General features: G+C 42.0%; 2 protein-coding genes, 1 long non-coding RNA gene and 1 pseudogene across 8 annotated transcripts in view; 1 reads left to right on the forward strand and 3 right to left on the reverse strand.

Moving 5' to 3' along the window:
• LOC128407857 (uncharacterized) overlaps nt 1-930 on the reverse strand; it is a 17,219-nt gene extending 16,289 nt beyond the window's left edge. Inside the window, exon 1 of the long non-coding RNA XR_008328919.1 lies at nt 1-930. This exon is cut by the window's left edge and continues 358 nt beyond it. This is a non-coding gene — a long non-coding RNA (uncharacterized LOC128407857).
• Nucleotides 931-7,663: 6,733 nt separating this feature from the next.
• On the reverse strand, nt 7,664-70,247 carry PDLIM4 (PDZ and LIM domain 4). Of its 2 annotated transcripts, none has more exons than XM_053376764.1 (7): nt 69,938-70,247; nt 55,780-55,931; nt 46,335-46,419; nt 15,960-16,138; nt 14,238-14,395; nt 11,125-11,245; nt 7,664-9,694 (listed from the first exon to the last, which is right to left on the reverse strand). In XM_053376764.1, the coding sequence occupies exons 1-7, from the start codon at nt 70,028-70,030 to the stop codon at nt 9,490-9,492; spliced, it is 993 nt and encodes a 330-aa protein (XP_053232739.1). In that variant the 5' UTR covers nt 70,031-70,247; the 3' UTR covers nt 7,664-9,489. The 2 variants fall into 2 exon arrangements, with proteins under 2 accessions (XP_053232739.1, XP_053232740.1); XM_053376765.1 differs by lacking the exon at nt 69,938-70,247 and adding an exon at nt 69,750-69,867.
• On the reverse strand, nt 12,550-12,724 carry LOC128409666 (uncharacterized; annotated as a pseudogene).
• Nucleotides 70,248-117,749: 47,502 nt separating the features above from the next.
• Nucleotides 117,750-144,179, forward strand: part of P4HA2 (prolyl 4-hydroxylase subunit alpha 2) — a 43,959-nt gene continuing 17,529 nt past the window's right edge. Inside the window, exons 1-7 of one of the 5 annotated variants that reach the window (XM_053376766.1) lie at nt 117,750-117,869; nt 118,357-118,426; nt 134,108-134,207; nt 136,096-136,192; nt 136,702-136,853; nt 140,418-140,555; nt 143,302-143,541. In XM_053376766.1, the coding sequence (XP_053232741.1) occupies nt 134,126-134,207; nt 136,096-136,192; nt 136,702-136,853; nt 140,418-140,555; nt 143,302-143,541 (709 nt within the window). In that variant the 5' untranslated portion in view covers nt 117,750-117,869; nt 118,357-118,426; nt 134,108-134,125. Of the gene's footprint in view, nt 117,870-118,105; nt 118,427-128,877; nt 128,956-130,828; nt 130,887-134,107; nt 134,208-136,095; nt 136,193-136,701; nt 136,854-140,417; nt 140,556-143,301; nt 143,542-144,179 lie in introns of those variants that run through there. The other 4 variants (XM_053376767.1, XM_053376770.1, XM_053376769.1 and 1 more) reach the window with 4 other exon arrangements.

Consider the following 144,179-nt stretch of genomic DNA (forward strand, 5'->3'; position numbering starts at 1 on the left):
GAGACAGCTCATTAAATCAAAGGGCATTTTCACATGAGTGGCTGATGTGCTTTTGGGGCAGCCGCCTTCTGTAATGGAATTGGAAAAACCTATATCGGTGGGAGTGTACAACCATGCTATCTTCTGCCTTCGCAACCGTTGCACATGGCACAGGTACCACTTGAAAAGCTCCAGTTCACACAGGCGAAAATGGCCCCCAATCTTCTTTAAAGTCCCTCAACATGCTTAGCAATTTACTTTTTCCATTTTAATATTTATGTAGCTGTGGACATAATGATTTTTGTTTGGTTGCTGTGGTACATGTGTGCATTATCTAGAAACAAACAAATAAATCTTCCCTTTAATAGAAAAAAGACATTTAAGTGAATCATTTATTAAAACTCATTAACATCTCTTTACTTAAGTGATAGCCCTGCTTAATTAGCACACAAATCCTCCTTGCATAGGGCATATGAGATGTCGTGTGGCAGGTACACCCACACTTGGAACATTATGTACAGCTCTTGCTTCATTGCATTTGCTAAATCGATTGGACACATCACACTTCTCCTATGCTATTTCTCAGTTGACAGATAAATTGGCCCAGATTAGAGCATAGAGGACTTGTCTGAACCGCATTTGGGGTTCCTACACCTGTAATCATAGAGTTGGACCTCCATGTAGTTCAATCACCTGCTGATGAATGAAATCCACTGCTCTAGCCTCACTGATATGCCCTGCAGCCTCTCCTTGGAAACTCCGAGGATAATCTTCTTTTGACAATATTCACAAAGAGAGACAGGAGGGGATAGGCTCTACTATTTTTAATTTTGAGAGCTCAGATTTTGGTGAGATGTACTATTCTGAAATTTTCTCCACAATGGGCCAAAATTAGGCAAGGGCTACATAGCAAATGCCGTGTATGGCTGAACATTTACCACCACATCCAATATGAAGTGACTTTTTGGACAACGAATGGGGATGTATTCTGCAGGAAGATATCTGTACATGTGTGGCTGAGACCAAGGTAGCAATGCAGCACAAATGCTATCTGCCTCAAGCCCATTTGGAGGACTGTCTTGGTGGGGGGTTTATTTTGATTTCAAGAATAAAAGTTGCATTTGGTGGCAATTCCTCTTTACCCTGTGATTTCTGCTCCTCTGCAACATGCAAATATGTTGGAAGATGGTCACCCCTGACTTTCAAAATATATTTTGTCACAGTGTAGACATTTGTATGAGCAGCGAACGAGATACATAGTACAGTGGTACCTCGGGTTACATAGGCTTCAGGTTACAGACTCCACTAACCCAGAAATAGTGCTTCAGGTTAAGAACTTTGCTTCAGGATGAGAACAGAAATTGTGCTCCAGCGGCACAACAGCAGCAGGAGGCCCCATTAGCTAAAGTGGTGCTTCAGGTTAAGAACAGTTTCAGGTTAAGTACGGACCTTCGGAACAAATTAAGTACTTAACCTGAGGTACCACTGTATAAAGAAGTTTGTGGAAGGGGCTGCAATGGTGATCATTATGTGTGTTCACCTGGAAGCCTTGTGTTGAACTCTGCTGTAGCTACCATCCTCCCGTAATCTGTGCAGTTTCAAAAGCTCAACCCATAACCCATTTTAGGAGTTTTTCCAGACCATGGGTTTATAGTACAATAAATCTACAACTATCATTCCAAAGATTCTGAAATCTTCCCTCAAGATAGCTGCTCTGCCACAGTTACAGTGTTTCTTTCAGCCCAGGAGGAGCTCAGAAACTGACAATTTCTCCCAAACTAGAATGCCTTTTGCTGTTGCAAATACCGTCTGAAATAATGATTTGGTGAATTTTGTGGCTCCCCTAACAGATCAGGTTTCTTTCCTCCTGCCATTGGGGGATGGTGGCTTCTCAATATACTGCTAGTTACACACACAAGCTGTGTACACGTTCCCAGGATATTGCAGCCTAAATCAGCTTCTTCCTGTCCACACTTACCTGGCAGTAAATTCCATGGGTCCACAAACAGTAAACACACTGCAACTTACTTTTAAGTAAATATGCACTGGATTGTCCTATTTTAGGTTGCTGTACTTGTTGAATATATGCTGACACTGTGATTCAGTATTAGTGTTCATTGGAGCTTCTGAACTCCTGTAGTATGCATGTTCATAGGTGGAGTTTAGCCCAGACATGAAATGTAGCAATAAGAGAGAGTTGCATTTCAAAGACCTACTTAAGCCTTGCCTGTTTTCCTGCTAACCTAACACAATAGGTGATTCCCACCTCATGGTTTTTATTTTGCTAAGTCTGCTGCTTTCAGGAGCATATATAAACCATTGTCTTCGTTTCATGATGCCAAGTCTAGCTATTCCTGTTTCTTCCACTCATAGACATGCTGCAGCAGCAAGTACAGTGGTACCTTGGTTCTCAAACGCCTTGGTTCTCAAATGCTTTAGTTCTCAAACTCTGAAAACCCAGAAGTAAGTGTTCCGGTTTTTGAACGATTTTTGGAACCGAACATCTGATGTGGTTGTCAGCTATTGTTTCCGGGGCACCTGCACCAATCAGAAGCTGCGTCTTGGTTTTCAAACATCTTGGAACTCAAACGGACTTCCAGAATGGATTAAGTTTGCTGTTTTTGTTTTTGAGGCTTTTTCAGTTAATATGTTTTTGTGACTGTGGAACCCAGTTCAGCTACTGATTGATTGTGTGACTGCGGAAATGGATACCCCGCCCCCCATCCAAACAATGACTATCATCAGTGCAGGGAAGGAAAAGAATTAAATTTTCATTTTTATCATCTACAATACTGTCTTATTTATGTTATAGTATAGTACACTGATTATTGCTTTCATTTTATGTTTCAATGGTCTAGTTAGATAGTAAAATTCATGTTAAATTGCTGTTTTAGGGGTTGTTTTTAAAAGTCTGGAATGGATTAATTCGTTTTGCATTACTTTGTGTGGGAAAGCACGCCTTGGTTTTGGAATGCTTTGGTTTTGAAGCAGACTTCCGGAACGGATTAAGTTTGAGAACCAAGGTACCACTGTACTGTGCTATGGACATAGCCTTTACACCCATTTCCTTCCTGATCTTTCCCCTCACAAATGATTGAATGTAATATGGGCACTTGCCTGTTAACATCTGGATGAAGCTCATTCAGTGCTTCAAAACAGCTGTCTGCCGCAAAATCCTAACAGTTATGAAGAACCAGTCAATTATGTTAAAAGGGTATATATACATTAGATAGCAATCTGCACTATATATTCAGAATGTTGCAGGTCTGTTTACATGTTTTTATTTGCTTTTCTATTAATCAAGATGAATTCCTGTTATAGAACTTAAATATGTGTTCAAAATCAAAGAAAAATAGATTAATACTGGTGGCAAGGCCCAGGTGGACTGGAATGTACCGTATTTTTTGCTCTTTAAGACTCACTTTTTCCCTCCTAAAAAGTAAGGGGAAATGTGTGTGTGTTATGGAGTGAATACAGGCTGCACAGCTATCCCAGAAGCCAGAACATCAAAAGATTGCTGCTTTCACTGTGCAGCGATCCCTCTTGCTGTTCTGGCTTCTGAGATTCAGAATATTTTTTTCTTGTTTTCCTCCTCCAAAAACTAGGTGCGTCTTGTGGTCTGGTGCATCTTATAGAGCGAAAAATACGGGTATGTACCACATGCAGCATTCATCAGTGTACAAATATAAAATTCTATACTGTTGAAAGATTGTTATGGCCTCTGCAGTTGTGATGAAGTTAATCGCCCATTCACAATTAATTTGATAGCCCAAAGGACTAGTAATACATTTAAAGCCTATTATGAACTGTCTCCCTAAAAATGCTTTGCTGCATTACTAAGCAGCCACTTAACAATAATAAAAAAAGATTCTTTCTCAGTTGTGCTGGCAGAGGTTTGTAAAGCTGCATTCTCATTTTTGTAATTTGCGACAAGTTCAACACAGCACAAGAAAATACACCTAGAAAGAAGCCAGTTAGCTACAGGATGTTACTGGGCAAGGCGGCTCTCTTGATGTGCCTTGGGAAAATCTGGTGAGTTGTCAACTCATAAAAAAACAACACGTAGCCAGGAGAAAAATGTGTGGAAATTCTGATTCCTAAAAGAACGTGTGTTCAGATGGGAGCCCAGGAATGTTTTGTTTCTTTGCCAGTGTTGTTATTTGTAAGAAGTCTGAGAAAGATCGCCAAAGAATACCTACACGAACAGGTTTTTGTGATTTATAATCTCTGGATTCAGGGGTAATGGAACCACTTACCGTATAATTTCTAAGATGGGTACATATTTTAGTACTATTGTAACACACGTGAGGTAGACGGTGGAACCTACTGGGTGAAAAATGGCCTTAGAAATGGAGCTGAATAGGAAATAAAAGGCACTGGTCTAACATGTCAAAAATGTAGGTCTCACATTATATGAGAAAAAGCTGGTTGCATGAGGCTTGTGACACACTCTCAGACCGAGATGTAGGTGGATTCGTTTGTTTACAAACTTCTACTATTTCCTGTTTTCTGTCAAGTAACCATATGAGTATTATTACACATGCATTAGATGGGGGCCTTTTAGCGCTCATGTTCCCTTGCTGCAAATAGCTGAGTAATGAGAAAAGAAATACGATGAAAATGAGATATACGATTGGCGTTTGTAGCTTTTAAACAGATAATAAACATATGTAAGAAGGAGAAGGAGAAACAGGGTCTTCATAGTCCGAGCAAACATGGTGAAACATATGGTTGTGTCTTTTTATTGTATGGGACCATGCTGTGAATTCCTGAAAGAAAGAATTGTTTCAAGTGAGAGGAAGGGACTCGAGGTCTGGTGAAAGAAGCAGATTTGATTAAAAAGAAAACTTTGCATTTCTGTAAAAGATTATAGCAAGGCATATGGGTGGCAGGGCCTCCCATCAACTCCTGTAAAATCATGTTATTGCCGTCATAGGGAAAATGCCACAAGTCAATGTTGCAAAAAGTTTGCCAGAGGCAGTCACTCAATAGGATTCCAGGATTACAACTGAAGGCAAAGTCCTAGCTGTACGAATGAGAGCTTTGATATTATTGTCATGGGTTTGCAGGGGGCAAGGATCGCCTAAAGTTCCTGGGTGCCAGACCTTAGATTTAAAATGCACGCTAAACAAGGAAATCACCTGGGGACAAGGGCCATCAATGGACAATTGACCCTCTGCCTGAGTTCTGGGTAAATAGCAAAGATGGGAGGGAGAGGTTACACAGGAAAAATGCATCCTTTTGAAATGTAGAGGTTGGGGAAGAAGGGAGAGGACTCCATGAGCTGCTGTGAAGGCAGAGCCATCTTGGCAGGCTGGGACAGAGGCATGGAGATGGAGGTCAGACTGCCTTGGGAATCCACTGCTGCCCTGCTGGGAGAGCAAGCTTCTCAGAGATGTACTGCTCTGAACTCTCTCCAAAGTAGACCCACGGGTAAATATGGGTACAATAAAGTCTCCACTGTGCCTTGATTTCCCATTTGAAACGCAAATGGGTGAGTGCCTAGAACATGGGTAGGCAACCTAAGGCCCGGGGGCCAGATGCGGCCGAATCACCTTCTAAATCCAGCCTGCAGATGGTCCAGGAATCAGCATGTTTTTACACGAGTAGAATGTGCCCTTTTATTTAAAATGCATCTCTGGGTTATTTGTGGGGCATAGGAATTCGTTCTTCCTCCCCCCCCTACAAAATATAGTCCGGCCCCCCACAAGGTCTGAGGGACAGTGGAGCGGTCCCCTGTTGAAGGTTTGCTGACCCCTGGCCTAGAACCACCTGGAATCTTGCTACCACTCAGCAGAGATTGGGGGTGGCACACAACCTTTGTAACATTAATTTCAATGAATTTTCCCCAATATATTCTAGCTCCTACAATACAAGATTAATGAGCTTACTTTCTAATGGCAATGAGTGAAAGATGGAAAATAAACTTCAAGGACAGGTTTGCTTAGCCATATGAATGATCAGTTACCTCGCAAAGGGAATATACTGTGTATTTGTTATTGAAAAGAAATGTACATAACCAGTATGAAAAATCAGAGGTTCATAAGATACATTTTCCAGTGCTAGTTAATATAGAAACCCACAAAAAAATAGCTTGGGTCCTTGAGGACCAACAATGTTAATAAACAAAATTAAAATGAATGTTCATGACTATCTCAAAGAAACATGTTTCTGTTAGCAACCAGTAAATAAAACAGCAACAATATTTTTATGCTATTAATAAATGATAAACATTTATAATTTTTCAGTTCATTTGTACTGATACGGATCCATCATCATCAACAAAAAACCCCTAGACCAGCAAACTTAAACTTCATTGGTGGCAAAGCTGCCTTCAATGTGTTTACAAGAATTTGAAAGTAGAATTTCAAAGATCACCTGACGTTAGATTTGATCAGACATAATGTGAAAATATTAATGGTTCCAATGCTTAGTAAATCAGTTAGATTAATCGACAAAAATGTTGACCGACTAAAAAGGAATCACCAATTAAGGGGGCAAAAGAATTTTAGAAACTGAAATTATTTTTAATAGAAGCACTGTATAACAACTGCAGATGACAAGTTTCACCATAAGAGGAGTCCCTTTTGGGAGAAAGAATGACTTCTTTGAAAATTATCCCTGTTGTGGCAGATGTATACACCATCCAAAGGCATTGACGGTATGCTTTTTTAGATCTAATAGTTTGCATATACTGTACAACTTCCTGCATATTTAATCAATCAATTAATGAGCTGAACCTCATCTGTTTAATTAGCTAAGGTAACTGGGTAGAAAACACAGAACTGTATTCACTGTAAAGAGCAATACGGATTAACTAACAGCACACAATTATTTTTTAGCTTGTTGCCACATTTTTTCCTCTTAATTAAGTTATATTATACCTGTTCACACAGAGCAACGTGGATTCACACTGGTTCTTACTAGCAATGGTGTTTGTGAAATGGATAAGCAATACTGTTTCTAAGCAAAGTACACGTCTTTCCCTTTGGTGTAGGAGTTTATAGTTCCTAAAACAAATGGAACCGTTCTGTTCGCACAAAACCTTAATTGCTTATTATATTTGTTAAAAATTTATACCTGCAGGCCACATAGTGGAACCCTTGGATAATGCTGCTGTGAGTGTTGCCTTTCTCTACCCTGAGTTCTGGTGATGTTCCACTGTCATAAATCTAGTATGGCAAACAGTGAACTCTCCCGTCATCCCCATCTTGGGGGGGGGGGGCGGAATTTAAGCGGTCCTGGTTGAATTTCTTATATTTCTGTGTTTTGAGAAAAGCCTATGCCCCCTCAAAGAGCCAAACAATATCGCTGATACAAAGCATTACTTGTGCAGAGCCTTCCACTGAACAGAATATGCCAATGGTTTCATTAGAGATTTACATTTCTATGCCGCCTTTCCTTCAAGGAGCTGAAGGTGTCCTGCATGGTTTACTCCATTCCCACTTTATCCTCATGACAACCCTATAAGGTCGGTTAGGCTGAGAGACTGCGACTGTCTCATGGTCACAGAGCAAGCTGCATGGCTGAGTGGGGATTTTAATCCTGGCCTCCCAACTCCCAACCACTACATCATACTGGATCCGCTTCCATAAAGTGACTGTATTGCCTAAGATGTAATGCATTCTGTCTTTTTAAAAAATGGTGTATAAGCTGTTGCCAAAATGCAGTTGAGGCTTAAACATTTAGACATAGAAAGTTTATTTCCTCCCCTTTACACTTAGGATTAGCAGTTTGGCTGCCCAGGGCAATCACTGTTTCGGAGAGCACAAGGGCCACTGAGCACTCCACCCTCATATTCACATCTGGATTGTTTATACTTGAGTTCAGGAGTTGACTTCTGTAAGGTCTCGGTCATATCCTTCTATTCAAAAACTGCAGGGGTTCCCTCCCCCAATAGCTCTGTAATCAGGATTGGTGATGACATAATTCCTCTCAAGAAATGAACAATTTGTGTCTATCATGACAATTTCAAATGTAACAAATGAATAACAAATGTGCAATTGTTGTGCTACACAAAGATTGTCTTGAAAGCTCCTAAATGTCTATGATACTTAGGTCTGATGCCTTGCCCTAAGAACAGAATCTGGAATGAATTATTTTTCTTTTCATCCTAGGCTGGATGTAGATGTTCCGCACATAGTGTTGACCAGGTCAACTTCATTGTATCTGAAAGCAGTTTTAAGTAAAGTGTTTTTGGCTGGCATGTAAAGCCCTTTGTTCAAAGTTTTATTAAAAAGAAAGAAAGAATAAATGTAGGTGCCTAGATGATTCAGTAACCAAGAATATCTGCAAAAGAAGCCATGCTTTCTCAAAGATGAGAGAGAGAAAACCACATGTACAATATATATGTGAAATCTTTCTTAAACATTTTTATGCAGGGCACAACAGTGGTTTACACAGTTATAGTTTGGTGCCACAATGGAAATTATATTAGGGTCCCCTTGATCTGGAAAGACCTGAGGAAACTTAACAGGGTCTCCAACCTGTTCATTACTACCAGTCAATGGGGGACCATCCATTGGGTTTCCCAGGATATTTTCTCTGGTATAACAAGAAAGGCAGTATTGGAGCACAAGCCCCAGTGGATAGCTCTAGCTGCTACTGACAGATATCGCCAGAATGATAAATGTTAATGATTAGTCTTACATGTAATAAATAGTATTGTTTGGAAGTGGCAACCAGGACATTACCTTTTATATATATATCTGTGTTCTTACGAGTCCTTTACCTGTTCATTCCCAAGTTTCTTGGTGAAACTCATGCAGCCAGCTTCATATTTAAAATTCTCATTACACGTGGCCTCAGTTTTCTATCACTCTGAAAGCCACAAAGCAATCTTTGTGGCATATCTCTATTACTGACAAAAGTAAATGTGATGCAACGCTTTAACATGTAAAATGTCAATGTCATTTCTTAAAGTGCCTTCTTTTCATGGAGCTTTCATGCAGTCTTCGTTATCTTTTATAATGAGACAGAGGCTGGATCTAGACACATCAAAGAAGCGTTTCAGTTTAAAAACGTTGTAAATTTAAACAGGGAAAACAGATAGAGAAAAACTGGACTCCACGTTGCCACCTGGTGACACAATGTTATATCGCACATACAACGCATATAAATCGCTTTTTCTTTACAGTCGAGCTGAGTCCAGAATAAAAGAAATACTGGTTTTATATGAAACAGTGTTTTAAAAAGCACCCATATTTACACAGGTTTTGGATTGGGGTATGATGGAAACTATGTGCAGTAAAAAAATGAAACAAAACAGAACCCACCCAAACAGCAACACAGCAACCCAAAAGCAAGTGTCAAAAGGAGAGAGAAATCCTTTTGAGAGGCCTTTCAGCACTATCCCCTTGAGATCCCAAGTGCAAACCATTTTATCTCTGAAAAGACATTTTACTGAGACTTGAATAATCAGAGTTGATTACAGCCATGCTTTAAAACAGTGCCTGTGCCTGTGGGTGGGTGTGCCACCTCTTGACCTCTCCAGGAAATAAGAGTATCTATTTAGACAAGTTCAACTTTAGCATTGGGATAAACAGCAACCACATCATATCCTTCTGGCGGCTTAACCCTTTCCTTGGCATGCATTTCACAGTACAGCTGTTCCTCAATGAAGAAGTAGCCCCTTTGCTTCAAGTTGAGGCCGCAGTCGTCACACATGAAACATTCTGGATGGTAGAGCTTGTCACGGGCTTTCACTATTGTGCCACTGTCGCAGGAAAGAAGATAAGATTAGAATGCAAACATTTCAAACGATTACTATTCATTTCAGGTTTTATTAGTGGCTTGCCTTTTACGGGTCCCATAGAAGGGATCTCTTCCCTTTCCTCCATTAGCAACACAGTATTGTTTCTCCTGTATTGTATAACCTGCCTTAAAGGGGTCTGGTGCAGAATATATATATTCCCACTCTTTTAATTGTATTTCAGCCAGGCACTCTTCTTTTCTTTTGCAAAATCTATGGGGCTTTGCTGCACACAATGGAGGGCCGCATAAAAAGGAGCTGTTCCATTCTGAATGCTGTAGAATGAAATGCTGTGTGTGATGCACTGCCAGACATGTAAGCGAGCAGGACAGTTCTTTTTTGTATGGAGCTTCCATGTGCACTTTGGAGCAACCAAGTGGCTTTGGATCAAGAGGATAACATTGATTAATATTAAAAGCTCTTTGTAACATGCAGCACAAATGGCATGTTACATGTGTATGTCTCTCCCCCCCCCCCCACTTCAAGTAACATTGCCTTATGGAACTACATTATAACAAGATTTTACAGTTAAGAAGGTGGTGTGTTCCTTATTTAGCTTTACCAAAAAGTACCGTACTTTTCCGGGACGCGGAAAAGGGACGCGGGTGGCGCTGTGGGTTAAAGCCTCAGCGCCTAGGACTTGCCGATCGAAAGGTCGGCGGTTCGAATCCCCGCGGCGGGGTGCGCTCCCGTCGCTCGGTCCCAGCGCCTGCCAACCTAGCAGTTCGAAAGCACCCTCGGGTGCAAGTAGATAAATAGGGACCGCTTACCAGCGGGAAGGTAAACGGCGTTCCGTGTGCTGCGCTGGCTCGCCAGATGCAGCTTGTCACGCTGGCCACGTGACCCGGAAGTGTCTCCGGACAGCGCTGGCCCCCGGCCTCTTGAGTGAGATGGGCGCACAACCCTAGAGTCTGGCAAGACTGGCCCGCACGGGCAGGGGTACCTTTACCTTTCCGTACTTTTCCGTGTATAAGACGCCCCCGTGTATAAGACGCTCCTATTTTGGGGGACTCAAAATATAGAAAATGGGGGGAGATTGCCCAGAGTTGTTGAGCTTCTTATGGGGGGGGGAATTGCTGAAAACCACTTACCTGCCTGAACAACGCTTCCTATTGCACGCAACGCAAAAAACACTAAACATTCGACTGCTTGCTGCCAGCAGCAGCCCATCAATCCAAGCCCATGCCGCAGCCATCAATCACTCACACAGCCACCGCTGACAATCTCCTGCTCGCGGCAGCAACCATTCCCCCGTTCCAACACGGCACTACCCATGTATAAGACAACCCCAATTTTTACTCATTAATTCAACTTTAAACCCCCCCCCTTGTCTTATAGATGGAAAAGTATGGTATCTTAAACGTCAAGGCTCTTGGGGAGATTCATGTACTTACACAATTCCATTGCCACATCTGGTGCACTCGGGGAGCATCTGTAAGCCAGGCATGGCTCCAGCCAATTTGGATACTGGAGATTTAACATGTCTTGGACTCGTCAGCCTGTCATGTTTTTCACCTGCCAAGAATTTAAGACGGCGTTTTTGGTTATCTGTTTAAGGGATGTGGAATGTTGCTAACACACAAGCTTCTCAACTGAAGGGGTGATTTATGCTTAAACTCTGACAAAGGATGCACTCCACAGTATCATTACCTGGAAGTAAATTTTCTTGGAATCAGTGAGATTTATTTCTGAGTGAGCATGGTTAGGCTGGGGCTGTAAGTGCTCTGATCCTAGTAGTGTTAGGTAAGCAGGCTCCATATGCTAACAACAGTACTTGAAAAAATGAAATGATGGAATGACCATAAGAATAATAAAAAAGCCATGCAAACATATGAGCTCTGATTTAAATGGATAAACCAGAGATTGACCTTTTAATGGGAAGTATGCCAAGGAAAAAGAATGAGAGCTGGTACAAAAGAAGCACATACATGAAACCATAGAAGAACAAAAGACATTGTCTAACTTAGTAAGATTTTGATATATGCTCAACCCCATGGAAAAAAGCTTAAAACCTTTTGCTGTGCAAGGGGGGGAAAGCCCAGCAATAACACTGCTAAAGTGCACTTTTACTACTTGAGAGATTTATTTGTTTTATTGAATGTCATGACTCAGGAAGACCTTTAAGAGTCTGTAACAAAAGTAAGGCAGCATGTTAGTCGCTGGCTCTTTTCTTGGCCTTCGGTTTTGATTCATATGTGTTCAAAAACAACTAGAAAAAGGGAAGCAATGAAATCTTTATGTACAAAGGGGTATGTTGGCAAGCTATTAATGCATGCTGTAATGCTCATGTATATATTCACACAAGTGCGTATATTTGGAAATTCACTGCAGTGCTTTTTTAAAATGGGAATTTTCACTAGTAGGGAATAAACTCAAAATAGGACACTTACATTAAACTTTCATTTAAAAAGAAATAATGATGCAGCACTATGATAGCTGCATTGTAACATTAAATATGGTTTAAAGAAATGTAGCCCTCCAGCTGTTGCTGAACTACAACTCCCTTCATGACTATTAGCCGGGCACTAGGTCTCCTCACCAGCTTAGGGAGTGAGGAAGAAGTTTAAAAGTAATGCTGAACGTTGCTGCGTTCATGGCTGTTTTTCTCCTTTGTTTCTGCATGCCCACGCTTCTCGCCCCCAAATTTATGTCCCTCAACTTCTCAACTAGGCAGCTACAAAACTCTGTAAAAAGTGATTGAACAACCCCAAACATTCTTTTCTCTGCTTTGTGGTTTGAGGGCTCATCTTTCACGGCTGAGGGGCACCTACCGAGGTAACTGTTATGTTGCCTTACAAATCCTGTCTGATTCCCTGCAGGAAACATTTCTTATTAGAGACACAGTGTGTTGCTGCTCATTAAAAAAAGAAAAGAAAAGACCCTAGAGCTCCTGGGAGAGAAAAATAACATTCTAAGGAGTTTCTTAACTTCTTTGGGATTGTGCATAGGTACTTCATACTACACTTGATCTTAGCCAAAAGGCCGAGAAGCGATATGCATAGGTACTTCATAAGTGGCTTTGTATCAGAGAGGTTAGGGGAATGGAAGATTTAGTTTTAAAGCAACAGAAATGGAAATCCGTGTAAGAAAATTGATAAATTAAAACTGAATTATTTAAGTACAAACAATGCATGGGGTGTCATCATTCCAGAAAGCGTCCCTTCCATCATATTTATAAAGCAGATGGAACCCTCTCCCAAGGGAGACTTGGCTGTCCTGCACATTGGTTTCATTCAGGTGTCAGCTAAAAACTCATTTATTTATGCAGACCTTCAGAACATAGTGGCTCTATTTGCCTATTTTATCAATGACTGTTGCATTGCATTTTAATGTGTATTTGTGACTTTAACAGTGTTGCATTTGTTGAATTATTGATACTGTTAGTTGCCCTGGGTTTTTTTGTGAGAGTAATTCTTTCTCTCTCTCTCTCATAAAAATTGAAAAATCTTCTTTTTAATCAGTTCAGCACAATTTGAAACTGCTTGTAGGACTTGTAAGACACATTCAGAAGTACACTGGCAGTATAGAAAGGGCAACAGAAGAGCAAAGTCTAAATATGTGTCTGATCACATTCACCTTTTCTTTTCTTGTCTCCCTCCTCCATCCCATTTGCTTTTAGCTGTGCCCCAAACAAAGAGCAGCCATGGAATCTTAGCCACTTAATAGTAGTAGTAGTAGTAGTAGTAGTAGTAGTAGTAGTAGTAGTAGTAGTAGTAAAATATTATTTGTACCCTACCCATCTGGCTGGGTTTCCCCAGCCACTCTGGGTGGCTTACAGCACATAAAAGTTGTAAAATATTAGCCATTAAAAATTTCCTGATACAGGGTTGCCTTCATATGTCTTCTAAAAGTCAGATAGTTGTTTATTTCCTAGACATGTGATGTGAGTGTGTTCCACAGAGAGGGTGCCACCATCAAGAAGGTCCTCTGCCTGGTTCCCTGTAACCTCACTTCTCGCAGGGAGGGAACCGCCAGAAGGCCCTCGGAGCTGGACCTCAGTGTCCAGGCTGAATGATGGAGGTGCAGACACTCCTTGAGATATACTGGGCTGAGGCCATTTAGGGCTTTAAAGGTCAGCACCAACACTTTGAATTGTGCTCTGAAACGTACTGGGAGCCAGTGAAGATCATTTAGGACCAGTGTTATATGGTCCCAGCAGCCACTCCCAGTCACCAGGCTAGTTGCCGCATTCTGGATTAGTTGTAGTTTCCGGGTCACCTTCAAAGGTAGCCCCACATACAGCGCATTGCAGTAGTCCAAGGGGGAGAAAACTAGAGCATGCACCACTCTGTGGAGACAGTCCGCGGGCAGATAGGGTCTCAGCCTCCATACCAGATGGAGCTGGTAGACAGCTGCCCTGGGCAGCTGCCCATGTCCCAGGCTGTGCACCTGGTCCTTCATGGGCACAGTTACTCCTTGTAAGCACCTTTGAAATTTAAAATAAAGTACGGGGGGGGGGGGGGAATATTAAACAATTTTTTTGAAATGAACATGTTGTGTTCCTTACCATTTTCCCCTGCTTCCAACATGCCTTGCAGATATCGGAAAGATCCTGACTGCTTGGGTTCTGAAACTGGTCTTTCATAATCCTGCAGCATTTTGTACACATCTGAGTCCATGTCAATTCCATTTCTGCTTCTTGGTAGGGACCTCAAAGGGTCAGCACTATTTAAATACAAAATGAAGGTCAAAGGATTGTTGTACACTAGAGAAATAAAACCAGTTCTTTGGGGGGGGGGTGAGTTAATTCCTTGTGAACTATGAGGGGTTATTTAAACAAAATTTTCTAGTGCTTCTTGCATCACAAGGCAACAGTGCACGGCAACAGGTCACCCATAAGCAAACCGTATGCTTATTTTAATGAGAATTTAGTTAACAATGCTTCCTTTTCCTGAACTAGCTTTTTATTAATGTAGAGATCATTGTAGAGACTATGAAGGACAATCTTTGTAGCCATACTCTACTTGCCCCTGTGCAGTGCGGTTGGAGTGACCTGTGAACATACGCACCACAGACAGGCCAGCTGCTGCTATTCATTGTGAATTACTATGCCACACATGGATCTTTTTTTTTTAATGCATTAAATTAAATTACTGAAGAACCTGGAAGCCACCCAAACATTGAAAAATATCTGGCAGTTAGGGCATTATATGTTTTTTTGCCAAACATGGTCTCAAGGGTACTTTTAAAAAAATCTTAAAATACTTCCTCGTAGCACATTTCCTCCTGGATTAGTCCACATTTTCTAAAGTACCCATAATATATATTTATTAAAAAGCCTCAAGATTTAAACAATGCTAAAATACTAGGGGTGGGATTCACGTAACCTCTTCTTCCCCTCCAGGCCCCCTGAAATTGGCTTGTGTGGGTCGGGAGAACTCCCAGAACTGTGTGCAGGGGAGGAGAGGGGGGTAATTCCAATGTATGTGTTCTGCCATCTCTGAACAGCTTCCTGTGCTCATTCTTAAAATGTACAAAGCAGCCTTAGGGCAAATTTGCTTTGAAGGCCCCTAAACATGAGATTTAGCACTTTGATTGGCAATCCTACTTTATGATGATTCTTTAGTGCTCAGATTTGTCTTTCCAGTGTGAATTTCATCTGTTTGTCCCTAAGCAGCCTTTTTTTTTTTTAAAAAAAAAAGGTTTAAAATTCCATTTTAACAGTATGTTCTAGCAAATTAAACAAGCTGTTTTCTTCAAATGAAATGGGTATGGTTTTGCAGGAATGGGTCCCTTTTGTGACAGTGTTTTGGTCCTAATAATTTGGTCCTAATAATTTGGTATATTTATACAGTGGTACCTCGGGTTACATACGCTTCAGGTTACAGACTCCACTAACCCAGAAATAGTACCTTGGGTTAAGAACTTTGCTTCAGGATGAGAACAGAAATTGTGCTCCAGCGGCGCAGCGGCAGCGGGAGGCCCCATTAGCTAAAGTGGTGCTTCAGGTTAAGAACAGTTTCAGATTAAGAAGGGACCTCTGGAACGAATTAAGTACTTAACCCGAGGTACCACTGTATTGTATAAGTATGTCAGCCTCTTTGTTGCTCCACATGCTTTTCAGTTGAAGCAAATAGCAGCTTTGAGGTGCCTGCATGCAATTTTCATTGAAAGAATAGTCCAAGAGAAGGGATTAACCTCCCTGCTGCCACAGTGTAGCCGTCTCCCCACCCACAGCAGCTATTCATAAAAATAATCTGCATCACCATGTCTTGTTTGAGTCTCATACCTGTGGGGAGATGTGATATGCAGACTACTCATCTGTGATGGTAAACTGGAATCTGCATTGTTGTTTGTATATAGCCGCGTGGGGTTATTGTACTGCACATTCGATATCTGTTTGTTGTCTGTTGGACTTCCTCCGGGTGGAAATGTTGCTGGTCTCCTATTTGGAACAGGTCCATTATCCTAAACAGGGAAAGAAGCAGAGGTTTTGTAACACTAGTTGTCATTGCCAATATTAAGCAACCTCTTCCGCTAAATGCCACGCCTGTCTGCAACAGTAGTTTGTACATAGAGCCTCTCAACTGCTAACAATACTGCTTTAGTATTATGTAGCCTGCTATTGGTAGATAAAGAATATACAGAGAGAAAAGAGGAGGAAATAAATGTTTGTTGCATTTAGTAGCTCTTGTGGAATGACTGCTGCGGTTTTGTTGAGGTATTGCATTTAGTTAGGCTTTGGCCGCAATACTCAAGTTTTAACAGCAAGTTTGTATCTGAAGAAGTGTCTTGGTCCTTGATTAATGTGAGCAGACCCATGTGGGATTAGCTGAGCTTCATAAACACTGGGAAGCCAACACAAGCCATTGTTGATGTGGGACATTAAGTATGTATATGAGAGACAATTTTATCTTGCTATATTTTGAGGAAACATTGTGTTCTTGAACAGTGCTAGCTAGTGCCTGTCAGATTTTATGGGTGGAGTGTAGAGAAATTCTTCAATTCATCACTCCCATTGTAACATACCTCCCCCTTGAATGTCCCAATTCCCTCTCTTCCTTCTACTCAACTCAGTTTCAGAGGCCAGCTCTCCACACCCATCCCTCTGCACCAACTTCTAAGGCCTGTTAATGCATCGAAGAAAAAAATACTACAAGCAAAAGATAAACAGCAAAAGGGATAACAGTGTGGGCATTGCTTATGGGTGTTTATGGTTGCAATCAGAACTTAGAACACAAGCTTTAAAAATACTTTGTTAACTATAGCTTATTAAACAGAGTGGCTGTGTTTTCAGCCATTCTTGAAAGTACACAATCAGGACCAGTGCGAGGAGGTTGGATACTGAGGCACTTTTTCAAGGCCCGCACCCCAACAGGGAACCCGCTGCAGACTCCCAGAGCCTCCTGACTCTCTTTCTCTTCCTTGCTGTTGCTACTTGTTGACCTGGCCTCTTCCAGTGTAAGTGGTGAAAAGCAGGAGGAGGAGCCAGCATTAGGCTTCCCCTTTTCACGAGAGCAGTGCTGCTGACTGGGGTCAGAGGGAGAGGGAATGTAGGGCAATGGTGGTGACAGAGGCAAAGAGGTGGCTTTACTCATGTTAGGGGTGGTGGTGGTCACTGATAGCATCATGCCCAAAGGAGCCCAACACTGCACAATAATAGAACAGACATGGTTACAGAAAACTGCTGAATTACTATTATTTTTACAGCTGATGTACATACAGCATTTCCCCACATTAAAACTAATCTGACAAACCTCCATACCTTCTGGTGGAATAAAGAAACCCCACAATTGATCCTCATCCATTTTTACATTTTCATTTGCCTCCCAACCACACAGCTTTTTCTTTCAGTGAGATATTACTTTTATAAAAACCTTGCAATGACATTAAACTAAAATAAATTGTGTTGTAAATAATCCAGAGAGTCACATTCTCTGTGGTTAACTTTAATTCTAGGCATTTTGTAAACCACCTAGTATTAAACAAAATGAGTTCTGAATCCACACTGAACAACTACAAAACTATAATTATTGCCTCTATTTTTTTCCAGATGGCATAAAACTTCACTGATATGCATAAGGATGCTAAGATCAGTGCTTGTTTCCTGGGGGGACGCAGGGGGTACACATACCCCTAAACATTTGTGAATCCTTTGTACTTTTGTCCATTTGCTGTATTTATTTTCCCTGATTTGAACTATAAAATGGTGATTTTCTTGAGTCAAAATGAACATACCCCTAAACATTTTTTTTAGAAAAAAAGCACTGGCTAAGATTATTTTGGAGTTTTGCTCAAATATGCTACACTGTGCAAATTAAAAAAAAAATTATCTGTAAAGAAATACCAGGTCTTTTTATACACCTTTACAAGGGATGACTTCACCAGTTGTAGGCTTTTTTTGTGGCCAGACAACAGCAAATCAGGATCATTTGAACATGAAAAACAACCTTTTAAACTTTGTGTCACTTCCAATCCCAGAGTCCTACTATAAATAGCAATGGAGCATTTCATCTCAGCAGGTATGGTTAGCAATTTCACATAATTCCCTATTTCAGGACTGGGGCGCCTGTGGTCTTACAGATGTTGTGGGACTCGAAATTCTATCAGCTCCACCCAGTGGTCATGGATGATGGGAGTGATCATTCAACATCTGGAAGGCCACTAGTTCCCCTGCCCTATTTGATGCCTCAAAATATCTATTCTCTCTTGTAAAAGTAGCACAGTGTGGTATCACACAATTCCTCTGTTTCTTGAAGCGTACCCTACTCTTTGCGAAACTATGAAAAAGGAAGCATACCGTAAAAGAGATTGGACCTTTCTTGTCCATTGGTTTGGGGCTCAGCTGAAAGAGCTTTGTCTGCCACAGAGACCTTCAGGACCAACAGCAGCAAGCAAAGGGAAGTATTATCATTGCCACCTCTTTAAATAAGTTATTTAAAGACAATGTGCAGTTTGTGAAGTCACAAACCACTGGATACATAAGTTTGTATGGTTTAATGATTTGTTATTATGTTTATTGATCTTATGTGAGCCTCTCTGGGAGCCTTGTTGGCTGAAGAGCAGGATTTATTATTTTCAGATTAATAAATTAATTTTGTTCCCACTACCAAATAGCCATCATAAGCAATCACATAAAAGATCTTAGTTTTACTACTACTGTTTGCTCAACGGTACTAACTTTGTAGAAAGGTGGTGGGAAGAGCAACTATGAGAACTGGTTTATGAGAAGTGATATGATTTCATATTTATCTGCCAGACTTGGAGCTATTGGTTTCAATATCAACTTTTGTCCCTTCCATTGGAAGTGTCCAGTTTCTTCATATTTTCTCCCCCATGTGTTCCAGCTTCCAAACCCACTGAGATTTTCCCACTCCCTGTGGCTCTCTTTCGACTTAACTTTGTCTGCATATATTTCCTGTTCTTTGCCCCTGTAATATAGCAGAGGAACAGGGAAGGCAAATGGAAAGAGGCAGAAAATATGGCTTTTGGTCATGCCTAAATACAAAGCTTTGTACAAGAAAGACCAACTCAGAAATCTATGTTTTTAAAATGTTTGGGATATCACGTTTGGTACATGGCAATTTGCCTAGGAGTCTAGACTGGTTAGCCCTTACCCCTCATTATATTGGTTACCAAAGTAGACTTCATGAGTCTCTTTTATGATTCATTTTGTCTTCACTGACCATTATAAACTAGATTTATTCCCCCAGAAGAAAACCTTTCTTATGTTTTATCGTATTTCCTGCTGAGTCATGTCAACTAGTACGCAGCACTTTTATAACTGTAATAGCTTTGCCAGATACTTGGCTTCTCAAGTGAAAGTTAACATTTCTTGACTACACAGCCAAAATTCAGCATCTTTGTTTCAAGTTTTTCTTTGCCATCATCATAAGCAAAAACCCTTTTGGTGAGAGTCCCTGATAATCCAAGGTTTGGGATTAATTTAACTTTAAAATAAATTTATTTAATTGTATTAGTATTAGTAAGTTGTTTTTAATTGTTTTTAATGCTGTCACCCACCCTGGGACCTTAACGGTGAAGGATGGGCAATAAATAAATAGCAGGCACCTGATAATAAGAAAACAATGGCTTTCGAAATATCCAGGGAACCATGTTTCAGAAATGGGATGCCCTGCAGGTTTTCTTATCCATGCCTTTTGCCTATTCTCCTTCCTGACTTCCTTCTTGGGTTGTGGTCCCTTTGCCCCCTTCCTATGAAGTAGCTGCAACATATTGAGATGTATTCTTCTCTTGCTTTCAAAGTTTAAAATTACAGACATTTCCTCAGTCTGGAGACTAACTGATCTGACCTGTATAAAATTTCTGGTGCATTTTCCTTTTCCCTTTCCTTTAAAATAGAAAAAAGAAAACTTTTTTAAAAAAGGAGTTTGTGCCCTGATTTATTTTGTTTTTATGCTTTTGAGAAGAAACTTAGCAATGCCATTCTTCAAATTAAAATTAATCTTTTTGCACACAGAAAGGTCAACCCACCACACCCAGCTAGAGAAATGTGTGTGTTTGTCACACACAGGAGTGCTGAGGAGCTCAGGTAATACACTTTCCAGGAACAATAATACAGTGGTACCTTGGGTTAAGTACTTAATTCGTTCCGGAGGTCAATTCTTAACCTGAAGCACCACTTTAGCTAATGGGGCCTCCCGCTGCTGCTGCGCCGCTGCCACGCGACTTCTGTTCTCATCCTGAAGCAAAGTTCTTAACCCAAGGTACTATTTCTGGGTTAGAGGAGTCTGTAACCTGAAGCGTATGGAACCTGAAGCGTATGGAACCCAAGGTACCACTGTACTTGAGCAGTACCTTACATATGTATTACTGCTGTGGTAAAAGCAAGCTATAGTCAGGAGATCTACTAAGGCCTTGTTCACATTTAACCTCAAAAGGGATGGACATCTTATAACACACACATATTTAATGAAGCTACTGAATGCTTCATTCACACATGGGAACTGTTCCTCTTAAAAGTATTAATATGTCACGGTATTGGCTGTTTGCTTTCAGGATCCAAGTTGCCATGCCTCTGACCTGGTGGAGCTGTTGCTGAATGCCAAGCCTGTCTGCAATAAATCAAAATTCATTCAAAAAATTTTAATGATAAAGAGGTGGACTTGGTGTTCCACACAGAGACCTGGGCTGGTGGTGAAGTTAATCTGACCTCCACTGTTGCCCTTGGGGTACTCATTAGAGCATCAGCATTGCCCAGAGGGCTGGGGCAGGGGAAGCGTTGCGGTTGTCCATAAGCATTTGATCACCCTTTCTAGGAGGCACATTTGCCTTGGATATGGGTCAGAGGTTCTGTGCCTCTGGTTAATACCATCTCTGAATGACACCAAAGGACCTGTGACCTGCCAGAAGTTCTTCTCTGCAGTTGGGTCCCACCCAGTTGGGGAAAGGCTGGCACTCAATTTCTCCACCTGTCAGTGCCATCTGAAAATCTTCCTCTTCAGTCGGACATATGAAGTAGAAAGTCTGCACTGGGACAAATGTGTGAGATACTGGCAGTTTTATCTCTCTATGACTGAATGAAAATCAAATTGTAGTTATCTGTACTAAAAGGTAAACTTACTACTGAATCAGTTGTGGTTTAGAATGCAATGTTCCTGAAGTAGTGAAGTTTCCCGTATGAATGCAACAAGCAATTGTTATTTCATAGTGTTTCAAATGAATTAAATGAACACTACTAGTTCTCATGTTTCATCACTATACAGCTCTAGGCTAACCCTTTACATATCATTTTTGTCTCCCCATTGTTTGAGAAACAGTCACATACTTCTTTACCTCCGGAGGTATAAACTACTCTGTGTAGGAAGACAAACAAATACACTGAGAATGTTTATAGGAAAATAGATTCCTCCACATCAGCTTATGGGTAGATTGTGCCAGTTTCCCAAACTAACTGTTCCAGAGCAACCAAAACATTTTTTAAAAAGAAATCAATTTTACCACTGCTGTTTACAGCTCAAGTCCCACATATTGTATAGTCATTGTTTTCTCTTTAAGCAACATTTAAACTTGTTCACAGTTTTCTTTTTTAAGATACATGCTGTGATTTATTACTCACTCACCATATATGTTTGCATTTGGGTGATAAAACCTGTGTATCCTGGAGGTGTTTTGTTTTTTAAAAAAGTTTTGTTAAAAGTTATAGAAAGCAGGGACTACCAAAAATGTGCATCTACTGTTTTTGGCTGTGCACGAAGTATATGCATTTTATAGTAATAGCAACACTAGCAGCAGGCAGATACCGTATTTGTATCACAAGCTGACTTAAGTGCTGTCTCTGGAGAGGTACTGTATTGCCTGGTGCATTCAAAGCTACTGGATTTCCTTCCAATAAATCCATTCATTAAGGTCTATGTTCTGCACATTTTACACATGTTCAGCAGCATCTTACTTGAAACTGTGGTAGGCTTCCAAAGGGGGGGGGGAGGCTCATGATTACTTGGCCTCACTTCTGTTTGAATTGAAAAAGGCTTTGGGTGTATACATGCAATTTCCTTTCCTATTAGAGTTAGTGAGGTCATCCGACATCATATTACAAAAACCTTCAGGAAAGAAAGAAAACAATGAATCAATTGTTTTCACTCAATCAACTTTAATGCAGGGGATGTTTCAAAAGGTTCAAAAATATGGGTGAATGCAAGAAGCCTCTTCTTTGTGGCTTTGGGCAGCAATTCTATGCTCACTTACATTTAGTTGGACTTAGGCCATTTCCAGACAGTCACTATTTGTGGGTACGATTCAATTGCATACCAGCAAATTTAGGATGCACCACTAAAGTGAATTTGGTGCTTTTGCACAACGAACGAATTAAAAACAAACAAACCGAAAAGGGACAGGAAGCTGTACTGGAATGTATGGGATAGCAACAATGTCAAGCAATGTCCAGTAACCTCCCTGCAAACAAATCAGAATGAATGCTCAACAAACAGCAATGCTGTATAAACTATACACAAAGTTTTGTGTAAACGAGTCAGAATGAATGTTCAATTATCTGAAAAGGCTACTCATTCTGTGTTGACATGCATAGGATTGAGCTACACCAGTAAAACCTTTAATTCTGCAGAAGTAATTTGTGAGTGAAAGAGAATATACTAAATATATATGTGTATTTATATTGCATATAAACAAATAAATAGATCAAGACTACTTCTTAGTAGTCTTTCAGCAGCAGTTTCTGCAGGTGTATATAACGTCAACCGAAATGCCATTCGTTGTGTTGATTACTCGTTAAAAGGTCAGCTGAATCAAACCAGTTTAGCTAGTAAATGTAAGAGCAAACAAAGGCTTTGGAAGCTTCTTTCAGTAATCTAGCACATATGAGATGAGTTAACCACATATAAAAGGCAAATCAGATTATACAGGAGGTGGCTCGGAATTCTGCTCTGTTCAGTGTTTATAGTCATGGAATCTCCCTCCTCTCTCAACTCCCCACCCCAACAAGAAGAAACACACCCTCTGAAAAGCACACACAGATCCAGGCCAGATGGCAATTCTGGAGAGTCAGTCTCTCATTCTGTGTGGTATCTCGTGCGCAGACATTCACAAAAAGAACAACTATAAGGGCAGCTGTGTCTCCCAGAATTTTTAGAATCTAAAGCTTGAATACCCCTTCATGGATCACTGCCTTGCCGTGGCGAAGGGGCTTGAAGAACTCAGAGAAGCTATGAACTACGCCGAGCAGGGCACACAAGATGAATAGGTCATAGTGGAGAGTTTTGACCAAATGTGATCCACCTGGAGGAGGAACCGGCAAGCCACTCCAGTATCCTTGCCAAGAAAACTCCATGGACAAAGACAACAGGCATATAAAAGTTATGACGCTGGAAGATGAGCCCCTCAGGTTGGAAGGCGTCCAACATGCTACTGGGGAAGAACGGAGGGCAAGTACAAGTAGATCCAGAGCTGATGAAGCGGCTGGGCCAAAGCCGAAAGGACGCTCAGTTGCGGATATGCCTGGAAGCGAAAGGAAAGTCCAATGCTGTAAAGAAAAATATTGCATAGGAACCTGGAATGTAAGAACCATGAACCTGGGTAAGTTGGAGGTGGTAAAAAATGAGATGGCAAGAATAAATATTGACATCCTGGGCATCAGTGAACTAAAATAGACAGGAATGGGCGAATTCAGTTCTGATGACCATCACATCTACTACTGTGGGCAAGAAACCTGTAAAAGAAATGGAGTGGCCCTCATAGTCAACAAAAGAGTGGCGAAAGCTGTACTGGGATGCAATCTCAAAAACGATAGAATGATCTCGATATGAATCCAAGGCAGACCTTTTAACATCACAGTAATCCAAGTTTATGCACCAACTACTGGTGCTGAAGAAACTGAAATTGACCAATTCTATGAAGACTTACCTTATAGAAGTGACACCAAAGAAGGATGTTCTTCTCATTATAGGGGATTGGAATGCTAAAGTAGGGAGGCAAGAGATAAAAGGAACAACTGGCAAGTTTGGCCTTGGAGATCAAAATGAAGCAGGGCAAAGGCTAATAGAGTTCTGTCAAGAGAACAAGCTGGTCATCACAAACACACTTTTCCAACAACACAAGAGACAACTCTACACATGGACATCACCAGATGGGCATCATCGAAATCAGATTGATTATATTCTCTGCAGCCAAAGATGGAGAAGCTCTATACAGTCAGCAAAAACAAGACCTGGAGCTGACTGTGGCTCAGATCATCAGCTTCTTATAGCAAAATTCAAGCTTAAACTGAAGAAAGTAGGAAAAACCACTGGGCCAGTAAGATACAATCTAAGTCAAATCCCTTATGAATACACAGTGGAAGTGAGGAACAGGTTTAAGGATTTAGATTTGGTGGACAGAGTGCCTGAAGAACTATGGATGGAGGCTCGTAACATTGTACAGGAGGCAGCAACGAAAATCATCCCAATGAAAAGGAAATGCAAGAAAGCAAAGTGGCTGTCCAATGAGGCCTTACAAATAGCGGGGGAGAGAAGGCAAGCAAAATGCGAGGGAGATAGTGAAAGATACAGGAAACTGAATGCAGATTTCCAAAGAATAGCAAGGAGAGACAAGAAGGCCTTCTTAAACGAGCAATGCAAACAAATAGAGGAAAACAACAGAATGGGAAGAACCAGAGATCTGTTCAAGAAAATTGGAGATATGAAAGGAACATTTCGTACAAAGATTACCATAATAAAGGACAAAAGTGGTAAGGACCTAACAGAAGCAGAAGACATCAAGAAGAGGTGGCAAGAATACACAGAGGAATTATACCAGAAAGATATGGATGTCTCGTACACCCCAGGTAGTGTGGTTGCTGACCTTGAGCCAGACATCCTGGAAAGTGAAGTCAAATGGGCCTTAGAAAACACTGCAAATAACAAGGCCAGTGGAAGTGATGGTATTCCAGCTGAACTATTTAAAATTTCAAAAGATGATGCTGTTAAGGTGCTACACTCAATATGCCAGCAAATTTGGAAAACTCAGCAGTGGCCAGAAGATTGGAGAAGATCAGTCTACATCCCAATCCCAAAGAAGGGCAGTGCCAAAGAATGTTCCAACTACCGCACAATTGCACTCATTTCACACGCTAGCAAGGTTATGCTTAAAATTCTACAAGGAAGGCTCAAGCAGTATGTGGATCGAGAACTCCCAGAAGTGCAAGCTGGATTTAGAAGAGGCAGAGGAACCAGAGACCAAATTGCAAACATGCGCTGGATTATGGAGAAAGCTAGAGAGTTCCAGAAAGACATCTACTTCTGCTTCATTGACTATGCAAAAGCCTTTGACTGTGTCGACCACAGCAAACTATGGCAAGTTCTTAAAGAAATGGGAGTGCCTGATCACCTCATCTGTCTCCTGAGAAATCTCTATGTGGGACAAGAAGCTACAGTTAGAACTGGATATGGAACAACTGATTGGTTCAAAATTGGGAAAGGAGTACGACAAGGCTGTATTTTATCTCCCTGCTTATTTAATTTATATGCAGAATACATCATGCGAAAGGCTGGGCTGGATGAATCCCAAGCTGGAATTAAGATTGCCGGAAGAAATATCAACAACCTCAGATATGCAGATGACACAACCTTGATGGCAGAAAGTGAGGAGGAATTAAAGAACCTTTTAATGAGGGTGAAAGAGGAGAGCGCAAAATATGGTCTGAAGCTCAACATCAAAAAAACGAAGATCATGGCCACTGGTCCCATCACCTCCTGGCAAATAGAAGGGGAAGAAATGGAGGCAGTGAGAGATTTTACTTTCTTGGGCTCCATGATCACTGCAGATGGTGACAGCAGCCACGAAATTAAAAGACGCCTGCTTCTTGGGAGAAGGGCAATGACAGGCCTAGACAGCACCTTGAGAAGTAGAGACGTCACCTTGACAACAAAGGTCCGTATAGTTAAAGCCATGGTTTTCCCAGTAGTGATGTATGGAAGTGAGAGCTGGACCATAAAGAAGGCTGATCGCCGAAGAATTGATGCTTTTGAATTATGGTGCTGGAGAAGACTCTTGAGAGTCCCATGGACTGCAAGAAGATCAAACGCATCCATTCTTAAGGAAATCAGCCCTGGAAGGACAGATCGTGAAGCTGAGACTCCAGTACTTTGGCCAACTCATGAGAAGAGAAGACTCCCTGGAGAAGACACTGATGCTGGGAAAGATGGAGGGCACAAGGAGAAGGGGGCGACAGAGGACAAGATGGTTGGATAGTGTTTTCGAGGTTACCAGCATGAGTTTGACCAAACTGCGGGAGATAGTGGAGGACAGAGGTGCCTGGCATGCTCTGGTCCATGGGGTCACGAAGAGTCGGACACGACTAAACGACTAAACAACAACAACAAAGCTTGAATAATGTGTATTCAAAATGTGTTTTTGCAGATGATCAATGGAAAAATCAAATAACCAGAAAGGAACTTTGGCTCTAGTAGCAACATTTAGTCTCAATAATTTTATTTGTTAACATAAAGCTTTCTCAAATGGTGGCTCAACAAAAAAAATAATACCTCATTTCTGAAGCAAATGGAAAGTCTCAAATGAAGAGACAAATAGCGTTGCTGTACAAGTGCTCAGAATGGTCTTATTTTACTTTTCAGAGTGATGATATATTTTTATGTTCTGAATTTTAAAATTAGCCGCAGACATAGTTTAACTTTACTATTACTATTGTACTATTTTGTAAGTATTCAGCTTGAGCACTCTGCTTAGGTGCCTAGTGCTGCTCCCTCATAGCATCTTCATATTCATCCATTTCAGCAGAAGGGATAGGCCAAGTAATAGAGAAATATACCAAAATAATTAAGTGGGGCAGGAGAGGGTTAAAATGTCCAATGAGAGAATATAATCTGGCTCTTATTACATTCTGAAACACATATCCAAGAGGAATGTGAGTTCGGCTTTTTATTAGAATATTTAAGGTTTTACAATGACCTCTGACCTAGTTGAATGAATGAAGCAAATATATATTTAATAATCCCTATGATTCCTAATTAACATATGAAATCCAATCTTTAAGCAAAGCATTTGCATCAAGCGGAACAGTTTTAATATTAATATCTGGGTCCCATAATTGAGGGGGGGGGTGTCATCAGCAAGGAATTTGGAAAAGGAGTAGAAAAGTATTCTCTCATACACATTTTGAGAATGGAGTATTTGTCATGTTTTATAGACTTATTTATGTGGAATCAACACAAATATAAAACATATTAAGGTTTAAAAATATCTGACATCGAGAGCCTGAGACCGAAAGACTGTCTGCCTAGGGGGAATCCTGCTGGATTCAAAATTTCAAAAGATCTTAAGTCAGGGATTTGCATTTGAAATCCTTTTCTTGGCAATCAGAGCTACTCTGTCTTCCTAGTTAAATTACTAACAATGAGATGTGGAGGGTGCCAGCATTGTATCTCACCATGTTCATGAACTATTTTGGTGCTATTTGGCATGTGTTCTCCTTGCTTGGAAGGCTTTTTAATCAGATAACTTTTTCTAAAATATTTGGAATAAGTAGCACTTTGCTTTTTTGCCCTCCTAAATCTCTATCAATACACATATAGCTAGCAGATGGGATAGTCTTTTGAAGGCCTTGTCTGTTACTTCTTTCATAGAGCTTACACTTCCCTGCTACCCGCCCCCCACCCGCCCCCTTGTTTGGCAGGCCAAGCCATCCTCAGTGGAACTATGGGTCACTGGATTGGAAGAACTTAACCTGGGGCCCACCTGGTTCCTGCCTGTCAGGGCAGAAGATGTGGGTTGGGGGTGGTTGTTTTCCACCCATTTTTGCTGCACCAGCTCACGTGTCACGTCCCTCAGGATCCTGCATGTCCAAAGCTTCCAGTGCCCTCCAAAGGCCCATTTTGGGCTTTCTACTATCTGCCACTGGTGGGAGGACCTTTGGTAGTCGCTTGCTAGAGTGGAGATGAGGTCTGATGAGGATCCAAACTTAGCTACTTGGTGGTGTGACTATGCCATTGTAGACCTTGCACAAATGGTGTGCACATGCCATTCTTTTTGCCCACTAACCCACCTGCATTCTTGCTTTAAGCATCGGCCTCCATTCTACCTTCCCTTGAGTTCCCTGCCAGCTATAACTCATCCTGCGGCCATGTTGCTAATGTGTGTCTTAAGAGACATTACACCAAGTCTGGAGAACCTCCAAACTTAGTCTGCTTGGCCGCCCCATTTTGCCAGCAAGGCCATGTTTGGCAAGCCATGCCTGTTCACCATACAGGCAGATAAGGGCTGGGCTTCAAAGGAACATGCAGGACCTCCTGATCATAAATTGAGCGCACAGTTGTTTCTTTGATGTAGCAAGACATGTTCCCACCACCCATCAGCCAATGGGCCGTGCTTGGAAACTGCTTCTCCCTCCCAGGGTTGCTCCTTGAACCTCTGGTTTTGAGCAGTTTTGAATAGTGGTACTTGAAATCAGCTCCAAAACCCTAGCTCATAAAGACTTAGTGCAATTTAATTCTCCTGCAGGGAATTAACTGTGTATATTCTGTTCAGGAAAAATAAATCCTTATAAGAGACAAAACTTGGGAAAGGAAACTACGATGATGTGAGCAGGGACTGAAATGATATACACTCCCCCATGCTTCTGCACTGATGAATTGAAACCTTACAAGCTTTCCCTCAGGCACAGACAAAACGAAAAGTGCCCCCAAATTACAGCAATGTTTGATTCCTAAAACAGAAAGGAAAAAGTAACCAAGAGAAAAGCAATTTCTATATGGTTTAGAGAACTTTTTCTTCTTGCCTTTTGAAATAAATGTGCTTCAGCTGTAGGATTTTTCAAAAGGAAATAAATCCAAAACAGCTGAAATGTAAATAGGTAAAAAGCAACTGTACCCAGAAGGCAAAGCTTAAACTGAGTTGTTCTAAAACTTAATCTTCTAATATGGAGGCTGTTCTGAAGTCTTGGCTTTCTCTCTACATCAGGGGTAGGGAACCTGTGGCCCTCCAAATGTTGCTGGACTACCATCACCCCGACCTTTGCCCATGGCAGCTAGGGCTGGTGGGAGTTAGAATCCAACATTCAGAATCTTATGTTTTATGTTCGAGCAGGATCAGTGTAATATCATTTTCCTTTACCCTATCATACTTCTTTACTATATGCTACTGTGCATATTCAAGTGCAATATAACAAATCCAGTAATACAAAATGAAGCTTGGCTTCCTTCTCCCACCTATACTTCCTATCAGACTTCAACATTCTATTCTAAAGGTAATGATAGCCATAAACTTTAAAAGAGGATTAAATCAATTTATGGAGAATGAGGCTCATAGCTGTCAACGTTTCCATTTTTTAAAGGGAAATTCCCTTATTCCGAATAGGATTCCTCGCAAGAAAAGGGAAAAGTTGACAGCTATGATGAGGCTATCTATGGTTATTAGTCATGGTGGCAGTGTACTGTCACCAGTAGTAGAGGCAGTGTGCTTCTGAATACCAGCTGGTAGCAAACACAGGTCGGGAGAGAAACAAAATTTTAATGGCCTGGCCATCAGTGAACATTACTCCATCAGAATTGTTTAGCTGTTCCCAGCCTAATGAATTCTGAAAAGAAAAAGAAAATTGATGGCCTGAACATCAGAAAAGGTCCAGTTTTTCCATATGACAGGGTATAGGAGAAAAAAATGTTCACAGACCATCTAAAAATATTATTGTTAAAATAAGCTGATGGGGTTAGGAAGGATGCTGTTATACCAGCCCTGCCATTAGGAAGAGTGAGGCAACTGATTTTTCATGAAAGGGCTACTTATTTTATTTATTATCATTGTGCTTCTGCTGCCAGGGAAAGGGGAAAAACACTCCTGGGATGTTTAGCCTCCGATGTTAAAATAACTTGATTTGCCTTGGCAACTCTGCACCTTGAGTTTTGTGGGGGTGGGAAGCAATTTACCGATCTGCCTCAGGCAGCAAAATGTATTGGGCTATTGGAGGTGGGGGGACATGGAAAACTGAACTGCTCCAGATATATCCACATCAAACATTCATAGCTGAAAGAGCTTCAAAATACATTTATAGGACCTTGAACGGCAAAGCCAGATGCATCAGGCTTACATTTTGTAATAAGAATATATAAACAGAGTGAGTTAAGTCCTGGCTGAAGAATTTGATCTGGGATGCTGGGATTTCCCTGTTTAGGCTGGTGTGAAAGTTATGAAATACATTTTTCAGTGATCTGTGGTTTCACCCATGAAACTGAAATCTGCAATGCAATCCTTATGTGTGTTGTTCAGCAGCTTGATTATAACAAAAGTGGTTTCTGCATACTTGCATGTTAGCAGAATATTAGCAGGTCAAGTAAAAGTTTGAGAGGAAGCTGTGTCAGGAGATCAGTCTTCATATACATCATGAAAGTGGAAGCATAATGAAACTAGCTAATCTCAATTCCCCCCCCCAAAAAAAAGATGCTGTGCTTTACATAAATAAGGACTGTCTTCACTTTTGCTTAAGTCAAGATACTGCCTGTTCTGATCATTACATTCACCATGTGATGGCCAGGGAACAGTTCAACCCATGCTGATTTCATTCTTGTTCAGCTTGTGACAAGGCAGCCACATGCACACTGCCGCCCTGCATGGAACGGAGCATGAGTTGGCCCTCAGCCTGCCAGCACAAGCGTAATGAAATATGTGTGGTGGCATGACAAAAGCTGGTCTGGATTGAATCCAGCATCTTGCAAACACATGTATGCAATTGTCTTGTCATGGGTAGGTGAAACTGGAATTCCACTGGTGCTGAGCTCCCCCTCCCCATCATTTCCATATGCTGAAATGGTCGGGGCAACACAATATGCTCATATATTTTCAATAACTTTGAAGCTGCTACAATGTATGAAACATCTGGGTGGGAATTGTGTGTGATAAATCAGTCTTATTTTGAATGCACTTTCTGGTAGAAAAATAATTATTCACAAGAGTTGCCTGCACCTTTCATGCAACTTTTGTAAACATTTTTGTCTGCCATACTTGATAGGAACATCGACAAATCCTTTGAAAGATGACCAAGAAAAAATGGCTTGTTAATAGATGAAAATATAAGGCTATAATATGTTAAGACAAAGAACCAAGATAAAAACAAAGAGGGAAAGGATTTGCTGAATTAACCATTCGAAATGGAATACAAAAAAGGGAGGTGTGAGGAGGTCAGGGAAAGAAGTAAATGAAAAGTAAGAAATTGAAAGATGGACTCCCCCCCCCCCTTTTACTGTCCTTTCTATTATCTTTTTTTATTATTATTTATTCTGTATTCTTTATTGTTTGTTTTCTTTTTTATTATCTTATTACTTTTGTAATCTGTATTGGAAATTTGAATAAAATATCTTTTTTTTAAAAAAAAGGAAACTAATACTTTGGAAACAAAGAACCAAATAGTGATGTTTACAGTCTGAATCCCTGTAACAATGGGAATAATCTTTCATCTTTAACAAAAGCTGAAAATACTTATGTTAATGTTGTTGTAAATTGAAATAATAATAATTTTATTATTTATATGCCGCCCATCTGACTGAGCTGCCCCAGCCACTCTGGGCAGCTCCCAAGAAAATAGTAAAAACACAATAAATCAGGAACCATTAAAAACTTCCCTGTACAGGGCTTCAGATGTCTTCTAAAAGTCATATAGTTAATTATCTGTTTGACATCTGATGGGAGTTCCACAGGGCAGGCACCACTTCCGAGAAGGCCCTTACAACTTCTTCATGTTGCCTACAGGAAAATTCTTTGGCTGGAAAATTATAAGATGCTAACAGTAGAATGCATTGGTCATTATTTCCCATTGTTACCAAGTTTCCCACTGTTAACCACTGTGTGTAGTACTGGAAATAATCTCAGCTGAACTATTTGGAAGACCATTCCAGAACTCACTTGGCAGGGCTACCTCTATACTGACATAATGTAAATGGTTGTCCATTTGGATTCTTCAGTGTATATATGAACTAGGCTCTTATACAGCAAAGAGAAAAGGAATTACAGTAACACCTTTTCTCAAACAACTTCATTGCACCAACTCATTTCTGGAAGCATTCAAAGTTTTTGAACTGAATAAGCGCTTATTCAGATGCAAGCATTCACAGTAAAATAAAATGGACCAAATTCTGACATGTTAGGCTGTTGGCACCTTGGGTGCTAGAAGAATATGCCTGGCATGTTTTCAAATAACTGTAACACAGTACACAGTGTTTTATTTAGGCTAACTTTTTTGCCCTGTGTGCTTGCAATGCTTTCAAACAAGTATTTGATCCATGACGAGATAAAATTTTAGTGGTGTCTCTCTACAGCCTAGAAAAGCATAATTAACAAAGAATTTTCCATTCCATTCCATTCAAATAGATGTATGGAATGGAACAACCAAAGTCAGCTCATAGGCTTTTCAATAAATATACATAAACCTTTTCTTCCTAAAACATGTTTGAAGATACTAGTATATACAGTTCATTCCCCACCCCCCATGAAGTTGAAAGGCAACCAATAATTTTTCCTATTTGCTGTGCTCTCCTTTTGTTTCTGAAAGGAAGCCAACCTTTGCCTTGCACCACTAATAACAAAAGTCTTTTTTATTCTGTTATTTGCCTAGTACAGCACTTTATTTTTTAAGACAAATCTGCACCACATCTTTAGTGAAAGAACGGTCTAGAAAGAAAAGTCATTCTTCTGTGCTTAAACAATCGTACTCTGTTACTGTGCCTCATACATCTTCAGTACTCAAATTCCTGCTGAGAAAACTCCAGTGCTATCGTAACATAGGATACAAATCTACCAAATGCTACTCCTGCCTAACCATCATTAACTTCAGTAGGGCTTGTGTGGTTGTAATGCTTAATGAACTGTGATTTAAAAAGGCAAAATAGGTTTCACAAGCTTTGAAGTGGGGTGGTGGATGACTGGAAGATTTAAACTGATATCCTTTTTATTAAAAATTATTTATTAAAATAAACTGCATTAAAATATTTCACAAACAAGTTGTAGTAACATTCATATTATATTTTTCTATTTTGTACATCCCAGTGGTTAAAATTATTTTTGATATGCAATATTTCATTCTCAAGGTATAAAATAAGTTTAGAATGATTTTAGAATAAACCTAGATGGTAATTGTAACGGGTATCTTTCTATGGATAAAATTATGGTAAAATTCACCCCAAATCTACAATCTTTACAGAACAATACATCTTATGTCCAAAGATAACTATTAATTATCTTTGAATTAATAAATACCGCAAATAATGTAAAAGTTTGATCTAAATAGTTTTGCAGAACATGTTCTATGGAAGAGAATGAAGGCCGTCCCATCCCTTTAATCAATGACTGGAATCCAAAAATGGTAAGAATCATGATAGTAATTCAATATTGTTTAGGTTCTGCAACCATGCTGAATAAGAGAATATCTCCTAAACTGTCCCTCCTACTCAACTCCAGGTACTCAGTGAAATCAGGAATACAAAACACCATGCATTAGTATAAGGTTCTCACTTCATTTGGCTCTTAAATCCAGCATATATCACTTCTAAAGCAAAATACTGCCATTTGGATCAATGTTACAGAATCCAAGCAAGAAGGCCTGCACTCACATGTAAGTTTCCAAATGCACAGAGTTGTGCCAAATACTGCATTCCCTGCAAGCACTGCTCTGGATGTGGTCTGGTTATCCTCTGCAAGATGGGACATGACATGCCAAGTCACCCCGAAGACACCAAACAAACAAAACAGTAACTCTTCCAATGCTGTACTTTCAATATTTATTTACTAACAGAACATTTAATCTTGGGTGCAACTTTCATGTCACCAGGATGCTTCAGAGGTTTGTTCCTGCATTGAAATGGTTCTAACCACAATCAGCCCATAGACTGCAAGAGCTACTTATATAAGAGTTTTAGGAGGAGATGAAGGCAGTGGTGATCTAGGCCTAACCTCCACTCCCATTGAAGACTTGCAGAACATTCTGCTGCCACCTACAGTCATTGCCTTCCCCACATACATGTAATGCAATACAGACCAACTGTCTCTGTATTGTCAGGTGATCAGAGCCAGCCCACCAATGAGGCAGGGTAAATCACCCACCTCAGACAGAGGAAGTGCAAGAGGTAGTAGCCGGCAGCACCACCTTTCCTATCACTGCCAGAGCACCCCCTCTCACTGGTGAGAGGAAGGTCTTCTGGTATGCTGTGTAGCCTCTCGTCTTCCCCTCCCCAGGGTGGGGAAGAGGAGCAGCAATGCCTTGCAGATCAGCAAAAGGGGGCAGCATTACAGTGGGGGCAGAAGTGGTGGGGTGAGGCAGCGTGGGGGACAAGGGGACATATTTCCATTACATCTCAGGTGGTGAAACAGGAAGGGGTGCCCCTGTAGGTGGGATACCTCTGAGGTCCAAATTTGGCCATTAAGCCTTTAGTTAAAGGGACCCCTGACCATTAGGTCCAGTCGTGACAGACTCTGGGGTTGTGGCACTCATCTCGCTTTTTTGGCCGAGGGAGCCGGCGTACAGCTTCCAGGTCATGTGACCAGCATGACTAAGCCACTTCTGGCAAACTAGAGCAGCACACGGAAACGTCGTTTACCTTCCCGTCGGTGCGGTACCTATTTATCCGCTTGCACTTTGACATGCTTTTGAACTGCTAGGTTGGCAGGAGCAGGGACCGAGCAACGGGAGCTCACCCCATCGCGGGGATTTGAACTGCCGACCTTCTGATCAGCAAGTCCTAGGCTCTGTGATTTAACCCACAGCACCATCCGTGTCCCTAAGCCTTTAGTTACTGGTCCCTATATATGGTATCACACCACCAACGTCAGTGCCTAGTTCTAGATATTTAGTTTTCAGTTTTATAAGGACTTTTCTATTCTGTTTCTGTTCAACTGTTTTCATTCTACTTGTACTTCACTGAGTATATATCATTGAGTATATCTTTAAACACAAGCACTTTCTATTGTCCATCTGGATCTACCAATTTACTAACATAAAAAAATTCTGACAACTGCTAGACTGAAATGGCTGAGTTACAAAGATAATTTGTGGCCCTGTTTGCTTGTGGGCCTGATGGTCAGTTTTGTAGTCATTTTAAATGAAACTGAATCTAGCATTAATTTCTTAAAATCTGCATGTTCATCTTTTGCTGAAAAAGTTGTTTTAATTATATTTCTTCTTCCTTTACCAAGATTGCATGGAATACCATAGCCAACAAGCCTTTTTTATTCAGAATTCAACTATGAATCTGGAATAATGAAAAATCTCTATATTCATATTGATAAAGTTTTAAAATTATGGTGTGAGGAACCTAAAGTTCTAAACTAGATTGTGTCAAACAGTCAGAGAAGATAATAGAGTGGCCTAAATGTTAGCTTTCAAGTTTGTATATGATCCTGTTTTAAAAATAAACCACTTCTGTTTTTACTAGACATTTATTTGCATTTTCCTAGGTCCATAACATACATTATACTAATGTTTTATTTCAAGTGACTCTTTGACTCCAGGTGGTGTGGTTGTTGTTTTTTTAAAGTCTTAAAATACATTAATTAAAATGTAGCCCATGAACATATGGTAACCTTAATGATTGGATATTTGAAATAATAATTTAAAATGCATATCTAGTAAATAATCATATGATTTGTATGTAGAGCCTACTGTGAGAAACAACTTTTCCTATCTGGGACACAGGACAAATTACCCTTTTATATTATTATGAAAAACAGGATTTTCCAAATGATTCAGCGCCACATTAAAAAGGGGAAGGAAAAAAAAATCGCAAAAATTTTTTCCCCTGAAGAACAACCAAAGTATTGCACTGTGATCAGAATTATTTACCTACAATATTGGTTGCTTGGTTACAAATGGAGCTGTATGAAAATGGTAACAAATGACTACACAGTGCTTAATTCACAGGAAGTGACTATGTGGAAAACAGAGAAACATTATTAACCAAGGCCTTCATTATGTCTCCCATGGGCTTTGGCCACATAGGTAAAGCACAGCAAAACTAAGGAGCTGAACTTTACACAACTGTAGCAATTTTAGCAACAGAAAGCATACGAAACTCTTCTCCCCAAATCTATTTGCAAGCAGCACGTTTGCCTACAATTCTAGGCCAGTAATACTTGATGAAGTGGCACAGCCAGGACCACATCCACAGCCCTGCCTACTTATTGCAGCCAGGGCAGAAGGTATGGAAGCCAGGAAAAAGAACTGACTACGAAGACATTTCAGCTGGAAACAAGTCTTTCCTGATCTAAATGCTGCATTTTTAACTTATAAAGTAATTATTTGGCATTAAGATGGTTGATTTGAGAGAAACTGTTGTATATATATCAGTTGTAGCAGATTAAAAATGGGTTAAGTGACAGCTTATACAAATTCACTGTAATGTAACTGAAAATCTAACGTTCATGAGATTCAGCCACTCCAGATTTTCCTTATCTGGGGAGGGTTATGGTTAAACAAGATGGAAAAACTTGTGATGGTCAACCCCACTGAACCGGGTCTGAAAATAATATAGTGTTGCTGCTTATTATGAAGAATATCCATGGGTGTAGCCAGGATTTTTGTTAGTGGGGACAGGCCTTTTGTTAGGGGGGCCAGAACCTCAGTTAGCTATGTTTTTTAAATTGATTTTTACTGATTTAGGGGGGCAGCTGTCCTCCCTTGGCTACGCTCATCAGAATATCTGCTGAAACTCTGGAAATCCTCTAGGAGATATGGATTATTCTAGGACTAGATACCTTGAGGTGCCAACCATGTTAATAATGACAATGACAAGCATCGGTTTGCGAGAGCCAGCAAACCATTGCTATTGATGCTACTGCTGTAACCCATGGAGTAGTTACGTGCTCACTCATCCCCTCTTATTTGTGATCATGGTGGCAGCAGCTGCATTTTAACCCAAGAAATGTAAACCCAAGAACTCCCCCAAATTTTCAAGTTGAACCCAACAATCTGCTGTTGGATTTTTTTCCATTTATTTTAGCAACATCCCTACTTTTGGTATGTGCTGGTAACAATAGCCATGTGCAGGCATTAAATCAGGGGGAAGGGCAGGGGTGGGCACACAAACCCCATTCCCCACATCCGGCAGCAGACCATGCTCTTGAGATCTTTGAGTGATTAGCAAAAAGGTCTGAAGATAGCTTTCAAGCACATTATAGGAGGTGCCCTGCTGGAGCCGGACTGACTTCTCATTCAACAGAGAGCATGCCTTAAGGCCCCAAAGAACCAGGGTCCTCAGGAGTAAGAGTCATCCTTGGGAGCAAAGGACTCATTGGAAGCAAGGAACCTGGAAGTCTGAGATACGGTAACCAGTTGCAGCTGGTCCTGGGTGACCACAGCTGCAGACTTGTTAGCTGCTGGACCAGTGCAGGACCTTAGCTCTGTGCAACCCAGCTTCTTGCTTCTGATGCCTGTCCTAACTGATCCTGTGCTACTGACCTCTGCTAGCACCTTGCTCTTGGAATCTTTACTACACCTCGGGCTGCTGTGCTGTGTTTGACTTTGGCATTGTCTCACAACCCTGCTGTTACATCGTGCCCACTTTTAAACTGTTTCACTCTACTTGGCTTTGGCTTCTTCTTAAGGCCCTCTGTTTCTGGGTTGCCCTGATACTGGACTGCTTCCTCAATCCTCTGGAGTTGGCTATCCACCTGTACAGTACTGGATATCTAGCTTCCCCCTTGCCTCCTGCACAGAGACCAAAACAAGACTAAACCAAGGAATTCAGCTCAACTCACTTAAAAACTTGCAGCTTGAGGAAGTTGGGGGGCATACATGCCCCCGGCCATTTCCTTATTTAACCCTTCATGGCTCATACGATGCTCAAATATAGCAAAACAATGGGATGCGGGTCGTGATGCAAAAGCAGAATAGCCTAGTTGGTTAGAGTGTAGTGCTGATAATGCCAAGATTGCAGATTTGATCCCCATGTGGGACACCTGCATATTCCTATATTGTAGGGAGTTGGGCTAGACTAGATGATCCTCGGGGTCTCTTCCAACACTACAGTTCTATGATTCTATTGACAATACACAAATAAAACTTTCCTAATAGTGTCAACAGGCTAAGCTATATAACTGAGATTAATTTAGTGGTCTTGCCAGTACTAGCAAGAACATCATTATATTATACTATTTATCCTGCTTTGATGCAATATTTAATGTGACCTTTATGAAGAAGCAAAAAACTGTTAATCTTTTTTGTTGCCATTTTTTCACTCTAGCAATTTGATCTGAAGGAATTAGTTGTCTCCAAAATAGTAATGCCATTGAATGGTTGTGGTATTGGGGTGGGGGGTGGGGAGAGAACTCTGTACAAATTCCTTCCATTCATGGTTGATTTGAATAACAGTAGCTGTAATGCTTCTGCATGTTTCTACCATTAAATCAGCCCTCAGTCAAGCCTGCAGTTCCCGTGTGATTGGGAATCTAGGACTGTGCCAGGGTATTATCTCATATTTTGTTTTCTCAAAAGTATGAAAACTATTTTTTCTCTTTGGTGATGCATTTAACTGAATTCATTTGGAGATTTTATGCAGTATATGCTGTTTTTGTTTGATACTGTATAATTCCCAAAAAGATTCATATACAATACTACACCCCCCCCACCCCAGCTTGTATCTTATAGAAAGGTCACTATAACTAAGAAAACTATATTTTCCCAGGAGAATGGTACAATTAATATCTCAATTCATGCTGGCAATAATATTGTTTCCTAATTGCTGAAGTGCTGAAGAGACTTGGGGCCAGTGCTTCAGGGCACAGTTTCCTTGGAATGGGACAGCACTTAAGACTTACATTATCTTCATTATTTTATTTACAATTATATAGGTAGAATGTAGTAGAAATGAATGGACACTTACAACACGTAGCACATCCACTGATCCTGCCTTCGATTTCCAGAGAGGCAACTCCAACTAAAAATTATTATTTATTAGATCTCCCTTTACCATAATATCCCAGGGAGGTGTACAACATTAAGAACACATTTTACAGAGCATAAATAATGAAAACAAATAAAAACCATTCTTCTGTGTTTAGCCAGTCCATGTCACCAAGCCATTCCAAGGTGGCTCTGTTGAAATCTTTTAAAGTATCATTTTGTTTTCCTTACTGTCTCCCACTGTCATATCTAGTTGTTCAGTGAGTTTTCATAGGGTCCCAAAGCACCCCAAAATCCCCTAAAGTTGTTAGATGTGGTAGCAGCAGCATATCCAGTAAGTTGCCTGTCACTTCCTTATTGACAAGGGCTTCTGCAGCAGTTGGAAACATCAGTATGTTGTTTTTCCTGCTGCTTCATGCATTGGCTCCCCTTAGGAACAATCAGGAGAGATCATATCTCTCCATCAGCAATTGGAGACAGCTGATGCCAACCAAAGTAGAGAACAAGCATTCAGAGGCACCCAAAGGGACACTGAACAGCAACTTTTAAATAGCACAATTCAATGTAATTTAAGGTCACTGCTTTGTAAAGTGAAATGAGTAAACAGGCCAGTGCTTTGTGAAATGAATTTAATTATGTGGGTGGGGGAGGTACAGGGTGCTTATAGCTCAGAAATAAATTGAAATGAAATTAATTGTGTGAGTGAGTAAGAGGGAAAGCAGCTTCCAGCTATGAAGTGGAATTAAAATAATTATTTGTTTGGGGACGCTCTTAGTTTAGTGGCTAGTGCTTTCTTAATAAATTGTTGAATTTAATATTTAATGTTAGTAATGACTAATGAACAAAGTGTATCCTGTGAGGCCTTATGGTTGCAAAGAAACTATGGATGGTACTGTATTCAGTGCCAGGCCTAGTCAGAGTAGACCCATTGAAGTTAGTGGGCACAAATGACTTAGGTTTATTGACCTAACGTCAACATTCTCCAACTGTCAGTGCAAAAGTTGTTGTGCTAGCCTAGCATAAGGACAAAAATAAAGGTTGCACAATATGAAATGCAGTGCAGTGGTTGTGCTAGCGGAGGTTTGTTGTGTGACGTTTTGCTCAACAGGAAGTATCGGTTGTGCAATCAGACACAAGGACCATGCTGACTTCTTGTGCCTTTTCATCCGCAAGCCATTCTGCTGGTGCAAGCCATTCCAGCGTAAACAGTACACTGCTAAGTGACTTTAATTAGTGTGTTGTTGAATTCCTCCAATTAAGTTTAATGGGTCTACTCAGAGTAGGACTTAGTTGAATACAACCCATATAGTGCAGGGCTGGAATTATAAACAACCACCATGTACTACTCAGTGGACTGAAAATTTCATAGTCTTTTCTATGTTTATAGTCACCAATCCTGTTTAGATATCTTTTTGGACATATGGACTGTTTATCCCATTTAAGTTACCACTGGTGGAATATTCTTATTGTCAATGTCAGCTGCCAATGAATTTTTTAAATCTCCCTTCTCTCCTGTTATATTTGCAAAATAGGTGAGGAATAAGAAGAATGTGTCAGTGGTTGAAATTAAGTTCCTTTCAAAAAAAAATTGGCTATGGCCATGCATACTTATATATGGGCCCTAGAGAGCTGACCTGAGGTCTACATAGCTCTTGGGCTCAAAAAGGTTAGCTGCTCCTAGTGTACGCAGTAGTTAGGCAGTCCTGTCATCCATGCTGACCCACATATTATGTAGTGCAGTGGTTCCTAGTTGCGGGGTCGGTGTAACCCACCCAGGAGGTCCGTGGCACCATTCACATAACAAAAACTACATAGAGATATCATAGAGATTTTCAAAAGTATGGGGTAGGCTTAGCTTTTGAAAAACAAGGGTAATTAGCTGATTGGGAGCCACTGATGTAGTGTTATGAGTTTAAAGGTAAAGGTAAAGGGACCGCTAACCATTAGGTCCAGTTGTGACCAACTTTGGGGTTGCGGCGCTCATCTTGCTTTATTGGCCGAGGGAGCCAGCGTACAGCTTTATTGGTCATGTGGCCAGCATGACTAAGCCGCTTCTGGTGAACCAGAGCAGCGCACAGAAACGCCGTTTACCTTCCTGCCGGAGCGGTACCTATTTATCTACTTGCACTTTGACGTGCTTTCGAACTGCTAGGTAGGGAGGAGCAGGGACCGAGCAACGGGAGCTCACCCCGTCGCGGGGATTCGAACTGCCGACCTTCTGATCGGCATGCCCTAGGCTCTGTGGTTTAACCCACAGCGCCACCCGCGTCCCATGTTATGAGTTTAGGCAGGGGAAAATAGGCTGTATACCAAGACCCTTCTAAGCCCTGGATCCAGCAGGAGTTAAAATACATGCTATGCTAGCTTCCTGGTAAGGCAATCACCTGGGTGATGGGCTATTAAGAGGAACAAAGGGGCTCTGTGTGAGATGGCAATTGAGGGCAGCCCCTCTCCCAACTTGCAAATAGGTAGAAAGACAAAGGCAGAGTTGAGACCAGAGTCTGGAGTGACATGAACTAGAGGAAAAGCAAGCTGGAGAAAGTGTAGGAACAATGTTTGATTTCTGTTTGAATCCAAGACTATGGGAGAAACAAGACTCTTTGGAGTGTTTATGCTGTGAACTCCTCCATTGTAGGGTCAGGTTGTATATATGTATAAATACGGTAAATAAAGCATATAAAGATGCCACATTTCTCATTCCAAAGGAAACACAAACCCCTGGAACTCCTGGAATCTCACACCACTCGGAGATTGGGGTGGCCTGCAACACTATGTTGCTTGAATTTGACTCTGTGGGATCTTCTCCATACCACCACTATAAAGTATATCCCCAAAGGGACCACCACCACTTCCATATCATGGGATCATTTCCACATCAGCTAATACTGGAAGGTTGCCAGAACAGAACACTCCATACAGATGGGACATTCTCATTCCAATTGTCAGCTAATGAGGGAAATCTGTTCCAAAGCTCCTTAGTCAAGACATGTGGATGACAATGACAATTAACCTCTATGCCTTACTCCAAATTAACTGCAATGAAAATTATGAAAAGTCTGCTATCACTGGGAAGTAAGAGAACAAAAAGAATAACCAAGGAAGCAATCCTGAGTAAAAGTCCGTTCACATAATCATATGGGCACATGGTGACCACTTGGAATTGCTGTGCCCACTGATTCTGTGCAGTAACCATCAAGCACAGGAACCCAGTTTTAGCACACAGCTATTCGTACCCCAGGATGGAATTTTAACTCAAGACAAAGGCAGGCCCCAAATAAGTGGGGAGACCATGGCTCCCCACCCTGAATTCCATCCCATCTAAATATGGATTTAGGGTGGTTTTTCCAATGTCATGCAGAAAATCTGGTCCCACGTGTGTGGCACCTGCAAAGAACTGGGGCATTAGTGTGAACTGAAATAAACCAAATATGCATTGCAGCTTCAAGTGGTAAAGGAAGTCATCCCTAAGGTTCTATGATAAATTCTTTAAAACCAGCTATGTTTTAAAGCCTTGCTTTCAAAATACATCTACTACATATGCAACCAATTACAGTTAGCACAGCAGAATGAAACATACGTTAGATGTAGTATTGTAAGTGCTTGTTTTCATATGAAATGCAGGGATAATTAGGCTTGCTCAATTTTCATGAGTGAAGCAGGAATTTGTTTTCAAAATGGTTTAGTGGCGTCTCCCAACCTGCCATTTATTTCAGAAACGTCATGGCTCATTTATAGCTCTCTCTTTTTTACTCTATGTTAAGCATAACAACTGAAAACATGCTTTAAGTATTATCTCTAAATGAAACATTATCTTCTTTGTCTGTCCAAGAGGAGAAACTGGAGCTACATCTATTAAAAAATAATTAATATTTAACTCATTGTTTCATGGTGCTTCCATTAAGAGAATTCTGTTCCATAGGAAATAAACACAGCTAAGTGGCATGTTAGACTAGTAGAATGACACTAATGCTATAACTATTGTCCTGTAGGACTTCAAAAGGACAAATGAAAATGTGGGTGGTATGACTGGCCCAACAAAAAGTAGCTGTTTATTTCACCGGAAGCCAAGAGTGATGTGTACTTTAAGCAAACAAATCTGGGCTCTGTGTACTGCTTTTGAGACCCCAAGGCCTTTCTGATAAAGCTGTAATCAAGAGGAATGGATAGTTAAATACCAGGTTCCATTGGCTGGCTAACTTTTTTATTATTACTATCAGGGATCTTTGACCACAGGCACCCAAGACTAAATTCACCAAAACCTTTTGATCACTTTTATTTTGGACTGGAAACGAACCAGTGACTTTGCAGTGAAAGGCTCTGCAATGTATTGCCAAACCCTTTGTCTCCTTGTTCCCGTTTCAGCCTTGTGAATTTCCACAAAGCTAATGCCCATTTTTCAGCAATCTCCCCCCTCCCCACTTCTCCCTAATGACCAGGAATCAGCAACTACTGTCAATTAACAAGAACAGAGTCTGACCTCACAGTTTGAAACATGAGTTTCCAATCTCTGTTATGCCAGCAAGCTGTCAAATCCGGCACTATGCAAGTGGTCAAGAAAGCAAACAACCCATTCTTTTATTAGCACCATGTGGGTGTATTTTGACTAAAAAAAAATCTATAAGAGACAAAGCACAGAAGAGTTTATACTAATGATTTCCTTTCCTCAGTGGCACAGGCATTCTTTCTATTTTAGAGGAGAAAAATGGTTGTGTTCGGGTACAGAGATAGGTGTTGTAGTTTTTAAAGGATAGTTGTTATGGTTACATTCGTATTCCACATTTCCTCCCTAATTTATCCACACAACCACCCTAGAAGGTAGGTAATGGCTGAGAGACAGCGACGGACTCAGGGTCACCCAGTAAGCTTCAGGGCAGAGCAAAATGGGGATGTGAATCCTGGTCTCTCAGGACCTAGCCCAACACTCTAGCCACTACACCACACTAGGAGCATTTATATACAGTGGTACCTCTGGTTAAGAACTTAATTCGTTCTGGAAGTCCATTCTTAACCTGAAACTGTTCTTAACCTGAAGCACCACTTTAGCTAATGGGGCCTCTTGCTGCCGCCGCACCTCCGGAACACGATTTCTGTTCTCATCCTGAAGCAAAGTTCTTAACCCGAGGTACTATTTCTGGGTTAGCAGATCCTGTAACCTGAAGCGTATGTAACCTGAAGCGTATGTAACCCAAGGTACCACTCTATAGTGCTTTAGAATTCTGAAAGCACTTTATACACATGATTACAGGAACCCTGCAGGGTAGGTCAGTATGATCATCTCGGTATTGCAGAATATGGAGGTTGGGAATAGTGGCTGACAGTATAGTGGCTTTCCTAAATCCATAGCAGAAGCAACATACTCCCTGGTTTACAGCTCAGTCTGTTATGGCACAATCCTGTGCATGTCTGTTCAGAACAAAGTGTCGCTGAGTTCAGTCAGATCACCTAATATTCTTCAGTAGGAATTCTTGAGGGATTTGATGCTTACAAGTTTCTATCTGGAAAGACCTGATCCGCACCTCTTGTATTCTGGGAACTTTTTTTTTTAGATTGTTAAAAATAATGCAGAAATTGAATGCAGTTATCGGTAAAAATGCGATAAGGACCAGAAGTGGACAGGCTTTCCTTTGCCTGCTTTATAACCAGCCTTTGTTCCCCCCACCCTACCCCAGGGTGTTACTCCAATCTGTCTGATGGATTAACTCCCATAAATCCAGAGATTTACAGTCCTCACCATCTCTGCTGTTCCCCTCCCCCTTCCTCATTTCAGATTGTGCTGGCTCCACATACGAAGTCATTGTACATATCACCAAAAATACTAAGAGGAAAATGTAAACTGAAAAGCAAGAAATGTAATGACTTAAAGCACACACACCCCATGTACACATCATCATTCAACACCTTGTACATAATGGCCATCTGATTTAGTGACTAACCCTCTCTCTCTGTTGAGTCCCTTGCGCATTTGGTCAGCAGGAGCTCATTTAACTGAGTGGCAAAATATTATGTTAAAAGGTTGTTTGTGCACTTGGGCTTTTGGTATTCTACTGCAGCTCTGTTCAGGCAGAAGTGTTGAGCTGCTTTGGCTAAAGTGTCACTGAAACTGAACTTCCTACTCAGTCTAATTTGCTATCAGACATTCATAGCAATTAGCACAAGATGCACTCAGAACCCCATTTTGGCACCAGCAGTCAAATTCTCCAGTAATCCAGGAACTACAGTGAAAAAGTGAAAACTGTTAAAGAACAAATCAGTTCTTATCACCACCATTTCCTATGCAGGTACTAAGTGAATTAATTTCAGTGTTACTCTAGCCACCACAACATCTTTAAATGCCACTTTGCTTCTCATGTTAAATCACCAAAGAAGCAAACCTGATGAAGAACAAAAGATTTGACTTTGTATGTGTGTGCGCGCGCATGCCAGTGGTGCTGAAAAAGAGAACTGATAGTATGCCAGGCAAGTTTGTCTTGGGCAGAACTACAAAGACAAGGTGCCACAATGGAAAAGCCCCTGCCTCCCCTTGCTGCCCACCTCACTTCAGCCAGAGGCTTGGAGGAGAGCCTCATAGAACAATGTACCATTAGTCACTGAACTGATGGTGTGTTGTGACATGTGCTTGAGAGAACCACGAATTGATTCCAGTCACACATCATGAGAAAAGCAAGATTTTTAGCTCAGTGTGGCATGGTAGCTAAGCCAAGGCTTGTAGTAAACATGAATGAAATACAGTAAATGTTTTCAACTCCCTTGCCCTGTTAGGGCAAGGATTTCTGCTTGTGCAAGAGGACTCCCCCCTCCTACTGCACACTCCCCAAATCTGCTCCAGAGGGTTGGAGGAATCCAGAACAGAACCCAGAGCGGGGTGGGGGGAGAGTCCTGTTGCATAAGTAGAAAGCCTTGTGCTGATGAACAGTCACTTGGCACTACAGTGGTACCTCAGGTTACAGACGCTTCAGATTACAGACGCTTCAGGTTACAGACTCCGCTAACCCAGAAATAGTACCTCGGGTTAAGAACTTTGCTTCAGGATGAGAACAGAAATCGTGCAGTGGCAGTGAGAGGCCCCATTAGTTAAAGTGGTACCTCAGGTTAAGAACAGTTTCAGGTTAAGAACAGACCTCCAGAACGAATCAAGTTCTTAACCCGAGGTACCACTGTATATGGGATACGAGTGAAAGCACTTTGTACATTAAAAATGTTATCTTTTAAAATTTCATCTCGTGTCTATTTATTGTTGATCAGCTAATTGGTGAAAGGAAGTAGCCTCCTGCTTTATCTTATAAAATGGCACAGATAGTATAGTGTCAAAGGGTCACATACCTGTGGCTCTGGTTCTACATTGACTCGATAAGCTTGTGCTTTTCCATCTTCTAAAATATTAGGGACCCAACCCTTGCTTTCAGCTCTGCAATAAGAAATACAAAGTCATATATTTATATAATTTATATATTTATATAACAATATTGCTTGTTACTTTGCAGTAAACTTGAAGTTGAGCAGAGTTAAGATATTGGTGTTCTTCTAATGAAAATATATACACATCCAAAAGTCAAATCAATAGCCTGGAGGAGACTGGTCCAGTTTACATGCTGTAGTAAGCCATAGAATGGTTTACTGTGAATGTGAGGATACCTCCTGCTTCATTTCCCCCCTAGTGTGAGCAGGAATTGAAATACCCAGAACAGAACCATAATACAACAAACACCAATCACATAGATGTATGATCATGGGCAGCAGCCCTATTCCCCCATCCAGGCTGCTGCCCACGGAACTCTAGCTTTTGCTGAGAAACTGATACAAAGGGTTGGTGAACCCCTGAGAAGAACATGGGAAGGGGTCTGTGGCAGGAGGTGGAGAGAGGGATTAACAGAAATTGCCCGGATTTTGAGATCTTTGGGGGAGGCCCTTCTCGGTCCTGCTATCTTCACAGGCAAGCTTGGTAGGGACGCAGGAGAGGGCCTTCTTGGTGGCAGCTCCCAGACTTTGGAATTCCCTGTAATGAAAGGGCTGGTGCCATGCTGTATTGTATTGTAAATACTTGTATGGTTTTACTGGGCTTTTATATGTATATGGTTTTAATTCTATCAGTGTTTAATTTTTAGCGGTTCTTGTCTTTATCTGTAAGCCATCTTGACTCCTGTGGGGTGGGGAGGAAAGCAGGGTATAAATATATATGTAATATTATTATTAATAATAATACTGTAATAATTGTCTCGTTTCCCATTCTGCTGATGGAAGTCACCGCTGGATCAAAGAGCTTTATCTCAGACTTCTGCCAACATACCCCCGCAAGACTTTCCTGAATTCAGGGTAGGCTAAGGAGAAAGGGGGATGAGTAGGAAATGGGGAACATTGAAAACTGGGTTGAGGCACCTCCTGTGAGTAGCTCCCACCCACCTCCTTCCATTGGCACTTGTCTGGATCCAAGCCTCTGTATTTCTCATTTTGGCCATGAAAGTGAATCTAGGGAAAAACTGGAATCTTTCTGTGTATAACGTGTAACTTTCCATTCAGCCTTAGGAGACCTATGTCACTTTGGAAAATATGGATCTTCTTGTTCCTGGTAGGTATAGCTTTACTGTTGTAACCCATAATCTTTTATTTAGATTTCAGTCCCAATCTGCCCAACACTACAGTTGTATTTAGCATGAATTGATGGCATTTATTAAGCAGAAAGGTTGTAGGACACATGGTCAACTTAAGCAAGGAAATTTTACCGAGGGGCTTCTATTTCAAAACTAATGTGATTTTTGCTTTAACTTCAAAACTCTGAAAAATGCTGAGTCTAATAGAAGAGCCACTGAAACCCATGGGAAGGGTTCTGATGCTTTAAGCTCCTCTTGAGTGAAGCCTAACACAGTTGAATTTTCATTTATGTATCTTATTGAACAGAAACTGCCCAAGTGCATTATCATTGTTGGCATCTAAAACTGAAATAATCAGTTGCAAGTTGCTGTTTTGGTTTTAGCCAGCATTTGCAAAAAGAAAGTATCCTTGTAGGTGTACATAAGCAAGTGTGTGTGTGTGTGTGTGTGTGTGTGTGTGTGTGTGTGTGTGTAACTTTCTCCTTTTAGACTGGCAGTGTGTATATATTTCCATCCATCCATTTGATCTGGCTCAAATGTAATGCTAAACTATGGTTCAGTGTCATATGTACAACCCTTGGTCTAGTGCCCTTCTCCCTCTCTGGTGCGGGCATGAGGAGGTAAGAAGCTTTCACTTCCATTTTCAATTATTTGTGATTTATAGTTAGGCATGAACCTGAAGACATGATTAACCTTAACTATGGTGTGCTCTGGTCCATGGGGTCACAAAGAGTCGGACATGACTAAACGACAACAACAAATGGTTTAGAAATGCAAACCAGGATCATAAACCATGATTTGAAGTCGGCTTGTTTCCCTAAACCATAGCTAAAACTAACCAGTTTGACTAGAATGTGGAACACAGAAACTCAAAGCTTGTTTACCCCCAAATAAAGTCCATGGTTTCAGGCTACATCAGAATGAGCCCAATTAGTTTGATATTTGCTTGTGGCAAGAATCAGTGTTTGTGTTCTGATTGCAATCAAATGGCAAGTAAGTGGTTTTTTAAATAATCAAAATCCTTAAATAAATCTTGCTAGTAAGCAGAACAGGAAATAGACACAATGAAAGATACAATGAAACACATAAATAAACTCTTCCACAGCTGCATGAAGAATTTATGCCCACAACTGAGTTCTAAACAGACATACAGTATTTGGAAGCAAGTTCTACTGTGATCAAGGAGAACTTCAAATAAATGTAGTCAGTAAATGTATTCAGAATTAGGTTTAAAGCCAGAACAGCAGAGACATTACGGGTATTATAGAAATTTAGATTTTGGGCTTGCAAAGAATCTGTATAGCTGTGAATGCTGCTGCCAGGGCCAAAGCTGACACATTTTCTCCCCATCAAAATTTCTACTTAGAAGCACTGGAAAACAATCTGATTCAGTGGTATGCAAAAATGCTCAAGGAAAGCAAGGACAATGCTTCTGAGTTTCATTACAGCTGCCTGAAACAAACTACAGTGAGACAATTCTTCATCTCAGTTTGATTGTAAAGTTCTTGGTAAAAATATTACTGATTTACAACACTGTGAAAAAAGCACTGGAGAACAACCATGAAAGTTCTTCCAACCAGACACTTCTGAATCACCAGATAAATGCATTACTTCAGCTTAATTCTATTCCATCATGAGGTCTGGCTATTGGCAACTGCACATCATTGGGGCTGGACACGGAGATCCTTTCTGCCCACTTTAGCAGCCCTGGAAAAATGGGGGGGGGGCATACATCTGCAATGCTGTACCTTCACATATGGGGTGTCCAACTCACAAACCCTAAGTCTTGGTCTAGTATAAAATGGGATGCAAATTGGTCACATCATAACTTAGTCCTCATCAGAGGAGAACCACATGTATGTGGGAGAGTTCCTTCATGCTAAAAAGAATACACAGAACTATTGAGATTGCTTGTCCAAATCTGCTTACTATTGGAAATGCCCATCAACTTTTTAGAAGGTAGTATCTCTTTTTCTCCTAATAATAGGTTTTAATTAAAATGGTTGATTGATAGCTGCCTATATTGCCCTTGGACCATTAGTTGCATACTTTTAACACACACACACACACGTTTATTTGAGGAGTTACAAGAAGAAAATTGTGTGATTCACTTTCTCAGTGGCACCTTCTTTGGAAACTTGAGACTGTCATGCATAGTAACACTTTCCATACTCAGCACAGAACGAACATATATAGGGCATCCCTGTCAAAGGAGCCTTGCTTTATACCCAAATGTGCTGCAAACACACTGCCTAAATTAATGGATTGGGCCTGTGGTTTTCAGCTGCCATGAAGTGGATTTGGCTCCTGCCTCCTGTGCTCCTTCTGCCAGGAAGTGGGCTGGCAAGGGCACACAGCACAGAGTGCGGCATTCCCTCTACTCATCCCAATGACAAATCACTGCCCTCACATACTGCACCCCTTCTGCGCACTACACATCATTATTATGTGACCACTGTGCTCAGTAGTACCCTTCAGAGTTTCGGCCTAAGGAAACTTGGAAGGTCAATTCCTAAACCCATATTGTTTCAATTCTCTGCATTATATCATGCATTCTTTACTGGTTTGGAATGCTTTTCTTTACTTACGGAAGAAAACAGCTTCAGTTGTCCATAAAGCTGACATGCAAGAAGAATTATTAAAGAAAATGTTTTCTTAAAGTCCCCTGAATGCATCATTAACAGCTAAACAGCAAATATCTTTACATCACATTTCTGTGAACCAGAATTCATAGAGAATCGTGTTAGAAAACTTTCCTTAAACATCTGCTATAAACTTGACATTTTAGTCTCTTTTGGCCACATCAGAGTAATAAATGAAACTATGTTCTACGCTGGCTCAAAGAAGACACAGAAGCAAATAAGTTGATTTATAGCCTAAATTGCTCTGCTAAAACTTCACCTACCCCCATCACTTACTTTCTCCCACATAAAATGGTTGATGTGTGCTACTCCTAGCTCACCTTACTACTGTATTGCCTTGACGTTTTGCCCCTGCGTCTAAAAGGACTTTAGACCTACCATCTGCTAGCTTTCATGGTGATGTCTAGGTAATTCCTCATCTATGTCAGTTACCACAAATGAATCACTTCCATAAGCTGGATGTGTTTGGAACTGGTCAGAATTTTCCACTGCCTCATATCTGAACAAATGGGCTACTGTCTTACCCTTATTCAGTCAACACAGTAGTCTCACATATCTATGGCTTAATCCTTATGCTTTGAAGTCAGTGGGTGTTCTACCTGTGGCCGCTTCACACATTCAGATGTACACCAAGGATGCTTTTAAGTGTACACCTTTAAATATAATGTATGAATACAGCAGGTCTCTGAGATTTGTTAGTCTGACGTCTGTTTAATGCTTGCATTGTCCCTGCAGTGCTGTTCTCATTATTCCTAACTTTAATGTTTATAGTTTCATTGTTTATAGTTTCATTTACACTTAAATGAATGTGTGTTTGGGTGGAGAGAGAGAAAGAGAGAGCTTCTCTGAGAATCCTTGAAGAGCAGAATATATGAATAAATGCAATTGAATTTTATTATATGAAAATATATCAAAATGATAACTAAGGCACACTTCTGAAATTAGAACAATGATTCTGGTGTCTAACTCAGCCACTGTTCAAAACTAAAATCCTTATTTTACTGGTAACATGGAAATATTCTGTCACTTTGCTATTTTCCTACTGAACTTTCCAATGGGAGTGAAAGGGCATTGGCTGAACATAGTATGAAGAGGGGCCGCGGGAGGGGCGATTCTTACATATCACAATGGGAATAATTCATTTAACGAAGGATAGTGGATGGAAAAACAATTGCCAGAGGATGAAAGATGTTCATTGAGACATGTCCTTTCTCTTGACACAACCATTAATCACATGGCCATAGCTGGGTATCCATGGAACCTTATTTGGCAAAGAGTGAGCAGCAACAAATTCCATGAGGATTCACTCAGCATATATAAAGAGAAACAAAATCATAAACAACTAGGCTATTTGAATTGGTCTACAGAAGTCCCCCCAGCGCTTTTTCTTAACTCTCACTAAATGGAAAATAAGTAAAGTGTTTTTTTAATTATTATTTCACTTCTCTTCTCCCTTCCTCCCCCCCTTCTGTCTGGTAGAAAATAAATTAAGAAAACAAAGTAGAACATGTCAAGGACACAAACAGGAAAGCAGAAACATAATTCATTGATAGGAATGCATGTGTGTGAAAACACAGTGTCTCAAAACTACAGGAACTACTTATCCAAACTATTAAAAACAGCCAGCCTCCCTGTCTGTGTTTTCTTAGAAGTTTAGCTTGAATCCAAACCTAAAGGGTACATATGCAATCAGTGAAAATCTTAGTACCAACTAAGCTATCCTAATAAATGCCAGCTGAGAATTTGGCCTACAGGACTGGCCTTTTAAAAATATATAAAAATATAATGATCCTTCCAACCTGAAGGAAAACCAAAGCATCATACTTCCAATTGGCACGGGAACTTAATATCTCAAATCTCATTGAAGTCCCTGAAGTCTGTCAAGGTAAGAAATAACAGAATTTAAAAAATATAAAATGAGAAGCTATGATATCTGTTTTGTGAAGTACTAAGAAGAACAACGTACTTCATTAAGAGGCATCCACTAGGTTCCAGAAGGCTATTATATTAAAACATAAACAGGAATCCTTCAAAAATCATTTTTTGAATCACAGAATATAAATGACAGCTAACTGTTAATGCTCTTAAAACAGTAGCCCCCAGTTTATAAGCTGTGGAATGTGTATCGCTGAACTCTTAAGTACTTGCAAGTTTTATTCCTTTCAGTGAGGTCCAAAATGAATAGAGTTTCTGAAGACTGGGCCTTAAATTATTTTTTTACAATGATGCAGCCAAGGCTGAAGTCCAATTGAACTCAACAGGACTTACTTTGGAGGGAAATGCAAGGTATTTGTAGGTTACACCAGTTCCTAACAGTAAGCTGACCATTTCTCCTAATCATCTAACAAGTGAAAGTCAGCTCAGTGTAAATGCTAAATCCGTTTTTTGTAATAGAATGCAATATTTTTTCTGAAAGTAGGAAAATGAAAGCAAATGCATTCTGTGCTTCTGATGTCTGAACATCACAATGCAGGAATTTTGTGGACATAAAACACGTATGTATTTTTTGGGGGGGTAAGGAATGGATGTTAAACATGCTGATTTTATAGAAGTACCATATTTGGATATGGGAGGTCTAGATTAATTATCAGAAGGGTAGATTCCCATTTCTTTTGAGAAGCGTTGCTATGCAAGGATGACTCATTCTCAGTGACAAAACAGACCTGGATGTGGCTTGAATAGTGACTAACTTTTATTGGCCAGACAGAATGGTTAGGAATTCAACAAATTGCTAAAGGCTGAGTGGAGAAATAAAAAAACCCACGTTACCCCTATGTTTAATTTGGTTCAGTCTAAAAACAGAATCAATAAAAATGTTACTTTAGTTGCTTTAGCTGAAGCACAAAATAAACAAATTGATTTTCCCCATTAGGAGAGACCTTGCTTTTTACAAAGAGGCAGTTGTTCAGTTTTGGAGGCAAATGTATTTTAGATTTAAATTCTTTATAAAGCATTCATAAATGCAATAATGACCTGACATGGAGAAGTGAAAGGAACAAAAGAAACCCCAACTCCTGTATCATCCAGTAATGTCAGTAGGTCCTGGACAGTAATCAAATCCTTACAAGAAAGAGCAGAGTACAATAGTGAGGAACTGCGGAAAAGTAACAGCTCTATTCTCCAACAGATTGGAGCATTACAGAGCAAAAGATTTGTGATCAAAATTAGAACTATGTTGAATTTTCATTCTCACACATTTTTGAGAATGTGTGCATTCCCCCAAATTCTACTTTCCAGTTTTAATTATGTTTGCAGTCATTGTTCTTTGGTTGCTTTGGCACTTAAAAAAAACACTTTAACTGGGCTTTGTCTTCCTAAATACGTAAGAGTCTGCTGGATCAGGCCAATGGCCCATGAAGTACAGCATGCTATTCTCACAGTGGCCAACTAGATGCCTATGAAAAGCTCCAAAGAAGGACCTGAGCACAACAGCACTCTCCCCACTCATGATTCCTAGCAACTGGCTTTCAGAGGCATACCGCCTCCAAGAGTGGAGGCAGAACATAGCCATCTTAGCTAGTAGCCATTGATAGGCTTGTCCTCCATGAATTTCTCCTTCAATAATTTATAAAATTTTCAGAGACCATGTAATTATTGTGATGACTTCTTGGGGCCATAGAGCCAACCTGATTTAGCTACTCAGTGGCATCTGGTCAGTGCAAATGCAGGAGGCACTGGGTAGCAAAAATGTCAGATGTTCTGGTTACCAATCGGCTGGAGGTCTCCTAGAAAACATGGCTGCGTAAGCAGCTAGATTTTAGTTCCTCACAGGCCAAGACTTTCTCACTGGTTCTGAAGGCAGATGGAACAAAGATGTTAGAAGCTGCCCTCCCAGTTCTCAGATATTGCAAGGGTTATTCCTCCCCCAGGGCAAATGCTTTGATATCCATTCTAGGGTGTTGGTGTTGGGATGAAGCCAAAATGGGAGGCAGTTTCTGAGCGGTGCACAAATGTTTACAAAACTCATTTCCCTGGTTCAGCTAAGCTTTTATCAAAATGGCAGAAATCTACTTTAGCCACAATAGAGTTTATTTCGGTGCAGAAATATGCTAGTTAAAGTTATGTGAAAACACATGTGGTGTTGAAAGCATTACATCATGTTGTCTCTGAACAATGTGGTCTCATTCAATCACAGTTATTGGAGACCTGCTGCACTAGAGATAAACACCCCCACATAGCTCATTGTCTTACAGTATGAGAATGATAGCAAGAAACAGGGCCCCAGGTATCATCTAGCGTATCTGTAGACTTGCAATACTTAAATTCACTAAAACTGATGATAATTCAGTTTGCATTTTAAAGCTTCTCTATGGAGTGTGTTCTATTGCTAAGCTATCATAAGAGTTGAGACGCTTCCCTATAATATCCTCCGCCTACTACCGCTTTGATCTTTTCTACATTTCTACAGAGCCAGCCCTACTAAGAGGCAGAGTGAGGTAGATGCCTCAGACGGCAAATATTTAAGGGCAGCAACTGGAGCTTTAAAATACTTGGAGCAGATCCACACTATACATTTAAAGCACATTCAACATACATTTAAAACACATGGCACCCCCCAAAGAACTCTGGCAAGTGTAGTTTCCCCCTCACAGAGCTACAGCTCCTATCATCCTTAAAAGACTACATTTCCCAGGGCTTTTTTTCAGCTGGAACTCAACGGAACCGAGTTCCAGCACCTCTTAGGTGCATTTCAGCAGCCCTTTAGGGTTGTGGCTGTGCAGTGTGACGATTGGGTTGCTGCGGCGATCGTGTTGCCACAGTGATTGTAATTGTGGCTGCACGCCGGAGGTGGAAGTCAGCAGCAGGGTTGCCGAAAGTGTGGGTGCTCAGCAAGTTCCAACACCTCTTTCTAAGAAAAAAAAGCCCTGACAGTTCCCATGATTCTTTGCTAGAATTCATGCGCTTTAAAATGTGCGTTGAATGTGCTTTAAATGTGTGGTGTGGATCTGCTCTAGTTCTCCAAAGGTGGGAAGAGTCTAGGAGGCAGAGGCTCAAAAGGCCTCAGCTTCACTTCCAACCCTTGTTGGGGCAGGTTGCTCACTTGCCCTGAGGCATGTAGTGTGATAAAAATTCATTATACAACCCACAAGTGTGTATCGTGAACATTAGGTAGGAAATGACCGACTGATTGTGCTCTGTCAGTTGCTTCATACATTCTGATATGTCTATGCGCACATCCCTATGCATGTTGACTGAAAGGGTCATCTTTACTCCTAGAAAGTAAAAAGTTGAACATTTTGAGAGAATGGGCAGTATTCAACTAAGTCTTACTCAGAGTGGACCCATTAAAATTAATGGGCCTATCATGCTCATTTATTTTGATGGGTCTACTCTTGAGTAAAACCTGCTTGAATACCACTCAATGGATATAGGAATGTACCCTCCAACATTTAGGATACTACACAGGGCACATTTGTGAGTGAGGTGCAAGCAGATGCATAACCCCACTGTCCAGCCACAGGTTCAGTACATACATTTTGGTGAATGTGTGCACAGACGTAGCGCGTCAGCATGAAGAGGCAAGCACAGATAGTTTACCTGTTCACAGATAGGGTCAGCTGATCCAGGCAAGCTTTGATCTTGTTTTGTGCTTCTAGATGTGTCATGTTTTCTGTGCTCTCACCATTAATTGACAAGATGACATCACCTGGGCAAAGGCTGGCAAGGGCGGCTTTACTTCCAGGATTAATCTGCATGAGAGAAAGAAAAGTTTAATTGCTATGAAGTTTTAATAGTGAGCGACTCAGATTTGTTCCTCAATGTAAACTGCATGTGGAGAAAAAGCAGATCCAGGACATTTATTGACTTTTATTCTTGTTGGGGTTGTGAGAGTGAAGAAAGCAGAGTAGAAACTGGTAGCACACTGTTTTTAGAGCTTCCCTGAGCAAGCAGCTTTGAACTGAGAGAGCCAGCAGAAAAGAACAGAGAAACCCACAGGAAAACTGCTGATCCATTACAAACGGCCAAAGTCTCTCTGCAATGATTTCCAGCTCATAAGGATTGTAACTAAGGTTAAAATGTATGGGCTTATTTCTTTCTCTTTAGAGTACCATATGTTATGTGGCCAGCATCATGCCTACTTCGAGTTAAACAGCTCAGTGAACTTAGTCTCCATTGACAATACTTCAGGTTAGAAGCTTGAAACCCAGGCCATGATTGTATAGCCAAGTATCACTGGAGAATCACTGGAGTCAATAAAGAGTGTTAAGGATGCTTATGGAATCTGCGTCTGCTGGATTTTTGAGATTTTACTGTACTGAATTAGGTTTCACCCAACAATGTTTTCATGCTCTTTGATCCTGTAGAGACTTCCAGCACCATGCATTCATGCTCCTTGTTTGCGAGAGCATCCAGCAGTTGCCATACAAGAGTCCACCAGTGCAGCAATTGTACTTCCACACAGTTCCATGGCCTGGTGAATAAGGACCATAGAGTAGTGGGAAGCCAATGTTGCATTATGGGGGAGGTGTGTACTAGCATAGAGGTGATAAAGCATATTTTCTGTCCAATATGTAGCTGAAGACAGAGTATGTAGATGTTCAGGTTGGTCATTCCAGCACCAGACAACAACCACAGGGATATAACTTGCACCTTGGTAACTTATTAGTGATATTCTGGGGGAAATGTTACAATTGAGACTCATCCAGAAGCTAGATAAATCCAAGCTGAATTTTATACTGTGAGCAGTCTGCAAATGCATTTGGCCCTTGGAAACCCCCATTTTTATTACCAAGGTTCACTGTTTTGTCACATGCTTCAGATCAGCTCATTCAGTTCAAGGGACAAATGAGAAATTGTTTCTATAATTGAAAGAAACAGTCAACATGGTGGCAACTATTCTAATAGCCTTCTGCCAGGGTGTTATCTTCCACAACAACTTTCCCTGACTGCTGTTCAGATTACCTGTCACTTTCCAGTCGTGCATGAAATATCATGCTGTTTATTAAATCTTTATCGCTTCCCCTCCTGCTGTTTTTGTATTAATGCCAAAATCTTGCAAAGCTTGTAACTCCCTTTGAGGGAGGCTAATGACACATCCTGTAGTTTGAATTTGTAGTTTGAATTTGAAAGAAAAATGGGGAGTTGATTCCACACTCCAAAATGAAACAAAGTTTTCCTTGAACCACTGGGTATCAGAACAAATAGTCTTCATGCACAAGATTAATCTATTATGATATAATGGAAGTAGATCAGTGGCCAATGAATTTGTGAATAATTTAACTCCGTGTTTACCCTCTAGCTTTCTCCACATTCACAGCATCTGTTATTGCTTCCAAGCACAATTGCCATGAAAAGCTAGACTCCTATGGTAATAATAATAATAATAATAATAATAATAATAATAATAATAATAATAATTTTATTATTTCTACCCCACCCATCTGGCTGGGTTTCCCCAGTGTTAGCTATTGACACATTTCTCTGGAGTTTTGGTTAATTATATCTTGCTGCGTTAAGAGATCATTCTTATTGCAATGACCATAATTCTGTTTCCTCAAGAGATGTGTAACTTCTTTTAAATAAGCTGAGAATGATTTTCTTACAAATAAATAAGCACTTGCTGCTTAATATGGATCATAGATGACAAAACTTTCACTACAGTCATTTTTAGTTAATAACTTACTGTAACTATATACGACTTTTCTGTTAATTCACAGAAAGCCAGTAATAATTTAAAGTAACAGAACAAATAAACAACAAACAACAATAAAAGAGCAGAATTCTCTGAAGCAGGCTTTTCAGAAACGAATTGCATAGCACATGAATGATGAAAGATTGGAAACCTGTTTTCTTTAGGTTAGATGAGTGTTTTTTATATACAAATGATTGAGGGTGCCATCACAAAACAAAATTAAGTATAAAACAGAGGTAGGGTCCGAGCCACAAAACAAAAACCCAGCGTTTTCTGTTTGAATTTAGCAAACCCCTCAATCCACAGAAGGCAAGCATCTTCCTTGTCTTTCAGGCAATTCCCTTCATCTCTCTTTCTTCCCCTCCCCCATTAACATCAGCACCCAAACGTGTGCAAGATTGGCACTGCAGAATTGTCAATTGGAACTGTGTCAGGTTAGGACTATAATCCTGCCCAAGATTAAAAAGCCTTTCTATCCATACCTTCAGGTACTCCTAAGGTGACAATACCCTACAGGTCCTTTTCTGTGATGGCCCACCACCTCTGGAACTTTCCTCTCTTGAATAGCTCCCTCACTCCTTACATTTAAAAGGTAAAGGGACCCCTGACCATTAGGTCCAGTCGTGGCCGACTCTGGGGTTGTGGCGCTCATCTCCCTTTATTGTCCGAGGGATTCTGATTACAGCTTCCAGGTCATGTGGCCAGCATGACTAAGCCGCTTCTGGCGAACCAGAGCAGCACACGGAAACACCGTTTACTTTCCCGCCGGAGCGGTACCTATTTATCTACTTGCACTTTGACGTGCTTTTGAACTGCTAGGTTGGCAGGAGCAGGGACCAAGCAACGGGAGCTCACCCTGTTGCGGGGATTCGAACTGCCAACCTTCTGATCGCCAAGTCCTAAGCTCTGTGGTTTAACTCACAGCGCCACCTGTGTCCCATTCCTTACATTTAGGAAGGCACTTAAAGCCTTTTTTAAAAAAAAAAAAATCAGGCTTTGGAACTCCCCTAGCTACAGTATTTTGGCTGCTATCTAATCTGCTATGGTTTTGGGTTGTCTGTTATATTCCTACTTTATATACACCTCAGCAGCTGTATAAGAAGCATTTTATTCAGCTTCTCAAGCTTTCTATTTCATAAAAAACACTCTCATGCAGCAACCCTGGAAGTATGTACTGACAGAGTCACTTTTCTATTCAGATGATGTACTACATAACTTAACAATATTACATAGATGCTGTGTCATGAAACCTAAACATTCAGTCTGACCCTTCTAGCCATTGCCTTTTATTAAACCCCTTATAGGCCCATTTCTTTCAGAACTGAGATGATGGCAAGAGGAAGTTGAATAAATAGCTTATTGCTGACTTTTAAAGGACTAGATTTTTTAAAAGCATAAAAAAGAACACCTGCATAGCAACATATTTTTATTAACCAAAGCACAAACACTAAAATGTTCCATAAAAAGGTTCAAGTTTAGAATTGTCCCTAACTAGCAGTTCCTTAAGATGGAGATCAGACAAAGACTGTATTAAAATAAGCATATGCTTTTAACAAGATTCATTAACTGGATTCCATTAAAACAACACAGAAGAGCTTGTTTTAGTGGATTGCAAATATCACTGACTGTTATTGATTACAATTGCCTATCAACACCACAGGCAGTTTTGGCAAGAAGCAGATGAGTTGCAATTGACAATTATGCAAGTTTAACTCTCTTGGTATGGGGGTGGAAAACATATGCAAGCCAAAGGAAGACTTAAGATGAACTTACATAATTCTGAATGAAGTGAGTCAGTGCACGACAGACACCTTCCTTTAGATGTTTCAGTTTGTTATTTGTTTTGTCTAGACTAGAAAAGTTTCTGAACTTGAAAGTTCCCTATTGTATTTTGTAGAGAGCCAAGCAAAGCAGGGCTATTTAACAGACAATGGTACCTTCATTTCTGCTTTCATTGCAGGACTGAAAGGGATGCCAGGCATCCTCCAGCCTAGTTCCTTGCTTTTCATCTGTTTGCGTGATTACTACGGTTGGGTTGACACATGAGGGAAATGAAGACATGACCTCCGAAGGTAAGATATATTGTTTGCATTTTCTCTGGTTTAGCATAGTGTTAGAGACTGAACTATGAATCAGAAAGAGTTTACTGCCTGGCAGTTAGCAGACACAGGGTACCCAATCTGAATTGTAACCACAATGAGGGGCAAAAGGTTAGAGCCACCTACTATCCCTTTAGGGTTCCAGCATAGATCAAACCCTCCTACACATGCCATTTACTGTTAAAAAGCCCTTCAACAATTGCTAGTTTTGAGAATGGTACTGCATCTAGTTTGGCTGTCAATGATAATACAATTTTCTGTGCTAATTATTGCTGTAATTTTTCTCCTTGCTTTTTTTTGCAAAATATAGAAAAGAGTCCTGAGTAAATCATATTTCAGTACAATGCATGGCTGGTATTTTATATTGGTTTGTTTGCAAACACCCTATGCTGTTCCAAAGGGTCCCTCAACTCCCAAGAATGTCTTTTTGCAGGGTGCATGAGGGTACAATGGTGGAAGGAGCCAGGAAAGCCTTACTGCATGAGTGGAGTTCTGCTTGCTCTTCTTTGAATCCAACCCAATGAGTGGCAAAGGAACACTAAATATTTCCAGTTAATTGTGCGAGCTTGGTAAAGGAAAGGCAAGAGTTAGGGTTGTGTTTTTGATTTTTTTTATAAGGTCTTGTAATCCCATTATCCCTCCAACCTTCTGAACGCTACTACCCACAACTTCTCTTCTAGCCATGAATGTGGGAGAACAGGATCAATGAGTGCCTTTGTGAGGGCTGCTTCCATCTGCTGATGTGTGGAGTGTTCAGCTCTGTCCCCTGGAGACTGACACATTTCCTTCACATTCACAGTATAAAGCTATCCCTCTCCAGAGATTGCAAGAGCCTGCTGCTAAAATGTATGGTTTTAGTTATGAATCTTGTTACCAGCCAAGAAGAGCTGAGTTATCTCACGAGTGAGGAAAAGGGAAGCAGAGCACCACAGTGCTTGGCTTCCCCCATCCATGTCATCTTCTAATGGTAGAATTATATGTTTCGGTTACAGGAATCATATGGCTGTTGCCAAAAGCAGCAACCTTACAGCTCTTTCTCCCTCCTCCCCCACAAACATTTAACAGTACAAAGCATATAATGTGCCAATCCCAACCCTCGAAAGCCAAGGGAATCAATTGGAGAATGGATAAAGAGACTCTCAGCTCAGTGACATCATGTCACACATTTTGTACCAAAGGTTATGGGAAAGATAGGAAGTGGAGACATAGGGCTGGTGTTTTTGAGGGCCAGTGGCAAGTATGAGGGCTGTAACCAGGGCTGGCCCAAGACATTTCAGCACCTCAGGCAACCCCAGAATAGAGCTACCCCTCTCCCTGCCAGTGAAGAAGGAGTGAGTGAAGGTCAACATTAGGAACGGATTGGGGGAAAGAGAGGAAGATCAACATTGGGATCTACTGGCCCTGGGTACCTTGCCACCTGAGACAATCGTCTCACTTGGCTCCAAGTGTTGGTCGCCCCTGACTGTTAGGGAATGCACAAATGTAGAGCATTTTCCTTTCTCAGTGGGCCTTCTCCTATTCAAGGATGAGCCCTAGTGGGCCTACCTAGTGACTGTGACAACAGACAACAATGGCACCAGGAGTGCTTTAATCTTTTCTAATCAGCACAAAGATCATGAACCAAGGGGATGAGGAGTTCAATGGAGCTGAGAACTTGTTACAAGAACTTTTCAAACCCATCTGCCAAGCTCAAAAGCCAAAGCAGGAGACCCTTACTTACAGAAATCTCTATTCCTATTGGAGTGCCTACCCTGTGACAAGGTGGGTGCATGACTTAGCCACCCAGTGCTGAGAAAATATTTTTAAAGAGAGCCCAAGAGGTACACGTGCACCCAGCCCAAGAAGCTATTGTGCTTATCTAATTAAATTAAACAAATCTCCCTCATTTGTGAATCATATAATGAGGACCTCTTGATGCACTCACTCAGATGTCTCTAACAATATAAATATATTTATATTCTTTGTGTATCAATTTATCACTGGCAATAATATATTATTATTTTTATCTCTTAGTGCCATTTCTGTAATTCAATTCATTGCCCTCTGTTTATTCCCTTTTAGAGCTTTTGCACAACAAATGGTTGAGTATGAAAACAATCCTTTTAAAACTGGATGTTGTTGTTTTTGCTTCTTTTGAATAAATATAAACATAATAGCTGGACTGATCTGATTACTATACCAAGCTATTAAATTTACATATTGTAAATATACTTATGTGTTAGCAGCATCACTGTTATAATCTGGGAACCTAATCCTATTCCCATTTTATTTCAGGTACAAGGTTTGGAGTCAGTGACATTTTCTATTTTAAAATGTTTTTGGTTGTTTTTCTGTTGAAAATGTCAAATCATGACAGTCTACTTGAGAAATGGATATAATGGTTTCAGGCCTTGGTTCAAAGTGGGAACCTTGATGTTTGCATATTATTTCCACAGAAACTTGGAGCACCTGTGTCAGGAGAACAATAGTTTAAACTTTGTTTTTAAAATACTGATGTCATTACACTAACATTGTAAAAGTTCTGTAAATCCCCTCCATTAGGCTGAATGTGTTTTGTTTTGTCCAGCTTGGCAAAGCTTGAAAATGTTTAGGGTGTGTGAGGTTTATTTTGTTAAGCTTCCACCAAGGTCAGACCTTGAAGGAATGGAACAACATGAATCATTCCTTCCGTCTGATTTCCTATCCCAGATTATCAGTGGGGCTGATTAATTAAAGTAATTCATTTTATGCACAAAGTCAAGATTATCTTAGTTTTCTGTGGGGGAAAAGCACTATTAAGTGCGTAAGTTAAGGGTAGTTCATAATGATGTTCAAAAGCAGGGAAATTTAAAACTGAGCCATAAAGACCCGCACATTGCTACTTAAGAAATAGAACTGAATTTTCTACAGTAAATCCAAAAACTAGAAATTTATCAGGAGCCAACCATTGTTAAATAGAGGAAATAATAACCATTAATGCAGCTACACAATTTTTGTTGAGAAACACCACCCATGCTGTATTGCATGATTAAATTATACACATGGATTACATGATAGTGCACAAGTAGATCTATAAGCATATTCCAGCCATAAGACACAAAGGCTTCTTTTGTGATCTCTACAACCATAGCAGGCGCTGTAACGCTCCAACAGTTTGACTTCCCCCTGAAAGGGCACTTTTCCATTCTCCCCCAAGACAGATGGATGCCAGCCAACCAATATTTTCCTTGCTTCAAATTAACACTCAAAAGCTACATTTGCTCTAGTGTATATATCTGTAACGTTTTATGACATTGATAGTTGTTGGTACATGTTCCCAACCTAAACACAAATGACTGTGATATTCATGAGCTGGAAACATCTCCCTTTAGGGTTGCCAATGTGGTGCTCATAGGCATCAGTGTGCCCAATACATCCTATGATACCCATGAAAGGTTTCAATAAATATTCCCTCAAAAATCCACATGAGAGACTGCTTGGACTTCTTGCTCAGCTTCTGTTTGCATTAGTTCAGCTCCCTTAAACATGATCACATTTCATGGATGCCAGGATTGGACATTCATCCTACCGTCTCCTCTGGCAGTGGCTGATGTAGGCGCATTTCCCCCATTGATGGAAAAGGGACAAACCTGCATTATTTTATGGTTCTGTCTCTCTTTGTGCTTTCTTTGATGAAACAGCCATTACACTATGCCGCCATGACAGCCATGTTTGTGCTATGTCATGTAGTGGGGGTGGGACCAGGGAGGCCATGGCCCCGGGTGCAAATTTATGAGGGGGCACAACCAGGCACCTCCACAACAGGCTCCCACATTGAGGCCAGAGCTGTAGGGAGGCAAGCCACACCTGGGCCAGGCCTTTGGTGCTGGGCAATGGCAGTGCCTCCTCATGGCTGGCAGAGGGACAGCTGCACTTGTGCCACCACCACCCACAGAAGAGGCAGGGAGGAAGAGGAAGGTGGGAAAGCAATGCCAGAGCCACGTGTGTTGCCCAGAGCACCTAGCTGCAAGGACAGGAGGTCAAGGCGACACAGCATTGCTATTGGCTTCACGTTTTCTGCCTTATTTCTGCTCCCAGGTTGGGGCTAGTTTGCAAGGAGAGGCTCCCTTGATTAGATGCTGGCCAGCAAATGGACTGATTGCTGCCCAGTCCACCAGGGTGTCAGGGAGCCGACAGGGAGAGCAGGTTGTTCATAAGTCAGAGAAAGAGAGAGAAACACTTGAACAAAGAACACACAGAAGGCAATTCTGTCCTAACGAAGCAGTTGTTCAGTGGGGCACAGCAAGCTGTCAGCGGAGAAACTGCCAGAGTGGCCTTGAGGGAGAACTGCAGGTTCCATCTTCTCTCTGTCATCACTATCAGCACCTACATCAAAACTGGGAACCTCCTCACCCTGTCCTGTCTCTTTGCTATCCCTCAAGCACTCTGCTTCTAGCAGATCCCTGCCTGTCCTCTCCTCTGAGGTGAGACCAGAGTCCCACCACTAGTCCGCAGGCTCGAAATCCTCTTCCTCTGTGCCTTCCCTGTCGGGCTCTTGGTTGAGTGGATTCCACCACTCTTCCTCATCCAGCCAGTTCTTAACACAGGGGGATGCAACACTTGCCCCACCCCAGGCTCCAGCTACCCACTCTACGCCCCTGACACCATGCCCCAATGGCAGCAACTTTGTGACTAGCCCTTTGTCCAAATTCCAGATGTGCCCACTGGCCCAAAATTTTCACAGTGCCTGGTTAGTGGGGCTTAATTCTGAGTAAACATTTATAGGATTGCTCTGTAAGGCTGTGGTCCAATGCACATTTGTTGGGGAATAAACCTCACAACACAGTGAGACTAATTTCTGAGTGAACCTGAACAGGATCACACGTAAAACGGCTTAAGAATAGGTTATCTGGTGGTTCTCTGGATATGATAAATTCCATTAAGACCAAAGGGTGGCAGAGAGCTAGCAAACATTTTTTAAATAAACAAAAAGTGTTGATGCCTAGAGACCAATTGCTTTCCCTCTGGGCATATCTATTATGTGCTTGTTTAACAGATGTCTGTATTATTTTACTCACTCCTCATCAGTACCTTGTCACATGTTCCTTGTCTGCTACTACTCAAGGTCTGTGTTATTAAAATCCCCCCATTAAAATAATAGGATTTGGGGAAAACCTATCTAAATTAAGAAGAATATATAGAGTTTTGCAGCCAAATATATTCAAATTGACTGTAACAATTACAAATAGAATAGTTTTAAAAAGTTATTTATTTGCCTGTCTTTGACATTTTGTTTTAGGATTGCTGGATGTGATTCCCATTTACTGCAGCGACTTCTTCCAGACTGAATGCAGCTACAGAGAATGAATTTTGCAGGCTGCATTGGGGGAAACACCTTTTAGCAGCTGTTTCTCCTTTCAATGTATGTGACAGCTTTATGAGCCATTATGTATACCTATCCCAAACACAAAATGGCTACAAAAGTGGTATAAAAAAGGCAAGTTATCTATTTGACTTCAAAGAAAAATGTTCAGTCCTTTAAGACACACCCAAGATTCAAAGTTCACAAACTTTTGCAATGAAAAGACAAAGGAGGCCAATATTTTTGACACAACAAATACCCAAAATGGAATGGTCTAAATAGCATAGTACCATGTTTGCTAACTCATTTACCAAGTTCTGTATTTTTGTGATAAAATGCTGTTTTAATACTAAAAAAAAATTCCTCACTGCTTTGTAATATATATAAGACTTTTACATATCCATTTTTCAAGGCAGCCTGAAGAAGAAATGGGTAACAACTTATTGTAGGATTACTTTATATTTCAATTTGAGATTAAATGTTCCCTATGTCTCTGGGACAGTAGCTGATGTTCTATATTAGGAAAAGAGCTTGGGATGTGTTGAATAGCTTAGCTTTAGCAGTGTAAACATTTTGTTGTTGGGGGAGGAGGATTCAAAGTTAATTTTTATTAACTACTAAAATGGTCATAATCTCCGGTGAAGTTGCTTCAAAAGGCCTCTCTGAGAGGCAAAATGCAGCCCTACTCTTTAATTACTAACCATTGGGTTAAATCATAGCAAGGTTAACTTTGTATTAACAAGCCTGTACCACACAACGTGCCAAATTCTGCACTGTCTCCTCTCCCTGAAACTCAGTTTATGAAAACAAGATTTCAAAAGTGTTGCTGCAGGCGGAATCTAGTGCGACACTGGAAAGCTGCTGGCCAGGTGGTCACATGTCATGTGCTTTGTGTTTCCAGGTGAATAAGAAATAGTACCTCAATTGTTTTCTTATCACATGAGATTATTGTACTGATTCCCTTTCTCAAGCTGAGGTGGGGAAGAGACTTAAAATATAAAGCTCTGTTATTTTAAACAGATGATTTGTTTTGTATTCCAAAGCACTGTTGTTTTTCTCCTTAGGAAAAACAACAACAACAAAGAGTGCTAGGATTTGAAAAAGATGGCATGACTACAGCCATGACTATAGCCACCACAATATAAAGTCTGCCCAGGTTCCTCACATAGCTTGCAGTAGGCCTACAAGAAAAATCTTTACAACTACCCAACCATTTGGCAGCCTCCTAAATAGTAAGGGAGCATCCCTCCATGCTTAATAGAAGTTGAACAAGCTTTGATCTGATTAACAGGACTGGCAGGTCTTGATGATCACTGACTGGCAAGGTGGCTCATGATGGATAGCTAAGTCAGTAGAGCAGGAGACTCTTAATCTCTGGGTCATGGGTTTGAGCTCCATGTTGGACAAAAGATTCTGGCATCCCAAGGGGTTGGACTAGATGACCCTCATGATATCTTCCATCTCTACAATTCTATTATTCTATAGCTCATTCTGTTTCAAAGTGCTCCAAGCTGCCCTTTTGTTCTCATTAGCCCCAGCTCTGTTGACATCACCTGCTGGTGGTCTTATCACATGAATTTCTATCCTCCAGCACAGTGAAATCACCTTTAAGATAAGTTCAGGTGTCTAAAAGCTTCTTGCTTTGAAGGCCTCCCTTGAGCTTTTCTTCTCATTAGATCTGGCTGAGAGCCAGCTTCAGTCTCCTCCTACCTGAAATTTTCAGCTCTCAGAAATTTCATTCGTATTCTGTTCCTCTCTCATCTCATCTTCAGGCCAATATGCTTAGGAACTCACATGTAGCCTCTACAATAAAACTAAGGCATATCTCTGGCACCTATGACCCCATACTTCTGTAACATCGCAATAGTTCAGTCCAGGGGGCAAAAGTTGGTCAGTGGCTGACAACTACGGTAGCTCAATAGAAACTCCATATTTAGAAGTACGGAATGCTGGATCCTGGGCAAAAATGATAGATATCCCCCATTACCTCTATATCAGCTTGCAAATTTCCACATCACAAATTTATATGAACCCTGGTCTGGTCTAGCAATTCATATCTTACTTTTTAGCTTCCTTAATATCTGTGGAAAACTCAGTCTGACAGGTATTGCTTAGCCTGGCTGTACCTTTTCTTTCTTCTACCAGCAAGCCCTGTTACATTTTTCCCTTGAAAACTGACAACAAATACATATTCACTGCTTTTAAAATACCATTATAGTAGGCACCAGGAATGGTTTGCAGAAAGAGTCAAACAGGGAAATAATTAGCTGGAGTGGGTGGGAGGAGTGCCTGAAGGATGCTGGTTGAAGGGGGGGGTTACTCTTTGCATTTTTATGTAGGAACATAAGTAGAGCCTGATGGATCAGGCCCACCCAGTCCAGCATCCTAGTGTCACAGAGGCCAACCAGATGGCTATAAAAAAACATGCAAGCAGGCCATTTGGTTTGTGAGTGGTGTATATGTGAAAAGGACAAATGTAAGAGCAAAAGAGAAAACTACATCCACAAATTTGCATGGGTCTCTATTTATGTATTTCAAATTTGAACCACTGAAAATATTTACAGCATTTTGAATTGACATTTGCATCCAGAGCCTATGCATTGTTTACTCAGAAATGTATTTAACTCTGTTTAAAGGGGTTTACTTCCAAGAAAGTGTGTATAGGATTGCAGTCATTGTGTGGGGATGGGGGAGAGGGAAAGAATCAGATGCTCTCTAGTATCTAAATATATGGTTTCTCTTAGAGGCATGTTTTGAAGTAGGCACTTCAAAAATTCCAAGAGAGTAGGACATCTTGCCAGTAACTGGGCTCCTGTTGGAAACAGGTTCCTCATTTCTTAAAACCACTGTTTCCCTGTGGTACATTCACTTGCTTAATGAAGCTCAAGAAGTGTACATATATCCATATCTGGGTGAGGGATTTGTGATTTACCGAACTGTGGGCCAAACAGAGGACATTTTTCATTACAACAAAGCAAAAAAATAAAATAAATGCCATTTTCACAAGGAAATCCAGAGATCTTCTATGGAGCAAAAGAACCAGATTACTTCAGGAAAGGATCTCCAATATATAACGCCACAATCCTAAAGGTAAGTATTACATTGATAGCTCAGGAGTAGCTGTGCCAGAACGGAACATAGTAGGAATAGGGCCATGCTATCTACAGTACCCAGGTGTGGATGTTTTCACAGTGGCCAAACTGGCTGAAGTGTAATGCTGCCTTGGGATAAATAAAATTAAATGGTGAAATAACTATCCCTACCCATTTTTACATTATACAATGTCAGACCTGCGTTTTTCTGAAACACTTCTAGAAATCAAACATTCTGATCAGTAGGCGCTTTATTGGCATTTCAAGCCACCCTTCAATCATATTCTTTGGGTGGTTAATAGTTAGTAATGGTTATTATACATATGAGTCCAGAATTATCCTAAGCTTGTTTCTCAGACATTTTAGGACGCTGCACTGTTGCATGCTTAGGACTGTAAGCTGAGGTGAACAGTCCAACCCAAAACAAGTTAACTTCATAGCTAAGACCCACGACTGTCAGGAAAACTTACGGTTCTTCCCAGTCAACATGAATGGGATCAGCTTGTTTAAACCAGATATGAAATCATGCACCCCAGGTATAATTTCAGGAGAGCCATTCCTGATAAATGACTGGTCCAAGGATTGACTTGCCTACACAGCGCTCGAAAATGCTGAGACCCAAGCAGAAAAGAGATAAATAGCAGATAAACCCAATCGCTTCAAAGGCTGGAGGTTCCCTGCTCCGCGCTAACGCGCTGCATTCATTGGTGGGCCAAACACAACACCCAGTCAGACCACTTGGTGCAAACTCTTTCACTTGCTTCCCTGGAACAGCCCGCTAGTTAGAAGCAGCAGCCCATCGCTGTTAAAGGAGAACATCTTTTTCTGGTCCGCTCAGCAGCCCGCTCTTGTTTTTAAAGATCCACGGTTCCAGGTTCTCCTTCTCCTTTAAATCTAAGTCGCTACCCAGCTTTGCTTAGCACACACTCCGATCCCAAATAATAACCCTCTTTTCCACTTACAGCACCAGAGAGGAAACTCCTGAGTTTTGAAACCAAAGCAGCTGGGCAAAACCAGCCTCCTGCCTCAGCACCCCTGAAGGCGGGTCTTGATCCTGCCTCCTCCGTCGTCTTAAGTTTTCACAAGCCATGCCACCCTCCCGCATCCAGCAGCGACGAGCGGAACTCGAGGCGCGCAACAAGTGCCTCTGCGGGGAGCGATGCTCTGCGGAGCGCTTGGCGTCCCCGGAATGCCGCCTTTGTTGCTGTCGCTGCTCCCCGCCGCGACCCAGTTGCCTCAGAGGCTGCGGCGCCCGGGAGGCAAGAAGACGGGGCACCGTCGTCTCCCCAACCCGCGTCGGTTGAGAGCCCAATGGCGCAAAAGGCTTGCTGGTTTCCCTCGCCTCACGCGCTGCCCAAACGGACCGAGTTCCTCGCCTCGCGGCGCGCAGGTCGTCCTCCCCTCAGAAGGCAGCCCAGCCGAGCCCAACGCGGGTCAGGGCATGGTGACAGCCTCGCGCCGGCCGGTGCCTGAGGCGCTTCTCAAGGCAGCAGCCAGCCCCCCCCCCCCGAAGAAAACGAAAGGGAGGCGGTTTCTCCCTCGGGAGACTTACCCTGGAAATGGTCAGCGGGGTGCTGAAATCCTTGCCCCCGACCAGCCGGAAGCCCCACGGCGAAGGGCCGCTCAGAGCCACTGTCTGGGGCATGGCGGGGCGCCTCAGTTCCAGAGAGAAAGCGAGCGAGAGAGAGGCTGAAGCCTGAGAGGGGAAAGCGGCGCCCGCTCCGCTCACTCTCCGCTCGCTTCTCCCAAACTCGGCTGCTTTCTAATCCACTTAAAGCGACTGCTAATCTCCGGTCCGGCCTGACGTCTCTCTGTTCCTCCACCTCGGGGAGAAGAGGAGGAGGAGGAGGAGGCGGGAGAGGAGAGGCGGGGAGGGGCGGGTCGCTTGGCGCGCAGGGCGGTCGGAGCTTCGGAGTCCGACGGGTCGCTCTCAGGTGTCCTCAGGATGACCCTCCCGCTCCAAGGAGCCCTGTTGGAGAAGCTGGAGAACTTCTCTCTCTCAGGCTTTCTAGTCAGAGCTAGAAAGAGCTAACTGTAGGAGTTAGATAGCAACACACACAAGCCCTTCCTACCTGTTGTTTTCTCACCAAGGACCAGTGGGTTGCTCACCAGTTCTCGAATTACACAGAAGAAGAAATGAGCAGCCTGGGCTATGTATGTAGAACATTTCTTACCTTCACCTTTCATGGAAAACATTCCCCAGGGGCCTACAAAAGTGTGATTAAAACTGTCTGCAGGACAGATAAATGCTGGATAAAACCACCCGAAAGCATACAGTGAGGGAGTGTCGGACTAAAAACATAAAACGAAAGAGCAGAGCCAGGGGAAATTCTAACGAAAACGGCTTCTAAAATAACTTGGCAAACAGTAGCTCACCTGCTGTCAAAAGAGAGAGAGAGATTATAATAGGGGCTGGGTCCTAAAGCCAAGGTCTAAACCCCACAGGTGTCCCCATCTGCTTTGTGAATACGTAAAGCACCTCTGCTAAAGGAGGTACTTGGATAAAGTAATAAAATCCACAAGCCCCATCCCCTAACCAGCACCCCCAAATTAGCCATATCATAGACTTCTAAAAACAATAGCGCCACTTTCCCCACTTGCATGCAAAGACCTATTTCTGATTAGTTGTCTACTTGCAAAATAAGGAGTTTTGTGTGACATGCCTTTTCACCTGCCTCTTGGAATGTAGCATAATTGAAGAAGGTCATGAAAAGTCTATGCCAGTGCACCATGCACATTTTTGGCAGGTTGGGAATCACCGTGTCTAGGGCACAGAACCAAAACCCAAAGACATGGAGATTCCTTAGATGCCCTCTTGTTTCAACCACATGCTGACATTGCATGTGTGGACAGGAGAATATGCATGCAAACCTGTTCCCTGCAAGCACATAGACTTGTAGGCTTGTCTTCACTGGTGGCTGTTGTGCAAATAATTGATAAGGTGCCAAATGCTCCTGCAACCCAACTCTGTGACCTTTACTTGACCTGGTCTCTGTGCATTCTCAGAGGTAGCATGGCATAAAGAGTCTATCTGGGTTGCAGTTGGGAGAGGCAAGGGAACCAAGTGCTCTAACATTTCTTTATCTGATCCTTTTTGCATTCCCAGGGTGTGCAGGAAAGGACTTGCTCCCATGAATTTCTTCTTTGCAATACAATGAGTTAATAGAGAAAGCAAAGGCAGAGAGAGAGAGAATAAAATAGAATACGTGATCACCTTCTTCTGAACATTGTCTTGGTGAGTTAAATAATTCCTGGCACCTGTAACTACAATTAGCAGGAATCGTGGAAGTAACCTGCTTGGAAATTATGGAAAGGAAATACATCAGCATGCCAGTGAAGTGGAAAACCCCTCATTTTCCAGTAAAGGCAGGAACAGGAAAGTCATTCTTGCAAGGAAGTCTAAACAAAATTTCCTTTGTTTGAAACATGATTCTATGAAAATGGACTCGGAGAGAGATACAGACACACAGAGAGAACCTGGTATACCAAGAGATCTACTACTGAGAACTTGTTCAGGCACAGGTGTGCAAAACTGGACTTTCTTCATATCTGCTCATTTGATTTTTATCAGATTCTGCACACTTTCAGCTTGCTTGTATCAAATGTTTTAATGCAATTTCCAAACATATATAGTCATGCGTTGAGGAACCTCATAATTAGTTTAGGAATTCACATAATTTGGGAATTTCACCTGAACTCCCTCACATTTTCACCCCTCTGATAATGCCCATTGAAATCAGTAGAACTTAAGTTTCCATTGAAATTAACCTGCCATGACCAAACTTGATTTCATTGATTTTAGTGGTTTGATATTCAACCCAATTTCAACTAGTGCATTTACATCAAATTACCTTTTCCAAGACAATGATGTAAAAAAAAGCAAAAAGCTGCTTCCTCATATGTTGTGCTACTTAAGTAAAACAGTGCTTTAAATTGATGCCACTTCATTTTCCATTTCTATCACTCCCCCCCCCCCATCTAGAGAGAGGTCCAAGTTTTGTAAAGAAGTGGCTGTGGTCTTGTGGCTAGTGGAATGCAGTAACTTATAAAATTCCCAGCCTCTGCAGCTTTTGTGAGCCACAGTGCCCCACTGGCAATCACATTTCCTTTCATTACTGAAGTTTTAAAGACAACTCTGTCATTGACATGAGATAGGGCACAGCATATTATTAGAATAAAACAAAATAACACAACACTTTAAAAAAGTCCTTACACATAAAATTAACACCATGGATATTTAAAGGCAGCTGCCTAGTAATAAACCTTTCCCAAGTGATATTGCAGTCGGATTGATTGACTGGATTTATAATCTACCCTGTTGTAAAGGCCCATATTGGGTAACAGTATACTAACTATTCTAGCCTACCTTAGGCAAACCTCATTACTAAGATATGATTGCTGATGCAATCACAATAGTACGCCTAATATTGTCAATGCACATTTCAACATTTTACGTGCAGATTGCCCAAGGGGATTTATTGACTCCATATATCACTGCCACTTGCATGACAGTTCCTATAACCACTGGTTTAGCAATACTGGGACACATGCAGAAATGCAATACTATGCACTGCTTCTCAGTGTATTGAATGAAACCAGCATGAAATGTGCCCACGGATTTGTGATGGCAGGATCTGTAGGAATTGTAATTATGTGGCAGAAGAGACATTGGCAGTTATCATATGTTGCAAGAATTTTGCGTATCCTGAACAGAGAATGCTAAGCAAAGTGGACAAGACTATGGGCAGGGGGGGCGGCGGGACCCATAGCCATTTACCTCGCAGTAGAATAGTAAGAAACCTTATACTGAGTCACACCATTGGTTCATCTAGCCCAGTATTGTCTGCAGCAGGGTTTGCCAATCTCTGGGGGCCTGGGGGCACATTTGCAAACTGAAGAAACTCACGGGCAACCACACCCACACTGCAAACAAGCACAAGCCACATCCTATATTATTGGCCTCAATAAATTCTTTATTCAATCCTAGTTTCAGCTGGAAACAAGATAGGACCCTTTGGGCACCTGGGAAGGTCTCTATGAGTGCCTGTGCATCCACAGGCACCAAATTAGCAACCCCTAATCTACACTGATTAGTAGCAGCTTTCCAGAACTGCAGCCAAGATCTTCAGCCTCCCAGGAGATGCTGGGGATTGAACATACCGTACATCCTGCATAGACTGAGCAGCAGCCTCCCCCAATGATTTCTTTTATGGTAGTAGTTCCTTGTCTATGTCACTCTTTGTATGGGAGTGCAAGTCATTAAAATAAGTAATTGAAGTCTGAGTCCCTTTTGAAAAGTAACACCTGTCTTACTTGAGAAGCATCAACAGAGTGTGAAATGATAGGCTGTTAAAGACTTTACTGAAATATAATTCTCCTTTATTACTAGTTTAGCCCTATTGTGTGCTGCCTCGATGTAGAAACTGCAGGCAAAGCTTACACATTTGCTCATTCATGTTTATATTTTCCATTAAAACAAAATATAGAATTTATTCACAATTCTGACAGCAGATGGGTGTTCCCCCCCCCACCTCTTGCCTCCCCAGAATTTTGATAAACGCTTGTTTCCCATTCCTCTTTCTACTGCAAGGCTTTCATCTCTTTATCTCAATGCTCCATTCTGGTCTTCTTTTAAAGCAAATATCTCCCTTCATCTGTCCACAAAAGGCATGTGTTTAATACAAAGTCCAACTTCATTTACTATTTTTAAGGCGAACTATTTCCATTTGCCACCCACATGTTGAAGTAAAGGTTTTCTTTTTCTCAGGCAAATGGCTGAAGACCAGTCTTAAGCTAGCATTTCCCTCCATTTCCTCTGTTGGTGTTGATTCAGTATGGAAGCTCAAACTGACAGCTATCATCCTGACAACAAGAATATGTTGCCCCATTGGTGGCACTTCCATATATTCAAAACGTTCCTTCATCAGCATCAGGATTGGAAGTCAGCAATGAAGTCTGAGGCAACATGCTGAGTTCTGAGATTAATCAAGATTAACTGATTTCATAATGTTATGAAAATCACAGCTACATCATTTGGTACATATAATTATAAGTACAGACAGAAAGTCGCTGGCCTTTATATTGCAATTCCACTCCATCTCCTTAAACCAACTGTATCATAGTGGGCTGGAGGTAAGTACGGGAACCTATTTTCCGATTTGGCACACCATTCTGGTAGGGTTGCCATATGTCCGGAATTTCCCAGCCATGCTGTTATGAAGCTGCATGGCTATCATTGTTCCTATACTGTAGTAGCAGGAAAAATAATAAACTTGAAAAAGAAAAGATTCTGAGCACTGTAAAACAGTCCTGTTTCTTCCATATGGATGAAATGATTGCAGCTTTCCAACTGGATCTGTCATATATCCCTTTCATGTTTTCTTTCGCAAGTAGATAGCAACTTCCAAAATTTCAGAGAACTGTGCTTTCCTATTTAATAAGAAAAATAACAGGCTCTGAAAAGTCATTTTTAAAATGACATCCATCAAGTTCAGCAACATTTGTTATAGTTACTTCACTCAAAGGTTCCAGCTGAATGAGTTTTCTGAAAGAGCTCTTATTGCACTCAGATGTAATGTGGCAGACATGAAACACCAAACTATATTTAATTTTATCTCTTGAGAGTTCAAACAGTCTGCTTGCAAGCCAAAGGGGAAAGGAGAATAGGAGGGGGATATTTTTACAGCCCCGCTGCCTTACGCCTTACCTTTGGGTACAAGAGTGTGATTTTTCTTCTTCCATCGCAATAACAATTTTGTATACTTGTGGTTATTATGTAAGCATCATTAAGGATGATGGAGCATATTTTAATAAGAACACAATTTTCATATTTGAAAAGTTGGAAATATCTTCAAGGGAAGCAGCTGACTACACAAAAAAATTAAGCACACACATTTATCAGCTACTTTTATGCTGTTAGTGGTGTTGATATTGCTTTGCTCCATTTAACACTGACACATTTCCCATCAGTGGGAAGCAAGCTGCCATTTCAGATCATTCAGTAGGCAGAACTAGGACTGGAAAATAAAGACAAGGTCTGCAGGTCCTTTCAAAGCCAGTGGTGTGGAGGCCTAGAGGGCAGGCAACACAGCTCTGGGACATTTTCAGAGCAGGAGTGATGACATGGCCACTTGGTCCACCAGGGTAATTAATGGACCCTCCTTGCTCTGATAAGTGAATGAGGTGATAACAAAGCTTTTCATGTTTTTACTGTTGTTTGTAACAGCTTAGTAGAGGATATGGGAGAACGAGGAAAAGGATCAAGCAGAGGCTGGATACTGGGAAAAGGATCAAGCAGAGGCTGGATCATGGGAGCAGTTTAAATGGTAATATTTATTTGCAGGTTTGCATTTCTAATTAAAAGGTAATGGCTGCATTTCAGATGGCGGAAGAACTCTCATGAAAACCACAATGTGTTTTATACAAGTTGAACCTATGAAGTAGGGATCGCAGAGTTCAATGGAATTTATTCCCAGGTAACTATGCACAGGATTTCAGTTTTGCCACATGCGGGATGTGAAGGTAAGTATCTTCAGCGAAATTCTAACATGACAACCACTACACTAACTAGCTCACTATTATAACTGAGTTCATTATATATTTTAAAAATTATATCCTTCCCTTCCAAGGGAGCTCAGGGAGGCAAAATAACAAGCAATAAAATGATACAAACCACTTTAAAACAATTCCAAGTACAGATGGGGATTGGGAAAGAGCTTTGTTGAAAGCCTTGTTGAAAGAGGAAAGTCTTTGGTAGACACTGAAAAGAAATGGAGATGGTGCCTGCCTGATATTCAATAGAAGGTGCCACAACATAAAAGGCCCAATTCTTACATTGTGTAGAACAGGTCTCCTGCATTTGCAGGATACAGCCAGCACCAATGTACAGCCAGGCTTGTACATTGAGCACTCTGTTTTATGGTAGTGATATGTGGGCAACTTGCACTCACCATTAGAAACACCACATGCGCTGTGTCAGGAAGATTTCGGGCATCACATGACAGGACAGAGTCTCAAAGATGTGGGAATGTTCAGGGATGCAGGAGAGGATATATTGTTTGATTATATCCTTTCCAACTTGTGTTAACAAGTTCTACAATTTAGCAGAGTAAAATTCCCCCTTTAAAACTTGCACAGTTGATGCATTTGCTCAGGCTCGCTAAAGCCTCTAAAATACGTTTCGTTTATAATTTCTCCTTTAAAGGTAAAGGGACCCCTGACCATTAGGTCCAGTCATGACCGACTCTGGGGTTGCGGCGCTCATCTCGCTTTATTGGCCGAGGGAGCCAGCGTACAGCTTCCGGGTCATGTGGCCAGCATGACTAAGCCGCTTCTGGCGAACCAGAGCAGCGCACGGAAACACCATTTACCTTCCCGCCGAAGCGGTACCTATTTATCTACTTGCACTTTGATGTGCTTTCGAAGTGCTAGGTTGGCAGGAGAATTTCCCCTTTAGTCCCTCATAAAAAACTAGATGCGACACAGTCTTCTATAAAAGTATAAAATGAGTTTACTCACACATTCTGTTCACAAATGGATCCCAGAAGGCAGACTTTAAGTTACAAAAGTAATATACACCTGGAAACTATCCCATAAGGAGACAGTCCTTTTGTCCTAAGCAGATGTTGCTTCTTCGACGAATGTGGTCAGAGAGAGAGAGATGGCTGACCAGTCCTGCTCTTTTGTTACCTGGGCAGGTGAGGTCACACCCACCTCTAGTCACATGCAGAGGAAGTCTGTCCCAGCCTAGGAGAAACAGGAAGTTCCGACTGGCTGGTCCAGACATCCTCTTTTATGTCCACTCTAGGGATGTTGTACTTGACTGCTCTTGTGTTTCACATCCCACAAAAGATGTGCTGTCCCAAATCCACATTCCCAGCCTGTTCACACCCCTGTTTCAGCAACGTCTACGCCAGCTTGGTCACTTCCACAGAATGGAAGGTGGCAGGATCCCCAGGGACGTGCACTGTGAGGAGCTGGCTTCCGACATCAGGCCCATTGGCACTCCAACTCTGCATTACAAATATGTCTGCAAATGTGACAGCTGTCACACATCAGGCCTGCCATGTGGGAATCCCTTGCAGAAGACCAAAGCGCCTGGAGACAGTCAGGTTATGTATCCACAGCAGTGACCAGAGGAGGAATGACCACTGGGAGGAGTTCAGAAAGAAGTAACGCCATGGTACACCTGCGTGAAATCATCATCATCATCAACAACACAACCAGCCTCTCCCATATTGATCTCTACAGCCACAACAGGCACTGTAACTCGCCAATGGTTTGACATCATCCCTGAAGGCACACTTTTCCATTATCTCTCGAGACAGACAGATGCCAACCAACAACAGCAGGAAGTGACGGATTTGGTATATAAGGGGTCACAGAATCTTTCAGGTATCCTGGTCCCAAGCTGCAGGGCTTTTTTCAGCTGGAACTCACAGGAACTGAGTTCCAGCATCTCTTTTATGCATTCCAGCACCTCTGCAATGTTGCATAGCCATTCCCCGGCATTGCGCTTGGGACTATGTGGAGGAGGAGGTAAGCTCAACGGCTTTGGTTCTAGCACCTCTTTTTCTAGAAAAAAAAGCCCTGCCAGCGCTACAAAATTAGTCTGCTAGCCAATACATAATATTGATTTGATTGACATCCTATCCCCTTTTAAAATGTGGGGTTTTTTTGGGGGGGTAATTGGGTTGTTGTTTTCATTTTGATTATATATTTTGTAGTTTTATATTTTGATTTTGTTCTGTGAACTGCCCTGAGAGCTCCACGTATAGGACGGTATATAAAATCAATAAAATAAAATAAAATAAAATAGGAAGCCAGTGCAATTCTTTCAACAGTGGGGTAAAGTGGCCAATATTGTGTTCCAGTGAGCAGTCAAGTCATCACATTTTACACCAGCTTAAGCTTCCGGTTCAACCATCCTTCTTCCTTTCGTACAGTATTTTTAATTCTTTGTTAGTTGGTGGTCTTTTCTTTTTAGATTATGTCCACTGTCTGACCAACAATAATGCTTTGATTACTTAGTATAATTCAGTTCATCCCCATATACTTCAGTGACCCAGTCCCAAACTCAGCAGTTTGACAATAATTCAACCTAAATGAACAGCCTGGTAATAACTCTTTCAAATTATGGCATCTTTGCAAGAGAGTTTATAGACAAATCTTTGAATCTCATTGTTTGGACTATGTCCCAGCAAACCTGAACCCTAAGGCAGAATTTACTTGAGATTTGAAAAGGATTACTTAATTTATAGGCTTGGCTCTGCAGAAACTTTCAGCTTAGAGTTACTTTGGAGTTTGAAAGGTTTTTGGAACATCCTCATGTGCTGAGAGCTGTGGCTGCACATGTGTGTTTAAAACATTTATAAAATGTTTATAATGTAATGTAAAAAATTAAATAACTTTAAACACTTATATATCACATTAGAATTTCTTATGCTATAAACTAGGAGTGGAGAACTTCTGGCCCACAGGCAAGATGTGACGCTATAGTGAAAAGCAAGGTATAATTTCCTTAAATCAATTAATAAGAAACGTAGCAGGTTACTAAGGACCTCAAGGAGGGGGAGGGTCTTAGGCCTGCATATCTAACAACAAATACAAAATTTGTGCCTCTTCCCATTTGGGGTGGAGCCAAGGAAAGTCCCTTGGGAATACAGGTTGGAATATATCTTGTCACATCCTTGATGGGCTTCAGTGAATTATGCTATTGATTCAGTACTCCGGGTGGTATTCAGGTACCGGTAAGTTTGACTCAGAGTAGACATGTTGAAATTAATGAATTTAACTTAGTCATGCTAATTAATGTCAATAAAGGTAAAGGGACCCCTGACCATTAGGTCCAGTCGTGACCGACTCTGGGGTTGCGGCGTTCATCTCGCTTTACTGGCCGAGGGAGCCGGCGTACAGCTTCCGTGTCATGTGGCCAGCATGACTAAGCCACTTCTGGCGAACCAGAGCAGTGCACAGAAATGCTGTTTACCTTCCCGCCAGAGCAGTACCTATTATCTACTTGCACTTTGGTGTGCTTTCGAACTGGTAGGTGGGCAGGAGCAGGGACCGAGCAACGGGAGCTCACCCCGTCGCGGGGATTCGAACTGCCGACCTTCTGATCGGCAAGCCCTAGGCTCTGTGGTTTAACCCACACATCTACTCTAAATAAAACATAATTGAATACTTGTTGGGTCAAATGTGCCCTTTGACCTAGGGTCTTACTGGCCCAGTTATATACAGAGGCTCCTGCCCATGCATCTGCTGAAGTTCAGTTTTGAAGGGCTCAGGCTTGTTATATTGACAAATCCATGCTGATGTGCTGTTTCACCAGCCTTTAAATGCTATAGTGTGTTTTTGGAATGCTGCCCAAGGATGAAAACAGGCAATTAGGCAGGTACATGTTACTTGGACATTTTCTTACTTGCAGGGCAAAAGGGAACGGGTGTCTGTGCAAACATGTTGGAGGCATGCCATCAATCAGCAGAGGAGTCAAGCGTTCTTGTAACCCATGAAAATATGGAGCAGCTGTAACCAGGCTTACTTCCCGCCAGTGGAACTGCAACATGTAGGGAATTCATGATTGCCATGTGACAAGCTGCAGGTTTTGAGAGACTTGATCAAAATGTTGGAGGAAAACATCCTTGGGGAATGTCTAGGCCTTCTCAGGACACCAGAACTTTGCTTGTTGGTTAGTCATGCCCTGTCCCAGAATAGGATATGCTTCTAATTATGTGGCTTACATTTGAGCTATAGTTAACAGAAATGAGATATATCCAGGGCAGGCCCAGCAATAGGTTTGGGGCTGAGCAGGTAGGTCAACATATTTGTCCATGTGGTTATTCATATTGTACATATGGAAGCAACAGGATGAATAAAAACAGACTCCTCTTGAGATAAAAATTATCCAGACCAAAAATATGGTACCAAAGCTTTATGAACAGAACTTATTCCAAAACAGACTTTCAACAGTATTGATACATCCAAATAGTCCAAGCACAGTCTGAACATCGTAGAAATATAAAATTATTTCAAACAGAACTGAAATCAAATTTCTTTCTCTCCACATAGACTCCATTACAGCCTGAGGCTGTTTTCTCTCCAGGAGAGACATCATTAGCACACCCTTTCTCTTTGGTGGCTTGAGAACAAAGACAACGAGCTGACACAAAACGGAGATTTGCTACTGAATACCTCTCCCATGTGATCTGAGTTAAACACAACAGTGAGGGAGCAGCAGAGATACATTCTCAGTTAATTACCAACCCATTAGGCACTCAGAGAGCCCCACTTAGCTCCACTGGAATTTTCCATGTTCCCTTTAGCAATACACATACAGAGTTATTCTCCATTTCAATACTCAACAATCTCTACCCCTCCCCCATTAGTTCTAAACCCAACTGCTCTTATATCCAGGTAATCACCAAAAGGATCAGTATCAGCCCCAGTGGTGCTCTTTAAGCCTTTCAAACCTTCAGACAAGAAACTTACTGGCCACACATCTGGCGGCGTACAAAAGGAACAACTGTGGTTCTTCCAAATTGCCATCAGACCCAGCTGAAGAACTTGAGAAAATGAATGGTTGGGAAATGAATTAGCTTCTGGCTGGCGGTGGGGGTGGAAAGGGACATGTGGTCCTATCTAGCCTCAATTTGATGAATAGCAATGTTTCATATTATTGAGTTTCTAAAGTGCTCTGGCCCCTGAGGCATTTTAAACAGTACACATATAAGTCAAATGAAAATGAACACAAATATAATGAACACAAATCTAAAACAGGTGACCAAATACATTTTCACGTACCTATCTGCCTACAGAACCATATTTTCAAAAACAAGTCAAAGCAATGAGAAGCAGGCATTTGTTAGGAAAATTTATGTGTTTACACAAAATGGAAAAAAAGAGGTATGTTATTAAACATGCTTAACTTGACAGTTACTTTGAAGATATTCTTTGTATAGTTGCTCAAGCATTTTTTTCTACCTGTCAGTCAATGTTTTGCATTGTGTAGTACTTAGAACTAAAGCTGAAGGGCTTTTACTTTTTTATTTTTTACAAATTCCTCTGAATGTCATTAGAAAAAGTCAAATCCTTCACAAAATGCTTCCTTAATCATTGATTGTAACCCAAAACTGGGCTACCAGAGTGTATGTAGGGGTCAAAAATGGTCGCAGATTTCATTGTGTGTGTATGTTCACACCAGCAGTACCAGGCAAGGTGTGATAAGTCAACAAGGCTGGTAAAAGAAGGCATACAGAACAATCTTATGCATGTTTACTCACATCACCTCACTTCGGTCAGTGGTGTGTATATCTCTCTTGAGTCTCTCAAAGGAGAAACCATTTACAGTGTAGCAAGTTTATTTTACTGTACATAATTTTAATTTTCATCCTAATTTCCCAGAGGTTCCTAGCTGATACGGCACTACTACCTATTTAGGATGTAGAATGAATTGTCTGGTCAGTTTTTGCTCTTTGTTGGCTAAAAGGTCACTGAACTGAATAAAGATGTGGATAGGGAGTTACTGTTTACAGGTTTCCACCTTGTCCTGCCTCTTCTCACATTCCTGAGATATTGAAATGAAAAGGTAAATGATCATTTAAAACATTGGTGCTGTTTAATTATATCTATCATCTACTGCCTGTGGTCAGATATTAAGGAAAGGTCCATTAGTGTTGCCACCTGACAAAATTCTCACTTCTACCCATTTATTATTTTCTAGTTTTGCAGCACATTACAAATCAGATGATCTGTGTTCTTATCCTGAGCCCAGAATGGGGAATCTATAGCTCTACAACTCCCAACATATCTGACTATTGGGAATGCTGGTTAGGTCTTTGGGGAGTTGGAGTCCAATAAGGTTTGGAGGGCCACAGACTCCCCACTCTGGTCTAAGCTCCTATTGACTTTGCTTGTTGACATCCAGGATGGGCATAATTTATAAGCTGGTCGTGGATGCCTGGAAAAGTAGTAACAATGCTGGCACATTCTGAACAAGTCCGAGAAACAGACACAGGAGGTAATTACAGGGAACTCGGCTTTGGGGTCACCAGGTCATGAGTTACCATAGGAAGGTCAGTTTGACAAATAAGGGCACAGCTTCCATAAATTATGCAGCTAACCAAATGATTGCACACATGCAAAACAGGCCAAGAAAAGTCTATTGTAATTTTCAAAGTTGACAATATAATTATGCCAGTGGCGGGTTTTTCTGGAAACATTAATTACTCTTATTATGGGATTAAACTGATCCATTTCCTGTAAGAAACAGTAGTTGGGTGAGGAAAGTCAAAACTTCTGATGTGATATAAATTGCAGGATAGTACTGTGCTGAACAATGGCTCTCTGTCCTGTTTTGTTCTATTTCTGTTTCAGACACATGCATTACTGTTGTATTTTGTAAGCGAGAAATTTTCTAAACTTCAAGAAGCATTTTGTTGTCTGAAGATCCCAGCCTTGGGGATTTGAGTGCTCCAGGACTGGAGAAATAAAGATAAACACAAGTGTGTTTGGACATGTGTGGGCATGCATGTGCATGGTCACACAGATATAGAGTGACCTAAGTACAAATCTAGAGCTACCAGGTCAAATAGTCCTTCTGTAATCAGTCTTGTGTGTCTTCTGGTTTAGGACTAACCTAAATAAGGCTAAACCCATGCGGGTGGCAATGTGGGTTAAACCACAGAGCCTAGGGCTTGCTGATCAGAAGGTTGGCGGTTCGAATCCCCTCAACGGGGTGAGCTCCCGTTGCTCGGTCCCTGCTCCTGCCAACCTAGCAGTTGAAAAGCATGTTAAAGTACAAGTAGATAAATAGATACCACTCCGGCGGGAAGGTAAACGGCGTTTCCGTGTGCTGCTCTGGTTTGTCAGAAGCAGTTTAGTCATGCTGACCACATGTCTTGGAAGCTGTACGCTGGCTCCCTCGGCCAATAAAGTGAGATAAGCGCCGCAACCCCAGAGTCGGCCAAGATTGGACCTAATGGTCAGGGGTCCCTTTACCTTTACCCTTTAATTGTTACCTCAAAATGTTTGATACCTTGACAGCTCTTTAGAAGAGGAAATTCTGCTTCCAGAGGCTGTGATTGGGAGTGAGCGAGTAGGAGCTTTTACTCTTTCCCATGTTATTTTCTTCCCTGCTCCAAATACTTCCAGACTGTTTTTGCTTTGATCGGCTTTCAGAAACATTTTGCAACCTTAGCTGGCCATCCCACAGAAATCACCACCTTACCACTCCCATACCTCTCACTAGGCAAACCTTTTCCAACCTGGCTTGGGCTGATGGGAGTGTTCATCCAAAAACAGCTAGACTGAGGGAAGCAAGTTGGCAAAGGCTGCTCTAGATCTTTAGTTTCACAGCTTTTATTAGTTGATTTAGACTCTTCCATCAAATTGGAGATAAAAAAGAAATCTAAATCAACAGTGAGTCATTCTTGGAGAAAAACAAAACAAAACACAGATGCGCCCAGTCTAAAGATAAGCAATTCTAAGTTAACTTTGTGTTGAATATGCTTGGAATCAAATAGTCACAAATCAGTTTTCAATATGACTGCCTTTCATAGCCATGAAATCGAGGAAAAATTGTAATTAAGTGTTGCTTTCCATTTTGGCAGGGATTCAAAGAAATCTAGTTCGTAATATATTAATTTCCTTGCACGTATTCCATGTTACTCTTCCTTGTTTCTAGTTTAAAGTTGGATTAAGGGCTTTTGAGGCACATGCTGATCCTGAAAATGACAACATGTTTAATGCATTAAAGGTGAGAATTGTTAATAAATTAGGAGAGATGTTAGAACATAAAGAATTCTGTCTCTTATTAAATGAGCAACTTATGCTTTGGAGAATTGTCTAAATGTTTATATTATTTCTCACTTGAGGCAACAGAGGAAAGACTTAGGTTTATCCAGCTGTAACTCCAGTCCCTCATGCCTCATATAAATCCTAATATTTTAAGCATTTTATATTTGGCTTTTGTGTATATAGATTTTCTAAAAATTGAACTGTGAAAATGAAATGTTTTAACATTGCACTGTATATCCAGGGACTGTAGAATATAAGCAGTATTTTTAAAGAGTTTACGTAAAATAACTTATACTCGGGCATCGGTCTCACATAGCACACTAAGTTGGCAATCCTGAGTCCCACAGGTACCACTTCAGTCTTCAGAAATTACATCAGGCTGGGGGACCGTGAGATGTTGCTGGACTACAAACCCCCACCCTCCCTGTCTCTTGGCCATGCTGGCTGGGGCTCCAGTGCTGGAGTCCGTTGACCTCTGAAAGGTTGCAGGTGCCCCACCCCTGGTTTCCATAACTGAATGCTGCTGCTGCTGCTCTTCCTCCTCCATAGTCCTAAACATAGAAAGCGAGCACTTCATGGAAGCCCTTTTCCATTGTACCTGCACATTTTGTTTCTTAACTGTTCTCGTAGAAGGGATAGAGATTTACCTTGTTTTTAAATTGTGAATATGGGCCGTGCTGACTACGGAGCCTGGTAATTAATACCCCATGTCAGTGGCCTGAAGCAAAAAGTAAGTAAAGCAGCAACAGAGGAGACTTGGTCAGTAGAGTACAAGACTCTTTTTCTTTCTTTCTTTTTTAATATTTAATATTTTATTTTTTACCAACCATCAAAACACAAACAGTGAAACCCCCCAGGTGACTGATACATCAGGTATACAATATTCAATAACATACATATTCAATAACATACATATTCAATAATATTCAATAATAACATATTCAAATCAACCATATGTACACTTCTCTATACCTTTACACTCCTCCTTCCACAAGGTTTATTTAACTTTTAACATTTTAATTACCCCAGATTGTTCAAACCTACTCAAATAATTCAGTATCTTCTCAAACCAATCCTCCTCTTTCTCACTGACCTTAAACCCTTTCATTTTATGTATCTTCACAGTTAGGCATTCTAAAATTATAATATTATTCAGTTTTTTCCTCCACTGGTTCACCCCTAGCTCCTCTTCTTCATTTTTCCAGTTACTCGCTATAATCTGTTACAGACAGGAGTACAAGACTCTTAATCTCAAGGTTGTGGTTTCAAGCCCCATGTTGGGCAGGGGGTTGGACTAGATGACTGTCATTATCTGTTCCCACTCTACAATTCTATGATTCTTACCCTTGTATAGTAGGGTGGATTCCAAACAGGCAGAGAGTAGAGGTGTTCTCTCTCTCTCTCTCTCTCTCTCTCTCTCTCTCTCTCTCTCTCTCTCACACACACACACACACACACACACACACACTTCTCCTCCTTCTTTCATCCAGGCAAGCAAGGTTTTGCACACATGATACAGGGGCTTAAATGAACATATGAGGAGAGGCGTGTGGATGAGTGTGCTAGCTCTTCCCCTGGTCACCCTGTGTAAGTTCCAGGAGGAATATTTGCAGCAGAGAAGAGAACTGGGACCAGATATGGTCAAGGGCCAGACAGTTACCTCCACAGTGTTTCACTTCTCTGGGAATTAATCAAAACATGCCCCACAAAACGAATTAATCCAAACTCACTTTAAAGGTCTTTAAAAGAACTTCAGTGTTGTACAAAACTAAGTAAAAGCTTTCTTTATAAGTTCTAAGGCTAAGGAACACATCTCTATTAGCTTTCATCTTTCGTTGAAGCAGAGTGTAATGCACATCAAAGGTTATATGCCAAGTGTTTTTCCCCTGACATGACCTACACAGAAAGCCACTAATTTGCAGTACTTGAAGGGATCTTAATTCATCAAAATAAATATTGTATTATATCATTAAGATATGGAACATAGGAGAAGATTGCTAAGGAATATTGCTTTTTATGGTGCTTATGAATGGTAAGGCGAGGGGGGTGTTACAAAGATCAAGCAAAAGCTAGTAATTTTGTGTCTCATAAAATGGCAAGCTCGAATAAGTTAGGTATTTAATTCATCTCGGAAGCTTTGAAGATTAAAGTTTCAGCATGGCTTTAATGTTCTTTTAACGATCAGGTTACCTCCCCCCCCCCCACTTTCCAGAAGGTTTATGTCAGTGTACCACTGGCTTGAATGTTTCTTGAGAGTAAAATGCTTGTAAACTACCATATTTTGTCATTGCATGTGCTATGAATGCTGCAACATCAAAGAACTTGGCAATTTCCCATTTTACCAGTGGCCTGGTATTCTATCTGGAATTCTAAAGAGACACCCCAAATAATGAGCATCATATTTCTCAATGAGGCTTCATTTCACAACTACTTTGATAGGTATCAATTTTGCTACACATTGACAGAGAGAGAGAGCGAGAGAGAGAGGGAGAGATGGGCAGATAATGTTGTCATTTGCTTTTGTTATGAGAGTATGCATGCTCTGAACATCTCAGGAAAAAGAGTAAGCCTTTGAAACATATGTAGGAGGATGTTTTCCAGCTTATTGATCCATATATATATATATATATATATATATATATATATATATATATACACATACATATATATATGCCTTTAAAAACAAATAAATTACTGCTTACTCTGCATCCATTGTTTTCCAATTGCTAGTTTCTGAAGCCACGTTCACACAATGTTGGCCACAATCCATAGTGATCTTGTAGCTTCTTGGCAAATACTGCTATTTGTTGCACCCCTCTCAAACCAGCTTCAGTCCAGCTAGAAAACTGAAGCCACATTCACTTCATACTTTGGAAGAGAGTGAACATTTGAGACGGCCGTCATACATGCTTAAACAAGTGCAGACTTAACACAACGTTTCACAGCTTCATGAAGAACAACCATTAGTGGGTGGTAATGTTTAGCTCCTCCTGTTAAGTGGGACTTGTTGGTTGTGTTAAATCAAATGGCAAAGTGCAGGAACAGGCCAGGTGATAATCATGTGTACTTCCAATGACAATATTTGATTTTGGCCAGTTTTGCAAATAAGATGTAACTTTTTATTAGGCACACAAAGGAAACACCAAACACATCAGCACTCTTTAAATATTACCTGGTGTGAAAGTTTCTAGTCAATACTTACCCTTCAAGGTCAACTTTTCAACTGTTTCTGGGATCCGACTACTCTAAATTTAGGAAATGCCTCATCTTCTGAACTTCTTCAAAAGCTCCTTATTTCTCTGGTCCTGTTCTTTATCACCCTATTCCCTCGTGTTCTACAACTCATTTAGTCCTTCTCTGTTGTTTCTTCATTGCCTGCACTTTTCTCTTGTATTAGAACCAGAAAAAGGATGCTTTGCTTTCGTCAGTTTGAATAAAATGCCCTCTGGCCTTATGGGATAGACAGATGTCTATGTGGCTCAGTACTTCAACCAAACTTCTGCTTTGGTGCAGTCCATGTCCAGTCTTAAATATAGGTTTGGTTCTGGCTTGGCTTAAAATCATCCTCTGTGCTGGATATTTTGGATAGTTGGCTCTTGTAAAAGTTCACTGGATGCTGCAAGTCAATTTTTTCCATGAGTTTTCTTGGATATAAGCATTTTTTGGGGATGCAAAGCCCTGCTTCCTAAAGCAAGGGTGGGCAGGAAGTAAATCAGATCTCTGGGTGATATGAAATCATCAAGGATTTATCATTACCAGTGTTTAACAATGGTAGCAGCAGAGTGATTCTCCTCCCCTAAATTATATACCTTCCTGAAATAAAGAAACCTGGAAGATGGTAACAATAATTTGATTTTTGTGTGGAAGGCCTGTTGACTCTTGTTTAGTTCTGGCACTTGAATAATAATAAAAAATCTTTGGCTCAGAATTCTTTAATTCTAAGTCTATGTCTTTTGCATTGGGCTCCAGCTGGTGGATCTTCAGATTCTAGTGAAAAACAAAGCAGATCCTGCAAGCCTGAAATTTGCCCACTCCTGCACTGTTCCATAAGGTACCCCTGCCCGTACGGGCCAGTCGTGTCTGACTCTAGGGTTGCGTGCTCATCTCGCTCTAGAGGCCGTGAGCCGGCGCCGTCCGAAGACACTTCCGGGTCACGTGGCCAGCGTGACAAAGCTGCAGCTGGTGAGCCAGCACCAGCGCAGCACACGGAAACGCCGTTTACCTTCCCTATTTATCTACTTGCACTTAAGAGTGCTTTCAAACTGCTAGGTGGGCAGGAGCTGGGACCGAACGACGGGAGCTCACCCCGCCGCAGGGATTTGAACCGCCCACCATACGATCGGCAAGTCCTAGGCACTGAGGTTTTACCCACAGCGCCACCCACGTCCCTGAGGCACTGTTCCATACATTAGCCTAATTCAATGCTTCCATAAGTGCACTGTTTCAGGCTTCACAGATATCTTGAAACGACATGCACTTATGTAGTAGCTGCAAGTAGTTGAAATAAAGGTAGGAATTTCCTACTAGGAAACATTACTTTCTAAGATATACCAAGATGGATCAAAGTGATATTTCTTTTACTTGGTGACTGCCTATTTGCCAGTCTGTCATAAGCTATTTCCTTTTTGTTTATGCTGCTACTCTGTTAATTATTTTCTATAAATGTGTATGAAAGACACAGAACATAATATCTCAGCAAGAATTCTGAGGGTTAGAACTTTCTGGAGCAAGAGAGCTGCTCTCTGGTACTTAATCACGGTATGAAATATTCAGGGCACAAAGCCTATGCAAAACCACAGAGCTGATTTTGGTCTGAATTTGAACTCTTGCTAATATTTCCATTTATGGAGTTCGTTTACTTCAGCACGGATATTGCATTACTTTGTGGCTGTTAGAGATGAGAGAAAATTTTTATGATAATCCAATCAAGTTAGGAGGCTCATTTTGTACCCCCCAAATAACTCCTTAAGTGCTAAGTTTATATGCAGTTTTCCAGCTGGGAGACTACTTAAAAATATCAGATTCTCAGTAGTGACTTTGTTAGATTCACTGAAGCTGTATTTTGTACTGCTTGACCTTCTATCCTTATATACTGTTATTTCAAAAGGGATAACCTCTAACTTCTCCACTATTAGCTGCTAAAAAACCTTTTTCTTAAAAAAAAAAGTTAAATGAACAAGAATCTGCCTCATATGCTATCCTACTCATTGAACAGTGTGATGCAATCAAATCACTTTCTAATTGAAGATTAGTGATGATTTCTGGGTGCAAAGACCTGGTTTTGCTGGAACTGTGTGGCTGCCACCAAAAGCCACAGTCTTATGTCTCTTCTTCTTATCTCCTCATAATATGCATTCAAACAAAGGATGTAATATGACATCAGATCTGACGTATTTTGTTCTACCACATCTTTCCAATGAAAGAGGAGGATGTGAGGTGTGGGGTGAAGCTTTTGGACACAACCATGAATCTTTATAGTCTCACAGAGTTGGAGAAGGCCTTGTAGCTCATCTAAATCCAATCCCCTGCTTGAACAAGGATATCCATAGCTAGAACACCCATTTTGCATGCCCTTGTAATAAATATCACTGAATAAAATCACCATCAACTTATCTGATATGCAAAAGCTATCCTCACTGAGATTAGCTTGGCACAGTGCATTAAGAAAGCTGGGAGTTTGGAGGTAGTACTGTCTCAGCTGTTCATTCCCACTGAGAGCTGAATGTTGAATAAGAAATGTCAGACCTTGACCCCTTGCCCTCTCATCCTCCATTCCCAGTCTCCTTCGACCCCTTCAATTATGCTTTCTGCTGCTCTCCAACTAATGGAGGGAAACCACTGCAGAAGTGGAAGCACTCTTAACTAATGAAGGTAACCCACACCTTTTAGTTGAACCCTGCTTTCCCAAGGTTTAGGAAGCTCCTGGCTTCAGAAAGTTGCCCTCACTGAGAGGGAGGATGAATGAAATGATGATGAGTGGGAGGGAGGGAGTACATCCATTCCCACTTCTTGCCCCTCACTTGTTTGCTGAACACTGAAAGGTAATCCTGAACACAGCTATTATCTATAACCATTTTGGATTTTTTCAGTTTCATATTAGACTGTGCATGGTTTGCTTCATGAACTTCTTTACTGGAAACAAAGTAAACAAACATAGTGGTGTTTTAGATCATAATTAGATCATAATCTTCCGCCCCCTTTGTGCTTTTAAGCATGCCGAGTCATGCCTTTGTTTTTCTAGTTGCGCAGACTGTCAAAGATAGCCATGAAATGACCTGTAAAAGTCTAGGTCTTGCCTCTTATTTCTTTGTTTTTATAGGAAATAGTCTTCCTGGACCACCAATGGGCAGATGTTATCAAGGAATTCAGCTATACAGATCCCAGACACAAATGAATATCCGCCGGAGGTTCTTCTGGACATCTGGAATGGTTTATGCTATAGCAATGTGTTAGTCCAGTGGGATCTATGTGCGCTCTCATGCGTGTTGACCTTTGACCTTTCAACTCCATGTAAATGCTGCTCGGGCTTCCTAAATATTTTGCAGCAATTACAACAGAGTATCATGTCTCTCTGTCATTACCACTTCATGGATGTGTCATCAGCTTCTTGGGGTCTGTGTTTTGTAGTTCTCCCTCTACAGAGCTTGCCGTCTTGGCTAGACTTCATCAGATTTCATGCTCTAATCTGAGGTGCCGTTTCAGGCTGGGGGGCAAAGAAATTTTTGTTGAGGCTGCAGGCAAACAATAAACAAGCAAAAAACAAAAGAACTGATTACATAAAACAGTTGAAGACCATGTTTTGTGATTCTTTCATCATAACTAGCATTGTGTGTTCCCAAAGAAATGACTAATTAGATGCTCCTTGAATACACAGAAGATGGCTGTCCTCTGCCTTTGCTGAATGGTGTGTTCCAGACCATCATAGGTGTGTGTAAAACAATAAGGAATTTGTGAAGTATGCAATCAGAATGCTATTAAGTTTCCAGTTGAGGTGATACTGATCAATAATTCTGGTCTCCAAGTTCATACTATATCTACTTGTGCAATTAAGGAAAGCAAGAAGTTGATTGCGTGTTGTGCCATAATTTTTCCATCCCGGAGGGAGGAAATAATAACATGCATGTAGCAGTAAAGAATAGTTCCACTTGTTTTGTCAGATATTTACAAGATACCAACAGAAAAACTGTAGTGCTGCCATAGCAAATGGCTTCCGGGGTTCTGTTTCTTGAAAGAAAAGAAGCCAAATTATCCAGATGTAGCCTGCAGTTTCCTAACCATTGCCTCTGCCCACTTGGTAGAAAAACCCATTTCAGATCTTGGACAGCAACTTTTTATGAGTCAGTGCTTGCTGTTGGAGCAGAATACTGCACCATTTTGCCCAGGTAGGGATGGTGTGAGTTACGAATGGGGTTAGCTGATGAAGACAGCTATAACACAACTCCATTGCTATTGGGCTACATTCAGACAGCTGAAATGGCATTTTATTTTCAGCTGCTAGCATGATGTGTCTTTCCAGCTGTTCTTTTTTTCAGGCCTGCTGACGCTGCACCCTAGAATTAAAGAAAACATGCCCATACATCTCTCAGATAGAAGACCATGAGCTCCGGCCTGTCTTCTCACAGTTACTGCAGCTGGGAGGTTTGGCTTTGGATCTTCTCAACTCTTTCCCAAAAAATGAGTAGGCACGGATTGGGAGACACAGCATTTTTTATTAGGTTTTTCTTAAGGCATTTGGAAGCTGTCCTCTAAATCAGTTTCTGCCTCATTGACTATAAACTGTCAAGTGGTCTTTTTCTGTGGCATAAATTCTCATCTGGTGTAAGTCAGCACACCATGTGGAGTGTGTGAATTTAGCTCGGATGAGTTGCTGGATGTGTTGAATGAGTGCACTGAGTCCCCACTCAAGTCATGAGGTTCACTGGGTGACCAGCCCAACCTACCTCACAGGGTTGTTGTGATGATAAAATGGGGGTGGGGAGAGAACCATGTATGCCTCCTTGACCTCTCTGGAGGAAAGATGTCATCATCATGTGTGCCCAGCCTATGACTTCTTTGGGACTGCAATGGCGGTCCAGAATTTCAGCCATTTGTTCGAACACTCCATTGCTTCCTGACCACTCAGTCCTAGGTATGCATATTCCAAAGTGAGGCCCATTGTGTTCAACAAGGCTTACTCCTCATTGCAGTCTAAACCTGCTTACTCTCCCTGCACCCAACTTCTTTTTCTGTTTGAAGATGACCTCCTTGGAACTTGCACATTCTTGCTCCAGGAAAAGGTACTGCCTCGCCTGCTTTGCCTCTCCCATCACAGGCAGCTGCGCTATCTTTGCTGTATCAGTGTTGTAATAAGGTGAAAAGCTTCCCATGTCAAATCTGGAGGTGCAAAGCACAGAAACATCCCGTGGCATTAAGAGGAATTTGGCCCTCCCAACATAAATCAGGCAGAAGAATCTTACGGACTTCTGGATAACATAGTGCACCATCGTTTTGAATTACCTCAGGGGAAACCCCCTTTTAAAGAAAATTAAAATATGTTGATTATGATGAAAATTTTGTTTCTCCCAGCAGAGAGGAATATTCACATGAAAAATGTTGTGCTGTCAATACGAAAGCATATTGCTTCTACAAGAAGCATCTAGGAGCAGAAGCTGAGTCTAGTGTCAGGCTGACAGCTCTTTCTTAGAAGTTCTCTGCAAATTTGTCCCTGAAATAAAAACCTGCATGTGAGATATAGAAAGGTGGTTGCATAATGCTCTGATTTAATAAACCTTATTGGTGAAATACTCATGAATGTGCCTTGAGATGATTCTATACCAGAGCCTGCAATTTGCTGCCCTCCAGATGTTGTGGACCCTGCTCGCTGGGGTTGTAGTTCACAACATCTGGAAGGTACTACTTTACCTCTTTACCTATCTAGTAAAGATGGATCTTCCCTACCAGTGTTTCTTATACCGTTTGGATTGTGTGCCCTAATTCAAGCTGCCAAGGCTGGCAATTTCTTGACGGAAAGGCCACCGGACTTTGTTCCATGAAACAAATGAAAGTCATGCAGAATTTGGGTTTTGACGTTCCTTGAAGCACAATTGTGGCAAATGGCAGCTGTCAAATATCTGTATAGCCAACAATAAGTTGAGATCTGCTGTGCTTCACATGCATATTTGACTACTTTAGCTCTGAGTATCTGCTCAAAGAGGTCTGGTCCAACCCTGGCGGGCTGACAAGGAAAGCCTGATGTTCAGCATAAACAAAGAGTGTCATGGTGGTAGGGAGATCGATTGCACACGTGCTCCAGCTGTTTTAAAGGATTATGCCGCACTCTCTAAGCAACACTATTTTCAAGTGCAAACAGCACTGTTTATTCCATTTTTTCCTGGTGCATTGGCAAAGTTCCCAGGAATGCTAATGGGAGTTACGTGCACTCAGAGGACAAGGATTTAGCTTGGGATGGATCATTAGAATTCTCTTCCATAGTAAATCTCTTGTAACACCTTCTTAGGCTTCTCTCCCAACGTATTATTTATATGAGCTCTCTTTTTAATTATAAGGAGAAGTGCTGCCTTTGTACCACATATCTATAACCAAGCAACTAAACAGGAAACTAAACACAAGTATCTGGACCCAAAACAAAGGCTAGAGTCCGTTGGTTTCCCTCCCCAGCTTAAACTGCTATTCCATTGCTAAGTGCCAAGTTATAGATATTAGTGAGGCATCAGATCAAGATCTGTATTTTAAAATGAGCTTAAAAAATATATTTGCAAATGTTTGTATCTCTCATGCCAGGCAGAAGACCAGCTGGGTTTGGCATATGTTTATCTTCCTAAACAGGGCCCCTCTGATTTGTATTAGCATTAGCAGGAGACGAGTGCCTCAGGGTTGTAAAAGGAAATTATAGGCTAGGAGCAAAAGGTCACACTGACCATACAAATTACAGAATACAATCAAGCTGCAAAGACACAATTAAAAGTTGGTAAATAGTAAGAATTATTGTGCCTCCCATTAGAGACTTGAGCCACATTTTCCTAAGGTTAAAAGGGCAAATAGAAACAGCAGCTGGACTAGGCAAAGCAGCTCTCTGAAACTGCTTTGAAGCTTTAGAGAACTTAGAGAGAATTTAGCTTAACTTTTTCTAAGTTCCCTTTCTTCTAAAAATCTATATATGTTAATGTATGAAATATATTGGCTTAAATGTAAGTATGCAAAGGATTTAGAAAGTAAGAAATGTTAGATTCTTATGTTAGATTCTTATTTCATAGATGGTGTGTGAGAAGGTGAACCCAAGATCTCTGTTTAAGATAAAATTAGAACCATTAGCCATCTGTTTTGGAGTGAATAGGGTAATAGGGCAGCAGGGGCCAAAGGTTATCTGGTAATTAAGGTGCCTGGTCGAGGTAAATGTATATGGCTACTTGTCTGCCATTTTTAGATAGAAGGAAATATAGCTCTTTGTCTCCCATAAAAGGTAATAGGAAATGGGTGTATCTTTTATGATTGGTTCTAGCAAACAGCCAATAGGAATTTCAACCAGGCTGATTGGACAGAGGCAGCCAAAGGAGGAGCAAGGGGGCTGGGCTGAGGGAATATAAGTGCTGGCCATCAGGGCTGGAAGGGCAGAGCTTTGGTAACCATATACCACTGTGTCTCTCATTTATTTGTCTGACAAATAAATTATTATTTTAATTTCTCTATTGCTGCGTTGAATATTTCATTCCAGCTAAGCGTTAACCACAAGCAGGGTGCTGCATTAGCACCTGGGCCTAGCAATTATAGGTATCTCTACAGCTAAAGACTTGGGTGACGCTGTGGGGACGCGGGTGGTGCTGTGGGTTAAACCACTGAGCCTAAGGCTTGCTGATCAGAAAGTCAGCAATTCGAATTCCTGTGACGGGGTGAGCTCCCGTTGTTTGGTCCCTGCTGCTGCCAACCTAGCAGTTCGAAAGCACGTCAAAGTGCAAGTAGATAAATAGGTACCGCTCCGGTGGGAAGGTAAAAGGCGTTTCCGTGCACTGCTCTGGTTCGCCAGAAGCGGTTTAGCTATGTTGGCCACATGACCCGGAAGCAGTACACTGGCTCCCTTGGCCAATAAAGTGAGATGAGTGCTGCAATCCCAGAGTTGTCCGCGACTGGACCTAATGGTCAGGGGTACCTTTACCTTACAGCTAAAGAAACAGATGTAATACAATTCTAAAATTCTCTAACAATTAAGGTGCTTGCAAATTCACTCCTGCATCCAAAAACATAGAAATAGCAAGTTAAAATGCCGGATTTAATTTCCTTCCTGCAGTATAAGTAGGATACTTCTTCTCACGTCATATTGTGATTGCTAAATTACAACTTAACCTCCATATAGCCACACTTTCCTTTGGTTTCTCAGACTCTTCAGCCTATGCTATTTCCCCAATCGAAATCACCTTTAAAAGGTGCTTATTTACATATACTGTTTTTTTTGTTAAAGAATTCATATAGTGTTGTTCAAAGCTAAGGTTTTTTCTTCTCCTATACTACTTGGAACCTTTCCCTTATGGAGAAAATAGCTTCTGGTGGGGTTTTTTTTTACTGCAAAAATAACAGCAGGGAAAGGATTATAAAACCCTGCCCAGTACCTTAGTTCAAATCCAATGGATTCCTCTTCTAACTTTTTAAAGAAATATTGCAAGGAGCCTTCAGAAATAGGTAAGGCTCCCCACTTTAGGAGACTGCCTTTCAATTTGTAACAAGCTGTGTGGAAGAGTGTAATGATCCAGTGATCTGATTATCTCAATGTCTCGGCTCACACATATTGGGTTAGTACGGTACAGCCATCATGAGTAGTAGCCAGGAAGGCATGCAACTGGACAGATACTGGACAATAGCAGAGCAGGGGTGGACTTTGATACTATGGCTCCTTGAGCTAGGCCAATATTTGCTTCCCACCCTGCCCAGCTCCTTACACCATGTTAGGCATTGGGAATGAGGTCTGACAGCTCTGGCAGGGTCCTAGAGCCTTCCCATCTCCTTCCCAAAGTTGGGCAAGCATTAACTAGGCCAGGCTACTTCAACCTTGGCTCGCCAGATGTTTTGAGACTACAATTCCCATCATCCCTGACCACTCGTCCAGCTAGCTAGGGATCATGGGAGTTGTTGGCCAAAAACATCTGGAAGGGTGTAGTTGAGGAAGCCTGAATTAGGCTTTGGGAAGAGGGACTCTAGGACCCTGTCAGAACCCTCACGCCTCCTTCCCGTAGCCAGGAAAGTGCTTACCGGGGACACCGACTCAGTGCCCAGGGTGAGGGAATTGCACCACTGCAATGCACTCTGCGTGGGGCTACCTTTGAAGGTGACCTGGAAACTACAATTAATCCAGAAGGCGGCAGCTAGACTGGTGACTGGGAGTGGCTGCTGTGACCATATAACACTGGTCCTGATTGACTCCCAGTACGTTTCCGAGCACAATTCAAAGTGTTGGTGCTGACCTTTAAAGCCCTAAACAGCCTCAGCCCAGTACACCTGAAGCAGCGTGTCCACCTCCATCATTCAGCCACTGAGGTCCAGCACCAAGGGCCTTCTGGTGGTTCCCTCACTGCGAGAAGCAGAACCAGGCAGAGGGCCGTCTCAGTAGTGGCACCCACCCTGTGGAATGCCCTCCCATCAGATGACTTTTAGAAGACATCTGAAGGCAGCTCTGTTTAGGGAAGTTTTTAATGTTCGGTGTTTTATCAAGTTTTTAATATTCTGTTGGGAGCTGCCCAGAGTGGCTGGGGAAACCCAGCCAGATAGGCAGGGTATAAATAATAAATTATTATTATTTATTATAATCGGTTGCACTACCATAAAACCGCCTCTGAACAGAGAAAATAAAAAATGTGTATCTCTTCCAAGCAAAGCTGCTTTCTAAACTACAAGAACTTCAGGCTTATTGGGAAGGAGAAGTCTTTCCAACTTTACACATTAGATAGGCCTGAGACAATATAGGCATACATTCTGAAATAAACACTTGAATCCATTTCTGCATACTGAGAGGGTTGAGAGGCAAGCTTTTAGGTGGGTATAAAAATCTGTTGCCTGGATTTGTTTAAGATTAGAAATCTTGTGGCATTTCTCTTACCAGGTTCCTGAAGACAAAAATGAATTGTGCATAAGGAAACAGATGTTCAGCAGGGGAAAGCCAGTTTTGAAGCCAGTGTGTTGCTATGTTAATTTATATTAATGGAAAACATGATCCAGGAATGATGCAAAATGACAGGAATGTTCCAATTGGAAAACAGAGACAACGTAAAGACTTCCAGGACCTCATGTTACATATACAAAAGCAGAAAAAGCAGGGACAGATACTAATTTAGCCTTCTCACAGCAGGAAACCAAGGCCCAACTTTAGGAAAGCCCACATTTACTTGTGTGTGTGTTTATATGGGCATCCTTTATTTTATACCACCTTTCATAAATTTGCAGCATGGTGAATTACAATAAAAATATCAAAATGCAATAAAAGGAAAAAAGACCTAGAGAGGGAGCTTATTGTGTATAGTGTTTACTTAACTGAAGTAAAATTGGTTTTATATGGGTGTTTTAACTTGGAACTGTTTAAATTGTATTGTTTATGGATAAATTTTGATCTATTGTTTTCGATATGGGCCAATGGCCGCAATAAATCTATAGATAGAAAAAAGACCTAGAAACAAACAAACACAAACACAACAACCCCAAAAATCATATTCTGAAGAAATATTGAAAGTGCTAAATCAGTGCCTAACTGCAGTAACTGGTGGGCTGGAGGCAAATAAACTGAACCTCAATTTGAAAAAAAGAAAGAAGGCGGTACTACGGGACGTTGGTTCGTTTTCCCCAAGGAGTGTGTTCATCCTCTGTCAGAAGGTGCCACAGTTTCCCTAAAGCAACAGGTTGGCCCTTGAGGGTGCTCCATGATCCATCTTTAACACCAGAGGCACATTTTGCTTTTGTGATATGGAATACCCTTTAACAGTCTATGCTGGTGTGCCATCTGTAATACTCCCTGGGCAGAGACTTCCATCCCTCAGTAATCCATGCTCTGATAACCTCCAGGTTAGATTATGCCAGGAGCGAGCCAGCCAGCAGTGACTCACACAAAGTAAAAAAAAAATTTTCTTTCCAGTAGCACCTTAAAGACCAACTACACAAAGACCACACAAAGTGGAGTTAACTCTTTATTAGAAAAAAAAGAGTAAATAGGATCTGCACAGGAGTGCCTTGCCTAACAAACACAGCAACTCTTCTTCGGTAGGTCTTGCCCCTATGAAGCAGTTGTGGAGACTGAAGGTCCTCACCTCCTCACAGCTGTCTAAGTCCCCTCCTCTTCAGGGTTGGCCCCCAAGCAATCTGAGACTACACCTGTGTGTCAGTCTTCACTCCTCCCGCTTCATGTCTCTTCTGGTTCTGGGAGACCAGCAGGGAGGGGAGCTTGTCACAGCAGGAGGGGGTGACACCTGTGCCTCTTCACCAGCCAGACTCATCTCTGCCTCTTAGCCTCCCTCCTCTTCTGCTTCGGCTTCTGCCTCTGATCTGGACTGCTCTCTGCCACAGACTCTTCCTGCTCATCAAACCCTGTTACCGCTTCAGCTTCCAACACCTCCTCCTCCTCCCAGTCTGCTCCCTTGTCTCCCTCTGACCACTCGTCGTTGTTCCACCACCAGTGCCCTGGCTCTGAGTCTTCTTCCCTTAGGGGTTCCCCAGATGGTTCCTCCCACCATTACTCTGCACCCAACCAGTCCATGACAGATTGCTATAATTCACTCTATGTGTGGCTGTCTTTGAAGCTGGTACAATAAATTGTAGTTCAGAACATGATAGCTAGACTACTGCCCGGGTGCTATTATCATATTATACTAGTTGCACTGGTTTTGAGTTCATTTCTGAGCCCAATGCAAAACCCTATATGGCTCTGGACCAAGATACTTGTATTGCTGCCTGTATGTACCTTCCCACTCATTAATATCTTCAGTAGAGGGATGTAAAATATTCCTGTCTCAGATTCTGTAGAGCCACTGTTTATAATGCTAAGTGAGATGGACCAGTGGTTTGACTCCGTATAAGGCAGTTTTCTGTGTTCCAATAGACATATGCACTTCCCCCATCACTTTGTCCATATACTCTCCTGGTGCATATCTGTCTCGTTCAAAGGAGATTGCATATATTTGAGTGACTTTCTCTAGAATCTCATTCCCATCCCAATTAAAGGACTCAGCAGCATATAGCACTTTCTGCAACCACATCACAGAGGTTCCACCAGCCTGGATGTCAGTGCATCAGTGGTGGTTCTGGCAGGTATTAAACATATTGGCAGCGATGGCAGGACCAGGTCCAAATCTAAACCATGGGAATGAAGTTAGGAATGGCAATGCTGATTTTGTGCTGATGTGAACCATCTGACTTGCCACAGTGCTACAACAGTTGCTCTCTGAAATTAAAGCATGTTTGAGTGGATCAGATCTGATTATTGTGTGAAACAACCACAGCATTGCTTGCATGCCTGCTGCTAGCTGTTTTGGCAGTCTGTTCCTGCAGAAGGTTGATCACACAAAATATGGTTTCAGCTGCTCTGAACTATTTGGCATGGTGTCATTAGTTTTCAGGAGACAATTCGGCCTGAGAATTCTATGCTACAATTGTGTAGAAAGGGTAGTGTAAAAACAAACAAACACTGTCAATAGCCTTCCTTCCAACCCCCTTGCCCTCAAATAAACCCAACTCTTCTGCCTTCTCACCTTCTGCCTCCCCCCCATAACAAATGCCCTAATTGAAAAATCACTGAATGCATTGTGAATGACTGTTAGCTCCTAACTCTAATAGTCATCTTCACAACAGTCTTTGACATCCTCCTACCTTAGAATGACTTCAGCTTTAACTCAGCAGACAATGATATGTAGTGTCAAGGGATTCACAGCATCTGAAACCACCCCGCCAAAAAAAACCCCAAATCCCCAAACATAAACATGTTGTTGGACCAGAAAGTCTATTTCTGATTCTTGTTCCTTTTTGGCCATGGGCCAGTTTCCATATTAACTGCCTTTGTGTAGAATAAGCATGCTCAACGAAAGGATTGCAATGGCCTCGGACCACAATAAATTGCCTTTGGCTCATCTCATATTTCAACATTATTCCCTGAAAATGCCTCTGGTGTTAGGGAACTATCTTCCTGGGACTGTGTGAAGCACTCATTAGCTGTCTCTGGAGCAGTCTGAGCTCAGTGGGGAAGTAGAAGAGGGGAGAGTTGCTGATTGGTTCTAACTCTTCTCAGTTGGCAAGTTGTCTACTTCTAAGCTATTCATAATGTGGGCATACCCAATTAGCTGGACTGCACTGGGTGTACTTTTCTCCTTCAGAATCCTGAAGAAACTAGCAACTACCTTGGAGGTATCGTTTCAGACATGGACTTCTGGGCATCAGATACCTGATCTTTATTTCTTGCATGTTGCAGTGAAGAGAGGGAATAATAAAATCTGTAGAATTTGAAGAAATTGTGAGGGTCATCAAGTCCAACTACCTTTAATGCAGGAATCTTTTGCCCAATATGCCCTAAGATTAAGAATCCCATGCTCTACTGACTGATCAAGTTGTAAGTTGTCAAGATGTAAGCAAGTATACGATTCAGGAGCAAAATAAGCTCTAAAGATACCCAGCCAATCCCACAATCAGGGGAAATGGTACAGAAGGACTCAATGTTGTCTACAGCACTCTGGTATCCTCCAAATGTTCTTGGATTACAGCTCCCATCATTCCTCATGATCTGGATCTGGAGTTCAACAACATAAGGGTGAAGCTGGTCCACGCTGACTTGCAGCGACTATTCATGATTCTGGATAAGTGTCTCTCCCAGACCTTTTCATGCACTGATCTGCATCCCTTCATGATCTGGCCAATACCTAAGCAAGCTCTTGAAAAACTTATTCCATTTAGTATTGTCTTTAGCTTCCATATTTCATTGCCGTCACATTGAATAGGAACCAAACCAAGGTGCTAGAAATCAAATTTAGCATCTGAGTATTCAAATGAGTTCCAGCAGTTTATACCTGGTGAGGGTCTGACTCAGCTTCCTCCTGAGCTCCTTTCTTTGTGCAAGCATTTCAGATCCTGTACGCAGGCATGCTGCTTCTCTCACAGACATGGTGACATAGGTTTCCATTCCAAAGCTTAGTGGAAACTGTGTGAGCAGATGGAAAAAAACAATAATGGCCCAACGTCTGTTGCTGTGGGAACACCAAAAATATCAAAGGGTTACAGTGAAGAAGGCTGACATCTTGAGCCGGCCACATAGTGAGCTCTGGTCTTGGAAAACAAAGTAACTAAGAAGCTAAATATGAATGACTAATTACCACTTTCATTCACTTGCTAGTCTCTTAATTCACTCTGACCTTTTCCATATAAATTGCTGCTCTCATCAACTTCTGGCAGACGTTTGACCTGCAGTCTGCATATTTACAGTTACCCCTCTGTTTATAAGCAAGACAACAACTTTTATTTTATCTTTCTCTGGTGTGTCTTCTATGAAATAGTGCCCTTTCCCAGAAAATAAAGTTGGAAACTTGGAACAGGAACCTGATAAACACAGGCACACTTAAGAGCATTGTGTCATCTTAGCTTGCAATGACATTAGAAAATGTGGAATTCCTTGGCACGGCTGATTTTTTAAAATAAAAAAAATGCCACTTTTAAGAATATATTTAATTACTATACATCCAGCCCTTCAATTTTCCTGCACAAGTGATATCTGATATATACATAGCACAGAGTCAATGGTTTATTTACAATAGGGTTGTTGCTGTTGAAGATTCCCCCATCAAATAAAAAACAACAACAGGATTTTGGCAGGGAGGGATCCTTCTGAATTTGCTCTCTTGAATACATCGCAATCGCCTGGAGCGCTGTGATGTATTCACTCACGGACTCTTGCGCTTGTTGTTCTCTGTGAGCAAAGTCATACTGGCGGTGGTTCTTAGTTGGCTGGGGCGCGAGGTGTCTTGTCATAGCCTGTGTCAGCTCATTGAAAGTGCATGCCTCTATGTCCCTGGGTGCCATCAGACCTTCCAGTAGAGTGATGGTGGAACTTCCCAGCACTGTCAGTAGCACTACCACCTTGTCTGCCGCCCTAGTGAAGCCTTGTAGTCGGACATAGCTCCTTATTCAGCGGAGCCACTGCGGCCATTCTGCAGGATGGCTCATATCGAAGTCCGGTGGCGGCCGACTATGACTGGTGGCCATCCTCAGACCTGGAGCAGTCACTTGTGCGATTGTGGGTGGTTGCGAAGACGCGGCAGGTGCAGTCTTGTTTCCGGGACTATTTGGTGAGTCCAGCGGGGCGGTGAGGTCCCGCTTACTGCGAGGTGGCAGGCGGCGGTGCTGCGGTGCAGTCTTGGGCCTCTGGCAGTTGGTGGGAGCTCATACATCCCATCCTCATTGCCAATGTTAAATGTTTGGAAAAGTCAGAAGCCAAGGCAGTATAAGTTCCTCAACTACGTTTATTCAACATTGTCAGTGACAATGGCTCACTCATAGGAAAACAAAACCCGAACTCACAGGACTACACAATAAAAGCCCCAACATGAACTGACCGTTGACAGTTGACAGTTGAAAGTGCATGCGCTTACTTGCCATTAGAACATTCGTCTACCAACACTTATACGATTGGTTAGAACGCACCTCGTAACATTAAAAGTGCCAGGAGTTGCCAACCTTTTTGAGCCAGAGGAGTATTGAAAAAGTTCTAGTTTTAGTTACAAATGACTGCCATGGGCACCAGGCCAGATAGATCACAAAATGGCTGCCATGGGGGAACTGCATAGCACAAAATGGCTGATGTGGAGCATGTGGCATGAGAGAAAATGGTTGCCATGGGATAATGGGTCTACAAGAACAGAAAAGGATACCTCACCAACCCTTAACCCCACATCAGCCACCCCATCAATGTCGGCGGCGGGGTGGGGGTGGGGAGGTACCTGCATCAGCCACCACTGTGCAGGCCCACAGAGATAAGCTCTTTGTTCAGAACAGATGGGAGGGTGAGCATTCAATCCTGGCATCCAATGAAACATAGGCATGTTAATCAGACGCGTTCAACGTAAGAGCAACTGAGGCAGTGCAGACAAGAACTGAGCAGGAAAAGCAAACAGTCTCTTGTGTGCTGTGGATTTCTGAGGAAACAGTTACTGAAACCTTTTGTGGGTGCCACTGGAGATACCGGTAGGCCCAGCTGTGCTTATAAACCTTGATAATAAATAATGCTTTAAAAAAAAAAAAAAAGCTGGCAGGGAGCCTTTTTTGAATAATTTACAGTGTACAGCAGGAGGCAATGGAGCAAAAAACAAACAAATCCTTTAACTGTTAGTTTGGCTTGCACCCTGGAGGCTTGTGTCAACAATTAGAGCTGGGCACCAAAATAGTAAAAATATGTCTGGGCTGTTCTATTTGTGCTGGGGGCTCACACAATTATATGCTCCTCCATACAAAAAGGTATTTCAACACCAACAAGTTTCTGTTCACTGCTTCTCACTAAGGTTGTTGCAGAGTTGGAAAAGAGGCATAAAAGGCACCTCTGGGTGGCATACAATCAATCCGTATGTGTGAATTAAGATGGATGTATTGGTGTTTATTGTATTTACGGTCCCTTACAAGGGACCACTCCGCCTCCACCAGTCCAAAATCAGAAAGTATATCAAATTGCATTGCCTATATGCCTACCATAGTTTGGTCTGAGATTGAAATGAACCCAAAGAATTCAGCATGTACATATGCATTCCCATCACTGTCAACCACAGACCTCATACCAAGAGACAGTCCTATGCTAGAAATGTATGCTGCTTCATCTGCTAAAACTGAGAGTCTCCCTCAAAATTTGGCCACACAAATTTATTAACTCATTCTGTGCCTTCTTGCAGATGTGTGCTTAGTATTTCCTGCCTGTTTTCAAATGTTTTTTGAATATTCTATCCCATTCCTCAACAAGAACTCAAAAGGTCTATCCTGTTACCTGTTGTACTGGTTTTCCAAGAGAGAACAAAGTCAAGTCATCCACAATACACAATGGTTGATATTATCTAGAATACAGCTTCTGTTTATTTTCCTTGATAGCTCTTGCATTTGATTTATTAAGCCAAATGACACCTTTTTCCTGTTCGTGATGGAAAGGAAGATAAAAGCATCTTCATGTGAAACCTTATGCCATCTACTTTGTGAGTGCTCTTTGTACTTTGTACAGACTTTGGTATTAAATGTACCCTGTACCCCTTGTGGAAAAATAAAATGCAATAACAGCATACAAGTGCTTTCAAAACAACAGCGAAGGCAAACCAAGGGGAACATTCAGAAAGCCATGCATGGCAAAATGCTCTTGGACATCTACTATCATGCCTAAAGTCATAGCTACCTGAAGGGGTCCAGCACTGTGTGTGCAGCTAGTTTTTAACAATTCTAATAGGGGATTTGCTTTCAATATGTATTTCCCTCCATCCAGCTTTTCCTGCTGTTCAGGTTGCACTGTACTGGCTTCCACCTTAGTATTTTCAGTTGGGATGTTCTCTGCCCCTGGATATTTTCTGGTAGGAATTTTTCCACTTGGCAAATTGGGATGGGCCATTTGGTTTTCACCTACCTTGTAGCAATCGTCACAGCTTTGTCAGGTTTGGTGGTTAGGCATTGGTTGATCTTATGAAGGGGGAGGGGAGGTGTGGCCATCACCTGCCCCTCCAAGCTTAAGGGTATTCCATTAAAGGAATCCAGGGGTGTGGATCTTGTCCGAAGTCTGGGGCTGGGCTAGGGCCATGCCACGGAAACCCGAGTTGGTTTGCATTGATGGGGCTCCCCCTACCGGTGGTTGACCCTTACTGGACTTCCTGCATGACGGGCAGGAGTCAGATATAGTTGGGTCAATTCCAGTGCCTAAGCCAATACCGCTCACATTCTGTAACCAATAAAGTTGTCACCTAAATTTGCTCAATAACATTAACCTAATATCTGTGTCCTTGTGTCTTATTCATCAACAAGGGGGTGGTCTCTGGGTCTCGACACGCAACTGGCCTTCAAGGAGGCACTGATAGTTGGGCTTGGCAGCCATTTTGATAAAGTGTTGTTTCCAAGGTGAAGAAAATATTGATTGAGGCCCATAGGATTTATCCAATAGTAAACATTAAGAGACAAAAGCTTAATGTTTGTGAGGTAGGATGGAATGTAGCCATTTTCAAAAAGCTGGGTGTGGTGTTTGTTTCAGGACTCCCACAACTTTCAAAGAGAGTCCCATGACTTGAATCTCAGGAAATATTTCATAAACAAACCTGACGGTGGCATGTAAATAACAAGTGAGACGCAATGCCAAGGTTTATAAATGAGCTGTCAGCTACATCTCAATGACCTGGCTTTGTTTGTGTACTCATGCCACAACTCCCTGGCTTAGTTCCACAAAGAGAGGTTTTATGAGAGTGCACTTATGAGAGTGCATCAAAGGCACTGATCAGCATCAGGGGAGTATGTCAGAACAGCTTATGTGTCTGCATTGGTGTAATTCTCTATGGCATATGAGAGAACCAGTTTAAATGCAGTGGCTGTAAATCTTTAAGCTTCATTCATACCAGTGGTGGTAAATCCACATGATGCCTTGGAATTCTTTATGAAATGAGTTAAGTTCTCAATATTCTGGAAAAGCCACTGGGCGGGATTCACCCGACAAGCCCTGTCAGTGGAATGCCTGCGCAAGGACATCTGCTTGCCCGGTGGGGCTTTTCTCCATCTTTCTCCCCCCCCCCATGGACCCTGCACCAACATACCCCAAAATTGTTTCAGAAGGGTGTGAACAACTCCAGGACTGTACATGGGTAGGGCAGCAGACCTGGCAAACTGGGATGCTTGTGCAGATGGAACAAGCGGAAGCATGCATCCTTGAATTCCACCCGCTAGGTTTCATTGAAAGAGACCCACATCTTTTTAAAAGTGCTGCAAATGACTACCATTGACCCACATGCTAACATGTAGATAGCCATTTGTGGCTTTCCCAGGAGGGAATGCTTCCTAAGATGGCGCCTCCTGCTTTACATGTGGAAGAACAAAATGCATTTTTTCTTTACAGCTATTGCTATTCATATATACATCTGCAGACGGAATCAACGGACCAATTGATTAACGTGTTGATATATACACTACTAACCAACATTTCTTCAGCTGGGTGTCAACCCCATTCAGCCCCTTTGCGCACACAGAATACAAGTCTGTGTTGGTTCCTAAGAGATTGGGAGAGATAGCTCCTGGATAATGTATTGGCATTCTTTGTTTTGTTCTCATATTTTTATTGTAATTCTTGGCATTTTAGAAACTGGGAGGTCCAAACAAGCACATATTAGGCAGGCTTTGTATTGCTAAAGCAGCATCCTAAACCTGACATGCTGGGCAGGGACACCTGGCTCTGCTATCTGCCAGAATAACCCAATATCTGGTCATTTATGTTCAGGGCAGTTATACTTGGAAATGTTTTGGCTTCCCTGCCTTGCTGGCAGGACAGTTGATGGGCGCAGGCCCATCTCCTCTAATACTACACAAGTACCCATTCTGTGGAGAGCATAGCTTTCTGGTAGAACACACACTCTGCATGCAAAAGAGTCTCTGGCTTCTCCCAGGGTAGGAAGATGTTTTTCCGAAATTCAGAAGTCACAGTTGGCAATACCGGGCTCGATGAACAAATAATCTGGTACATGGCAGCTTCCTATATTCCCTTGCATAGCTGTTCTGCAACAGGAGCAAAATGCAAAACTGTGTAGATGGGTTGTGTTGGTGGGAATCAGCTATATGCTTTCCCTAGTGCCCTCCTCACTCTGTATCAGAGATGCAAACACAAATCCCAGATGCAGGGAGCTGCTGCACTGTTTCAACATCCCATACCCTTTTAAAATGTGGCTCTTTTTGGGGGGAGGGTATTATTGAGTTATTGTTTTATTTTAATTTTATATACTGTGATCTTTTTATGTGAACCGCCCTGAGACCTTTGGGTATAGGGTGGTATATAAATTCAAATAATAATAATAATGATGATAATAATATACACACACTACAGTAGCAACATTAGTAAGAGCCTGCCAAAGGACCATCGTAGCCAACCAGATGTCTTTGGGAAGATCAAAATCAGGACCTGCTACAACAATAGTCTCCTCTCTTGTGCTCCCCAGCAACTGGCATGCCACAGTGATGCCAAAAGGGCAGTGCTGCCTACATTGCTCCCCTTTTGGTCCACAGTGTTTGTTTGTATTCACTGAATTTATATCCCGCCCTTCCTCCCAAAGGAGCTCAGGACAGAAACTGCAGATCTCACTATTGCCAGGAACTGCTGCAGATCTAAACAGTGTCTGCCCATCTTCCTGTTTGGAAGGTAGAACTCTCAGAGAGGAAAAAGTACCTGCATTTCCCAGGCGTGCGTCCCATGTCTCCAGCTGCATTCACTGGACAAAACTGAGAGCACATTAAAGAGCCTTGAGGGGGTTACCCGAAGTAATATTTTAGTATTATTGTTGGTAGGCATTTTTAGTAAAGCCTTGCTCTTTGCTCTTTGTTCCTTTACCATTTCATAGTGAAATGTTTGCAGATGAGAATCAGTAATGCCAAGGCTCCCCCTCATGGTCATACTGTTAACATCTCCTTGTGTACATTGTAGAAGATGCAACAGAAACACTGGTTGTTGTTTTTTAATATAAAAAATAAGTAAGTCATATGTGGCTTAATATTGGAATGCAAGAGAACCTAGCATTTCAAATTCACATGTCAAACTTGTCGCAGTAGAACGACGAGTCATTATCCGACTATCAGTCATTATTAATACATGCAATAATTAAAATGCTGGTGCAATCCTTTCCTACCTGCTCAGAGGTACGCGCCGCGGAGTTCAGCAGAACAATTGTACAATTGCAGCCTTAGGCATAGTATGGCACTGTTAAGATCCTGTAGTTTGTTCATTCTACTTACATCCCCATGACCAGCGGGGGTCACATTTATCACCCATCCACTAAGGTAAACAGGGCTCTGACCCACCAACCTCCGTTGGCCCTCAGTCAGCCTCCACCTCCCTGCCTTCTTACTTACATCCACGGTAGGGGCTGGTGGACCTGACTGCTGGCTTCTTATTTCTTAGGCTCACTTTTGCCCTTGTAGAACACAGTAGGGAGAAAGATGGGGACAAAACTAAAACTGGTTCCACCCACTGTCGGATTCCCTGCCTTCAGCCCCACAAGTCCCAGCCACTACTGCCTGCGATTTGAATTAAGTTAACTTTATTCCAGTGTGGTGTGGTGTTTAAGAGCGATAGTCTCGTAATCTGGGGAACCGGGTTCGCGTCTCCGCTCCTCCACATGCAGCTGCTGGGTGACCTTGGGCCAGTCACACTTCTCTGAAGTCTCTCAGCCCCACTCACCTCACAGAGTGTTTGTCGTGGGGGAGGAAGGGAAAGGAGAATGTTAGCCGCCTTGAGACTCCTTAAAGGGAGTGAAAGGCGGGATATCAAATCCAAACTCTTCTTCTTCTTCTTCTTTTTATAGATGGGGAAATAAAAATGGACAGAGAACAGCTTTTCCCCAAGGCTACCCAGACAGGATGAAGCTAAAGATGGGGTTTTAATTCAGGTGTCCCAGATACCCACCTACTTGTCTCTGCTGGTTTTTGTTCTCTTCCTGGCCTCTGACTCATTTTTATTCTGTATCCTTCATGTAGCCCAATATTGCAAGAACATTCCTATATATTCTTGATTACTCAGCTGCATGTTGTGCTATGCTGCTCTGATACATAAAACCTTACTATGATAATATTTTAAATTCCACTTGTGGAATGCACAACCATTGTTATTCACAACATATGACACTGAAATCACCTGTTTTTTAAATTGAGCATGTGATTGTAATTTGTGACTGCCATCCATTGTTTCTGTTTGTTCAGTACCTTCAATATTGTTACTCAGAGCACTGGATTGGAAAACTCACTGTCAGAATCCACACCCTTTCCCTTGTTTTTTCCCCCCTGGATGGATGCTCTCCCCGTCATCAAGGTCTGCAAGGAAAGAATACACATCCATCAAAGTCCTGTAGTGATATAGAAAATATAAATCAGAGCCCAGGAAACTGCAGCAGTGTTCTGTATTCTGGTCCTATTCTTAAACAAAATACTGAATAGAATGAATGTATTTTGCCTATAATCTGAAGAGAGAATCGCAACTATTTCCCAAGCAAGAAAGAGTTCATATTTAGTTGTTTCCCTGTTTTAGCTATATCAGTGGTACCTTGGGTTACAGACGCTTCAGGTTACATACGCTTCAGGTTACAAACTCCGCTAACCCAGAAATAGTACCTCGGGTTAAGAACTTTGCTTCAGGATGAGAACAGAAATTGCGTGGCTGCGGCGGCGCGGCAGCAGCGGGAGGCCCCATTAGCTAAAGTGGTGCTTCAGGTTAAGAACAGTTTCCGGTTAAGAACAGACCTCCAGAATGAATTAAGTACTTATCCTGAGGTACCACTGTACAGTATAGTGCCATATGTTTTGGTGCCCCCTTGTGGAAAAATCATGCTATATTTACACATAGTTCATTCCTTGGGAAGATGCTTTGGGCCAGCTAACCACAGGATTAGAGCAGCAGTCAGTTTCAAGCTGAGGTTCAGTCAAGTATCATGATCAGATGGGAGTTTCTAAAAGTATGAGAACTTGTTTTGTTTGTATATAGGCAATACATAAATAGCATAGAGTGCCTGGGTGTAGCCAAGGGGGGCAGGGGAGCAATTGTGCCCCCCAGATCAAGTAAAACAATACAATGATACCTCAGGTTACATACGCTTCAGGTTACAGGTGCTTCAGGTTACAGACTCTGCTAACCCAGAAATAGTACCTCAGGTTAAGAACTTTGCTTCAGGATGAGAACAGAAATCGTGCAGCGGCGGTGCAGCAGCAGCCGGAGGCCCCATTAGCTAAAGTGGTGCTTCAGGTTAAGAACAGTTTCAGGTTAAGCATGGACCTCTGCCTCCCACTGCCGCTGCGCCACCAGAGCACGATTTCTGTTCTCATCCTGAAGCAAAGTTCTTAACCTGAGGTACTATTTCTGGGTTAGCGGAGTCTGTAACCTGAAGCGTCTGCAACCTGAAGTGTCTATAACCCGAGGTACCACTGTACATAACTATGAAAGAATTCAAACTCTGATTTATTTATTTTTTACAAAGTATGCATTTCTACTCATAAGTCCTATGATTAACATAAAAATAAATCCCTTTCAAAATAATCCAGAAATTGTACGTGTGTTGATGTATGAACACTAGAGGGGGGAAATCCCTTTCTCGTATTCTAAGAGCCCCTGTGAAGTGTGCTGGTTAATTTATTTAATAAATCAGCCCTCTGAAGAGTCTACATGCTCAGTCATCCAACTATTTGCTTCTGCTGTGCAAACAGGGCCCAAGGAATTGCCAACTAGGAATAAGGCGTTATAGTTTAACTCCAGGAAGTTTGCTTAAAATCAAAAAACACTTCAGCAAGCACTCTTCAAACTCCATCATTTAACCATTTCTCGAGGAATCTACCTCATTCCCTTCCCCTGCTAATGACTGACAAGGCAATGAAGAAAACCTACTGCTTTAACCTTGAGGGTATCTCAGCAATAATTTCTTTTCTATAACCAAGCTACTGAAAATGTTACAGATCTGAGGACAAGGATATTGAAAGTATCAATTTTTTGTGAGTTTTGGGTAGCACACGTATGGGATTCTGCTCATGTGTAGAGAGAGAAAAGTGCTTTTAAAACAGAATCACAGTTGTACTAGACCAAAACTGAACTCCCTTTCCAAAGCCAAAACCACCAACTGCTCCCCCATCCCAGAATCAACTACACCTCCAGACTACAGTGTTCCACAGAGAACAGCTTTAGTGCATGACAATATTTCAGCATGACTCATGGAAATAAGTAATGCTGTGTGGTCAGGAGAAGGGAAAGCCAAATCCCGAACGGTTCTCCATGTTACACCGTTGTATCAGATTTTGAGCTAATTTAAGGTGGGGAGTGATGAGTCACCACTTCTGACTATATGGACTACATATAGCCATTTATAATAGTAGTGTTACATGTCACCCCAATCTCCGAGCTGTGCGGGATTCCAGGGGTACCAGGCTCGCTCAGCAGAGTCTGTGTTTCCTTTTGGACAATGAGGCACAGCGGACTCTGTGGTGTCTTTATGATATACAGTTTATTTGCACATATATACAATCTGCGTCTAGATGGAGAGTATAGAGCATTCACATGCTAATAGGGCGCTGCTCCTTCCATTGCTGCAGCCTCCGATTCCAACCCACCCCCAAACATCATGTCTGACCCTCTCTGCAGAATAAAACAGACAGCCCACCCAATGGTGGAGGAAGAGGAGTGCGGGGGGAGCACACCGCTCCCAGCAGCGCAATCCCGGTGGGGTGTCATTGCGGCTGCCCCCCCACCCATGCTGGGTGCCACGCCCCTGCAGGCGGAGTACCATGCCCCCAGGGCACGTGCCAGCCCCGCCTGCTCTCCCCCTCCATGCCAGAGCATGAAGTTCTGCCACTGAGCCCACCTTCTCTCTGCCTCCCTCCAGCTTCCCAAACTGACACTTGTTTCCTATTTGCTCACATCACCCAAACTGAATCCCTACCCCCTTTAAACCCTTTTGTCTCTGTCCACAGCCACACATTTGGAGGAGGGGTACCACCCCTCCTTGTCTGGCATAGTCTTTGCTCTCCTAATGGCTTTATTGATGGGTTAATGGCTCAGCCATTATTAGCTTTGTTCCTCCAGTGACCCACACTCAGCAAGCTATGCCAGGCTGGGCTGGATTGTTAGCATGAACTGAATCCAGCAGAGTTTGGCACAGTTTAATCAAACCATGATTCATTCTAATTTTTATTAGACCCAGGAATTTAAGGGGATCGCCCCCCCCCCAACTAATAGTGAACTCAGTCTCCAAGTGCCATCCTTATGTGGCCAAAATGGCATCACTCATGCACAATATGAGGTGTGTATTTCTGGCGTGTTTATGAAATACTGTTAAAATATTACATAGCTGGCAGCAAAGAATAGACTATGACCTTCAGATATTCCAAAATCTCTTTTCAACACAGAGTAGCGTGTAACTATAAACTGAGAAATGTAGTCATGCCTATTTTTAAGCAGCAGCTGTAATTTACATCGCTTTGAAGACAATGGGAAAATTCCATTTGATATATACCTTCAAAAATTGTGGAGCCCAGCTTGGGGTTCTCCTGCAGAAGAGAGACTCAGATCATGTCTCAATTTTAAAATGCAGACCTTGTACAAAACAGGATATGAACAACGTTGCTAAAGTTTTGCCGGTGTGGAATAACAATAAATGCTAACATTTGTGATAACTGTTTAAGCTATATTTGTTGCACATAAAAAGACAAATCAATCCATCTTCTCCTTACATGCACCGTGGGTTCTGACCTCTCAGAGACATGTCTGGCCACATGGTAACGTTTAGACATTTTAAAAATAAAGCAAGCCACAGGCAATTGCTGGGGCTTTCCGTATTCCAAATGTCAGTTTGGTGCCTTTGCGAACGTGCAGGAGGGCATGCTTTCTAAGGCTGCCAGAGAATCATTTGCTTTTACCATAATTACATTAAATGAGCCACCAAAACCATCCCTTGGGCTTGCTTCTAAATGCTTCCGTTACTTTGCAGCCAGCCAATACTTGGTTTCTTAAATTTAGCAGAAGCAAAAGAATGTTATTGTTGAGCAGGGCTTTTTCCTATCATATATGAGTTTGGTTTTGGTCAGTTAAGTTCTTGTTTCTACCTGTTAAAAAGGGGAAATGTAATTCTGCTGCTGTAATTTCTGCAATTTGATTTCATGGTTACATCTCTGCCATCAAGGAATGAAAGCACATGAAGACAATTACCTTATAGATCACTGAGGGCCAAACTGAATATGACAAGGGAGACCTGTGAATAGGATTTCTAGTGGGTTTGTTTTAAAATAGTAGCAATTTACAATAAGTTGTAGGGGCAGGCAGGCACCTGATTCAGAGTAGGATCATGGTATGAGGGGAAAGGGGATTTAAGACTTTCCTCACCACCATTTGCCCAATTGAAATTGCCCCATCTAAAGCTGATATTTACCCCATTGGGCATTTCCCATGGGTCACATCAATACACGTACTTAACAGAGGGAGAGAAAAAATGGGTTAAGAGAAATACAAAGGAGGAGATGAATTGCAATAAAAGAAAATTAAAGACTATTAAACGAAAAGACTAGAACCTTGAAAATCATTCCGAGCATGATTTGTGCATTGTTCAGTATAACCAGTATGTTTTAAAAGTGATTGTTCTAGGAACAGTGCCCGCTGTTGATTAGTAATTCAAAATCTAAAACAAACCAGGCAAGTTTGAAGGATGATTTGCAAACCAGATGCTCTTCTTGTTTTGTAATTTAACATGAACACAACCCTTAAGAATAGGATCCTTTAGTAAGAAGAATTCTTACTAAGAATGCTTTTCCTCTGGCTGTTAGTCAACATGTTACTGACAGATTTAATAATAGTATACAGGCAAGTGCTTTCTTCTTGTGTGTTGTATTGCATAGTAATCTGAAAGCAGCGTAGAGGAAATACTAATCCTTCCACTTAAATACTCCCATTGCAATATATCTGCAGGTAGCAGCACAATTGTTTGTTGTAAGTCCACCAACAAAGCAAGGCTGTTATGTGGAGAAGGTGCACTAAAAGTTGTTTTTCAAGACCACCACCACCCTAGTTTCAGAGAAGTGTGAGATTCCAGGTGTTCCAGGTGCTCACCTACGGATTGTGTTTCTTTCTGGAAATGAGACACAGCAGAGATAGGTGGAGGAAACAAATCAGCAGTAGCTCCTTAGCTCCAGGCAGCTGGCCCTTCTTTGCAGTACTTCCCTCCTGCACCCCCTTTTTCACAGCAGGCTCCCAGGGAGTAGAGAGCTCAATGAGAAGGAGCTCCTCCACTCCAGCCTGCACACCCTTCTCTGAGGCATCGCCTTCCCCCTTGTCTTCAGCTTTTGGGAATGAGGAACAGTGGAGACTGATGCCTTTAAGATTTTTGGTTTATTTACACATATGTACAAACTGAGCCTATTACGATCTGCCCGCAGACTGTCTCGCCAGAGTGGTGCATGCTCTAGTTATCTCTCACTTGGACTACTGCAATGCGCTCTATATGGGGCTATCTTTGAAGGTGACCCGGAAACTACAACTAATCCAGAATGCGGCAGCTAGACTGGTGACTGGGGGCGGCCGCCGAGACCATATAACACTGGTCTTGAAAGACCTACACTGGCTCCCAGTACGTTTCCGAGCACAATACAAGATGTTGGTGCTGACCTTTAAAGCCCTAAACAATTCAAAATGTTGGTGCTGACCTTTAAAGCCCTAAAGCCTTTAAAGCCCTATACTCTGTCCAGTATACCTGAAGGAGCATCTCCACCCCCATCGTTCTGCCCGGAAACTGAGGTCCAGTGTGGAGGGCCTTCTGGCGGTTCCCTTGCTGTGAGAAGTCAAGTTACAGGGAACCAGGCAGAGGGCCTTCTCAGTAGTGGCACCTGCCCTGTGGAACACCCTCCCCCAGATTTCAAAGAGAAAAACAACTACCAGAGTTTTAGAAGACATCTGAAGGCAGCACTGTTTAGAGAAGCTTTTAATGTTTAACAGACTATTGTATTTTAATATTTTGTTGGGAGCCACCCAGAGTGGCTGGGGAGGCCCAGCCAGATGGGCGGGGTATAAATAATAAATTATTATTATTAGCATCAACACCCCCAGGGGATCTTGTTTCTCCCATAGTCACAGCCTTGGATTCAAGTAGGAATTAGCCATGCCTTTTTCTTTTCCTTTCCAGCCTACAGCTTCTTCCTCTAGGTCACATCACAGCAAACCCTCAACTCTTGCTTTTGTTCTTCTCACTTTCTCCAAGCTAGAGAAGGGGCCCCACCCATATGCCATCTGGCTCAGACACCCCTTTCCTTGGCTTCCTTAATGGCGCATCACCTTCTTTCTGTTCTCCTGATGGCCCATCACCCCAAGCAACTTCCTCACCAGGAAACTGGCCTGGCTTACATGTTAACATTTGCTGAATCCAGGGGTTCAGTGTCTGGCACCCAGAAACTTGTAACCCAGTGGAGTCTGGCACCCAGAAACACATAACAATATATTCAGTGGAAAGTTGTTTCTATTAGAGGTAGTTTCTGCATTTCTTCTCTTGTTTTCCGTGAATGAACCACACACAGTCGTCTGTGAAAATCATCAGGATCTGAAGCCAAAAATCAAAGCATGCTGATTATATGGACAGGCAAACACTGAACTAAATTCCTTACACTGCAAAGATGTTCGTGTTGGTTTGGATAATTTCTTCACTTTCAATTAATGCTTTTAAGTGTTTCACTCCCCAGACTGAAGTGCTTCCAGGAATATGGTGGAGGGCCATAAAGGACCACGAGGAATTCCCTTCTCTAATCTGCTGCAATTGGTCTGAAGTGGTCAAAGCTTTCTCTTTTTTTTTTCTTAGCATGCATGAAGTTGTTCATGGCTGTTAAGTTCTTCAGTCCCCCAAGGTGCTAGATGCTGCTGCAGCAGAAATAGAATGTTGCAAGTTTAAAGAATGTAGAGCTATACAGATGCCCGCCCACACACTGCTCTAACTGTCATCCGAAAGCAGGTTGGTTGTGATCAGCAGAGTGTACTTTAAGGATCAACTTTTCTCTTTCACATTATTTTACTGCAAGCTCCAGGACCATCTGGTTTAATATCTTCCACTGCAGTAAGCTTTTCTCAACGTAAAACAATCTCTTTACCTTGGAAACAGTGAGTGTGTTTTTCCTCACAGCATCCTGTAGACAGCTGGTTGACTAAAGTGAGACCTGTCTGTTAACATGAACATTCAATCAGTTCACTTGTCAGTTTGTTTATAATGTGATAACTTCACTGAAGGCGGAGGCAGCAGAATGACACCTGGAGCACATGTTCAAAACACAATTCTATGCTTCATGTTCAAATGCCTCCCTGATCCCACCCTGATCCACACACCAGTTAGAGAGAGAGAGAGAGATGAAAACACAACACAACAGACTTCTCCCTTCTGGCTATCAGGGTAAATGACATGCACACAGGACATCTTGCAGTTCAGATACAAAAGTATGACCCTCCACCACCACACTTCCCAGTGCTTTTTTTAGGCCTGTCTCTTTGCCCCTTGCTCCTGCCTGACCTCCTACAAAGGTCTAGATTAATATCTGCTGCCCCCATGGGTCCTGCTGCCTGAGGCGGTCGCCTCACCTTGCCTCATGGGTGGGCCAGCTCTGCCTCCTAGAATGCGATAACGCCCCCCACCCCCACAAGAGCATCTCTTTTTCTTTGGCGATCACTCATAGCCGAGTAAGATTGTCTTCCATGAACACAGTCTAAACAGTGAGTCTGTAAGTGACTGTGGAGGCCAATTCTGGATCCACACCTCCTTCCACAGTGGGGACATAGGTTTCTGGGCAGGAGTTGATCATGGTGAGGCTTTGTCAGGCGTGCCTTCCTCTTTGCACATTTCTCCCTTTCATCCTGAGTTTGAACATCTTCAAAGTCCATGACACCTTTGGTAAAGGCTGTTCTCCAATTGGAACGCTCGCAGGCCAGTGTTTCCCAATTGTCGATGTTTATGCTATACTTTTAAAGATTCGCCTTGAGAGAGTCTTTAAACCTCTTTTGCTGGCCACCAGCATTACGCTTTCCATTCTTAAGTTGGGAATAGAGTACTTAATTCATTCCGGAGGTCCGTTCTTAACCTGAAACTGTTTTTAACCTGAAGCACCCCTTTAGCTAATGGGGCCTCCTGCTGCCGCCGCGCCACCGGAGAACAAATTCTGTTCTCATCCTGAAGCAAAGTTCTTAACCCAAGGTACTATTTCTGGGTTAGCGGAGTTTGTAACCTGAAGCATATGTAACCTGAAGCGTATGTAACCCGAGATACCACTGTAGTTGCTTTGGAAGACAATAATCAGGCATCCACACAACACGACCAGTCCAACGAAGTTGCTGTTGAAGAAACATTGCTTTGACACTGGTGATCTTTGCTTCTTCCACTACACTGGCATTAGTTTGCCTGTCTTCCCAAGTGGTATGTAAAATTTTTCGGAGACACCGTTGATAGAATAAAGGAGCTGGAGATGATGCTTATAAGTGGTCCATGTTTCACAAGCATACAGTAAAATTGGTAGTACAATAGCTTTGTAAAGAAGCATTTGGGTTTTCCTGCGAATGTTTCTATCTCTTTGCCAGATCTGAAAGGCCTTCCTTTTCTTGCCAATAATGCGTTCAATCTCACTGTCGTTCCTATCAAACAAGAGCGTCTAATTCTTGTCGGTGCTCTAAACGTCCTAGGCAACGAGACGTCGCACTGACAAGTTGGGTGCTGCTTGGGTGCGCGCGTTTCAGGGAGGGTGTCGAGCGCTCAGCTCTAACACCGTCCAGGTTCCATCATCGCCGGGGAGGCGTCGGCTATTGGGAGCATTACGGTAGCGATCTCTCCGTGCCGGGCGAAGGCGGGGCTTCCGACGTGGCAGCCGCTCAATCGGAGCGCAGAACGCCGAGGGCCTCCGCCAAAGGGGCGGGGGAAGCGCAGCTCCGGCTGGAAACGCCAAGGCTGTTCTAGAAGCGCGGCGCGGGAAGCGGCGTGTTCCCGGGCGAGGCGCGGAAGGTGCGCCCCGCGGGCAGGGCAGGGTGGGCGCGCGCCTCGGGAGACCCCTTCCCCGCGGCCGCGGCGCCTTCAGCCGGCCGCTCCGTCGCCTCTGGCGCGCCCGGGGGCGCTTGTTCTCCGGCCGCTGTGCCCTCCCGCTGCCCCTTGCCCACCTCTGCTTCCCGCTGGGCTCTTCCTCGCCCTTGGCGCTCCTCACCTCTCCGCCTTCGCTCAGGGGGGCTCGCCCGCCCCCCGCCTCCTTCCGTGCCTCCCTCCCTCCCTCCCCGCCCGCTGCTGCAGCCTGGAGGCGACGGCGCACCTGCATGGCTCCCGCTTGACCTAGCATGGCTTCTCGCGGGCCCCCGCGACGGCGAGAGCCGAAGCCGCCGGCCGAGGAGGCGAGACGCGGGTGGAAAAGCGGCCGGGGATGACTTCATCTCTGGGACGAGCGGCGGCGGCAGGGGAGGTTTCCGTGCCGTAATAAACTCCTGCCTAACTTGGTTTTCAGGCTCCCGAGGCAAGAAGTGCGACGGACGAAGCGGGCGCTGCCAACTTGTCGCCACAGCGGCTGCGGGCAGGTAAATCCGCTCCCTGGTTTGTACCGCTAGCGGGGAGGGAGTTATTTGGAGCAGTGTGGTTTTCCACACACCCCAACCCCCCCCCCCCGTAGGCGATTTCCTACCTGAGGAATGTCTGTGGGAAACTTTGAGCTCAGGTAAGTAGCAATAGCAGCGGCATCAATGGGGGTTGCAATCCGTACAGCAAGAGAAAAGCTCTTGGCAGCATCCTTTGCATTTCCGAAGGGAAGGGAGTAATGTAAATACAGGGCGACCCGCAGGGGCTTACTTGGTGCATAGACTAGCTACCTATGGAGTTGCAAGGGGCCACGATGGTCATCTAGTCCAACCCTCTGCCATGCAGAAATCTCTTTGCTCGAGGTGGGGCTGGAACCCGCAACCTTGAGATTAAAAGTCTCATGCTCCTACTGACTGAGCTATCCCTGTTTTTTCCAATATACGCAAATGGTTGTGTGCATAAGCTGGGAAGGTGGGCTTCTTGCAACACAAAAAACCCTGGAATGTCTCCTGTGGGGATTTCGAGAGGGGCAGCACTCATAGTCTTGTGGCACCTTAAAAAGCAGACTTCATCTGACACATGTATCCAGAGTTGTGTAGATGCATGGTTTGGGGAAGGGGGTTGTGAACATTGGGGTTGGAAGGAAAGGAAATGTGTTTTATTTTCAGAGAGGAGGAAGCGGGTATTGAGTGGCTCTGAAAAATAATGTAAACCGTCTTCTGACAGCGTCAGTGGTAGATGGATTGAAGCAGGAAAGCTCCATTCTGTTTGTTTGTTTGTTTGTTTGTGGGTGGGTGGGTGGATTGGTGGTGCCGGGGAGCCCCAGGAGAGGCAGGAGAGCTCCTACTTCCCAAAAGGATCTTTGGGAAAGGATCTCTGAGTTCAAGAGGCAATATGGAGTAGGAACCTCTTGCACCTTTCCCTTGCAAAGCAGTTCTTTGACAGGAGAAAATATGAGAGGGGTCTTATGAAAAGTATGGCAGATTGATCATATGCTGCTCAGAAAAGGAGGAATTGAGGGTAGTGATTTCTTGGTGATAGTCCTTTCCATCTGCCAGTTTCTCTACCTGCATAGAGTGCTACGGATAGCCTGATGCTCATTACTCTCCCCCTCCCAATGACTTTGATTTGACCCACCTTAATCTGTATAACTTGCCCTTTTAAGAGTGACATATAAAGTTTGCTGCATAACTGTTTGGAGTGGATCTTTGAACATTGCAGCGCTTGTTGTTGTTGTTGCTGTTATATTTATTTATCCCCCACCTTCTTCCCTGACAGGAACTCAAGGCGGTTTACAGATAAAAATAAGACAACTAAAACTTTTTTGAAAAAACAATTATTTTAAAAAAATATTAATCAATGTTCGAATTAAAACTATGCTTTGGAACTTCCCTGCTATATTGATTTAGACAGCCTGCTAAGAACTTATTTATTTCAGCAATAATTTAGTTATGTATACTTGTTTTTATTGATAAATCATGTATGCTGCGTGGAGACCTTTTGGTTAAGTGGTTGATACATTTTACAAAATAAAAAAATTAAAAAGCTTATCAGAGATTCAACAAGCATTTCTTCTTGCACTGTTAAAGCAACACTGAGTTGTGTTGTTTTCCTTCTTAGTTCTCAAGAGCTTTGGAGAAAAGGGATTTTTACATTCGGATTTTACACAAGTCCTCTGGTGGTAGAGGAAAGGCATTTTCTGGATTTCTCCCATATAAGGTCACATAAGGCCACCCTCACACACCAAGCTCGTTACATAAGACTTTCCTAGTGTCTGGAAGTGGAGCAATGTGGATCATCTCATGGATCACCACTTTACCTCCAGGGTAGCCAACAAAGCTCTCCAGATGTTCAGCTCCCATCATACCCCAGAAACCATAGCCCAATAGGCAGGAACAATGGGAATTGTAGGCCTACAGCAGCTGACAAAACATTGGTTAACTGTGCTTTACATGAGATGGATGACATGGGTACATGAAATGGTACTGGCAAATTGTGGTATTTTTGTGCCCAGGCTATGCAGATAAAAGCTGTGCACAGAAAATAGCATCAGGGAGGTTTGGAAAGTGACAAATCCACTGTGATACAGATGTTCACTTTTCCTAGCTCATTGCAGTCTCTTCAAAACCTGCAAGCCTCTTTGACCAAAACCATGGTGGGATAAAGAGAATGGATCTGTGTAGCATGTATAAGAATATAAATATCATAGTTCCATCAAGGCTCTGAAATATTATTATTGGTAGTGTCTTCAGGATACTGAATGTTGGTACCACTTTCCTTTGATTAGGGTGCATGCAATCTTGCAGATGGTTTATAAGAGCATCCTTAAATTAGCATGAAAAAGTCCACACAAAGTTGAGACAAAATGCAACAATTATAACAGTAATTCACCATGGGCCCTAGTAGTTCCCAAAGGAAGTGGTGGCTGCTGCTTCTGATTCCAGCGGGATGCCTTTCTACACTACATGATCTCATTTAACCACAGTCTGTAATTCATGATTCATGAGTGCTGTGGTTTACGTTATCCAAGAAGCCAAATGAGATTGGGGACACTTTTCAGTCCCACTGATTTCAGTGGGAACAGTTAAGCAACTTCTCAGGAAGCAGAATTGGTCACCAGTTCTTTATAGCCTCCTTCCACTGGTGGGACGATGTCCTGAAATTCAAGGTAATGGGTTTCTTTTACCGCACCTACCATAATGTCATTTTTCTTTCTTTGGTAGTTCATATTTGTATACTTGGTGGTATCCAACAAAGTTGTTTGCTGTTGGGAGATACATTAGCTGAGGTCGGGGTTGGGTTCTCTCTGTTACAGCATCTGCTCCATTGGGTGTACACCTAGGAGTAGCTGCGATATGTAGGACTGAGTTAGCCTTCAGCTAACTTGTAAGTGCACTTTTGAGAATAAGGAGTTAATTCTTCACTCCAGACAGAGACAGTGCCTGACTCAGGGTCATCCCAGTGAGCTTTGTGGCCAAATAGGGATTTGAAGCCTGGTCTCTCAGGTCCTAGTCCAACAGTCTTTCTTATTATCCCACACTGGCTTTCATACAAGCTCCATTAGCACAAAGACTTCCGGCTGCACAATGGAATCGCTCCCATGAGTCTCCCAAATACCCCCTGAACCTGTTCCGGATAGTGCCCCCCCCCCCAAATCCCCTGGAACAGATTCAGGGAGGGCACCAGGGAGACATGGAAAGAAGAGAGAAGAGAAGTTCCATTGTACAAACTGAAATCATTTCTGCTAATGTAACTACTTCATGGTGTTGGGTTATTTATAGTTTCAAACTATAAAGTTGAAGTTCTGCTTTAACTAAATATGAAAGTGAACTTGTTTTCCACTAGTAAACAAATATTCAGATTCAATGAATACTTCTTCCTCATTATTTTTCCACTCCCCCCTTCATTTCTTCCTCTTTTAAATTCTGATTCCTCATCACCTCTGTTTGTCTTTGTCCATTTGATATCTAAAGCGCACACACACACACAAACCCAGTGGATATCTTTCCTACCTCCTTATTCCATTTGGTAGTGTAAGACATATATTTTTCCATGTTCCTTTTGATTTTAGGGACACAGAACAGGACTAGCTAAGAGCATTGCTTTGTGCCCTACCGCTGCTTAATATTAGACAGTTTGTGAAAGAGGATCCCTGGGTCCCTGCAATAGTCAGCCTGCAATTATGTAGAAATGTTGTGGAATTCTTAGAGCACAGAGCTGGCTTTATATGCAGTTGCCTCATCCATCAAAATTACATATAACTTCCTTGGCACAGTACAGATGACCTGGCTGCTGCTTGCGCCAGATGCATTAAATTTGCATGAGTGCCCTAGTGCACCATGTTTAGTATGGAGTTTCTGGGATAGAAAACATGCACACACCCCACATTCCTATCTTCTAACAGCTCCACGTACAGCGAAAGGGCATGTATTCTGCTTAACAGAATGAAAACGAGCAGGACTTTTTCACTGTTTGGGTGGCAGTGGGAACTTCCACCATCTCCTCTCCCCCCGTCCCCCTTTTACTGATTTGGAAGAAAACAGAAATCCCATCCAAGTCATTGACGTATAGTGGTCTCTTACATCAGTGGACTCTCTCGTCTGTTTTGCAGCTATGTTAGGAAGAGATGAGTTGGTTGTGTGGAAGAATTGCCAATAATTTTCAGGAGGTAATTCTTCAAGCAGATTCTGCTAAACGAATTATAGGTAACCACAGCGGTTATTTGACCAGCAGGGAGCCATATCTTAAGCTGACAAAAATGATACTAATGCGCAGTGTGCCTGTAGTGTTTTCCCCCTTAGGTGTTTTACATGCTACATTGCAGTCTGGTCCTATGTGTGTTCATTTGTAAAATAGGCCAGTACTGCTGCAGTATAGCCATAATATACGTAGATGGTAAATTGAAGGTACAAGATAGTGGCCTGTCTCAGACCACCCCTGAGTTCATAGCTAAGCAGAGCTCTGAATCAGAAATGGCCAGCACATAATCCTAACCACACAGTACCGCGCTAGCTGTCTCTGTAATGGGTAAAAGCTTAAGGGCAGTTTATGGAGCTGCATGATTTTTGTTTATTTACCTGTTCAATCTCTGATTTGTGCAGCTTGTGTGAGTGGGAGGAGTGTTTGCGTAAATGGGTACAGTTTTATACATCCATTTAAGCTTAATGATTCAATCGAGTCTATTGCTTTCCTGCTGCTTGGAAGTAGTGCCAGTTCAATGACTGAACGTAATCAACATGAGTCATGCATAAAGGACATTTCATATATTACTCTTTTGAGGTTTTCCATATGCTTAAAAACCATTAATTTGTAGCCACAGAATGTAGAGTTATGCATTTCAGAGCCATAGCTAGAAATCATCACCAAGGATTAATGACTAACCCCTGCAGGTTTTATAATATTTAAAAAGAATATGAAGAAAATCTGATCACTCTTGTCCCTGCTAGAAAATGTAAACTCTTGCCAGTGTCAATAGGTTGAGACTTTAACAAAAATCTGGGCATTGGCAGAGTTTACATTCTCTAGCAAGGACTAGAGTGATAATGTGAGGGATATAATTTTATATATGTGTTAACATCTAATTTATTATTTTTATATCCCACATTTCCTCCAAGGAGCTCAAGGTGTCATCCAGGGTTCTCTTCATCTCCATGTTATCCTCACAACAACCCTGTGAGGTAGGTTAGGCTGAGAAACAGTGATAGGGCCGAGGTCACCCAGTGATCTTAGTGGCAGAGTGGGGATTTGAACCCAGCAATCCCAGGTCCTGGAGCCTGACACTCTCGCTGGCACTCCTCCTACCTATCTGTCCCTATATAGAGGCACTTACACATAAATATATGGGCTGTTATAGGGCCGGGATAGAGCAGTTGTTTCTGTGGAAGCAGACTTGCTTTCTGACCACTGAAAGCTGCTTGGTTTTGTGGACCTTAAACCTTGGTTTTGTGTTCCCATCACCTTAAGTTCTAGTAATTGGACCACGGACTCATTTTAGGTTTGATGCAATTGTCCCTTTGCAGTGGCACAGAGCCACATATGTCTAGGAATCTAGTCTAACTTGAGCATGTATAACCAAAAAGCACAGAACTACAATATTCAAACAATGCTGTCTCACTCAGGACTGGCAGGGAATCAAGCAACAGAACAATGTAAGACGTAGGAGCCAACCAACAGACAGTAACTTTATAGGACTAGAAAGAATCTCATTAGTCCCTTTTCTGTCCTGATTGGTAGTTGCAGAGAATATTCTTGCCATCTGCAGCGGTGCAGGTACTGCAGCGCAGCAGATAACAGACTAGCATAGCAATTCCTACCTCTAGCAAGATGCTGCGGTACTGTAGTGAGTAAGATGTCTGAACCTCTTGCTGCCAGAGACTTTGGTTTAAGACATTGGTGTAGCACTCTTTAATGTGGCATGTGCTTATTACAGACTGCTGCTTGCTTCTACTTTGCCAAATGTGATTATGAAGGCCTAGTTCTCACAAGCATCAAACGAGGAAATAAGCTTGCTTCTAGATTGTACCATGTCAGGCTACAAGTCAGGGTCCTGTTACTGGATTCTTCTCCCTACGTAGAGAAAGTAGCTTTCCACAGAGAAGCACCGCTACAAAGCTGTCCCTCATTTAGTTTTCTGTGTGCAGGAAAGTTCTTTTTTTTTAATCTCCATGTTCATCTTGAAGTTGTACAATCAAGAAACAGATTAAATCTCCTCATTTGATGTTTATAAAAACTAGGTCTATGGATAATGCTTGTAATGTTTACTCCTACTGGAAAGGAATGATATATATGGAAGGATATATACAAAGGAATGTTGCCCATGGACTGAAAAGAGCTCCCCACCTTGACCGTAGGGGAGAGGAAACATTTCATAATTAAATATAGTCATTAAGTTAAATGTTTCTGATTACTTGAGCTATGGTCTACAACACACCTAATTCCATTGGGATTTGCTTCCAAGCATTTTGGAACTGGGATTTTGGAATGATTTTCAATTTGGTCTTCACACACACACACTCTCTCTCTCTCTCTCTCTCTCTATATATATATATATATATATATATATATACACACACACACACACACACACACCAAGACTGTTTTTAGATTCATCTGTCGGGATGTTACTTATTAACATTCTGGGCTTCGAACAGCAAAAGGCAGTTTTATGTCTGGTACTCTATAAGTCTTGGCTAGCGCCAGACCGGGAAGATAAAGCAGACAATTCAGAAAGCATAAATCCATCCCTGTACTTTGCACTGGATTTAAGTGATCATTTACATCTATATACAGGGTAAGAGAAGGTTCAAACAGTGGAATTTAAAAGTGCCAGAGTACTGTGGGCTTTGGCAAAAAATAAAAATAAAAAAATTGCTTTAGCTGTTAAGGAAATGCAGTGAAGCATGAAGGAGACTTTAGGAGCTAATCCAAATTCTGGGTATTTCTTAACCTTACATAACACAAATCACAAGGTTACTAACATTATTGGAATAAGGACCCTACTGATTTCTGTACTAAGAAACAGCATTTGAAGCACCACGTCTTCATATGCTGTTAGGGAGAAGGCAGAAAGCCACACCCCAAGGATTTGATTATTGTTTAGCATTTAGATGCTTTAATAATTTGCAGATGCACATTAAGCACTTGGCAAGGGAGGTGGTGATGCAGGCATGTGGAGTGGATGCATGCAAAGCTTGGAGGGGTGTAATAATGCTGAACTCCAAAGCAAGGAGCCAGCTGGAAGGCAGATATCTTTCAGGAAAACTGGGGGGGGGGCTTAGAATGAGGGCCCTTGTATTTGATGGGTGAGTGCAGTCCTCTGGAAATGCTAGTGCGCTCCTTAAGGGCTTTTAATCAAAGCACTATGTTGGACCAGAAAAGGCTAAGAGTAATACTGACCCCTGGGTTTCATATTGCTGGACATTCAGACAAATCTAGATTGTTCTGAAGACACGGAGCGGATTGGGAACGACTCCAGATTCTGAAAGCTCTGTCTTGTGATTTCTGTGCGATTGGAAGGCTGCAAATGAGAAATACGATTTTAAACATTTAGAAGTACGTTCTGGAGACAGTAATTACAGGGTGAAGAACTGATGGATACTTTCCAGGGCAGATACCACAATGTAAAAGGAATAACAAAACAGTTTCTCCTTGTGTAATGCTGACTATTTCCTCTGAAAGTGCTTTGGAACTGCATCACAATTAGAGATGTTGAGCCTCAGTATTAATGGGCAAAGTTAACTCTTCTCTGAGCAGGAGACATGCTGCTGCCTGCTGTATATTACACCAGTAAGAAAGGGCCTGTGATTTAAACCAAAAAAGCAGCAAGTTATTCAGGCTCATGGAACTAATTTCACAGTTCTTTAGATCCTGGCTGATATAGACAAGAGTTGTTGTTTTTATTTAGCTGGTTTTCCCCCTTCAGCTTACAAAATATAATATTCTCACGCAATGATCATTTTGTCAATGTCACACCCTCACAATTTGCAATGTGTTTGGCATTTAAATGTTGTTACCTTGGCCTCCTTGCTTCGATATTTTTTGTTTTCAGTCCTGTGCACACTTAAATGAGAGTAAGTCTGATTGAACACAGTGGGACTTACTTCTGTGTAAACATACATAGGCTCAGGCGCCAAGACACTGAACTGTAGCCACGCTGTCTTAACAGAAAGGAGGCACATGTTTGGCATTTAATTGGCTTTGGCTTGTTAAAAAAGCAAAACCCCTTGGTTTATCCCTCCCCCCACCGACAATTTAATGAAGAGTGCTGTGGGTTTCTCCTCACTGCTTCCATACGTGAAATCAAACAGGCCCAGAGGAAGGCCTGTCCTGAATCTAACCTCAAATTGTTGTTTATGTAAGAGACATGTCTTCGTGGATTCAGCACAGGGTCACACCCCTGAAGCAAATACTAGGTGTCATATAGGGCAAGCACTTATCTAAATTAAGATTGGTTAAACTGTGTCGTACAGCTCAAATTTAGATACACTGAGAAGCAATGCTGTATATAGATCTCCTGCTTCCCAGTGTAAGTATCAGCTTTATTAAAGCAGAGGATCATTCTCACCTGCAAGTGCTTGGTTCTCTAAAACAGAAGAAAGTGAACCTCAAGGGCTCAAATTATGGAGGGAAAGATGTGACGCCCTTAAAAAAAAATCCACTTTGTCCCCCCCCCCAATTTTTTTTACCCATTTATGTCCCTCTCTAGATTTCTGAAATGAAGTAGCTAAGGGGGCAGATTCCCTTGGCTGTGAGGGCGATCTGGCTGCGACATCTGTCACCCCATTGATCGCCAGGGTTGATCTGGCTGGCTGGGCGGGTGTCCCCTCTCTCCCTCACTGCTCCATGTGCATCCCTCCCGAAGCTGCGCGCTCGGTGGAAGAGGACGACCGTCCCAGATAGAAGGAGTGTACCGTTCTTCGGTCAAGGGTATACGATAGCTGCCCTCCCCTGCTAGAACCTCCAAACAAGCTCAGATACGTAGAGATTCCTAACCACAGGGTTGTTCACGTAGACATGGGACAGAAGGTGAAAATGGATGATTCAGATAATTAAGGGTCAGAATTTGCAGGCTTATGTTGGCATCCGTCTATCTTGGGAGACAATGGAGAGGTGCGCCTTTGGGGGGTGAGGTCAAGCTTTTGGAAGGTTGCAGCGCCTGCTATGGTCATACAGTCTGATGTGGGAGAGACATGCAGCTGGGGCAGATGAAGGTGCCTTGGTTTTGCAGCTACAGGTGCATTTCAGCAACAACTACAATAGCTAAAAAAAGCGACTGACCACAGCAGCATCAGGGAGGTATACCTTATGGTGTATAGTAACGATGTTGTCACAGTCACTAACAGCACTATGTAGAAATTGGGGTAGGTGTTCAAACCTTTTGGACATGGGTTTCACAGTCCAAGTTTAACAATAGACAGAGTGTTTATTTGAGGAACATTGCAAAAACAGATTTGTAGTAAGCCCTCCCTCAACTGACAGAATTCCCATCCTCCCTCACCTGCCATCCCATGCTGCTGTCAAAGCCCCCTCCTATTTCACACCCTCAGCATTTCATACACCAAGTGATGTCTTCTCCCATCTCCTTGAAACACAAGCCCCAAACATGGTGCTTTATTATGTCCTTTCCTCACCCAAAACCTGTTGATCTTCACAATCTGCAGTGGATTGTATTAAGGCCCCAGCCTGCTCTCCCACCTGTAGCCTCTCTTGAAGCAGACACAGTACAAATTGGATTAAATGTAAAATGTATAAAAAACCTCCCAGAGAGTGGCCATGTTTATATGTCCCAGTGAGCCATAAGCCATGGTAGGCTTCTCGTGAATGAGCAAGTCTGTTCTTGGCTTGCTGGTGTGGTTTGTTTAAGGATAACCACAGTTTGATGACACAATAAACCATGGTTTGTGGATTGTTCTGCTTACGGGAGGAGCAAAGCAGGAGTGATTGGGCAGCATTGCTTAGTACACTGCTGGTTCACAGCAAGCCTACTGTGGCATGCAAACACAACCAATGTTTTGTGTCCAGAACAATTTATAGACTTTTTTTAAAAAGTCAAACTTTTATTCTGAGCTGGATATTGATATACTGAATTTTGCTTAAGCAGCAGGGGGTGTTTAGTTCCGGTTTGGGGAGAAAATACAAAGTTAGGTCCAGTTGTTGCTTCAGATTTGGCTTGACTCCTCTTGTTTAATAAGGTGTTGCTACCGTAGACTACATCATGCTTGTAGGCTGTAGTCTTTTGCACACTTACTTGGGAATAAACTCTTAACTCAGTGGGACTTAACTTCAGTGTATAAATGCATAAGATTGCACTGCTAATCCACTAATCAGTTTTGGAGATACTAACAGCTCTAGAGCAACAGGTGACATTGAAGAAATAAATTCAGAACCGCCATATGGAATACATAAGACTCTTCATGGTGTTCATCTGTTTCCACAGCTGTGGTATGCGGAACTGTTCAGCTTCCTTAAAATCCTGCATTTCTGAAACGTGTCATCTGTACTGGTATATTTTCTAGCTAATCATGTGTGACACGTAACTTCTGGGCAATATATACTTAGAGAGAGAGTGCAAAAATGTAAGAGACCACTTCTTTTCCTGCGGCAGGAAGAAAGACGGTTGTGATTTTGACTGTTGCTTTAGGCCAGCTTGAGTTTTATTTAGAAATGTAATTTATCAGCCTCTTTGTTTTTTTAAGCTAAGCAAAATAATACAACTAGCTTGAGAAAGAGGAAATATATTTGCAACAGTTTGGACTGGTTGACTTTCATGGTTCTCAAATGTTTGCGGAACCCTTGCAGTAAAATATTTTCAAATGATTTTTTTAAAGGGGGCGGAGAGAGGGGTTGATTATTTGGACAGGAAGCAAGGCAACACCAAACAGCTTGAGCTTTTAAAAACAACAACTGAGTCCTTGAAAAAGGTTGCTGTGGACCTCCCAATCTCCTCTGATGGGAGAAGCTTTTCATACATTCATAGAATCATAGAATTGTAGAGTTGGAAGGGATTCTAAGGGTCATCTTGTACAACCCCCTGCAATGCAGGAATCCTGGCCCAAGCTTTACCTGGGTGGGCTCAAACCACCAACCTTCTGGTTTACAGCCAGATGCACTGACTGGTTAGGCTGTGGCTCTAATCCAGGCTTCCTCAAACTCAGCCCTCCAGATGTTTTGAGACTACAATTCCCATCATCCCTGACCACTGTTCCTGCTAGCTAGAGATCATGGGAGTTGTAGGCCAAAAACATTTGGAGGGCCGAGTTTGAGGAAGCCTGCTAATCTCACTGCAGCGTTACCCTTGCCTCTAGGCTGCAGCTCAATAGAAGAGGCTAAGAGGGGGATGAGGGAGTGACATGACAAGAGCTTGAACAGCACTTTTCACCCAAGTATAGCAGGGCAGTATGGGCTGGGCAGTGTTGCTTACCTGAATTAACAGTGGGAGAAGGAAAGGAGGGGAAGGAGTTTCCAGGGAAATTGCTTGAGCAGTGCATTTATTCCTGATAGCTGTAGCTCAGTGGAAATCACGGAACCCCTTAGACGGCTTTATGGAACACAGTTTGAGAAATGCTGGCTTAAACTAATACTGTATGTGCTGTAAAGATGCTGTAAAGAGCAAGTTGACACAAAGGGACTTGATGGATTAACCCACAAGATTAACAGGAAAATGTTATGATTATTATCCACTTTTGTATGCATTAGAATTGTGGCCACAGGGAGCACATGTGGAATATTAGGAATAATTGAATGTAACAACTAAATTAAATGCTGCTGTTAACATAACAAGACTAAACATATTTTAAATAGAATGTCATTGTCCCTGTCTATACATTCTGCATTTCATTTGCCTCTAACCTTCCTGTTTACATTTCGTTCATATAACAATGTGGACTCTGATCCATGAAAGTTTTTGCCCAGATTTCCCCAGTCTGGGAGTAATCCCATTGTGGTTACAAACCAGACACCTGGAGCAGCAGATGCAATGTAGCAGTATTTATTTTGCTGGTGGATCAGTAAACCACATCGGCTGGTCCCTTTTCCACAGCCCTTAATTTCTCTTTACCTTCATTATTATTATTATTTATTAAAATTGTTAGTCACTTTTTACAAAAGTAACTCAAAGCAGCTTACTGTAAACAAACATAATACATACATACATTAAAACAATCATAAAACAAACAGGAAAAAACTAAAATACAAACCTGTTTTTAAAAGGCAGGATTTAAACGCGCACACCCACTCAAGGAGGCCTCAGATGAGTAAAGGCGGAAAGCCTGATGAAAAATAAACACTTTATCCTGGGTGCCTAAACATACGTAATGATGGCACCAGGGGAGCCTCCCTGAGGAGAGTGTTTCACAATCAGAGAGGCTCCACTGAAAAAGGCCTGTTCTCGTGTTTCAAACCTTCAGACCTCTTGTGGAGAGGGCACAATGAAGAAGGGCCTCAGGTGACAATTGCAGGATCCAGGTAAGTCCGTGTGGTATTGGAGTATAAGGTTTTATAGGTCAAAAACCAGTGCTTTGAATTGAGCCCAGAAACTAATGGGTAGCCAATGTAATTGGGTCTGGATTTGTGTTATGTGCTCAGACTGTCTTACCCCAGTGAACAACCTGGCTGCTGAATTCTGCACCAGCTGCATTTTCTGAACCATCTTCAAAGGCAGCCCCACATATAATGCATTGCAGTAATCTAACCTAAAGGTTACCAGAGTATAGGCAACAAAGATTAGCTTATCCCTGTGCAGAGATTTGACTCTATGAAGGAAGAAATGTTGGCACTCTGAGTAAGAATCATGGCTACATGGTGGGTAGTGCGAGTGGCAAGCCCAAGAGGCCCAGTGGTTTAGACCACAGTGCCACCTGCGTCCCTCACCACGACGGAGTGAGCTCCCGTTGTTCTGTCCCAAAACAGTTCAAAAGCACGCCAGTGCAAGTAGATAAATAGGTACTGCTGTGGTGGGAAGGTAAACGTCATTTCCATGCGCTCTTGTTTCCATCACAGTGTTCCGTTGCGCCAGAAGCAGTTTAGTCATGCTGGCCACATGACCCAGAAAGCAGCTCCCTCAACCTGAAGTGACATGAGCGCCACAACCCCATAGTCGCCTTTGACTGGACTTAACCTTCCAGGGGTCCCTTACCTTTTACCTTTAGTCCAAGTGGGTTTCAGATCATTTGATGGGAATATGGGCTGATTTTCTACCACTCTTCAAATATTATTAAGAGATATTTTTTCCTTGCACAGTGGTTAATTTCTGGCTTGGAAAAATATAAAAATACAAGGCAACCCTAAACCCATTGTAATTTAAGGCATTTGCCATTTTGGGACACATGTATCTCAAAGTCAAGTTGTTGTGTGTGTCTTGGTGTTCCTGTGCCAGATCATCAGTGCTTTCTGGAATGTGAAGAAATAAAAAAAGGCCAGACTTTTTGTTAGGTTTGTGTGCAATGCTCTGTGAAAGGCTAATTTCTTAAGAATGCACAGTCTGAATGAGCAGGGTGGTGATGCATTTTGTGAATAAGAATATAGAGGTTTGCAAAACCATAACATGCTTAGACACCCAAGTGAGTCACTAATGCAGCAGACAGGCATTTTAGCAGCTGGAAAAATAATGATACTGCAGGTGGGCTTGAGAGAATACCTATCCTCTTTTGATATCTTGGACTGTTTCTCCGGTATTAAGCTGCATACCTTTTCTTTTGTGCTGCCAGGAGCCCTGAAGAACGCCCATACATTCCTCCTGAAGTAAGACTCCCTTGCATGTTTGGGGAAGCAAATTCTTTTTGCTGTCTCAGCCAGCCAGGGGTCCCCGTGCTTTCAAATTATAATGAAGCACTTGGAATTTTTCAGCATGTAAAATGATCTTCTAAATCAACCTGTCAGAACATGGCATTTTCCTTTCTGTCTTCTGGCCAACACAAGCGAAACGTATCATACAAAGGCAAAATAGTGACTTTTAATTTTCTCCTCCCCCACCTCCATCTGCTAATCCAAAACATTTATTTCTCTGCCTGACTGAACAAGTTGTGTGTGTGTGTGTGTTTGTCATTCACACACTTATAAAATCCCTCATAAGCTTCCCTTCCACTTTAGACTCTAGGAAGATGTGGGGACACATAAGCAGGAGTTGAACAGGCTCTCTGCACATGTATGCTCCTTGCTCTTCTTCACCAAGCTATAGCCATGCTGGGATGATAAAGAGTTGTTTGCTTTTGTTTGAAGTTAAACAGCTGCACAATATGGAAAGAATATAAAATTCCATTGCCAGGTGTCTTCCTTCTTCCCAGCGAAATCTATCTTTTGTGTTTACTTTCCGCTTATTGACGCTCATAACTCTTGTGTACCATGGCAAAGCTGCAAAAGATTCAGACCACTGGATGAAGTAAATAATGTTCTTGGACTTGGCAGGTACCCTGAACTCCGAAGCATGTGAGGCAGGAGGTGGGGAGGGGAATGAGAGCGGTGTTTGCTCGTTTTAGCTGGAAAATTCCTTCAGTGTCGCTTTGCCAAGATGTGTGTAATGTCTCCAGGAAACAAGAACAAGCACTTCAGATGGGCTGCAATGGCATAATATATCCAAATATATGTGCCTCCGGAATTCTTTTGGCTGGCTCCCCTGTTCTGTTATATCGCTTATTGTGTTATTGCTCTTGGCAGACCCCTTCATGGTACTTGTCACTCAGCTTTACAAAAGTCTCAGATTACCTGTGAATTGGTTTAGGAGCTGAAACTTCTTTCTTTTCTCTCTCTCCTAGGGGAGCTCTTGTTAAGTGGCACTGGGCAGATATTTCAGTGTGACATCATTTAGCGTTTTATGGACTAGCAAAGAGTCCATGATTATAATGGGCAGGAGGAGGCTGTAGGGAAAGGCCTGTGGATCAGCAAACAAGTGCCAGCATAGCTTAAGAGACAGAGCGCAGCTGGGGATATTTCTCTTGGTTCAAGAACTGGGAGTGACAGCACTCTTTGCTTGCCCAACAGCTGCGGGAATCCTGGTGGTGATGGGTACAAGGGGGTGGGAAGTGTGTATTCCTGTGAATTTCACAGGACCGTTGGCATCCCACTCCCAAGCCAGGTACATCTGAGTAAGTTTCCTTTAGTAGGGGAAAGAAGTGGTTCATGGGATATACTCTGAGCAAAAGTTAGTCAACTACAACCCAAAGGGCTGGATTCAACTAACCTGGATGCCAGTGCAAGGACTCCTGTTAGTTTAACAGGGCTTTCCTCTCTCTCCTGACTCCAAATCTGCTCTGGAGGGTTGGGAGATTTCCTAGAACACAGGGATGGAAGAGGGGGGAATCATTCTATCTAGAAAGCAAAAAATATTTGCATGGATTGAACGATCGTGACAGCATGATGTTGAATTCCGCTCATCACTTTCTACTGATTCATCTTTGGAAATGGTTAACTTCTTTGGCACAATGTTTTCATTGTGTCAGATTTCTGCACACTAAGTAGGGGCATTTGGTTTGCATGAGATTTGCTGTGAATGGCAGCCTCCCCATTTTAGGTCGAATTGGAAAAAGGGGCCTGAATTGCAGTGTAGGTTTCTTTTGGTATGGCTGAACATTTGAATTCAATAAAGTCGAAAAACGTGGCTGATTTTTTACTACAGATTGTGGAATTTGGGGCTTGTATTTTCCTTTTTTCTTCAGTTGTCATTAATTTATTTATTTTTAAATATCTTGCAGACATTTCATTGATTCAGAATGACGCCGTGGATGATTCCATTACTGCTAACCTGCATTATTTGCACCAGCCTGACAAGAGCTGAATTTTTCACTTCTATAGGTATGAAAAAGCTCAGGCAAAATAGGAAAATAGTGAAACATAGTTTATATCAATCAATGTGTGATCATAATCAATATTATTAATGCAATCGTCTGGAATAGACTCCACTCTTTGGTTGTGTTTTACTCTTTCCATTTCCAACATGAGAATTGCCCCTCCTCTCTTTAGAATGGTTTAATGGTGGTTTTCTCATCCTGGATTCTTTGCAACCCATTAACCATCTTTTGCAGTTGGTGCACAACAGGAAACTCTATGTGGCTTTCTGGTTTGTTTCACTGCTTACACGATGGGGCTGCATGTGGGTGCATGGGGCTTATATGTATTCTGGCCATTGCTAGGTATTAGTAGTGTTCTGCTATGGGCTAACTTGAAAAAACATGTGACATTGTCTTTAAAAACACCTTGCATTATCACCACTGTAGATTAGAATTGCCGCTATACGTTCCTCCTCCTCCTCATTTATCCCACTCTGAACAAATTGCTGCAGTTGTGGAGGGTGCTTATGAATGCTCCCCTGGCAATTTTGAGAATGTCCCAGAATTTCTGTTTTTAATTGTTCCATTTTTTTTTTACAATGTCCCAAGAGAGTTGGGCTGTAATTGCATTAGAAGAATATCTGTGGAAATATGCTGACGATGTTATGCCATTCCAAATAACTGATGTGAGGTGTGTGCATCAGTTCATTTTCGTGAACTAATTAGCTGTTGTAAGCATAATAATTCTAGAAACTCAGATTTGACAGGAGGAGGGAGGGAGACAACCACTACTTAAAACCTTTCTGGAGCATTGCACCGGTTACGCCTTTGGCATTTTCAGATTTTATTACTGCATTTTGCAATAAAATAAAATACAGCGTGACTTCAGATTAAAATATAATTTTGCAGATTTTGCATGAACTGTGGCAGCTTTATAAAGGCTATGAAGGATCAAATTGCTGTTGTAAACAAAAACATCACATTAAACATAATAGGGTTATGCTGAGGATTGATTGCTAGATTAATTGGCAAGTCTTGCTCTTGAGCTAGTATTAAGCTTGTAACTCAATACAGTTAGTCTGAAGCTCTGTGACTCTGTGTCACCATATCAAGTTTAAAAGGCCAACTTACTCTTGCATGTTCCTTTTCTTCAGGATACAGTGGCCTAAACCGAACAAACTGTTTAAAGTAACTCTGTGTTTGAGCAGACAAAGGTAGAATGGATAAGTGGTGCTGATAAAACAGCACTCCCTCGACTATCGAGAAAGCTAATATGCATGGTTCTGTGAATGATTACAATGAATGTTCTATGCCTTGGCCAAATAGTTTTCTGTTTCCCATTCCTCATGCATGAATTAATTTCATTTTCCTCTCTATGAAATATATGAAATATATATACATATATACTCTTAAAGCTGTTGTGAAATAAAATAACCATGGCAAAAGGAATGCAACAAAAACTCCCTCCCCTAGATTCTGAAGGCCAGATTCAGCTTAGTTGTTGTGCTAGTGGAAGCTGGTGCAATGGGACTTCTCCCCTCTCCTCCCTCCTCACCCTCCACAGATCTGCTCAGGTGGGTCAGGAGAACCCCTAGAACTGCCCATGGGAGAGGAGAAGGAGGCATCATTCCATATGGCAAGCAGAAGCGTTTGCGCTGGCGGAATAATCGCCTGAATGTGATGTCAAATTCCACCCTTAGATTGTTAGAAATGGAGCTGCAGTAACATTGGCAGAATACATGTTCTGAACTAGAACAAATGCTTTAGTGACGTTATAAATTCCAGCCTGCTGTGATAGTCTCCCTGTGTCTTTTCCTTGATCTGCAGTATTTATTTGCTCTCAACCTATCTTTCTGGATACAGATGGCTTCTTGGGTTTCTAATAATACTTTTCTTTCCTTTTTTCATTTAAGGCCAGATGACAGACCTCATTTATGCAGAAAAAGATCTGGTTCAGTCATTAAAGGCATATATTCAAGAAGAAGAATCTAAGCTTGCTAAAATCAAGAGGTAAAGTGAGATTAGACAAAGTGATACTTTGCCATTTTAACATAGCACCTCTGCTCTTCCTTGTCACTGGAGATTGTTGCCCCTATGTTTGTCTTTGGGATCTGAGCCAGAAGAGTAAGTGAGGAAGCACAGAGGAGGTTGCAGCACTGAGGCTCAGGTGAAAGTGGCTCAAGGTTTGAGAAACACTGGCTCTAGCACTCCACCTTATCAGATGCTGTGTCAGTGCAAAGGCTTAAAAACCAGGCTGTAAGAAAGCAATGACAAAAGTGTTTTAAAATAAATTTCCCTGAAGCGATTCACTTTGCAATTTGATTGTTTAACTAGCAAAGTGCAAGAGGCACGACGATAGCTAAGCAATTCACACAGCTCAAGAAAGAAAAAGGATACAGGGACAGAGGAAGGCAATTGGGGCTTTTGTAGCTCTATCACAACCCTCCCAGAGCATATCATATGCCTGGGCTAAAAATATAATCAAAACTGAACTTTAGGCATATACTCGTGTTTTCCAGTTGGGCTGAGAAGATGGAATCCCTAACTGTTAAATCGACTTCAGATCCAGAAGGTTATCTTGCTCACCCAGTCAATGCATATAAACTGGTAAAGCGTCTCAACACAGAATGGCTGCAGCTGGAGAATCTGGTTCTTGAGGATGCAACCAAAGGTGAGGATCTCAAAGAAACCAAGCTTTTGAAATAATCAGTGTGGAAAGCAACATGCCTTTTCTTCTTTAATGCCACAGTGTCTGTTCAAGAAGCCTCCTCCCCTCATCTGTGTTTGTTTTCAAAAAAGTGTCAACTGGCACCCATGTTTGTGTCAATGAGTTCAGTTCCTTGCCCCATTCACAAGAACATTGGGTTTGTTTTTAATTCCATTCAGCGACAGAAAAATATTCACTAACCAGGAATCGCCATTAAACTCTTCCCAATCGGTCCTAAACTATAGTCACGAGTGTTCACTAATGTGTATGTAGGCTCCCTCTCTTTCTCACTCGTGGTCTTCAAGCAGGGCTGGTGGACAGCCTTCTGCTGGGGATGCTCTTGCTCTTGATATCGTCCATCGTCCAAGTGGATTGGAATAGATGGCTCACAAGCCACACCATTCCAGCTTGACTGCTTCTGCCATATTCAGTAAGGTGGAGTGGTGCTGAGTGGCCCAAAACCTTTCTCTCCTTTTTATTCATTTATTTGAAATATTTGTATACCACCCTTCCTTATAAATGCATATGCATATAGTTGCAAATAGATTCATTAAAACAACAAAAATAATAATACAGCAAATCACAGTAGAAGACATCAATAAAAGCAAGGTTTTAGAAATAAGCACTTGGCACCACAGCAACAATGTTTTATTCAAAACTAATGAAACAACTCCAGATGTTTCTACAGGAAAGAAGTCCCAAATGTTTCCCTCAGGGTATCATTAATCAGATGTTTGGTCAAAAATATGTTGCTTTTGCTGCCTCTCCAGCAAGTGATAGCTGTGTTGAACTGTCCTTAAAAATCATTATTTGCCACCTGGCAAACCACCCACAACTGGTGAGTGTGTTCCATAACAAATAGGAATCATGTGCCCACCAAGTCTTCATTCTCCAAAAGGTTCAAAAGCACATGACGTAAACGATGTCAGAAGTATTCAGGGAATAAGATCTGCACAATTCAGCAAGAGAGTTAGAGGGCAGAGGGCACAATCCACAAGGTGAGTGGGTTTGTATGCTAATCTAGAAGGCCCGTTCCCACTAAATCAACTGATGTTCCTACCCTCTCAGTCATGTGTGTATGGTATTATGGCTGTGATACTCACCCAGAGCAGGTTTAACCAAGAGAAGGTTTTCCCATCCCCATCCCCTTTCAAATCTGGTCTTGTAGAATATACGTTGTCATTGGAACGTAATGCTTGAATCTTCTATGGATCACTTTTCCTTTCATATACAGGCTTCGATGCTTTTAGTCGCTGGCTTTGTTGGGTCGCAGTGGCGCGTGGCAATTAAATTCTCTTCTCCAGCTGTGAATTGCAGAAGTTCTTGAGTTTGCTGCGAACCAAAAGCTTGTGGAAGCTGTTTTCTAAAACACCATGTTAAGGGAAGCTATCTGTAATACTATTTCGTTGTTCTTCTAGAACTGTCCCATATACTAAAGCTTACCTATTTTGCAAGACAGCTTTTGGGACAAGAAAGACTTTGTTAATGCTTGACTATAAAGGAGGAAATGCTGTTTCTCAGAAATCAACCACATATGTTTTGTGCGTGCGTGCATGCACTCAGGCTAAAGGGGAAAGACTTTGAAACGTGCTCTTTTCAGCCAGGAGGTGTAGCACATGTTGCAGCAGTTTTCCAAATAAAATCGAACTTCTGCAGCCTTCTGAGAGCTGCAGAAGATGGCTATCTTTATTGATGAAGGATTTGTGCAAAACTGATAATGGATGATGGTTGCTTCACAGTTGGTGCTTTATGTTTCCTTTGTTTCTAAGATATTGACCATATGTGACTGAGTACTGGGAGTGCAGCCAGGCCTATCTCACATCCTGCTGCAGAATGGCTTGTGCTTGAAGCTCTTTGCCTTCTATAGCTGACAGTGAAATCTGGCTCTGTACATTGTTTGCTGGATCACAGCTATTGGAACAGGGTGGGTGGTTTGGAACTGTCTTTTACAGCTAAGGAAAAAGCCAGTCATAAGCTTCTTTTCCTCCAGTTATTTCTGGTACCGGAGCCGTTGAAAAGGCTGGGCAGTTTGAGCTTACCCCACTATATCTTCTCTCAAACTCTTTTTGTTGTCAAATCTTCTTATAATTCAATTGGTCTACAGCAGACTTCTGCAACCTGGTACTCTCCAGATGTTTTGGTGAACTACAACTCGCATCATTCTTGGCTATTAGCCGTGATGACTAGACAGGCTGCTCTGGAACCATTCCTTTCAGGGAGCACTCATTTTTGGGAAACCTTGTTGGTTTCTTTCTTTGGGTCACAATTTTTATCAGCTGTTTCCATTCCTGGAATTTTCTTGAAATGATGTCTACTAGCTTCTGGAGAACCATCGCTTCTGATAGTCCCATAAGAGAAGGTGTGCTGTATGTATAAAGCCATGTTAATGAATACATCGCCCTTGCATTAGGTTGGTGGCCCTTAGCTGAATGTTGAACTTTTGTACTTGTTTTTATTTGAGGTGTTATTAGATCTGTAAACAGGAGATATAATTAGAATACATATTTAAGATGGATTCAGATGACCTGCATTTTTCCTTCCATGTGGGATCGGTTTGGCAGAGATGCATCATGGGAGCTATGTGTGATGGTTGAAAACCATGCTCTCAGCAAGTCACCGCTCCATTTCAGGTGCAAAAATGAAACCATAGTCTGGCCATCAGAGTTGAGCCTTGGACTCATGTGTCCTCTTCTCCCCACCTTTGTTTCTTCTTTCTTCATTCTCTGCATCATTTCTTGATTTGGGCAAGCCATGATTTCTCATTGCGTATATCCAGGTTGGTCTAACAACGGTTTGTGCAAATCACAGTTAGCCTTCAAACCAGAATTGGAAACTATAGCATGGTATGGTTTGTCTAAACCAGGTGGTGAGGTTGGGATTTGGAACATGTGAGGAAAAGCAGGAGGATCAATGTGCAAATCTGAGGCTTATTTCCAATAACCAATCCATGGTTTTGTTGTTACATCTGAGCTGAACCATTGGGTACTGGGAAAGCATGATAGCCATTGAGTGCATCATGTATTGGACCCCATTACTCTGGATGGGATGAGCCTGTATCACTCCAGATGTTGTTAGACTCCAGCTCCCCTCATTCCTGACCATTGACCATGCTGGCAGGAGTAGAGGCAGTTGGAGTCTTAAGAACAACTGAATGGATGCAGGCTCTCAATTCCTGCTGAACGTGGAACACTTCATTAGAAAGCTCCAAATATTCCTTCCCTGTTGCCTAAACCCACTTTTAATTGCTTGCTTATTCAGAGTTCCCCCCTTAATATCTCTTGCGTGTTTAGTTCATGAATTTTTATCTTCATGCCAAATAGCAAAAGCTACGGTATATATATATATATATTTATAGTTTTACAGAGCCCGATGAGAACATTGATAGTTCATGTTTAAATTTCATCTGTTGGAATCCCACAAGGGATTGTTGTAGATAGAATAAATGTTTCCAATTGCCAACCAATCTGGTATCACTTATATGCATCTGAGACCCATAGTGCTAACCATTTCCGTCTTGTTCAAATAAAGGTTTTATTGCAAATCTCACAATTCATCGTCAGTTCTTCCCAAATGAAGAAGATGAGACGGGAGCTGCCAAGGCATTAATGCGTTTGCAGGACACCTACAAGCTTGACCCGGAAACAATATCAAAAGGAGCATTTCCAGGTGATGGTCAGAAGCTACTTGTTGACTTCATTAAACACACTGATTCTTGTGTTTTAGTTTCTCAATATATATGTTCAATAACAGTTGAGTAAGCGGTGAAGCAAAGTTTTCTTCTATGGTGAGTTTCCTCTCAAACACAATTGCTGGTGGTGGTACCGTGCCAGTTTTTCTGCATTTCCAGACCTGTGGTCAGCCATGAAAGTCTTGTAATCTTCACCAGATTTTGGAAAAGCCTACTAAGCCATATCTAGAGCATCAACATGAAACCACAGAAACAAGCCTGGAGATTTATAATACTCTCGTCATAGTTTGTTGCAATTTGCTTATGTTTCCAACAAGAATACAGAATCTAAATTGTTGGCTGAATTCTTTTTGCAAATGCAGGCACTGCTTAAGTAGAGCTATTCTCCTTAAGACTGGTATGTTAGCTCAGTATTTCTGGACTAGAGGGCATTTTAAGGTCACCACGTAGGATTTTCAAGCAGAACAAGAACTTGGCAAACTGTATTAACACTCTGGTGATAATTGAGATTCTCATGCATTTGAACATTTTTTAAGCAAGAAAAGTAACTCACATAGGCTTCGTGTTGAGTATAAACATGTTTGGCTTTAAATCGCATTAACTCATTCTGGTTTCTCACATGGATCAGTTGATTTGGAAAGTAGTGACTATGAATGTCCACAGGCAAATATATATAAATATAGTTTCACCATCAAAGAATTATGCCCACAATCTGTTAATTCTCCAAATCAGGGCACTGAAGCTTAGAGTAGGGGTATGTTGTTCCATTTGTGGACAAAATCTAGATTCACAACAGTTCTGTGAGGTTCTCCAGGCTATTTGGATAATACTTTGCACTCAGTACTTGAACATACAGTCTGTGTTTGCACATCACATTAAGCCATAGTAATGTTTAACTGTTGTTTAAGTCTGAATGAGGAGTGTACTTGTGCACACTGCTCAGAAGTCCCTGCTTCACTCCTTCCTTGCTCCTGGCCGTGTTGGGAGCAACAAACCACAGGTAGCTTTACTTGTTGTGTCATCCAAATCCATGTGCGCAGAAGTGGCTGGCTTCCATAGTGTGCCATCTCCCTCCTGGTTAGAAGCAGTGGCATTGCTGCTGGGAAAGCCAGCATTACAGCTCTACCTCGCCAGGCAAGCCACTTGGGCACATCCATACTTGTTTACTTTGTTTGAGTGAAACAAACAAAGCGTGAGTAGTGAAGAACAAACCTTCACTATCCCTCATGGTTTGGAGCAGGCTTCCTCCAGATGTTTTGAGACTACAATTCCCATCATCCCTGACCACTGGTTCTGCTAGCTAGGGATCATGGGAGTTGTAGGCCAAAAATATCTGGAGGGCCGAGTTTGAGGAAGCCTGGTTTGGAGAGAAACAAACCACAAATGACATACCATGCCTAGGCTCTGAGCTGCAAAAAGGCAGCCCTCCCATTGAAGTTAAAAAGGGCCCAGTGGGTGGGTGGAAGCACTGGGCTCAGAGAAGGCATGTTTCAGGACACTCTTTCTTTGCATTCTTCTGTTCATCCTGCATCTTTTTTAAAAGCAGAAGGGCTTTCATTGTAGTTTAAAGGGTCCTTTGTGAAGGAGGAATTTGGGCTCTGAATGTTCTTCATGTTCCCTCTTCTCCACTGGTGGCAACAAGCACTGCATTATTAAAACACATCACTGCTTTTCATTTTCAAGTTATTTAATGTATGTCAGCCAAGAGTTAGAAAAAGGGAAAGAATGACGTCCTCTTCAATGGAGTGCTTGGTTCCTCACTTTCAGCTGCACAGCAAAAAAGGAAATAAGTTTCTTCAACCACCCCCACCCCAGTCCTTTCAACTGCAAGTGGCCTGCCTAGCAGCTTAAAGGATCCTAAAGGGGGGCGGGGCGGATTGTGCTCAGAGGTTGTGTCCTGGATGGAATGTGTCCTCCTGGCTCCAGCCATCCCCCTTTAGGCCCCAACTGGAAGGAAAGTGAGTGAGAGGCTGAAATCAAGTGAGTGGTCCAACTTCCAAGTCAGTTTTCTCTGGGTTTGCTTTTTCAATATTCTGCAGTGTGCCAAGACAGCATCAGAGCAGTGAACATGCACAGACATTGTTGGTTCTATAGGTGTTGTGGGTAGGCAGGTGAGGACATTTAAGAAATCCATTGTTTTCTTGGATTGTCATCATCATTTTATTAGTGTGCCGCTTTTCAGTAGTGCTCAACCATGCTCAAAACAGCTCACAACAAAGTCAGGACTGTTTTGCATAATAACATATAGCAACATTTCAAGAACATAAGTATGATAAAATTGAAATACAAATGTTTATAGGCCAAACTCCTCCTGTTAATAAATATATAGGAAGATTAAATGATCCACTCATGGGATTGCAAACCACAGTGTTACAAATAGCAGCAAAACAGTACAACATACCAAATGCAAGGCATTGCCCCCAGCTACAACCCCAAAGCTAGTCTGGACTAGGCCAGGTGGAAATGAGCCAGAGAAGCTGAGGCCAGGTTTTACAGGACTCAAAACTGGATGGTCTCTAGGTGCCTTCAGCAGCAAGAGCAGCCTTTGGAGCTGAAGACCTGTACCTGACAGAGAAACAGGGACATCGGCTCAGTGTGTCCATTTGAAAACATGGGGGTGATAAATGGAACAGGATAATTCCAGATAGCTTTAACATTCAGGAAAGTTGTAAATGTGAGTAGAAGTCACTAGGTCTTACTTAACATTTGCGTCTCTCAATTCAGGAACAAAGTACAGATCAGTCCTGACAGTGGACGACTGCTTTAGCATGGGCAAAACAGCGTATAATGATGCGGATTATTACCACACCGTGCTCTGGATGCAGCAGGCGTTGAAAAAGCACGATGATGGTGAAGAGGCAGCCATCACGAAGGCGGAGATCCTGGATTATCTCAGCTATGGCGTCTTCCAACTTGGCGACATACAAAGGGCTATGGAGCTCACGAGGCGGTTGGTGTCTCTTGGTAAGAAGGACAAATCATGCATTCTTCTAGCACGCTGGAAAGCTACCTGCACCTCAAGTGGAGAAGCCAAAGTAGGATAAAGCTCTGCTTTTTGTGATATGGTAAAGATTTAGGACCAGGGTGGAGGAACTGCGTTCCAGCCTAAGGACTGCATTCCTTCCTGGAGAACCTTCTAGGGATCATGTGCCAGAGGTGGGCGTGGCCTAAATTGAAAGTGGGCGGGACAGTGCTACATTCCAGCCTCACTACAGTACACAGGTGATGTACACAGGAGACATCACATTTGGAGGGCACATTCTATACAGACAAAAGCAGTCAGAGAGGGCATGGAACCAGCTTTAATCCGGTAAAGGTTTCCATAAGTGGGAGGGAGTGGGAGACAACCAACCAACTTGCATAGAGTCATCCTGCTTTCTGTGTTGAAATCCTGCCAAGATTTTCACTTCTTTCCTGATGCCTCACCGCTGTGTGCCAGGGAGGGGGAACCTGTGACTGGACTACCAGCTCCCATCATCCCTGACCAATGGTGATGCTGACTGGGACTGATGGGAGGTGGAATTCAACAACATCTGGCGAGCTAGGTGTTTCTCATCCCTGTTATATGCCTAGATGGTGGTACCTTGGTTTTCGAGTGTCTC

This window comes from Podarcis raffonei, chromosome 2 (assembly GCF_027172205.1).
Source record: "Podarcis raffonei isolate rPodRaf1 chromosome 2, rPodRaf1.pri, whole genome shotgun sequence".
NCBI lineage: Eukaryota > Metazoa > Chordata > Lepidosauria > Squamata > Lacertidae > Podarcis > Podarcis raffonei.

What these genes read in the sequence shown, in the direction of transcription:
- PDLIM4 (XM_053376764.1), bottom strand. Translation starts at nt 70,030, where the DNA reads ATGCCCCAGACAGTGGCTCTGAGCGGCCCTTCGCCGTGGGGCTTCCGG. An exon ending in CCCCGCTGACCATTTCCAGG is followed by an intron (nt 55,932 to 69,937) that starts GTAAGTCTCCCG and finishes TCTCTCATGCAG; the next exon opens with ATTAATCCTGGAAGTAAAGC. An exon ending in CTGACCCTATCTGTGAACAG is followed by an intron (nt 46,420 to 55,779) that starts GTAAACTATCTG and finishes TTCTTATTGCAG; the next exon opens with AGCTGAAAGCAAGGGTTGGG.